The sequence below is a fragment of the Esox lucius genome, chromosome 10, assembly GCF_011004845.1.
Source record: "Esox lucius isolate fEsoLuc1 chromosome 10, fEsoLuc1.pri, whole genome shotgun sequence".
In the NCBI taxonomy this organism is placed as follows: domain Eukaryota; kingdom Metazoa; phylum Chordata; class Actinopteri; order Esociformes; family Esocidae; genus Esox; species Esox lucius.
In genome coordinates this window covers 16,231,260-16,353,604 of record NC_047578.1, presented here as the reverse complement: position 1 = coordinate 16,353,604, position 122,345 = coordinate 16,231,260, and the positions used below count along the sequence as shown (strand labels likewise).

The 122,345-nt window shown below is 45.4% G+C and overlaps 2 protein-coding genes and 1 long non-coding RNA gene across 5 annotated transcripts; 2 read left to right on the top strand and 1 right to left on the bottom strand.

Annotated features, from left to right (window-relative positions):
• Positions 1 to 3,158: 3,158 nt before the first annotated feature.
• Positions 3,159 to 11,900, top strand: dtnbp1b (dystrobrevin binding protein 1b). 2 transcript variants are annotated; one of them, XM_020050271.3, is made up of 4 exons: positions 3,159 to 3,622; positions 9,615 to 9,863; positions 10,728 to 10,862; positions 10,987 to 11,900. In XM_020050271.3, exons 1-4 carry the CDS (start codon positions 3,577 to 3,579, stop codon positions 11,298 to 11,300), a joined length of 744 nt encoding a protein of 247 aa, XP_019905830.1. In that variant the 5' UTR covers positions 3,159 to 3,576; the 3' UTR covers positions 11,301 to 11,900. The 2 variants fall into 2 exon arrangements, with proteins under 2 accessions (XP_019905830.1, XP_010872096.1); XM_010873794.4 differs by having other exon boundaries at positions 10,719 to 10,862.
• Positions 11,901 to 13,345: 1,445 nt separating this feature from the next.
• jarid2b (jumonji, AT rich interactive domain 2b) lies at positions 13,346 to 98,584 on the bottom strand. Of its 2 annotated transcripts, XM_020050270.3 has the most exons (18): positions 97,929 to 98,584; positions 54,516 to 54,651; positions 50,421 to 50,535; positions 36,673 to 36,842; positions 29,771 to 29,794; positions 27,975 to 28,154; positions 26,419 to 26,630; positions 21,642 to 22,929; positions 20,256 to 20,776; positions 19,369 to 19,461; positions 19,098 to 19,216; positions 18,890 to 18,960; positions 18,311 to 18,425; positions 17,250 to 17,538; positions 16,321 to 16,451; positions 15,927 to 16,110; positions 15,653 to 15,760; positions 13,346 to 15,512 (listed from the first exon to the last, which is right to left on the bottom strand). In XM_020050270.3, the coding sequence occupies exons 1-18, from the start codon at positions 97,971 to 97,973 to the stop codon at positions 15,333 to 15,335; spliced, it is 3,981 nt and encodes a 1,326-aa protein (XP_019905829.2). In that variant the 5' UTR covers positions 97,974 to 98,584; the 3' UTR covers positions 13,346 to 15,332. The 2 variants fall into 2 exon arrangements, with proteins under 2 accessions (XP_019905829.2, XP_034150710.1); XM_034294819.1 differs by lacking the exons at positions 29,771 to 29,794; positions 97,929 to 98,584.
• A 56-nt stretch (positions 98,585 to 98,640) lies between these two features.
• Positions 98,641 to 105,083, top strand: LOC106024479. The gene is made up of 3 exons (XR_001198334.4): positions 98,641 to 98,946; positions 101,651 to 101,769; positions 103,554 to 105,083. It is a non-coding gene; the product is annotated as an uncharacterized LOC106024479 (long non-coding RNA).
• Positions 105,084 to 122,345: the final 17,262 nt, after the last annotated feature.

Genomic DNA, 122,345 nt, shown 5'->3' with positions numbered 1-122,345 from the left:
GACCTATACTCACTGTGAAGAATGGGACCTTATATGAACAGGTTTGTGCCTTTCTAAATCATGTCTAATCAATTGAATTTGCCACAAGTGAACTCCAGTCAGGTTCTAGAGACATCTCACAGATTATGGACAGGATGCATCAATTTGGAATGTGATGGCAAAGGGGCAAAACATTTTTTTTTGCTTTGTGTGTAGATTGACAGATTTTTTGTAAAATGTAATGTGTTTTCAGTTCTATGCCATACAATGTGAAGAAATTGAAGTGGTCTGAATACTTTCCGAAGGCCCTGTAAATGTGAGCTCCTGGAGTTTGATAAATGTGATTGGAAGCCAGAGGCGGTTTTGGCAAAAAACATCCACAGTGAAGTGCGGTGGTGGATATGTGATATTGTGTGGCTTTTCTGCTTCAAAAAGTCACGGACAAACGGTTAGGACATGAATCAAGAACCAGGAGACGGTCGACCAAAATCTGGCAGCCTCTGCCAGGAAGATAAAACTACCATTGTCAGATCATCCAACCGGACAGTAAGGAAGCCTTCGGGTTGGCCATATAATTCCTTGTCCTAAACCCCACTGAAAACCTGGGATTAGCTGAAGAGAGTCCACCACCAAAAACCACAAGCTCTGCATGGGAGATCCTGCATGGATGAATGTTCTCTTTTTGGGCGACAGAACATCCGAACAGACTGATACATTTCAGATTGGATCTATAAGATGATGATAGTAGGCTTACTTTCCTCAGGAATGTATTGACCTTGATGGGTGAGAAACAGGTGTGGGGGGGGGGGGGGTGTAGACATATCGAGACGTGACCTGGTAGTTGTGTGAGTAGTAGTTATTGGACTGTTTCATTACGTATCCATGCTGAAACATGATCAGTTATCGGATTAATGTGTGATAGGTGAACGCGTGTCCATACGTTTCCAGGAAATGTACAGGTGCTGGTCATATAAATAGAATATCATCAAAAAGTTTATTAATTTCAGTAATTCCATTCAAAAAGTGAAACTTGTATAATGTATACATTCATTCCACACAGACTGATATATTTCTAGTGTTTATTTCTTTTAATTTTGATGATTATAACTGACAACTAAAACCCCAAATTTAGTCTCTCAGAAAATTTGAATATTGTGAAAAGGTTCAATATTGAAGACACCTGGTGCCACACTCTAATCAGCTAATTAACTCAAAACACCTGCAAAGGCCTTTAAATGGTCTCTCAGTCTAGTTCTGTAGGCTACACAATCATGGGGAAGACTGCTGACTTGACAGCTGTCCAAAAGACAACCATTGACACCTTGCATAAGGAGGGCAAGACACAAAAAGTCATGGCTAAAGAGGCTGAGCTCTGTGTCCAAGCACATTAATAGAGAGGCAAAGGGAAGGAAAAGATGTGGTAGAAAGAAGTGTACAAGCAATAGGGATAACCGCACTCTGGAGAGGATTGTGAAACAAAACCCATTCAAAAATGTGGGAGAGATTCACAAAGAGTGGACTGCAGCTGGAGTCAGTGCTTCAAGAACCACCATGCACAGACGTATGCAAGACATGGGTTTCAGCTGTCGCATTCCTTTTGTCAAGCCACTCTTGAACAAAACACAGCGTCAGAAGCATCTCGCCTGGACTAAAGACAAAAAGGACTGGACTGCTGCTGAGTTATGTTCTCTGATGAAAGTACATTTGGCATTTCCTTTGGAAATCAAGGTCCCAGAGTCTGGAGGAAGAGAGGAGAGGCACAGAATCCACGTTGCATGAAGTCCAGTGTAAAGTTTCCACAGTCAGTGATGGTTTGGGATGCCATGTCATCTGCTGGTGTTGGTCCACCATGTTTTCTGAGGTCCAAGGTCAACAAAGCTGTCTACCAGGAAGTTTTAGAGCATTTCCTGCTTCCTGCTGCTGACCAACTTTATGGAGATGCAGATTTCATTCTCCAACAGGACTTGGCACCTGCACACAGTGCCAAAGCTACCAGTACCTGGTTTAAGGACCATGGTATCCCTGTTCTTAATTGGCCAGTATACTCGCCTGACCTTAACCCTATAGAAAATCTATGGGGTATTGTGAAGAGGAAGATGCGATACACCAGCCCCAACAATACAGAAGAGCTGAAGGCCACTATCAGAGCAACCTGGGCTCTCATTACACCCGAGCAGTGCCTCAGACTGATCGACTCCATGCCACGCCGCATTGCTGCAGTAATTCAGGCAAAAGGAGCACCGACTAAGTATTGAGTGCTGTACATGCTCATACTTTTCATGTTCATACTTGTCATTTGGCCAACATTTCTAAAAATACATTTGTGGTATTGGTCTTAAGTAATATTCAAATTTTCGGAGATTATTATAATTATTGTCAGTTATAATCATCACAATTAAAAGAAATAAACATTTGAAATATATTAATCTGTGTGTAATGAATATATGAATATATATATATTAATCTGTGTGTAATGAATATAATATACACGTTTCACTTTTTGAATGGAATTACTGAAATAAATCAACTTTTTGATGATATTCTAATTTTATGACCAGCACCTGTATGTTGGAAAAATAAAAAAACATTCAATGGAACCATTAAATGATTATCTCTGGAGTCAGCATGCCACGCACCCTCAAAACATGGAAAACAGGTGGTATAGGTTTATATCGTCTGTAGTATTGTGTTAAATCACCTGTGGCATTGTGATAAAACATTTTAGAGTGGCCTTTTACTGTCACCAGCAAAGGCTGTTTAATCAGCTTCTTGATACATTGTCAGATGGATTTGGCGAAGGAGAAATGTTCAATAACAGGAGTGCATACAAATGTGTACACAAATTCTGAAAGCAATATGTTTTTTTGTGTGAATGGAAAAGTCTGGGATCTTTTGACTTCAGCTCATAACACATGGGACCAGCACTACAGATTCCATTAGACACTGTCTGAAGTGACACTGAGAAGGGTAATGCCACCAAAACCAGAGGCTGATTAGGGTCTGGATGTTCAGCTCTATTGGAATTCTATTATTGTTCATCCAGAGGTAATTATGACATCATACAACATATCAGATTTTCTCTTTCTCCGCCTCCATCTCCTTCTTAAACAGGCACATACTCATGCTCACACCATTCCTATTACCATCTCTTAGCCTCTTCCTGTTTTGCGTTCTGCTCCCCCTCATAAGATTGTAGCTAATGGTACATCCCCAGCTCCTAGCCATGTGATTGGTACATCCTTGGCTCTTAGCCATGTGATTGGTACATCCCCGGCTCCTTGCCCTGCTGAAGCAACGTGCTGAAACCTCTCTGAAGCCAGAGCACTCAGCCTGCGGGCATCAGCTAGAGTCAGCCAGTTAGAGTTCAGGAGAGCGTTGCTGCTGTGCCTCTGTGTGAGTGTGTGCATGTGTGTGTGTGTGTTTCTATATGTATGTTCATGACTTAGTGTTCACAGCAGCTTCTTAGGATGAGCGGCAGAGAGAGACAGACGGTGTTGTGATTGAGAATTGGCAACATCACCTCTCTCTGTCGCCTCATCCTGGCATCTGCCCTTCTGGCATTTCTCTCCTCTGGCTTGGACCTGCAACCCTGCTGACATGTCTTCTCCTCCTGGATCCTCGGACGGCAGCCAGAGGAATAGCTGTAGGTACACTTGTTGTGTGTATGTGGTCTGCTCATGTTCTATCTCTGCGGTGCCCTTGTCTTGGTATATTCATCTCTAACGTTTGTTGTTGTCTTTTTTGGGGGCTTTGTGTCATGATGGTTATCAGCTTCACGTGTGTTCGTTAAAGATATTTGTGATGTTTGTGGATATTACTTGTTTTAATGTCAAACCTGTATGGAAAGAACATGTAATAAACATTTGGAATGAAGAGGATGAGATGCAAGCTTTCAGCCATGACTGAAAACATATTGAGATAGCTAGTTTATGTTCTTTATGAATAGTTGAGTCTGCCTTAGTGACTTTATGCTGAAAAGGTTGATGCTATGAATACTCATTGTTTACAGTATACATATAATACAGCACACTATTTCAGTCATACCCAACTTGGTTTGTTTTTAATGCTTGTGTATTGATTTGTTTGTCTGATGTTGTCTAGTAGGATAGCTTGGTTGATCCATGAATAATAACTACATTTTTGTGTATGTCTTCTCTTCTACGTAGACTTTTTTTTAAATCTACCTTTCTTTTCCAGCTTACCATTTTCAATAGGAAGCTTGATCATCATCACAAAAGTTGTTTTTGTTTTTTTTTTGTTGGTGGACTAATTCTGAAAAGCAATTGAATATAAAAAATATTCAGATGATTCAAAAGCTGTATTGAATTAATATAAACATATTGGCAATGTCTGGGTGAAATTAGTATACACACAAGGTAACCATAAGTCAGGAGGAATACAAAGCACAGCCTCTGTTACTCCTGCTCCATCCCAACACAAATCATCAACCCGTATACTTTATATCGACAATGGCTAGAGATCGCAAAAAAATTATTTGGGTCCGGTCAGCATACCACTAATCTACATTTTATAATGCTGTGGTTGTGATTTGGTATCTGTGCATGTGGCACTGAAGAGAAAAAAGGCTTTTGACTCAACTTCCTAGTGGAAAACAAATATCATCCTGCTCTTCATGTTGCAAACTTGCTGTTGTCGGATTACGGTTGTCTGATTCATGCAACAGAGCTTTTCAGCTTTTGTTGTCCTACTAGACAAGGTTAACTTTACCAGACTAACCTTTCATGGCAAGGACAACAATGTTAGTTGAAGATGCATTCTGGCATTTTTAGACAAAGATTTTAAATGTGGCACTTTTGAGCCAGAATTTGTCCCCAGAAATTATGTACTGCCTTATATGTGCCAATATTTGCCCATATGTCATCAAAACCACTTGCTTTATAACTGATGTGATATTGATTTGACCTATTGATTATGCATTTAATCCCAGACTGCATTTTTAACATCTGCAGCACAGTTTAACTTTTCATTCACTCACACTGAGTGTAGGCTATTCATTTCATCATTGTCAATTTGGCCAATAGGTTAAACAAAGTCCATATCAAATACTGATAGAGGGGTGCTGTTTTGCATGATTGGAAGATCTTCAGTACAGATTCAAACACAAAAATGTGAAAACTGTTTTTTTCCCCCAATTCTATCAACCTTTTCTCCTCCCAATTCCGTGATGTCCATATTACGATTATGGCCTAGCCTGATCGTAACAACTCCACAGGGGTTTCAGGAGAGCTGATGATTTGTCTGCGCTTCCAAACAGAAAATATGCCCTGACACGTTTCGGAGGAGAGCACATTCCCCAGCCAACGACCACGATTAAGCTTGCAGGTGCCCCACTTGCAAGCAGTTGCCAGAGTGCAATGAGACCAAGCAATCCTGTCCAACATTCACCTGTCCACCCTGGGCAGCTCTGAGCGAATTGGCGTCAAGCTCTACAGGATACCTAGGCACAATGACACAACTGCACTGCCCATCAGTGATCTAAAACACTCCCTCTGGGGCCTGTTGGTCACATTTTGGGGGAAGCCTGGTTTCTTCCATGACTATATGTAACTGTAAAAATGTGTTGCTTTGCAGCGGAATAGGACAAGACGTTAGTTCAACTGAATACATGTTAGTCAGGAAATATCAAAAACATCTGAAAAATATTGCAATATCAAAATTATATCGTTAAAACTACAAGATCTGACCGGAGTTTGACTGTTGGTGATTGATGGGCAATGTGACTCACACAGACAGACAGACAGACAGACACAGGAGATGACAATGACAAGCCATGGATCAGATGGGGTGGGGCAGGCTAGCTTTATATTGCTTCCAATATGATGGTGCGCACAGTGACATTGAAAGAACAGCTCTAACACCCACATGACATTCTTCCAGCACCAATTGTTCCTGCCAAGGTTGTCTGGGTTGAGGCCAGACCCATATGTGAGTGTGCACCATTGTCCATAAGTGTGTGTGCGTGCGTGGAACTCATCACCATGTTCTCCTCCTCATCACGAACCACAATTACACGGCCTCTGTTTCCATGCCGCTGTAGCGCTGGGCTGTTCAGGCGGTGAGGAGGGCAGCCCCGCAAAGGACCACCTGCGTGTGTTCGGCCGTGAATGTGTGAATGCGCGCGTGCGTGAACGTAATAATTAACTAATTGTGAGATGTTCCAAGGTTGAGTGGGTTTTTTGGTCTAATCAAACACATTCACTAAAGCAGTAGAATCGGTTACAATTTGGAAACCCATGATAGCCTAAAGAAAGAAAAAAATCCCTCTACCACAGAGTAAAACGACAAAGTATGTCCTAAGACAGTTATGTTTCTTGTTCTTTCTACACAGCCACACAATTCGAGTCGAGATTAGGATGGGTTTGTGTTAGATGGTTTGACACTTTTAGTTAAGAAAGACGCGACTAGACAGAGATAGAATGAGACAGAATTAGGACAGGACAGATAGAACAGCATATAACAGGATAGGGAATTATAGAACAGGCCAGCATAGTTAAGAAAGGACATGATAGACCAGGACAGAGTTAGGACAAGACCCGCTAGAGTTACGACAAGATTTGACAGAACAGGACAGGACAGAGTTAGAGTGAATAAAGGATAGGGAATATTGGCTATGAATAGCCCCTTATGATGAAAGCCAGAGGGAACTAACAACATTATCAGAGCAAAGGAGGGAAAATGAAAGAAGGCTACCGTATATTAAAGGCTGCCCCCAAAGCATTGTTTACGGTCAGTGAGTAAGTGTGTGTGTGTGTGTGTGTGTGTGCATATGCATGCATGCGTGCGTGCGTGTCTCCCTCTGCAGGCATGTGTTGCATGTGATGTTCACTGGGCTGACAAGACATCATCTTATCTATCATTCATCATCTTCTACAGTTGTAGAACCAAATTGCCTCTTGCTTTCCATGAATTATTAATCTTAATTTATGCTTGAGCATTTTTGCTTGTGAACATAATGTAGTAAAATACTGTAGGCCTACTGCTTCAACAGTGCATTCCCAAAGAAGCATTAGAAGAAACGTGAAATAATGGAATATGTTACAGAGCAATGACTTTGAGACAGCGGAATATGTTACACAGTAATTACTTATTACTCAGCTACAATATTATAATAAGTGCATTTTAATACAGTCCAAATGGAATATTCAATAAATCAAATATTGGAATGATGTATTCTACATTTTGACACCAGTGAATCATAGGAAGTACTTTGTTGTTTTAAGGTGATTTGTTTTAAGGTGAACAAAAACGCATCTCCCAATTTTAAACAGGTTCTACTCTTTGTGGCCATGTTCTGGTGTTGTGATGGAAAACTGAGTGAATTGAGTGTAACACGGCAACACTGTTACCCTTAGATACACAGCCTACAAATGGTACAACAATTCAGATTGTTATGGTGAAGATTGCATTCATTTATCCCTCCCTGGTACAAATCATCAGCCCTGTTAAAGTCAGCCATCTTGCTTGAATCTATGAATAACCAAAAAATATGTCACTGTAATGTCAAATGTCACTGTAGGCAATTCATTGAAAATGTTTTAGTCACAGAAACAAGCCATTAACGACATAGGCTTTCAGTTCAAAATGAACGTACAGTAGTTTCATGACGGTGAATGCTTAGTCCGACGAAAGGCATTATGCTTAGTATACACTATATAATCCTTAGTTATCTAACACATTGTTGTTAATTTGGCTGGGCCAGCGCCCTCTCAAGGATGGTGAGTGGACCTGACAGCAATAGACTGACTCTATCTGCCCCTAGGTCCCCACTCCTACGCTCTGTTCGTGTACACAAACCAAAATGAAAAACAAATTGCCTGGGCACTGAGTTGAATCCCAGAGAGCATTTTAGCGGAAGCTCCTCTGTGTACCATGTGTGTATCTGACTGGGGCTTTGTTTGCCATAATGATATGGTTCCTTTGCACTGAATGCATATTAAGCTGTCAAACAAAGCCTGTCAAAGACTGTGTTCATATTGCGCTAGCTTCCCCCTCAGTCATTTATCAGTTTACTTTGTCAAAATCAGTTCACTTTGTTTTGAGCAGCTTGCCACGAGGTGCTCAATTGTTGAATTTAATTAATCCTGGGAATTTGTGTTGAGATTCTGCTAACCCTAATTTCGTTATGGTAGAGTACCATTCTCAACAATGTCAATTTACAGGGCCTTAAAATGTGGTTAATGATCAGTCCTTGCATCAATACCTCTGTCTATGAATTTAGTTGAGAATGGTTTCTTACAGACCATCCCTCAGCTTTTTCTTGAACAAAACATGAATTGACTGCGCTGCTTTTGTTCCCATTAAGGATTCTAGATTCACGATGATGACTTTGCATAAACCAACAGAAGATTTCAGCATTGTGCTGAAATATTTCTACTTCAAATGAATGTACAATCATTGAGGATGATCCTCTTCGAGAGGAAAAAGGAGAAGAACGATGGAGCGAAACTGCAGCATTGTCATGTATTGTGAATGACGTCTCCTAGTGAATAACGCATTTTGGTGGCTCCTTTGGTGGGATGTGCTTGCATTAGCCTGCTTTCCACTATGGGGCTGGTCAAGGCTCCACAATAGTGTAGCCTGGCAACATTCTGCAGCGCTGCAATCAGATAATGATGTCCAATTCGATAGAGGCCCAGATGAAATAGTCCTCTCACAAAATGCTAATATCATTTGAGTGCTTATATCATTCATTAGCGAACCTTGGTCATCCATTCTCATTACAACCCATTAAGAGTAATTATGCGGTAATGGTTAAAACCCACTCTCTCAAACACATGTGGGAGGAATATATTTGGAATCATCAGTGACATGGTTGTTAGTTGCAACACATCTTATTTGACAGTGTACACAGAGACTAACATGACTCAGCCATGTCGGTAACGCACACATGACTCATTTTATGCTTGCAATATGCTTGCAGGTATTTTAATTCACTTTGAATGGAGACATATTCAAACGTCAGAGTACCTCTAGTTTTTCAGGGTTAACGAAGCACAGTAACGAAACGCTGAGTTTCTTTAGAACCCCCCCCCAAACTTTATTCCTCACACACAGCACAACAGTTGTGAGGTGAACCATGGGGAGAATGAAACGAAAAGGGAAGGGATAGAGAGACTGGAGAAAATGGGGACATGATTTTATTCTGAAGTCCTAGTAAAGGAACTGTATGAGAAAGAGTTGTCCACTGACATGAGAAAATGGGGACGTTGTCGAAAAAAACGGATGCATGATGAACTACGTGATTTTGGAGGTATTGCTATGGCTACGGGGATGCATACTGCTCCTTCTCTTTCTGCCTTTTCATTTATCCCGGCGACTCTATTTTTCTATCACGGTTTCCCATAGCATTTGTTTATATATAATAGTATCAGCTCACAGAAGAAACATCCAAAGGCAGACTTCTGATTCATGGGGTCTTAGAATGTTCTTATATAACAGCCTCAGCCTTAGCCGAAGTGACACTGGGTTACTCAATCTCCAGGCTCTCTCATCAGCCAGATAGAGATTGTCAGTTGCTGCTCTGTCGTCATACAACTGTAATCCACACTAGTAACTATTAATTGTCATACATGTCCAGCTTTAATTAAACGTTTTAACATCTCATCACTTTGTAGATGAGCTGGACAAGGCGCATGCCCAGAAGATGACTGCTCAGGTGAAGGAGGCGGAGCCCACACAAATGAAGCTAAAGGGGGTTGAGCCTCCCCACGTCAAGGAGGCGGAGCCTTCCCAACTGACACTGAAGGAAGCCGAGATGGCACAGGTGAAGCTGAAGGAAAGGCAGAAGTACTTTGAAGAGGCGTTCCAGCAAGACATGGATCAGTACCTGTCGACTGGCTACCTGCAGATCAATGAGAGGCGAGGTGAGAGAGCCTCAGCATAACCCTAAATAATGAACATCTTAAATGTATAAGTATGTCCACAGTAAGGGATTGTGTGTGTGTGTCCGGGGGTAGTAACAGTCCCCTCTCTCTCTTTACGCCACTCCACCCTGCTGCCCTGCCTTCCTCTCCTCCTATCCTTGAGGTACGCTGTCTCAGCTGTCAATCATCCCCCACAGTGCCCTGTGTGTTGGTGTCTCATCCATGATGTGATAAGCAGATGGTATATTTTGAGAGTCCCAAAAGTGTATCTGTGGATGCTCTAAAGATTATCCACAGACTGTCAGTAACATTCTACTTACCCTAATGCTTACCCTACCCTTAACCTTTATCCTAACCTTAACCTTATTGTAAACATAACCTTAACAAGCAGTTTCTTAACAAATAGTTTTAAAGTTTGTTCATAGTAGTACTATCTATAGAATATCTACTGATGGAAACTGAGACTCTCAAAATGAAGTGTAACCAAATAGATACTGTTCTTGCAAGAAATTGAATCCATGATTTCCATAGAATCACAACAGAACCAACATTTTAAGAAAACTTTTTGATCAGTGAAAATGCGCTAAATATGCTAATTCAAAATGAACCCCTGTATTTGTCATACTGAGCCATTTTCATGCCAGAAGACTGGTCTGCATGCCACATTACGTTCTGGGTTCCAAGATAATGGAAGTTTACTTGGTTTTCACCACCAATTGCCTTTTTCTATCTTTAGAGAGCTTAAAAGTAAAAAACAATTAAAAAACAAATCCTCGACTCCACAACTTTCCATTGCATTCTGGGTGATAAAGTGTTGTTTACGCTGGTGATTAACCCCTGTGTCCTGTGGCTCAGGGCCAATAGGTAGCTTTTCATCAATGGAGGTAAATGTGGACATGCTGGAGCAGATGGACCTAACAGACATGTCTGACCAGGAGAGCTTCGATGTCTTCCTCCACTCTGGGGGAGAGGAAAACAGTGCAGCGTCTCCCATTCTGGGTATGGCTCACAAACCCAGACATGTATTTAAACAGCATGCATACTAAACAGCAATTCCACGGTCGGACTGACTGAGGAAAGCACGCTGGCGGTAGACAAAACCTCTCCTTTCTCTGCCTCTCAGGTCCAGAAGGGGATTCGTTCACCACGGAACTCAGCTTGCGGGTTCCCACCCAAGCTGAGCTTAGACACAAGTTGTCCTCAGTCTCCTCCACTTGCACAGACAACCAGGACACTGAGGCCGGGAAAGACGATGACCACAACGACAGCAAAGAGAGAGCTGGCGAGGGGGGCGGCAGCCAAGTTCCGGTTGTGGGGGCGCCACCGTATATTTCAGAGGTTGCCCCCAACTTGGCCCTAGCAGGAAGGCCACCGCTTCAACGTCAGCCCAGAAACCAGAGCCTTAAACACTCTGACAGCACCACACAGGCCACATAAGGGAGTCGAAGAAACCTGAACAGGCCAGGACAATGAGAGGATCGCACCGAAGACACTAAACCAACCACAAGACTGTGAGGATGGGACCTAAGACACTAAATAGACCAGAAGACTGAAATGGGACCTAAGACAATAAACCAACCACAAGACTGAGAGGATGGGACCTAAGACAATAAACCAACCACAAGACTGAGAGGATGGGACCTAAGACATTAAACGGACCAGAAGACTGTGAGAATGGAGCCTAAATCAGACCAAATCCCTGAGACGATCAAACGTAAGACACTAAACAGATCAAAACCTTGAGAGGATGGGATCTAAAAAACAAAGCTCTTGAGGATGGGACCTAAGACACTAAATAGACCAGAAGACTGAAATGGGACCTAAGACACTAAATAGACCAGAAGACTGAAATGGGACCTAAGACACTAAATAGACCAAAACCTTAGACCGGCTGCTATGCACTGGATGCACTGAGGAAAAGATGCATTGTTTCAGTTTTCTGTGTTTTCATCTCCTTTTGTAGAACATTGTGTGGTTGCCAGTACTATTTCCTCCAACTCTCGTGACTTGTTTTTAATAAACGTCTCAACCCCTGTACTCTTTCTCTTACTGTTCCTTTACTAGGACTTCAGAATGAAATTAAACTGGAATTACCCTGTTTTTCTAGTACCCCTCCATTCGAGACTGCAGATTTATAAACCAGCCCTGGGAACAGTGATGACTCCTGCTTGGTAGAGTAGCAGCATTTGAAAAGTAAATTAGCTTCCATAAGATGTACAAATTCCTGTCAACACCCAGGTTGTATTTATGAATACACCTTAGTCAAGCCCTGTTGCTAAGTTACCTCTGGCTTGAGTGACAATTCCAGATGTGCACTGCTTGTCGTATTTCTTCATTTGTGCTTTAAAGCATTTTAGGTCACTCGTGTCTGTTCACAACTCGTCTCTTCGCTGCTGGCTGACGAACAAAATTGAATGCCAGGGAAACTTCATTTTACTGCTTGCCTGTCTTTTGATGCTTGTTTGATGTTTGGTTTCAGGTCATATCTGCTTTTTATTTTATTTCAAAGGGTCAGCCTTTGAAATTGTTTTTAGAAGTGCATTTATGTTGTTTGGTGGCAGACCTGTCACTGAGGCCGTTGCCATGATGACAGTGACTGAAACGTTAAGAATATTACAATGTGCTCTTTGGCGCCATCTGCTGGGTACCCAACAGAGACCCAGATGTTCATTTCAACAACCCCAATGTGATCCATTAAGTTGTCCAGGTAAAAGTAAAATGATGAAAACCTTACGATCTTATTAGTACAGCCCTCTCCCAGAGCAAGAAAACAACTGCCCTGCAATCCAAGTTCTGGATGTCAAGCCCATTGCCTGGAGCTGATTCTGGCAGAGAAGTAGGTAACTGAAATACTTGCTTTAAACAATATATAGTTTTTGAAAACATCAAATGTATAAACATTTTAACAATCTCTCGATGTATATTCATATCTCTATACTGCATCTATCGCTCTGTAGATATACATACAGGCAAATCGCCACTGCCTTTGAAAACAAGTAGAGTGGACAGGCCAAATTGTACACAAGGGGTCCTTGCAGCGAAGATGTTTCTCTACTAGAGGTAATTCCTGCACACATACGCATATCTGTTAATTGCTACATAACATGTTTATATAGGGTAACATTTAGCATCTAAGCCTGGTGTGGCTCCAATGGTTTAACAGTTATTTTATATTTGGATGCCTTTCTCCTGTTTCTATGCATTAGTCAGCATTTGATTTAAAATAACCTGACTGAGTCAACCAACCAGATGGTCAACTCGCCCTGGTTGTTAATGTTAAGTGCACAATTCACTGGGTACATTACAGACAACCTGACTCCCCTTTTGTGTAATCATATTTCTTTGCATCCATATAGTCTAACTATGGCCTAGTTACTTAAGCTTCAAGAGTAAACATCTTAGTAAAATATTAGTAATTCAGTAGCATGTTTAGAACAGCACAAGGACAGACTCACAATCCCAGTTAAAAAGAAAAGGCAGTGACTTGTCTGTACGTTTTTATTAAACCTCAAGTACAAACTGCAAAAGTAAAAAATATAACCAACATGAAATCTTTCTAAGTGGAAGGAAAGATGGAGACGCAGTGCTAATAAATTAACTTGCCAGACTGTGAGCAACAGTTTATACTGTAGAAAAAGGAGAAACTGCAAAACAAAAATCTGAATAAAATACATTGTAAGGCCATAAAAACTTGACAACCACCTTTTTGTTGAAAACAAACAACTTGTTTTTCATTAAATACTCCTAAACAGTTCAGTCTTCTGTAAAGGACAACAACCAACAAACTGGATTATAGGATTACCTTGTCAGCCACCACTGGCAAGCTCAGTGCAACATGAGGAGCTACTACATTGTTGCATTTTCAGTAATGAAAATGTAGAAAGAAATTTTTATGAAATTATTTTCCCTTTTCTTAAAAAAAGTAAAGCTAAAAAAAATAAAAAATAGGGGGCCATGGCTACTCCATGTCATTCTCTCAGTGATGTAAGCAGCACTTAAATGTATCCACACAACCAGAGCAACCCTGTAAGCATTAAACTCACACAGATGAAGAAACTGAAACGTAAGGCTTTTTCTTCATCACTCACTTCCTCTAAAACCTTTAGAGGTATTATTCTTTCCTTCACCCCCAGAAAAGGCTCAAGTATTTAAAGACATTTACAGGATTATGTACAAAAGTTGATGTTGTATGTGTTGGACTTCCTTCTGAAATCAGTCATAATATATCTGAAAAGGGAAAAATGCATAAAGCAAAAAATAATATTAAAATAAAAAGAACTTGGATTTCCATATTTCACATTTTACACCCTTTGACTAGTGGCTCTACTTGCACACAGAAAATTATTCAAAAACACAAAATAATTATAATAATATAATAATAATATAATAATTAATGTTTACTGGTACAGATTAAACAATAGGACTGGAAGAATGGAATGTTAACATGATTGCACATCTAAAAGAGGACAGCCTAGAACCCTAACCCTGTGGGAAATGAGAGCCTAGAACCTTAACCTAACCCTGTGGGAGAGGAGAACCTAGAACCTGACCCCAGGGGAGAGGAGAACCTAGAACCCCAGAGAGCCTACAGGCTAACGTCCTGTGGGAGTGGAGGCTAGTAGCAAGCCAGCACCCCAACTTTCTTTTGTATTGTGTTACAGTAATAGAAACCAACAGCACCAAAAACAATGGTTCTCCTTGCTAAGTATCAGGCACAGTTTTCCCTCGCTATGGGGACAGAGACCAGCGGCACCTCATCCTGTGTTTCTGACATACAGTCACGGGACCGCTAGATTCACAGCCACCAAGGGAAAGAAACAACAACCACAAAATAAACACAGAAGACTTTCTCAAAATCTAAAATCAAAGCTAAAATCCAATAAAAACAGCCAGCCAAAACATATCTGCCTTTCAAGTTATACCTGGCGTGGGTTAGGCAGCTTCGGGCCCTGAACAACCACAGCTACTGCAGGCAGAGGAGAAAAACAAAAATAAAAAACTCTTCTTCAAAAACGAAAGATAGAGTAAACTTTGGGTTCTAGTTATTTCATTAAAATGAAAAAAAAGGAGCGCCTTCTCAGTTCGTCCCTTCGTTCACAGGTAATTGACAGGGGCTGACTGCAGTCATCTGGGGGAAGCACCAAACTGAGCCTCTCCTCAAAAGTTGTTGAGGGGTCGGGTGCAAAAGGGCACAACATTTCCCTGTGAACTTTTTAATTAATGCTAAGGACGACCGCAACTAAATCCGACCAAAAAAACAACAACATTTGAACAAAGGGGGAAAAAAATAGGTTTTTCACGCTAGTGCAAAAAAGACAGCTTGCTTTCACAAGGTTGCCATACTAAGGGGGGTGGGTGTGGGGGGGGGGGCATTAAAAACCGGAAACACTTTCTCTTTAAAAAGGACAACACAGATCCTCCAAACCGAGAGGGAGGGGCGGGGGCGTGGGGGGGGGGGGGGGGGGGTCTTCATGAGACGGCGGCGGGGGACATGTGGGAGGAGAGGTGGGACAGCGACACCTCCACCGTGGCTCTCTTCCGGGGCCCACGTTTGGCCGGTGGTTTAAAGGGGCTCGCACCGTTACAGTTCTCCGTGGTTTGCACCAAGGCCTTGCCACACACCCGGTTCACCAAGCTGTTGATCTGCTCCTGAGGGTTGACCGGGGAAGAAACGGGACGGGACATTTAAGTTATAACCAACACTGCTTAATGAACTCATGTAATATTCATTGAAAGCGGATGATTGATGTCACTGCGGATGGAAGGTCTGAGGACTGCGGCGATGTTACCTCGTCATAACGATACATCATCTTGAGGCCTCTGCAGGACTTGTGATTCTCCACATATCTTAGAGCACACTCCAGACAGAACACCACATTCTCATTCTCCTGGACAACCTGGAGGGAGATCACAACTCATTAATCCACACACTTTCCCATGGACTAGTTGACTACAATTACCCAGCACTAGACCTAACCCAACCTATACCCTAGCACTAAGCCCTCTACCCCGACTAACCCACCACTGTTCCCCTGTTTCCTGACCGTGTGGCCTGGCCCTCACCATGGATAGGTAGCAGAGATGTTGGCAGGTCTGGCAGCGTCTCTCTGACGTCTCCAGGGCCAGCCACTTCCTGGGTTTTTTGCGTCCATCAGCAGGCACCAGGTTGTTGTCGTGTGTCCCGTACCGGGCGGAGGACAGAAGCCCAGCCTCGTACAGTTCCTGACGTTGTCTCATCTCTATGTTCCTATTGGAGCAGAGCAACAGACCTCAGTGACACAAACCACAGTTATGAACCTTATTTAAATGTCTTCCTGGCCTGATACTGATACTACAGACCGTTGGACTTCTGGTTATTTTTAACCTGGCTGTGAGCACAGTTCCACTGAGTTATGTCTGCGATCTTACTGTCATGGCAACAGAGACAGCCTGCGTGTTTTTACGTCTCCATGGCTACCTGAGGTCTTTGAGAAGGGCGGAGATCGTAGTCAGAATGTGCCCATTCTCGCGTTTGGATTCGGCCGTGGCGATCTGGTAAAGTAGCTTCTCCATGGAGAAAGGTTTGGCTATGTGCCGGCATTTCAGGTCCTACAATGGAAAGGCAGGGAGACACAGGGTTAACACAGCCTTTTGTACCAGACAGATTATAATACACATGACTCTAACCTGCAGGAGCTCTGCAGCAGGATGGCTCTAACGGGGAATATTAAGGTGTAATGAACACAGCAGTAGTTGACTCATGCCGGTTGTTGTCAATCTGATTTAATACAGGTGGAATCCTTCAGCACAGAAGCTCAGCAAAGGTCTAATATCCTTTAATACAGAAGGCACTTTATAACTACTGGTGCTTCCGGAGCTACAAGTGAATATCACATCAGCAATTACACAGTGCAATACATTATCATTATGTATTCTTAGCCCAGGACACTTAAATATTAAATCAAATATGTTGCTCTAACATTTGCGTTAGAGCAAAAGTATAATACTTTTCTTAATTATTATCTTCTTTAGCCTTAAATACTTTGATTACGACTACCCATAATCTGTCCAACTTTACATATAATTACAGTGCATACTTATCTGAGATTTTAAAGTGAAATTCAAATTAAAAAGGTGTGAAAAGGTTTCTGATGTTTCTGTAGGTTTCCACCTTACCATGGGTAACGAAGCAGATTCATTTTTATCAAACAGCTAATTATTTGAATCAGGTTTTCTAGATTAGGTTTAGACATGTGCTCTCCAGGAACAGAGCTAGAGTTTCAATCTACAGGACAGTAGCTCCCTGGGAAAAGGGTTGGGCAGCCCCAACCTAGAGGAAAAGTAGTAGACGAGACATGTCTCACTGAACGGCCACAGGGTGGCGGCAGAGAGCAGTTCTAGATTCACCTTAGCAGCCTGGTATCCCAGGTTCATCCACTGAGGGGTGGCAAAGTGCACCGTTTCCGACACACTGTAGCCACAGCAGACCTTGGCCACGAAGGTCCCGGGGAAGCAGACAACGAACTGGCCGCTCTTCTGAACGGTGCGGTGGACCTTGATACCCTCCCGACAAAGCACTTCTGGAGAGATCATGATGTTCTTCTCCAGCATCTCCAGGCCCGGGGTCCCATTGGCTTGTAGCAGTGTGTGAACCACCTTGTCAAGCTTTACCTTCTCGTCAGCAGGAATAGAATACCTGGCATGACAAGACAGTTCAAATCAGGCCCAAGAAGGTACGTTTGTGCATGTACGCGTGTGTTATTCTGGACTTCAGCTATGCAGTGTAACTCAACTTTCAGCAGTAGGTTTGTGCTTACGGTCTCGGTTTGAGAGATAGAGATAGAATGACAGAATAAGAGTCTGAAATACAACATATAAATGGTCTCAGTGGCTTTTGGCATGCATCTCTGCCTGTGATATCATCTTTCAAATGGAAGATCTTGTTAGCATTATGTGGTGAGACCTACCTACTGGCACTCACTGTATAGCAAAGATCTGAGGGAAACGTGGAACCTAACTGTGATTATGACGGCGACTTGCCTTCATTCAGGAACTTCCGATTAAACTGATACTCACCTGTGTCACCACCAAAGGGTAGGTAGCCCCCATGAGGAGGGGGAGGGTTGGGCTGGTGGTTGTCTACAGCCACTGCCCTTTCTCAACCCCATTCACTACCATTATAATCAAGTTGTGCTAATGCAAAAAGATTAAACATTGCCTTCATAACAGGTCAATATACAACATGGTTGTCGTAACCCGGCCTTGGTTTTTAATTGTATTATTAGTCGTAGGTGGAACGAAAGCCACTTTGGAATAAATACATACTTTCAAAGACAGGCCTGATAGGAGATATCAATGACACCGTTTTATGTTTTATATCACATCTGAAAATATAGAAATGTTTGTCACGTACAGTGCCTCACGACCTGAGGAGGAAGACATGGAGAGGCTTGTGGAGTGATACTTACCAAATGCAGTCAGCACCAGTGTGTAAGTAATCAATGTATGGAAGGCGGTTTTGGTCTCGAGACCAGCATGAGGTAGAAAAGACCATGCCAATGTTCAGCCAGGGAATGGTCACCCCTATGATGAGATGAGAACAAAAACAAAGGAAGAAAGAAGGAAAAGTAGAACATTATAACACAGCAGACACCACAAAAGGCATCTCATTGTTTTCAACAGAGACAGGTTCCTCAGGGCTGGGGGTAATTAGGAAAGGGAGGATGATCCTGGTTGAGGACCAGCTGTGATGGTTAGGAGGAGGGTCGGGGGTGATGGTTAGGGTGACAAGTCAGGGGTGATGGTTAGGGTGACAAGTCAGGGGTGATGGTTAGGGTGACAAGTCAGGGGTGATGGTTATGACGTGGGTCAGGGGTGATGGTTAGGGTGACAAGTCAGGGGTGATGGTTATGACGTGGGTCAGGGGTGATGGTTAGGGTGACAAGTCAGGGGTGATGGTTATGACGACAAGTCAGGGGTGATGGTTATGACGTGGGTCAGGGGTGATGGTTAGGGTGACAAGTCAGGGGTTGGGGTAAAAATCTTACCAGGCACAGCACCAAGATGCCGCAGAATGGATCCAGAATTATTGGGGAGGACAGTGAGGTTCCATCCATGCCTGAAAGGGAAATAAATCATTGTAATGGTAGAAAGGACACAAAAACATTCCACAGGGTCCAGTCTATCATTTAGTAACTTATGATGTCACTCCAGGTGCTAACAAGTTTAGGGTGTGATGTCATCACGCCTCCTTACTTAGAAAATGGCTCCGACTTTCCCACGGGGAAGCCACTTCCGTGTGTGTTTGTGTCCACTTTCCCATAATGCACTGCCACATGGCAGTCCCTCTGATCCACTATCCTCCAGTATTCTTGCTGTGAAGGAAGACGAGAAGTGAGAAGGGATAAAGGTCCATCTTCACTAACAGCGGGACTCTCTTAAGCTCTGGTCGAGAGTAATACATGGAGCCAGAGGTGGCAGGTAGCTAGAATGCTCGTGGGGAGTTAAACACATGGTCCCTTCTTACCTCGACTTCAGCAGCTCCGGGCTCCTTGTTAAAGCACATGGTCATGGTGTTCCTGGCTATCCTAAAGAAGTTGGTGAGGGATACAGATTTCCCCTGCAACACAAGAACCACCACATCAGGACAGTACAAGCTTGCATCATTCACTTAGCCTGTCAAAGAAAATCCACAAGGGTTGAAAACACTGTACCCCAGGGCAGCAGCGATCAACGACACGAACCAGACCTGTGTGTGCTGAGCCTTGGTGTCGGCAGCTCTGTGACTGTTCTGAACGGTTCGGACCAGGACTCTAATATGGGATGCGTCCTGAGAATCTAGGGGCTTTAATGGCGTCTATAAAATTCCGTCCCTTGATTTAAGACCTAGGTTAAAAACGTACCCTCTTTCACATTGCGAGAGTTGTTCCTGTACTGTACTCATTAGGCTACATCTTATGGGACTGTTTGTGATGGGAGTGTGGTTACACAAAAAGAGAAAACCAGAAAAAAAGATTCAAAGTTTAATTAAAAGAAATCGGGTCTGTTCTGAACGACTAGTACTGCAGTGCGTTCACAAACGTGGGTTGTTCAGAGGTGATGGTTAGGATGGTCCAGTATAAGCTGAGTAAGGAGAAGTTTTTGGTTAGGAACGATATTCACCACATCTCTCTTTCGCTTCTACGACATCAATCTAAAAGAGCGAGGGAATGTTTGCGTGTGAGTAGAGACGCCAATGTGCCTACTGTCTGTGAGTCTAGTTCACCCAGCTCAGCACTGGTGGCCGCCCATCAGGTTTAACAGAAGATGGACGGGCAGGACTGGGGTTAGACTGTTGTTAGCTGAACCCTAGCAGGCCACGTGAGAGATGAACTGTTTCCATAAAGACGTGCAGCATTGCTGTTGGGACCTCACCTTGTAAATACACTTGTGCTGGTCACTGAGAACGCCCTTGTCCTCCTCCTCCTCCTCCTCTTCCTCCAGCTGCGCCTTGTCATCGTTCTTCTTTTCCTGAGCGAACAGCCTCCGGCGTCCTGCCTTCAGCTGCTGACTGTCTAGCTCCTTCAGCCGGCTGCACAGCTGACCGTTGCTGCGCTGCACCAGGCTGCCTGCCAGCCCGTTTTTGGGCTCGAAGCGCGGCAGGGTCAGGCTCCGCTCCGTGTGGCCCTCCAGGGGCCCCCTGCGGCGCTCCAGGCCCTCTTTCTCCTGCAGCACCTGCCTCTCCAGGCACCGGTGCTCCTCGGCCGACAGGGAGTCGTAGGACAGCAGGTACTGGAGGTAGGCTTCCTGCAGCTTGGCTAGGCGATCCTGGGCTGACTTGGGGATCCGGAGCAGGTCGGCCAGTTTACTCCACTTCTTCAGGTCCATCACCTGCTGCATGCCGCCCATGTCATTAATCAGCTGGAAGAACCGAGCCAGGTCCACCTCACAGCCACCTGGGGGTAGAGACAGACAGGCGGGGTCAAACACAGGGTCACTCCTAACCTTAACCCCAGGCTGAACCCAGCAGCTTGCCAATAACCTCCAGGCCCAATGTTTGTGACAGTTGCTGAAGAGCTCAGTTGTGCGACAGTCTCAAGAGTCTGTGTGGGTGGGCCAGAGACAAACTGATAACATCAGCGGTGTGTAGCTGGGCTGCCCAACGTTGCTCCTATCGAGTGACCATCCTGTAACATTGCTCCAAAGCTCATCTAGCACACCGGATTGTTATAATTAGCTGGATGAAACGGTTAGTAACAACTGGGGTTGGAGAGATAGCCTACAAGACATAATATCTCTATGAACAAGGCCTGGAGTCAAAACCTACAAGACAGAATATCTCTATGAACAAGGACTGGAGTCAAAACCTACAAGACATAATATCTCTATGAACAAGGCCTGGAGTCAAAACCTACAAGACAGAATATCTCTATGAACAAAGCCTGGAGTCAAAACCTACAAGACAGAATATCTCTATGAACAAGGCCTGGAGTCAAAACCTACAAGACAGAATATCTCTATGAACAAGGCCTGGAGTCAAAACCTACAAGACAGAATATCTCTATGAACAAGGCCTGGAGTCAAAACCTACAAGACATAATATCTCTATGAACAAGGCCTGGAGTCAAAACCTACAAGACAGAATATCTCTATGAACAAGGCCTGGAGTCAAAACCTACAAGACAGAATATCTCTATGAATAAGGCCTGGATTCAAAACCTACAAGGCAGAATATCTCTATGAATAAGGCCTGGATTCAAAACCTACAAGGCAGTAACTCTCCAGGGTTGGAGTCAAAACCTAGCCCTGAGTTAGACTCACCAATAAGAGGGGGGTCTTCCATGTTGATGCCCTGAGTTTTGAGGTGCTTCTTGATGCAGGCTAGCCTCTGTACGTTGGGGCCCCAGCGACGGCCCAGCTTGTGAATGCGCTGTACCTGTGTCACAAAGCGCATCTCGTCGTTCAGTTTACACTCCGGACGCCAGTCAGATGGCGGAAGAACCCTACACAGTCCGAAGGACTCTGCCCTCTCCCGTACAGAGTCCAGGTACACCAGGGGGTCCTGGAACTCCCGCTGGTCGGGTCGGAACACCGGAGCCTCCCCCATCGCCGCCCAGCTTGCCCTGCTCCTCTCCAGCCTCTCCCTCTCCCTTTCTTTATCCTTCTCCCTCTCCCTCTCCTTCTCCCTGTCAGGCCGGGGCTCTGCTGGTTTGTGAGGGGTGTGGGCGGGGGTGTGGCCGGGGGTGTGACCGGGGTACTCTGAGGTAGCTGAGCGGTTGTGGGTGTTGTTGTGGTTAGGGTTCGAGGCGGCCTGCGCCCGCTGCTGTGCTTGTCGGATGAACATCAGCCTGCCGGCCGACGCCCGCTTGGGCCGCTGACGCTCCGGCTCCGGATTGGCTGGTGGCGTGGAGGGAGGAGTCCGGGGTGGGGGTGGGGCTAGCACCGTTGGTGGAGGGGTAATCTCCATGACGATGTGTCCGTTGGGGACTGAGGTGCTGTCCTGACAGGCTTTCTTACTCCGCGTCTCCAGGGGGCTGGTCTGGTGCTTGGTCTTAATGTCCTGAGGGCCGCTCGGCTGCGGTTTGCTCTTCTTCGGATTGGGGTTGGTCTCCAGGACCACAAGCTTACCCTGCGAGTCAGCCACCGCCCCGATGGCCGCCACCGCCACCTCCAGCCTCCGTTTGGAGTTCCTCAGCCCTTCGCGGCCCTGCCTGCCCTGTTTGGCGCACAGCAGCCCGTTGAGCCGGCCATTCAGGTGCACTCCGCCCCCATTGGCCACCTTGTGCGCCCCGTTGGATAGTAGCACTTGTTTGCGTGTTTTTGCGTTGCAATTCTGGGCTTTTCCTGAGTTGGAGAGGGGCAGTCGGTGCTGGAGGTGGAGGTGGTGGTTGCTGGGGGCTCGGGGGGCAGCAGCACTGTGTTTGCTGTGGTTTAGTTTGGTTTTCTTGACCAGTTCTCGTTTCGCTTTGGTGTATGTCACGTGGCCCTTGGTCACAGTGGCTGTGTATTTCACAGTTTTAGACGGCAGTCTGAAGTCTTTGATTTTTTTGGCACCGGCCGCGTGCACGCCCACCTGGGACGCCCTTGTGACCCCGTTCACTTTGGAGACCTGAGAGTTTGAGGGAGAGCAGGAGAGAGAGAGAGAGATCACAAACACGACGTTACTAATTCACAAACTGTAGCGTGTCAACATGGTGCAGTGATACTGTGCTTCAACACACACATACACGCTCCCTCTCGCTCCGCGGCTTCATGGTGAAAAACTAAAAACTCACGCAGAGGCAGCTGTAAAAGTAAAGGGTCAGGACCAAAGGCTCTTTGTAGAAACTGCCGCTATTCATGGAAGCTTGCAAGTCGTTGTACTTTCAAATCAGCTAGTTACAGACACAAACACCTCTCAGAGCGCAAAGAAGAAAAGGAAAGAAAAAAAGATGTTTGGCTGAAAAAAACAAAACCATTATGGCCTCAACATGGAGAGGGAGGCTTTCATGTCAGAGCCAACTGTTGTTTGTAAAAAGCACCATAGAATACAGTTACTACTTGAAACCACATCCCAGCAACATGAAGACCTTTTTTGTTATGGTTTCCTTAAGCTCTTCAATTCACCTTTAATGCCCCAAATAAAGGCTGTCTTTTTCCTGCAGATCTGAGAGCCCCTGCTGAACACAAGAGCTCTGTAATGTGGGGTCCAGTTACATCGGGGACTTCACTGGCTGATGGCTGACGGGGGGGGACTAAGCCACCTAGACCCACCAGTGGATCTGTCTCACTCCATATTGTTTTCTTGGGCTAGTTTTAGTCCTGCCTTCTGAAAGACTCTCTCCCCACTTCCTCCCCTTTGGGTGTTTAGTAAAAAATAAAAGACCTGGGGATGTTTGGACCGAGATCATGGGAGGGATGCAGAGAGGATTCTGGTCTCCAGCTTTTGATTTTTTGGCTGTTCTGCACTTCCTCGTTTCTGACCAGTGCCTCTATTACCTCTTCGCCCATGAGTACTAGTACTTAATAACAGTTAACCCGCCAGTCCTGCCGTAAGCCAACCCGCCAGGCCTGCCGTAAGCCAACCCGCCAGGCCTGCCGTAAGCCAACCCGGCAGGCCTGCCGTAAGCCAACCCGGCAGGCCTGCCGTAAGCCAACCCGGCAGGCCTGCCGTAAGCCAACCCGGCAGGCCTGCCGTAAGCCAACTCGGTGTGCTGAAGCGTCCTTCTGTAAGTGAACTGTGCAGAGTACAGGATGGCGTTATCAATCAGCCAGGCGCCAGAAGGAGGTGACAGCAGGCTTGACGGCTGCGTTTGAAGCAGGGCCGCAGCTGTATTGTATTCCTATCAGGTGCAGCCAACACAAAGAGAGGCTATTAAAAGATAAGGGGAGTGAAATGTGACCCCCTTCATCAATCCTGCCCCCCTCCCTTCCTCCCCCAGCAGCCGTCAGTGGAAAAGCACAGACAAGAGAGTCAAAGAAACGGCGAGGGCAAGAGAGAACCCCGTCGCCCCAGCATGCCAGAGTGATGGATGGCAGGGGGACTAAACGCAGCATGACGTCTGCCAGGGGCTCCAGGCAAGCCCATCCCAAGAACCAACAGATTCATCAGCTCCTCAACACTGCAGGGTTAAAACCAAAAGGCTTAATCAGACCTCAACAGTTCTGACTGCGGAATTCCAACAAGACGTGCCTTTGGGGTCACATTCCTCCTTTTGGCCTTCACAACCACAATAATAGAAACAGAAAGCAGTCCAGCCAAAGGCAGACATGCTGACAAAGACACATGGGGCGGGTGGTGGTCGTCTACTCTAGTCTGGCCACTAGAGGGCTCAGTGGGTCCACTCTGCCGCACACTTCTTTCCTGTGGGTCGGCGCACAAGTCAGCCCGGCCTCTCACTGCCACGGTCTGGTCAGACAGAGACAGGCTTCAGCCCGGCCCCGTGTTAACATGGTACTGTAGATAAGACCAAAAGACTGGTGAGAAGGAGAAAAGATCAGTGCACGAAACAGGAATAAAAGAGGAAAAAGATAGCGAGGACTAGAAGGGGAGACAGAGAGTGCGAGGGAGAGCGCGAGAGGCATGAGGGGAGAGAGGCAGAGTGAGGGAGCGAGAGAGAGAACAGAACCAAAGCCAAACCTCTGAAGTGGATTTTAGTCACACGTGAGTGGAAAGGGAGGAGGGGGTTGGAGGGGGATGGGCCACGATGACATCATGTGTTGCTATAGCCCAGCTGCAGTACGGCAGGAAGATTAACACGGAACATCTGCAGCTCAGCAAGCCCACAGGAGAGTGGATGTTCTGCAGATCAGCATCCCGAAGGAAGAGATCTACAGCTCAGCAGGCAATCGAGACAGAATGGATTTCTCAGCAGCCCACAGGAAAAGATCTACAGCTCAGCAGCCATTTCAAATAGGAAGAGACTGGCTCTCACAGAAGCCCCTAGGAAAAGATCTAGAGCTAAGAAACCAATGGGAACAGACTGGATCATTATGAAGGAGCTCGAAAACCGTGCCGCACACTAAAGTAAATAAACACATTAGTGCGCGCTTGCTGAAGAGATGTGGCCTTATCAGAGGTCAACATGAACAGCCATTAGCATATTGACTTTAAGAACAGAGTAAGAAAGGTCACCAGCAGACCTGTGCAGCAGCTAAATGTTGGGAGAAAAATTTATCCCTCAGTTTAAATCACACAACATTATTATGCCTGCTCGCTGTAACTAAATCAGGCTGTACATCAGGGTCTTTGGGTTCTTGTATGATAACGTAACGCATCCCCTTCACAGACAAGGGATCCGGAACTATTTGGAAATCGCTGTGATGCGCTCTCACAGTTCACATCAGAAAAAAAAGACTAAACGCTAATCCCTTGAAAATGATTGGGAGTTCTGTTGCCAAGGACGACGAATCTGCCATGTGCAATACACTGAGGAAAAAGAGGAACAGAAAAGCGAGAAAGAGAAAAGGGAAAGACAGGAGAGAGGGATACAGAAAGGAGGGGGGGGCAGAACAAAGGCCAATAAGTTAAGCACAGTTTGTCTTGGCTCTCCCGTGCTTCATTGAGATTCATTGTTCCTTAATTAGTCAGTTCGCGGCACTTAAAAACGACATCCGGCATCACCGTGAGATAGCGGCCCGACACCCGTCTGCTGGCAGTCTGGGGCAGCTGAGCTACCGGCCTGAGGAGAGACACAGATCCTAGTGCTCCTCACTGATTAGTTCATGTAATTGTCAGGGGCACACTGTGGTTTTCGAGCTAAGTTATTCTCCCTCCTCCCTAGCGTAGCTCCTTGGAAACCCACTGAATGCTTTGGACAGGAAGGCAACATTCCCTGTTCAGCCTCAGTGCTAAATATAGCAGCTAGCGGACTGACAAAGAGAGGAGTACAGGGAGTTCACACAACACAGGGCATTCTGCTGTTACTTTACTCTATTAACACGTCTCATTTTATTAGCATCATACATCTAATGGCGATGATGTCAGCGCTTTAATCACCCGCCTGGTGGTTACTGAGGCTGGTCGGCCATATTCAGGAGCAGCATAGAGAGCTACATATTAGCCAAATCAACAGAGCATACTGTTCAGGCACGCAGTATGTGGAGGGAGATTAGTTACCTGCTTGCGGAGCTCCTCTGCGGCCCTCCTGTGTGGTAGTCCGTTGGTAGTGTGGCCCCTGGCTAAGGGGTGGCCCCTGGCTGTGGCCCCCAGCTGGCTGAGGGCCTGCTCCCTCCGGGCCTCGGCCCTTTCACTGCGCTCCCTGACCTGCACCGCCTCCTTTCCTCTTGGCTTGGGGCTGTCCCTGGTGGCCTTGGTGTGTCCGTTCAACACTGAACCAACAGGAGAAAAAGCATTACAGTCGAACCGGTTCAGAAGGACGCCGCTGGCTTGTATTAAAACCACCACAACTTTGTGTCCATTAAATATTTTCTCCAGTTGTGTACTGTGACTTGAGGGGAATATTATCTTAGCCATGTACCAGGCCTACAGCCCTGGTAACTGCATGCTGAAGCAGAAACACTGAAATTAACAGCCTCAACCATTATTACAATTAACAAATATTCAACAGCCTCTCTTCCTATATTGAGGTTAACTTCATTCTTTCTTTTTAGTATTACTATCAACAGGCGCTGGCCCCCCACACATACAACCCCTTCCCCCCGTCTGCATAAGTCCCTCGCTGAAAGACTGGCGTTTGGAAAAGCTACCGGGGAACTCAATAAAAGGTGTTTAATTTAGAAATGTAAACATGGCTGGGTTAGCGAGGTGCTGGGTAATGAAAGTAGAGCTCTGTGGTCGCCCCCCCCCCCTCTACTTTTCTCATATAACCTACTAGAGTCATACCCATGCTGCATATTAAAGTGGCACATGTGTGGTGTACTATAGTGTACTGAACCGACCAGGTCCAACTCTTTATAGACAGGCTTCTGCAGTATTTACAGGCCCGGCTTCACTGGACTGGGAGACAGGCTTCTCCAGTGCTTACCGTCCTGCCTTATTGTCCTGAAGGCAGTCTTCTTTGGCAGTTGCTCTATGATAGTTATTCTATGATAACCACTAAGCAGTTGATGAGAAACAAAAAGCATATTGCTTGGTTTGGCAGCTACCATCACCACTGACACTTAATTGTGTTTAAACACGACTTGTTTCAATGAGACAAGCTTTCCCTGAGACACGCACGCCCTCTCGAGATTTTCAGTCTTCCCTGTAAAGCTGTCAATCTCTTGGCGTCAAGGCAATGTACAGTGTGCGTGTTCCTGGCTTTTCATCCCTATTCCCCTCCTCCCTGACCAGCTGTGAACTGAATGCATAAACACCTTGTTACCTCGGATCCCACCTAGTGTTAATTGGAGTACAGAGATGGAACGCTCCTCGCCACAGTCCCACATGACTTCCTCAGCCAATGCAGGAATGGCAAACGTTCTCTCTCCCCCTTTCCCTCCTACCTCATCCTCCCTCAGTAACTCAGCCATGCTCCAACGGCCGCAGACAGCCCTTAGCCTCGCGGGGGTCTCTGCACGTATCCGTCTGGCTCTATACCCGACGTCATTACTCTCGCTATTCCATATCTGTGCCGTAATGGGTCGGTGTGCTATGGGTTTAGAGGAGGTGGCGCTGCGTCGTAGTGTAATGCACAGAAGCTGGGATGGGTTAAAGGCTGCCACTGGTCATACCGTGGCCGTTGAGGGTGTGTTTTCCGGGGGGCTTGCCCTTTCGCGGTGTGGAATGACAGGAGGCAGACCCTGCGCTGGCGTCCGGCTTCACGTCCTCGTACTCCTCTTCGTCATCATCCAGCTCATCTTCGTCCTGAGAGCTCCCAAAGTATGTCATGTTACTGGGCAATGCTGACGAGCCTGTGTGTGAAAGAGAAAGAGGGTAGAACGGGGGGCGGGGGGGGAGTTAAAAACAAGCGAGAACCTACAGAGCAATTATCAGAGGGGTTTAGAGAGAGAGAGAACTATTCCAGCCATCTGACAGTGACTCCATAATCATATATTATCTGAGACTTACTGCAGCACTAATTCCAAAAAATCTTCTCCTTTAACTCTTTCAGAGGGGATTATACTGTGTCCCCACTGAAGCTTGGTCTGCTTTGTTTGGTTAGCATGGGATAAAACCAGTTCAATACTCAACAGTCACACTGACATTTAACTGTAACACATAGGGGTGATGAGGTACTGGCAAACACCAGTAATGTACAATCACAGCATCCCAGAAAAATGGCATTAAAGCAAAAAAAAAAAAAAGGTTATTTTTAATATCATGGTTTCTAAAACGAATTCCCTCTTGCTTTCCTCTTCTCCCCCTCACTCTCTTTTCTACTCTCTCCCCAGTGTCTTAATGTGCAGAACAATTCCCATTATCTGCAGCATGTTCCAGTGTCTCTCATGAATAAAACATGAGTGCAACCGATGCATTCTGGGTAGACCAGTGTAACTTTGCTCTCATTAGCCAGCTACACATTTACATCCACATTCCTTTCCTGTGAAAGATCTGTCTGTCCGTTCATCTGCCTACCTGTTGATCGGTCTTGCTTGTCTGCTTGCTTATTTATTTGCTGATCTGTCTGACTGCATATTAGTCTGTTGACCTGTCTGCTGATTAGTCAGTTCACCAGTACTACATAGTGCTTGCAAGGCCAGGGTTGTTTTCACTTGCCGCTGCTCTCGGGGTGAGAAAGTATTAAAATGTACACACCCACTATTTTAAGTCACTCTGGATAAGACGGTGTTAAATGACAAATATAATTGTCTGTCTACAGGCCGGTCTATCTTTATTTCTGCCTTCCTGGGGATCACTGGAACGGTCTGGCTTGTTCAGTAAGTTCAGCTGTAGCTGCTCTCTGCAATACCAGTACATCTCCAGGGCTGGCCCACTGGCAACACACAGAAGGCCTCTAACCAAGAGGCTAGTATGTGCCGGTACGTTGACATGGATGTGTTACAGAATCACATGGGAGCAGAAGCCCCGGTGGGCATGGACGACTGGTAGTATTGACAGTGTTTGTCGTTATCCGCCTTCCTTGTAATGCACACCGCAGCTCACCTATGACCCCTAGAGCACAAAGGGCAGGCTGTTCCTGCAGCCAGCTGGCTGAGCTCACTTGTGCCGGGCTTCTTGTGGCCAGGAGAGACAGTGGAGGGAGCTGGGAGAAGGGGTGTGTGCGCCTCAGACTGGTCTCCATTGTCACCATGACTAGCAGCACGACCATACGGTTAATTCCTTTAAAACCACGCTGTGGTCTCTAAAGAGCTTCCATTGAGGACTATGTGTCTGGATTGTGGTTAGGGTTTTCAAATACAGTATTGCTTTTCATGTTCATGTCATTTATCACATAGGAGTAGTACAGTATAATATACAGTAGAAATTGTCATTTCTAATGACAGTGTGGGAAATGTAATCAATTTTGTGTATTATTAACATTTACTGTCTAGACCATAAGCACTTTTCAAGAATAAATGTAACTAACCTTCATTTGGCCACGAGGAGTAACCTGAAATTAGATGTGGTGAAGCTAGAATTAGTATGACATCAAACCAAAACTTCATTTTCAAATTAAAATGGATGGAAATCTTTACAGTCAATATTCATGATAGGTACTGGTTGCAGGGTGCTGCAGTAACATGGACTGATAAGGTTAGCATGAATACTCAGCGCCTCATTAGGAATGAAGCATCCTGACCAGCAGCAGGCCAGACAATAGGAGGGCCAATGGGGTTAGAGTTCTTTTGAATGCAGTAATGAATTACAATGAGCTATCTAGTAGTGACTCGTGGAGTTGCAAGACAGACTCTCCGTTAGATTGGCTAGCCTTAGCTAGCTAGCAGGGGATGGTTTCGCTTTAAAACAGTGCCACAATAATTTCTGGAGCAGCAGAAGAGAGGGGTCTACAGCCGGAGACAACTAGTGAAGACAGCTACTCTGACAGCTAATATTGTGGAGGCGAGCTCCTATCGTATCTAAATCAGCCAGTGGGTGCTACACAGGGATAGGGGACAGGATTCGCTAGCCAGTTGCCATTTCAAAGGTGGAAGCTGAGGACTCTAACTTGCTGTTTTCACTCTGACTGGCTCCTTCCTCTGAGATACATTTGCTCTCTATGTCTTCCCATTGGTTTCTCCCTGATCCTCGTCATCCATCATCCTTTCAAGTTCTCAGCTGTACCAATGTTTATTTAGTTTTCTTATTGTTAGCACTTGAAAACGCAAATTTTGATTTAAGCCGTATGCAAAAGTAAACCAAAGTAAACAATGATATCTGAACATTCCCGACTCAAAAGGCTAAATCAGTCTGCCTACACGACAACACAATGCAATAATTTCCCACCATACAACACAGCCTTGCCATTAGGGAACTTAATGACAGTGTGGCCGAACCTGATACTTTAATGACACGTTTACCAGGCCTGTATGTAGAGAGAGCAGACAGATAATAGTTCAGTGTTATTAAGCTTAGAAAAACAACGTAAGGTGAGCAGGTTGTGGACTAGGTTTGAGAAATGACTTCCGAGGGGGTGATTTCAGTGGGTGAGACTGGGCAGTGGAGACTGGCGCCAGCTGTAGGGGAGGGTGGTACGTTGCACATCTGTGGCAGCTCTCAAGCTCTTCACAAACGTCCGTTCTCTTGGTGACCGAGGCCAGGGGGGACTTGCAGAGTCAACAAACTCCCAATCAGCTTCAAATGACCCGTTTCATTAACAACATGGCTGCAATTACTGCCTTGTCTGGGGTCACAAGGCCAACAGCTAGCAGGCCCCCGAGGGCACGAGGAGCTGGACAAAGATGGTGGGGGATGGAGTGAAGCTCGGAGGTGAGCTCTTTTGTTTGGCGGGTGGTCGAGGGTCTATGGAATCTCTCTGTAGGGCAGCAAGATAGAAGCATTTTCCAGAGGCTCAGAGTAAGTATCTAGCTTCTTCTCCTTCAGGGTAGGGAGTCAGGGGAGCAGGGTGGGGAGCCAGGGGAGCAGGGTAGGGAGCAGAGTGGAGAGCTAGTGGAGCAGGGCAGGGAGCCAGAGGAGCAGGGCGGGGAGGCAGGGGAGCAGGGGGGGAGCCAGGGGAGCAGGGGGGGTCCGTGGCATGGAAACAGTCTATGGACAACGTTTATTTAGTTTCCATGGTTTCCAAATGCTACTGTTTTTTTTTTGCATAATTTATTGTAAGTTAATCAAAGTCATAAATAGAGCATTTGTATGGGTAAAAGTGAAATGGTAATACTGTTGCCATTGCTTATCAGAATGTGTTCCATAAAAGTGCTACAAGAATGTTTATAACAGATAATAAGACTTTCAAATTAACTTTAAGTGCTTTATGGTGAATTTTTTATTGTTTTTCAATCATTTCAGAAAGATTCATGAAAAATTATAATATTGATAACAGGACTTGAAAGTGGTGCATGCCACAAATGGCAAAAAGTTGTATAAACCATGCCTATGGAAGAGAAAAGCCTGGACTGCTGTCAATCCTTGTCCAGACCGCTTACTGGGTAAGGAGACAAATGTAATTTTGCAATTTGGGTGAACTATTCCTATAACCAAGGCCTCCCTCCCTCCATTATGGGCCTTTTCATCTGCCACAGAACCACAGACAAATCATAATTAAGGCTGAAAGCGTCTATTATGATTGTCATTTTAACTAGACAGGCGTAATTACAACCAAAATAGTTGACTTAAAAATAACCATTGTCCTCTAATAGCACAAACAAAGAGGGGTTTGAACAGCCAATCAAGGACTAACTGAAGAAAAAATACCATGCATTTCTAATCATCTAACATCCATGGCAGTCAAATTGAACACTTCCCTGGCAGATGAATCTCCAGACACTCAGGAATCCAGAGGGAAAAGCAGTTTCAAGTTGTGTATACAGTGACCCCAAAAGAGTCATGAGTTTGAGCTTCCTCTTCTCATGAAATTGATTCCAATTCCAGAAAGAGATACTTCAGTATATGGCGATTTTGGGATGTAATTCAGGGATCCCATTTGTTTCTCTCTGCGTACATTTTCAATGAAATTGTACATAGAATTTGCTTTGGTTAGTGCTTTTGGTGGACACTAGCCAGCACCTCTCAAAACCTATAGTGTGCATACCGCCACCTAATGTATAGGACTGCACAAGGTCCATTCAGTTATGTATTAATTTGGGTATTGCTTGCGGTCTCTTCCTGTCAGAAGTTCAGTGGTTTTGAAAACAAAACTATCCGAGTTAGCCAGTTTTAACTCTAATGATGTTTTTCTACACCGCTGGAAATAATATCAACCTATTAGCTGGCTTACTTTAGCAGTTAGCTAGCTAGTCCAAGTAAATTTGGTAAGGTAGCTATGAACTATCATTGCTTATCCAAAATAGATTGCACCTTTCCCTAGTTTTGACAAGAGATGGATAATATCCACCAAAGACTTCGAGCAAATGCACCAAGTTAACGAAATGCTACCTACAACTTTCTGTAAATTGTACACAGAGAAAAACAAAATGGTATCCATGAATTATCTTGCCTTTGGGTAAATAAATGATAAACAATACTGAAGTCTCCCTTTAATCCTCCACAATATACAATGTGTGGAGGGACCATGTCAGACGTTCTGCCCTCTCTACAACCTCACAGCGAGAAAAAGGGAGGGGACGTAACACAGCAGAATGGGGCTTTTTCAATAACATTGTTTTACAGGCTGAAGCAGTGGAGAGAATCCGAGAGGACTGGGGATTATATCTACTCTAATTTACATTCTTGAATGTCTGCAAATCCATTAACCCGTGCTGCCCTCAGCTCCACGAGTCACTGGCTAAATGTAATCAGCCTTTCCTTCCAGTTGTAACACAGCCATTGCAGCAGTCGGCCCAGACTCATTCAGGGCTCAGCCAGCCATGGCACAGATGCACATACAGAAAGAGTACCTGTTATGCAACATGTGACAAGCATGTTAGCAGGGGTAAATCATTTACTACTTCATCTGTCCTTATCTCAGCCGTGTGTGCGCGTATTCGTGTGTGCACAGAGGGAGGCTCAGCGGTGATAGGGAGGAATTTGGGATAGTGTGTCACAACCACTTCTTACCATTATCCTCTCTTCCCAAGGCCACAGACGAGGCTCAAGTGATGCCACTATCCAGGCTACACTTCGGGTTGTTTCGCCCTGTCTACATTCTAATACTCTACCACGTTACTGCCACAGCAGAGAACCAAAGCCTATTATTACCAGAGCCAATGTTACTACCACGGTCTACATTATTACCAGAGCCAATGTTACTACCACAGTCTCCATTATTACCAGAGCCAATGTTACTACTGTACCACCGCCTACATTATTACCAGAGCCAATGTTCCTACCACAGTCTCCATTATTACCAGAACCAATGTTCCTACCACGGTCTCCATTATTACCAGAGCCAATGTTCCTACCACAGTCTCCATTATTACCAGAACCAATGTTACTACCACGGTCTACATTATTACCAGAGCCAATGTTCCTACCACAGTCTCCATTATTACCAGAGCCAATGTTACTACCACGGTCTACATTATTACCAGAGCCAAGGTTCCTAACATAGCCTACATTATAACCACAGGCGAGTACCACAACCTACATTAGTACTACAACCATGTGCATCAGCTTACATTATTACCAGAGCCAACATTACTACCGCAGCCTGCACAAGCTGAGTGACAGACAAGCTGGCTGGACTGCCTCCAGTGGATTTCTCCACGGATATAAACAGACGTAATAAAAGGGATTTCAGAAGGCATGTAGGACATAAACACTAGACTGTGATTCGTTCCATTTTGTGTCTGTCGCACGTTACTTCACGTTTCATCAGATCAGCTAGCCGTTTCCCCAAGAGGGATTAAAAATATATTGTTCCTTTAAAAAAACAGGGGGAAAGCAAAAAGCTCATTATGCTGCAGAGTCCCAGATGAATAAGTAGTGGTGATTACAAGCTGCTGCTGCTATAGAGAACAAAAGAGAGGAAAACTTCTCCCCATGAAATCACTGTGGAAATGACTTGCTTTCACAAGCGGCGCTTTATCATCAGAAGCTTTTCTAAACCTGTCAAACAGGCTGGCTGGGTAAATGTGCCATGTTTGTCAGATAAGATAAACATTTGAGAGGAGCTGAGCCGTTTGAACATAATAACCGTTTGACCTCTGATGTCTACCAGGAACGCCATTGATCGGTTCCAGAGCTGGAAGAATTGCACCCAATCCACCCCCCCAGGTTCCCGTCCCCTTGTGCGGAGTGAATTGAAATGCATTGACACAATGCAGTGTAAGTGTCGGATCGCAGCGCAGCAGTGCCGGGGCCACCGGGGTGGAATCGGACAGTACCGCACCAGCCCGGCCACCTCAGTAGAACCAGGCGTATAAATCCCTTTGAAGGAAATCAAAAGCAAAATGGGAAAACGTCAAAGCGACACTTCCCAATTGTTCATATCCATCCGTGCCCGGGACACCGGCTGTACTCACACGTATGCACGTGCATTCATGCTTAAGCAGGCAAGCTGAGCTGCCCTGACATTCTTGCACGTCTCCTCTAAATGTGGCCCTCTTCCACAAGGGACATTCTAGTAAAAGAAGAGCGCGCACATCCCTGTGTATGAAAATGCCATTAAGGCAGCATGAGCTCAGCTCTGCAGGGGAATCAGTCCACCTCTCAGTTGGGTAGCAGGCCTATAAATAAGGCTCCCACAGAGGACGTGGGAGGAGGCACCGGTCAACCAGGCACGGCACAGTGGAAAGGAACACACCGGGAGGCCGCTCAGGAGTTTAGCATAGTGTCCAAACCGTAAAGAACAGGTGTTAACTTAGCATCCACCAGTTGACCAAACCCTAAACAACGGAGGACATTGACTGGGGAATGCTGACCCAGTGAGAAGCAGTCAGGCGCTCAGTTACATTAAAGTGACATTGGCTTTCTAACACAAGCCTTCTTCTCTTCTGGGCCTCTCAGCTCCCAACTGATTCCACAGCTCTCTTTAACCTACTTTATGGAGCGAGCCGAGGTTAATGGCAATACCAAATTAATTTAATCGAGGCATTAGTCTTACTAAAGGGCTATTTCTGTTTGTGATGGAGTCTGGGGGGGTGGGGGGAGGGGGGGCTCTGCATGGTGGGAGTAGGTTCAGTTAAGAGTTAAACACTCTCAGAGATTAAAGACAAACGCAAAACCCAAGGCCAAGGTCATGTAAAACAAATATACAAATCCCCCCCAAAAAAATGTGTAGCTGAGGGGTGGTTGTACATTTCTGTGGTTGTGTTTTGATCATCACTGAGGTAAAGAGCGAAAGGGTATTGGATGAAAGGCTGACTGGTCTGATGGTGACGGCCAACCACAAGTCCAGATAGTGAAGCTCTTGAGTCCTGTACGGGAAAACTACAGCACTATACAGTGCTAACCTGCTCTAGCACTAAAAAGAAAGGAGGAGTGGTTCCAGCTGACACCTATAGCAGTGCTGCCGCTCTGTCTGCCATGGCTGACCTGTGTTTGCGTTGGTGGGTGGTAGAGAGGCAAATGACCAGGGTTATCTGGCTCTACCAGGAGGCTTTTTTGGGTGTGGACGCAGGGGTGCAGGGTCAGATAGCATTGTTCAATATTCACTGTTACCTGTAGATAACAGCCTTTTGAGGACAGAACAGTGTTGAAGTTTGCCCCGTCTGGGTCCTTCACTTCAGCACACATCAAAGGAGAGTTTCAAACCGGATCAATGAACCTGGGCCTCTCACTGAACTATTCCTGCTGAACAGCTAGCCATGTATCTAGGTCAAAGGCAGGCAGGGAGAGAAGCATGGAACTCTCCTGAGATGTTTGGCTGCTGAGTTATAAACCAACGCCTGGCTGCAGAGTTAGAGCCCTAAACCAACACCTGGCTGCAGAGTTAGAGCCCTAAACCAACGCCTGGCTGCAGAGTTAGAGCCCTAAACCAACGCCTGGCTGCAGAGTTAGAGCCCTAAACCAACGCCTGGCTGCAGAGTTAGAGCCCTAAACCAACGCCTGGCTGCAGAGTTAGAGCCCTAAACCAACGCCTGGCTGCAGAGTTAGAGCCCTAAACCAACGCCTGGCTGCAGAGTTAGAGCCTTAAACCAACACCTGGCTGCAGAGTTTTAGCCCTAAACCAACACCTGGCTGCAGAGTTAGAGCCCTAAACCAACGCCTGGCTGCAGAGTTTTAGCCCTAAACCAACTTCTGGCTTTTTGACAAGTTGCATGGTGAGTGGAGTGAATGGATGAGTGAGTAAATGAGAGTAAGAGTGTGTGAGAGAAAGAGGGATTCGCGTTTGAGTGGAGCATGTGAGTTAGTGTGAGTGGAATGTATGGTGTGAGGATGAAGAGATGTGTGGATGAAAGAGTGAGCTGTCAGGCACAGACCACAGGGCAGTTACTGTACCTCTCAGGCAGAGGAAGGTGAGGAAGTCTTCAGTCTTGGGTTTCCGTCTAGAAATGTCCGTTATGAGAGCGGAAGGGGCGGGCAGGTTGGCGTCAGACACTTTAACCGGGGTGGTGCTGGGAGAATTGGGCTGAGACTGGGCAAACTTCCTCTGTGCCTGCAGCCTGGGCCTGGGAAGAAACAGGAGGGGAAAAAAAGCATTATTCCCATGACTGACCGTGTCAGGATGTCTGTCTCCTTAGTACCATCGCTGCTCTGTGTTAAACAGTCATCCCTCTGGTCCTTGACTGCAGTGCCCAGACTGAGGTTGCTCCTTCAGACTAACCCTCAGCACCTGCTAGCAGCTGTTCACCTCATCATAACAGACTTATAAATCATGTTGACTCTCTGAGTCCCCATTAAAGCCAAGACCTTTGCAGCAGCTGACCAATGATAACATGAACAGGGAGGTATCACATTGGACGCAGACTCAAGGCCAGCACCGCCCCCACAGAGCAGCCTCATGGTATGGAATCAGAAGAGCAGCGTGTCCGGAGATGGACCTGGACTGTCACACCTCTTAATCTCATATCGTGCACACACACACACACACACACACACACACACACACACACACACACACACACGTTTCATTTCACCGTCATTTCACCATTTCTTTGTCTCTGGAGCATTTGATGCCAGATACACACACACGGCCGTCTCACTGTACACAGGGAAAGAACACACTTTCACGCTCGTACCGGCATGCTGAGAACCGCCTCCCTGTTTGAATTCATCTCCCATTCAATCTGATGCTTGTTAGGAGGGATTCCTCGGGCCTGCCAGGCAGGTTGACAGACACAGGCGGCATCACTAATCAATTGAGACCACAGCCGCTCTCCCCAGACAGATTGTGACTCCCTGGCTGATTGTCTCATTGCGCTGCGTGTTGGGGAATGCTTCATGATATCCTACAGTGATTTCTCCATTTAAAAGAATGCGGATGAAATAGGGCAAATCATGCCCTAAAACACCCGCAATGCATTTTGTTTCCCACAAGCCTCCTGGAAGATACATCTCTCCAATTACACATCAATCAAAAAGCAATATACAGTCTATCTAACCCTAACCCGTACCACTAAACAGGCCAAATACCTTGAACAAGATGCTGTGAACAGATTCCACTAACACATGCAAGCACGTAATCCTAACTTTTACTCTAACCTTAATAACCTTGATAACCAAACACTTAACCCGAAACCTAATCACTAATGTCTACACCAAAAACTAGTAAGTTTAACACTAACCCCATTTCTGTGGTTTTACACTAATCCGTACACCTACTGCAAACAGCCTATTCCTTGTGGAGACTGGAAAAAACTGTCAGGTTTGTTGGGTCCCCACTTGTACAGTAAAACCAAAATCATACACTCATACTTGTGCAACAGAAACATTGGTCTGGTTCCTGAAAAGGAACCTGCATTTCATTTCGAAGGATCAATATGTTAACCAATATATTCTAATGCTTTCGATCTGCCAGCGATTGTGTTCCTAAACCCCATGGAAAGGAGGGGTATGAGGGGTTAAAAAAATCCTCTTGGAAGTATGGGTTTAAAAAAACAAAAAAAACAAGTGCAGACTTCGCAATAATCACAAAACATACGATTCACTGTATTCCAGCACACATGCTGGGTTATAAAGACCTGTGTTAAGTTGTGTATTATTCTTTTTTTTAAACCCTAGAGGAAGAGACATTTTAAGATAATTTTGGAGACAAAATTACACATGGTTTGCCCCTTCTCTCGCTTCCTCGCGCAAACTTGCCTGCTCACCAGTCTGTTCAGTCTTCGGTCTGTTGTGTATACAATATCCTATTCATCGATGGGCTCCACTCTAATGAATTTGCAAGACATTGCAAGCCCCTACATCGCGATACAGCATTCCATTATGAGGTACAGCTTTGATTACCAGTAGAAAGGCCTATAGTGCACAATGGTGACTGCCTGGTGAACAGTCTGTACTGCCCCCGTCCCCTCCCTCTCCCACTAGTTCACTATAAATTATGTGGTGTTTGGAACAGAGGACATTGTTAAGGTGCCGTCCTTCCCGACAATACTATGGGGACAGCACCCAAGCCATATATGGCTGGCTCAAACACTTCGGAAGTTGAGAACGTTTGTAATGCAATTAAACTAAAGGTAAAGAACTACAAGAGCCTACAAACTACCCACACCTAAAAGACTACCCAAACAATTAATGCCAGCAGCAGCCTAACGAAAGCAAACTAGCCAGTAATTAGTCAGGTCCCTACACTGGACTAACGGGTGCAGGTTGTCATGGTTCAGACACCTTAACACGCCTTTCATGACAGGTGGCACATCAGAGGGCTGCTTTATATTCTGATCCAAGGGAGAGACCGCCAGAGAGAAGAGGAGAGGGGGAGAGAGACAGCCAGAGAGATGAAGAGGAGAGGGGGAGAGAGACAGCCAGGGAGATGAAGAGGGGAGAGAGGCAGAAGGGTTTTTTCACACCTCCACAACCCGTTGACTAGGATGGCCTTTCATTGTTGAGGGCTGGAGGGGCCCTAGTGCGTGGTGCCACGCCACGCTGACAGAGGTATGGATTTCACCACGCTAGCCCGTTATTATGTTGTGAATGGAGCTATCTGTTTCACTGCCAGACTGGTAAAACATGAGCTGTTTGAATGGCCTGACTCTCACGGCCCTATAGCCCGCATGGCATATGAACGGACACACGAAACCAACACTACAGCTCGCTGGGGGCAAAACCAACATTACAGTTTGCTTAGGGCAGAACCAACACTACAGTTTGTTCAGGGCAGAACCAACACTAGTTTGCTGAAGGCAAAACCAAGTCAACCAGTACTGCAGACTCGAGTGAACCACTTAAACATGGATGCGAGGTATTAATGGTTAAAGACTGCCCCAAGACAGTAACAGGAGAAACAAAATGGCTTCAATGAGCCCCTTCAGAAATACAATCTTTCTACTTTCATGGGACGAGAGCCAGAGATGAATAGAAGCTTTTTAACTAGGCAGAGTTAAAAGAAGGGGTAGTGTGAGACAGAGTATATGAGAACAGCTCTGTTAAAAGATGAACCAGTACAGTTAAAGACCAGCCAGTAAAACTGCATTAAAAACTATGGCTTTAACATCCTGTCTAGACAGACCTGAGCTCCAATGAGCAAACAGACTTTTATTTGAGGGGGTCTTCCTATCTGTTACCCATTAAGACAACTGTTAACTAAACCACATGACTAATCTGGTCCCTTTCCCCATGAACACACAGACCGTCTATAGTCAGAATGTCCGGGCATGTACCCACAAGCCCCAAAGTGTCATGGCACCAAGTACCCACACTGCCCAAAGTGTTATGGCAGCAAGTACCCACAATGCCCATTGGGAATCGAAAGATTTTGTTTAAAATGTGACGGTCTAACCACATCAGTGATGATTCAAATGTGAACACATCTCCTCATTAGGACCAGATGGAGACCAACAGCGGGCGCCAACAGAAACCAAGCCTCTCGAACCCAGAGCCTCTCTGCAGAAATATCTCACGCGTGCAGACTTCAAAGCTTGAGGAATGAGCAGAGGGACAGTTTGTGAAGACATGGATATTTTCCCCTGTCAGCAGTGGGGTGTAACTGGAGCTGCTTGTTGAGGTGGTATTTAAGTGGTACTCCTATATTTGCCTGGAGTGTCACGACTAAGGCAGTTCTGTCCAGGCGTTCAGCACAGCAGCTCATCACAAATACCTAACCCTGACTCTGACGAGATGCATAGGCACTCTTCTAAACACACCTATATATACAGTATCTCACAGAAGTGAGTACAGCCCTCACATTTTTGTTAATATTTGATTATATATTACACAGAAGAAACGACAGTTTGCTAAAATGTAAAATAGTGAGTGTACAGCTTGTATAACAGTGTACATTTGCTGTTCCCTCAAAATAACAACACACAGCCATTAATGTCTAAACCGCAGGCAGCAAAAGTGAGTACACACCTAAGTGAAAATGTCCAAATTGGGCCCAAAGAGTCAATATTTTGTGTGGCCACCATTATTTTCCAGCACTGCCTCAACCCTATTGGGCATGGAGTTCACCAGAGGTAGCCACTGAAATCCTCTTCCATTCCTCCATGAAGACATCACGGACCTGGTGGATGTTAGAGACCTTGCGGTACTCCACCTTCCGTTTGAGGATGCCCCACAATAGGGTTTAAGTCTGGAGACATGCTTGGCTAGTCCATTACATTTACCCTCAGCTTCTTTAGCAAGGTAGTGGTCGTCTTTGAGGTGTTTTTGGGGTCGTTATCATATTGGAATCCTGCAGCAATGCTGGCAGCACTCATACGTCTATTTCCCAAAGACAACCTCTGGATATGACGCTGAGCATGTGCTCTTTGGTCGACCATGGCGAGGCCTGTTCTGAGTGGAACCTGTCCTGTTAAACCGCTGTATGATCTTGGCCACCGTGCTGCAGCTCAGTGTCAGGGTCTTGGCAATCTTCTTAGAGCCTAGGCCATCTTTATGTAGAGCAACAATAATTTTTTTTCAGATCCTCAGAAAGTTCTTTGCCATGAGGTGCCATGTTTAACTTCCAGTGACCAGTATGAGGGAGTGTGAGAGCGATGACACCAAATGTAACACACCTGCTCCCCAGTCACACCTGAGACCTTGTAACACTAACGAGTCACATGACACCGGGGAGGGCAATGGCTAATTGGGCCCAATATGGAATTTTCACTTAGGGGTGTACTCACTTTGGTTGCCAGCGGTTCAGACATTAATGGTTGTGTGTTGTGTTATTGAGGGTACAGCAAATTTACACTGTAATACAAGCAGTACACTCACTACTTTACATTGCAACAAAGTAGCATTTCTTCAGTGTCACAGGAAAATATATAATCATATTTTTACAAAAATGTGAGGGGTGTACTCACTTCTGTGAGATACTGTATACATACACTCACCTAAAGGATTATTAGGAACACCTGTTCAATTTCTCATTAACGCAATTATCTAAATCAACCAATCAGATGGCAGTTGCTTCAATGCATTTAGGGGTGTGGTCCTGGTCAAGACAATCTCCTGAACTCCAAACTGAATGTCAGAATGGGAAAGAAAGGTGATTTAAGCAATTTTGAGCGTGGCATGGTTGTTGGTGCCAGACGGGCCGGTCTGAGTATTTCACAATCTGCTCAGTTACTGGGATTTTCACGCACAACCCTTTCTAGGGTTTACAAAGAATGGTGTGAAAATGGAAAAACAACCAGTATGCAGCAGTCCTGTGGGCAAAAATGCCTTGTTGATGCTAGAGGTCAGAGGAGAATGGGCCGACTGATTCAAGCTGATAGAAGAGCAACTTTGACTGAAATAACCGCTCGTTACAACCGAGGTATGCAGCAAAGCATTTGTGAAGCCACAACACGCACAACCTTGAGGCGGATGGGCTACAAGAGCAGAAGACCCCACCGGGTACCACTCATCTCCACTACAAATAGGAAAATAGGCTACAATTTGCACGAGCTCACCAAAATTGGACAGTTCAAGACTGGAAGAATGTTGCCTGGTCTGATGAGTCTCGATTTCTGTTGAGACATTCAGATGGTAGAGTCAGAATTTGGCGTAAACAGAATGAGAACATGGATCAATCATACCTTGTTACCACTGTGCAGGCTGGTGGTGGTGGTGTAATGGTGTGGGGGATGTTTTCTTGGCACACATTAGGCCCCTTAGTGCCAATTGGGCATTGTTTAAATGCCACGGCCTACCTGAGCATTGTTTCTGACCATGTCCATCCCTTTATGACCACCATGTACCCATCCTCTGATGGCTACTTCCAGCAGGATAATGCACCATGTCACAAAGCTCGAATCATTTCAAATTGGTTTCTTGAACATGACAATGAGTTCACTGTACTGAAATGGCCCCCACAGTCACCAGATCTCAACCCAATAGAGCATCTTTGGGATGTGGTGGAACGGGAGCTTCGTGCCCTGGATGTGCATCCCACAAATCTCCATCAACTGCAAGATGCTATCCTATCAATATGGGCCAACATTTCTAAAGAATGCTTTCAGCACCTTGTTGAATCAATGCCCTGTAGAATTAAGGCAGTTCTGAAGGCGAAAGGGGGTCAAACACAGTATTAGTATGGTGTTCCTAATAATTCTTTAAGTGAGTGTATATATGTATGTATGTATATATATGTATGTGTGTGTGTGTCTGTGTGTATGTATGTGTGTGTATATACACATACTCATATACCCACACACACACAATTGGTTTGGCACTTATTGAAAGGCCAGAGAGCATTAGTATCATCTCCTCTCTCTCTCAATCACTCACTTCCCACTTTCTCTCTCGCCCCACTCCTATCCTCTCTCATTCACCCTCCCCTGCCAGACTTCATGTTGTTCCTGATGAACTTGCTCATTGGGAGCATTTTACTGGGCCAAACGAGGACACAGAAACACCGGTAACAAGTAGACATGCAGGCTTTTAACTGGACAGAACAGACTGAAAAGAGATTTTTTTGTCAGAGGGAAAGGGTGTCAAACACAGTATTAGTATGGTGTTCCTAATAATCCTTTAGGTGAATGTATATTCTATATATAAAGACAGAGAGGGACAGAGAGGCAGACAGACAGAGAGAGAGACATACAGAGAGAGAGACATACAGGCAGAGAAAGAGCTAGAGCACCTGCAGTTGATGCACAGACATACCAGAGGGGGAGGAAGAGAAGGAAGGATTAATGCAGGATGTCCCATTCATCCCCGGCTAATCTCCCCCATTCCCCTCCTCCTTCCCCCTCCTTGCTCCTCAAAGCTGCCGCTCCTCTGATGTTGCATGTGTCTCAGCTCTGTGTCATTGATTAGCTCTCAGACGTAGAGGGGTCGCCCAGCGCCGGAACAGAAACACTGGCTGGATTCCCCGGGCTAAAATGACGGGATGAACGAGACTCGGCTGAAGGAGGAGGGTTGCCGAGGGAAACAAAGACCTACTTCCCTTACCTCCACCTAACGCTCCTCCACAAGCTAGAGCGGGTGGAGACAGGGCCGTGTTTTAGAACATTGAGGCAGGATCACTGCTGACCAAGACAAAGCAGGTACTGTGTTGTTGCAAAGACAGCTGTTGAGTTTTGTTGCTAAGCTACAACTGGAATTCCAGTGCAACGACTGGACACAACTACAGCTAAAAGTATATGGTTGTTGTTGAAGGAAACTTGCTTATTCAGGCCGTTGCCAGATTCCAGTGAAATCACAGATCCTATATCAATGTGGACGCAGGGCCTTTCCCCACATTAACACCATGTCAGAGTTACACCTGGAATGATACTGTCTAATCTGGAGGAACACTTTGCAGCGCTCACATGCTCAGAGAGCGGAAGGAAAGGCCCATCAATATAAATCGAGCTAATCTAGCTAACTTTAGTTATTCTTTGCATAACCAAATAAACAAACAGCAGTAAGGGGGAGACATGGTCATAAACACACTCTAGAGTTCAATCAAGTATGTTGGGCTGTTTAAAAAAACAAAAACACTATTGTTAGCTTTGGGGTCTAGTATCAGAGCTAAGGGCCCGGGTTCATCAGGATAGGGTTAAGAGCCTAGTTTATCAGAGCTAAGGGCCGGGTTCATCAGGATAGGGTTAGGAGCCTAGTGTATCAGAGCTAAGGGCCGGGTTCATCAGGATAGGGTTAGGAGCCTAGTGTATCAGAGCTAAGGGCCGGGTTCATCAGGATAGGGTTAGGAGCCTAGTGTATCAGAGCTAAGGGCCCGGGTTCATCAGGATAGGGTTAGGAGCCTAGTGTATCAGAGCTAAGGGCCCGGGTTCATCAGGATAGGGTTAGGAGCCTAGTGTATCAGAGCTAAGGGCCCAGGTTAATCAGGATAGGGTTAGGAGCCTAGTGTATCAGAGCTAAGGGCCCGGGTTCATCAGGATAGGGTTAGGAGCCTAGTGTATCAGAGCTAAGGGCCCGGGTTCATCAGGATAGGGTTAGGAGCCTAGTTTATCAGAGCTAAGGGCCGGGTTCATCCGGACAGGTCTATGGCTTTATCAGTGTCCGGCCCCCCGCTGCATCAAAAGACATTCTGGAGAGGCTGCTGCCTCCAAAATCTCAAAACCAGACCAGCCTACTGGACCTCACTGGAGAGCGAGGGCATGAAGGGGGCGGGGGGGGGTTGTTCCTCTAACAATCAGCAACAATTAACGGGTGGATTGGTGGGAGTGCCGGTTATGGGGGACAGACAGCCAGCTTAACAGCTAAACAGCTCCAGATGGACCACATGAAACTCTTCCAACAGATCATGCAGTGTTCAGCAGCTGGCGAGGACACGAGAGCGTACAGTCCAAGGCACTTGCTGGAGGAGAGACAGACAGAGATTGAGAGACAAACAGATGTCCATGAAGAGAGAATAAACCCAAGGCAGAATAACAACTTTCAGTTAAGCAGCAGTAATGTTTGTTGCAGCCTTCTTTAAAAGTATTGACAGACACGACAGGAGTTTGTAGCCATTAAACCCTGGGGCTTAGTGTCAAGGGAAACTAATAAGGCTACTAGCTTTGTGGCCAACATCTCACGCAACAGCAACATTCTGTCAACACAAACCTTAAGACTGGAGAAGTCAAATGACTGAAGTAGGGTCAAAGTCAGGGTTAGGGCTATAGGGTTAGTGTAAACAGGGCTCACAGGGAGAACCACTCTGGCTAATGTGTTTAATGCTTTTCTGAGTGTTCAGCACTTGGAGAAGAGTTAGCCTTGCATTGAGCTGACCGTGTGACCTGGTGACCCTGGTGGGGGGGTCGCCATCAGTCAGAGAAACACAAAAACAACACCACTAAGGTGAGAGGTAAAAACAAAAGTATGAAAGAGCATTTGGGTCTGCGTGTCGATATTAAAGCGTTATATAACACTATTTGACATGTCAAATAAACATATCATAGAACAATCCTGAAAACACTGACCAGCAATTGCAGTCAATTGTAATCTTCTTAGCAATGATTTCTCTTGAAGTTGAACATTGAAATAATTTACAGATAAACTAAACAAGCTAGCCTACTAATCCTGTTGAACCAAACTAAAAGCTAGCTCAGGTTGGTATAACCATTAGTCTCAACCTGTGCGTTAATTTAATGGTTTGGGTCCAAACAAGACCAACATTGAAGAATAATGTTACAAATTAGAAATATTAACATGATCACATGATGACACATTGCTAGGGACGCAACTGAAGCAGACTGCCATTTTGATTTCCGCCAGCTAGTTCAATTTTTAGTGGTGTTCCATAAACAGGCAAATGTATATATGCAAAGTCTGAATCTATTGAATTTTATCCAAGCATCCATTTCAACTACTGAACCATTAAACCATTCTAACTGGACCATGGTGTGTAATCTACTATTGAAGAATCACCTTGATGGTCTGGCTTGATACTGACTCATGCTGTCCAGGGGCTTTTAGTCTATTGAATGGCACAGCATTGATAGACTCCGCTGTTAGGTTTTGACACTTCTGCTGCTCCACATTAATCACATGAGATCTCTATTCAGACCTGCCTATTCAGATGTGTGCTGCTTTTCAGGTGAGCTTTCGGGCAGGATTCTTAGGGACACAAAGGCTCCGATAGTCATTTCAGACACATGCTAAATACTGAGAGAATATCAACAGATAGGGTTAGATACGGCTCCACTCTGAGGCCCCAGAGGAATTTGTAAAGGACACAATTTTCTCAATTACGTTATGAAATAGAGACAGATGGATGTGTCATTTAGAGGCTGTCCTCACGATAGACCAACATACACTGGTTTATATAAGTGTCTGTATGGCTATAGGCCACAATCGTTTATAACACTAGAGGTATAAACACCATTCTTTATGAACACTGATGCCGGGTGGGCTTTGACTGAAGGCACACTAGTAGGAAACATTTATCTTCTCATGATGTGAAACGTTCCAATGTGAGCGTTCCTAAAAGGAAACAAATGCATTGGAACCGCGTTGGTGATGTCTACATAGTTGTTCGACGAAAGCATACGGCTTAGAAAGCCTACACAACGACCTTCACACCTCATCCACTTCACACATGCTTTCGTTAAAGTGACTTAAGCTAAGGTAACACCTGCTGCATAATACACAAAGAGTGGGGAAGACAAAAAGTTCAAACCTACCCTGTGTACACTGTGCCTCTTTAATGGAGTTTTAATGGCCCATTCTTCAGGCTCTAGCAGGGGCTCATAACTCTAGATGCAGTTGGGGGTTTAGATACATTCATACCTGCTATAGAAACTGATCCACAATATCTCCTCAGCCCAGATTCTGTCTCTGATTGGTAAAACAACCACGTCTACTGGTCTAAAACCTGATTGTGACACTTCTATTTTGTTGTAAGTATATTTTGTTAGTCCTTTGATAGAGACACTGTCTTGAATGAATAAAGGCAACATGCAGAACATTGAGAAACTGGAACTAACAACAGCGTAGCACAATGCCTAGCTCCCTCTCTGAACTCATGTACTATGCATACTGAATATAATGGAGAAAGGATGTGGTAATGCACACCTCTGCCCAGCGGAGAGTACTGTGATAAGGTTTACTTAGACTGCTGTGTGAAGCTTAGAGATATTTTTGGGTTCGGCAAACAAGGTCTTTTATCCACTTCCCTAGAGTCAGGTGAACTTGTGGTCACCATAGTTAGGTGTTTGTTTCAAACCATCAACTCTGACAGAGTATTCCTCTCTTCCTGTCTACTGTTAGCTAGGGCTGTATGTGCCACTGTCCAGTCCGATCCATTGTATGTACTGATGTACTGCCCCAAGTCATTACAACACTGTAGCCTGGGATCTGTCAAGACAGTTCTAAACTACGACTGTGTGGATTTAACACTAATCAATAGTATTATTATGGTCTGCTATTACAGTAAATGTGGAAGTCCCTAGGGGAAGTGCTGGATAATCATTCAGATATGGAATTAGTGATTATACACTATATCACTGATATATAACATATATATGGCAGACCACCAGACGAGCAGAAAGCCTGACAGCCAGACGGGCAGAAAGGCAGACGGGCATTTTGTAACAGCAGACAGGGTGGCAGCGGCAGAGAGTGACTAACTTGGCATTGATTAAAACACAACAAGCAACTCAACAAGCTCAACTTGGCCCATGCTACTGAGAAGAACTGGCTGCGATAAAAATCACCAGAAGAACTGGAGCTTTCCAAATCCTGGTCACCATGGCTGAAGCCTGTGTTTCTCTCCTCCAGCCTGGGCGGAGTGGCTGAAGCCATGTTTCCATTCTACAGCCTGGGTGGCGTGGTTGAAGCCTGTGTTTTCTGTCCTCACGCCTGGGCAGTGCGGCTGAAACCACATTTCCCTTCATCAGCCTGGGCGGTGTGGTTGAAGCCTGTGTTTCCCTTCTCCAGCGTGGGGGGTGTTGCTGAAGCCTGTGTTTCCCTTCTCCAGCGTGGGGGGTGTTGCTGAAGCCTGTGTTTCTCTTCTCCAGCCTGGGTGTTGAGACTGGGAGGGGAAGGAGGAGGAGCACCTCTTCAGTAACTTGGCAGGACTTTGGAGGTCCATCTCTCAGTGTCCTGGGAAGACAAACATTGCCAAGGTCCCAAACACCTCCTTGGGAACTGCCTCCCCTGGCCTCAGACACACCAGGACCCCCGCCTGCACCCAGCCCAAGCCCGGGCACCTGTGCCCCCCCCTCCCAGTCTTTGTCTTGCATTGCCAGGTGTGAAAGGTCCTGGCACCTCCTCAATCAGACTCCCTGTTACAGAGAGGCGTGGGCCGCAGATGCCAGGGCCAAGAAGTCGTCCTCCACACACAGTCACTCACACACACTCTTTACAAACAATCACAGACACACACAAATACACACCCCCTTCACCAAAAAGGCCCATGCCAATGCCAAGCGCTGTGAGCCGGCTGCTCATTAAGCCAGGGAGAGAGGCTGCTTTTATTCCTGCAGGAGGACTAATGAAAAACACCACATCACTCTGCTGAACACAGGCCTGTTGTTGACACCACGTCTGCCTGCTTCTCGCGCTCTCTCTCCGCTCCATCTGCCTTCCTGGCTCGGCCGGCACAGGGTTCTACCGGGTAGGGGCCGGTCCAGGCGCCGCTGTGAGGACGGCGGGGGAAAGCAGGAGAGGCGGAGCAGGCGAGAGAGGAGGGCTGCTGGGAACGTGCGGCGGCTGCCTACACAGAGGAGGGTCTCAGGGTGGGGGTCTAGACAACAGATCTCTGTGCTGCGGCGCAACACGTGTGTATGAATATATAGCATTTCACATCGCTGTGTGCGCGCGTGTGTGTCAGTCAGCAGCAGTGCATTTCGTCCACAGTGGCGGGTCTGTTAGAGGACCAGGACCATGCTGGACGCGTGTGAATTCCTCCCAGTCAGGCCCACCAGTCTTCCCAGTCCCTCAGGTGAGTCCAGACCTTCACGATGACCGCTGGGGATCAGGCTCCTGTATATGTAGATCTTATTAGCGGAAAGGAAAACATTCCTCGGTTGACATCTGGCCAAGACGTACAGAATGTCAGAGGGGAAACCTGGAAAGAACAACCCACTGCCCCAGTTTCAACACAGGCACAATATTTCACTCATTTATATATTGAGGTTTTGGAGTTTTCACCCTAAGCCCCCCCCCCACCACCACCATCACAATCTCCACACACACACACAAACGCACACATGGAGCAAACTGCCCTTCTTCAATCTACATCTGAGGAACCCATTACACTTGAATCTCAAAGGGAAAATAAACAGTATAAGAAGCACATGTGGCAAGCTTCGATTTTCAAACTGCATACTTTCAAAATAGTCTGCTCGTTCTTCTTTTCATGGGAATGAGCCTGAGGGAAGCAAGTGAGAAAAGCTCTTAAGCTGAATTCCCGCCAGGTCCTTAAAAGATTATAAATCACCTATAAAAATTACTTGGCAACAAGCTAATTGTTGTATTTGAATGCATTACATTTTCCTGAATTATTAATTGGAAATGCTCAACATTTCTTGAAACCCTAATTAAAAAGGACAAAAACAACTTTCTGCTTTAAAAATGAGCGCAGCAAAAGAGCTCCCCTTCTTCCGAACCAAACTGTTCCCTTCACTGTAGATGCTCTAATTGCTGTAATTCCCTGACTTATCTAAACACATGACTGGAGAACACGACAAGAAAATATAGCATGAATGAAGTGAATTAATACAAGATGACAGAGCCTTTCAAACATGTACTACCAGACTTGTTTAGAATTTTTTTGCTTTGATAATCTTTTCACTCTCACCCTCCTCCTTGCTTTCCCTCCCGCTCTCATGCTCTCCCTCCTGCTTGCTCTTTCACCCTCCCTGCCTCTCCCGCACGCACACGCGCGCACACACTTCTAAGAACGCTGAGCGCAAGAATGCTGACCTGGATCAAAAGACCAGTACGATAACTCTGCTGTACTGCAGACCATGAAAAAACAAATCAAGTACTGTGGATCTCTCCCTATCACAATCACTGTCCCGCCATAACTCTGTCGCCAACACAGCCGCCATTAGACAACGCAATGGAGAGAGCACAAACAGAAAAAGACAGCACAGGAAGATAGAACAGAGCGAGAATAGGAAAAGGACAAGATAGAGCCAAAGTGAGAGCCAAAGAGCAAGAGGCAGCGATCAAACGCAGTGGGTGAGAGAAACAGATAGAGGGACACAGGGTCCTCTTGTGAGAGTATAGATTAACCCACTCACCTCTTCTTGGCAGGGCCGTCCTCAGAGTACTCACTGCTGCCATCAGTGCTTTGAGACCGCGAACCATCAGTCTTATGGCCCTTCTGTCCCGAGCCTTTGAGCTGGCTGTGAGAACCTAGAGAGACATGAAGATGTGGGTTAGAGAAGAATGACTGGTTTATTACGGTTCCTGAAAGGGGAGGCGGGTCTTGAATGGGACGGGGGAGACAGGTCATGGACGGGGGAGACGGGTCATGGACAAGGCGGGGGAGAAGAGACGGGAGAGACGGGTCATGGAAGGGACGGGGGAGACGGGTCATGGAAGAGACGGGGGAGATGGGTCATGGATGAGACGGGGGAGGGGTCATGGACGGGACAGGGGGAGACAGGACAGGGGGAGACTGGTCATGGACAGGACGGGGGAGACAGGTTGTGTGTTGTAGGATCCGGAACTGCTACAGTAGGTGATAACAGCACATCTTGACTAATCGCCCTCTCATCACATTCTGTAGGACTGACGCCTTGAAGCATGTGCCAGCTACTAACCACAGCCTCTGACAGCAACACCCACATCCCAAACCGTAACTGCAAGTGTCCAAGGAAAATACATCTTAAAAGGTCATTATGATAGTAGCTATTAGAGGAGATGAGTGACAGATTCTGAAAACGTGTTTGTAGAAGAAACCAGAACAGGCCCAGGCGGTCTGTATTCTGGCCGGTACTTGACAGTAGGAGAACAGTAACAGGAACTGTCATGGCTGTGGGCCTTCGAAAGCTCTGGTATTATGAGTCAGACCTTAACGATACTCAGGGAGCTGGGTGGATGGCGAGTGAGTAAGTGAGAGTGAGTAGGAGTGTGAGAACGGTGTTCTTGGTCGGGGCTATTGTGCTCAGTCTTTACATGCTCTCAGGATGTATTATTCATCTCCCTGGAGGCATGGAGGGCCACACCAGCTGACAGCGACCAGAGCTGTTCCCCTCAGACACACTGGAGTTGTAACATTCTCCAGACCCGCTGGTTGTGTGTTGAAACACCTTTCTTACATTTAGCTTCAGCAAATGATTCATTTGATATTAAACAAAGGATAGCTTTACACTGAGAAATGATAGAAAGCATTCGGATTCAGGCCTACTAATCTGCCTAAAGCTAATCCGCATAGTAGATGAATGTAATGATATTCCTACTGAGCAGAAGCTGACTGGCGAGGGGCCATCTTGTCTCTTTCTCCACCCAGATCGGAGTTGTTTTACATATGTCCGTTTCACACGAGTGCCTTTGTGAGAAGGCAGGGAGGGAGGCAGGCAGGCAGACAGACAGGCAGGGAGACAGCAAGACTGGGCTATGGCATATCTGGGGGAAGAACATAACTTTTTCCCCTGGTCCCAAAGAGGCCTAACTAGGAAGGAGGATGTTGGCTGGCCCTTTAGGGACTCTAATCAGATTTATGCGTGTTTAACTAAGCCCATCGCCTCACTATGTTCATCCTGCTCTCTAGGGAGTGAAGGAGGAGGGGAGAGAAAGGTGGAGGGAGGTGAGGGAGATCGGCGGTGCGTACCGTGCTGAAGCACAGCGTAGCCCATTAGTGGGAGTTGGAGTGACGCAGACAGGGAGAATGTATGTGCCCAGATGCAGAGCTGAGAATATTACTAGCCAGGAGAGTGGCATTACTTCAGCTTAATCACCTTCATCAACATATGCAGGGTGATTATGACTAAATAATGGTGTTTCTAATGGAGCAAGCTCGAGGCCCACCACCAATCTAGAGCAGCACTTGTCCACTGTGACCATCAGAACAGTGGCTGGTAATGACAGAAGTGTATTGGTGTTCTCTAAAAGCTTTTAGAACATTATGGAAGGGACTGTGATGTGTATGCATGCATGTATGCATACCTGGGTGTATACACACGTACAAAAATGTCTGTACCAAACATAACAGGCACAACCACAAAGCAAAATGAATCAACCAATGTATTTTATAAAGCCCTTTTAACATCAGCGTCTGTTATAAACTGCTTATAGATATACCCAGCCTAAAAAAAATTTAAACAGCAAGCAAAAACAAGTATTGATTAACAATGGATAGGAAAAACACCGTAGTAGTGTCAGAATCTATGAAGAAACCCAGAGGGGAACCAGACTCTAAGGGCTGGCCATTCCTCGTCTGGCTCTGCTGGGTGAGATTAAAAGAATAAATGAACTTTTTGGGCCAAGCAGGACGCCGGCCCAAACAGTCTGACCGAGGCTCTGTGTCCTCAGCCAGTCTGGCCCAAACTGCCACAGTGCCATCTCCCGAAGCAGCCAGAACAGGTCAGGTTCACTGCTAAAGACAACACTGGCCGGGCCGTCGGTACCGTCCACTATCTCCCACCTTTTGGAAGCCTGCCAGACGCTCCATCAACAGAAGGGAGTTCTCTCTCTCCGTCAGCAAAAGATAAAGAGGGGAGAGCAAAAGAAGGAAGGAGCGGAAGAGAGAGTGCCTATTGATGTAATCAGGCTTTCCATCTAGGGAGGGATAACAGGAAAAAAAGAGAGACACAGAGAGAGAGAGAGACGGAGAGAGAAGGGACTTAAGAAGGGCATCATGTCGCTTGCTTCATAACAGAAGTGAGAGCGATGGAGAGAGGCAAAGCGAGATGGACGCCTGCCAACAGGGAGAGGTAAGTGGCCGGGGAGATGATTACTGGTTACGTGATGGTAGATGGACGGGGGGCTGTGTGTGTGTGGGGGGGGGGGGTGGTGGTCCTGCAGCATCAGTCCCTTTACTTTGCTGTTGGACCCATACGCTGCTGCCTCTGAGCTTCCAAACTGAAAGCCAGACACACCTGAAACAACCCCTCTGAAAGAGACAGACGACACTGCAGGGGTGAGAGTGAGAGAGTAGAGGAAAACACGACAACAACAGAGGTGCATATTTCCCACCATTTCAGCCGGTAGAGTGCAGTCTGTACACGAATGAGTCTGTAACCTACATCTACACCAGAGTCTTCCCCCTGCCTGCTTCACACAATATACACTTCCAGAAGCCTTTTCCTCCCACTGTCTCAGAGTTGTGATACTGACAGCTGAGGAGAAAGTTCAGAAGCTTGTGTGAAGTTCAATCTCCTTGTTGGCTGTTAGCTAGAGTTTGAAGAGGAGGGGAGACAGAGCAGAGCGCGCAAAAGGCACAGCGAATGTGTCAAACAAAGCAGCTTCAGAGAGTTCAAACCAGCCTTTATACTGGATTTTCACCAAGGAGACAAACACTGAACCAGGCAATGACAAAGACTGAGCTCCATGGACTTTATATTCCAACTCCTAAGAAAAACAAACGCAGGATCCTCTCGATAATAGCGATTATTAGTAATTCATCAAATGCTCTTTTCCATACAGACTGAGGTAAGTGTATACTTTCACACTTTTCTGTACCTGTTGCCGGCAAGAACTGAACCCACAACCCAAGCCTTGCAAGCGCAATACTCTACCAAGAGCAATGGAAAGTGCGTTCATTCTGAAAAAAAATCCATATTAATGTATCACTATACACGGACTTCACAAGAACTGAAATATCCTGATTTAGGCAGGTTGCAGCTATTTTGTAACATTGTGTTGCTACTGGCGAATACAATAACAACACAATAACAAGTTAAAGTAAAGCCAGGATGCAGGCTAAAACAGCCCATCCTTGCTCAGGCCAAATGCTACTCCACCTATGAACAATAGGTGAATGGGACTGTAGTATGTATGCATGCATGTATGCAAGGACCAATCTGAATACACAAAGTCAAAAAACAGCCAAACCAACCGATGGGTCACGGAAAGCAGGAAGCCAAGTCTGCCTGGGGGTAAGAAAAAGCTGTCACTCTGAGGGAATGTCCACTATTCACTGTTTTATTGACAATGTTTTAATCTGAGCTGGCTCTGTCAGCTCAAAAATCTGTCTGCTCCTATCTAATAATGCACTGAGCTACAGCCAGAACACGTTAGGTCAACATTTAGAAAATGGCTTTAGAAATGGCTGTGATACTCTGATCGCATACGTATTTCCACAGGACTGCGGGCAAGACGGCAGCGTAAAAAAATAAATAAACAGCACACTTTGCTAATGTTACAGGAAAAAGGGTACTAGGGAATCTTACCATTAGTGTATTTAGTTCCATCACCGAGGCCATCTCCGAGCTGCCTTTTCTGAGCAGTCTTGAATTCCTTCAGTGAGAGATAGAGCACCTTCCTCACATCCCTCTCCTCTGACCAGGGGATCCCATCTATGTCATCCTATAATCAGAGGAGTACAGAGGACTACTGGTTAGTGTTAGTACAGAATTAGCGTATTAGCATGACATGGCAAACGTACAAATAGCACATAACAATGCACTACATCTCACAACCAACACCAAAAGACTGAACCCATATCGCCTAGTAATGAATTACCCGGGACTCTATGGCTGTTTAATATGAATTAGAGTTCAGTCTATTTGAGTCTTGTCAGACAGAAGGACAACATACACTACAAAGGATGTTATTATAACCAGGGTGACAGAAATCTTTAAAACATAGCTTCCTTTTCCAACAGCCCTTTCTCATCTTTGAAAATAAAAATAAAACATAGTCCATCTCTGCACTATTCATTATTATTAACAATGGCTGGACAGTCCTCAGGGTCAATGTTGCACAAAAACTCACAGATGCACACTGACAGGAAAGACAGAAGAATAGAACGGTGACATTGGCTTCCGTTCGAGTGCACTTAACTTTCCCAGAATGCTTTGTTACAAAGGTCTCTAGTGTCTGAGTACAGAAATACCAAGCTTCCTACACAGACAGAGCAACTTTGCAAGTATATCACTATTACAGCCGAACCCAGCTTCATTTCATAGTACAGCTCAGCACTAATTCACAGTGTGGTCGTACAGACTACACTTTAACACTAATGACAAGAGGAAATCAGAGCTGAACAAAACGACATGCCGGATCTCTAGTGACATGGCTGGAGCGATCCGTAATAGTGGACATCACTGAGGCATTCCATGATATTTAAAGTGTTGCTGGAGGTTATAGACAACGGAGTGTCCCCACTTGACAAAGCGAAGGGCTGACAGCCATGTTTCCCATCCGAGACGTCCTCCACTTCATGTGCTGAAGCCGAGCACGGCTGCTCCTCATTAGGGTTAGCACTGACTGACACACAAGCGCTCACATAAGAGCAGGAACAGCTGAAACCTCTGGCTTTAAACTCTGGGAGCTGATGAAAAAATGTGCCAGAAAGTGTTGTTGTCGTGCCCCCCCCCCATCGTCCCCTTGGAAGGCTGCCAGAGTGATTTCCTCCTCTCCCTGCGCGTAGTGACGCGGCGTTCCAAACTGAGGAGCACCGGGTATTATCAACTGGGTGCCCTGAGGACACAACAACTATTGAAAACCTTTTTATGGAAACCCAAATTAGCGATTAGAATGGGACTTCATTCTGCGGATCGCCGAGGGATGAAAACCCTAAACCAGGGTTGGGGAAAACCAAAAATCAAATGTAGCCACTGAAAAAATGAAGGCAGCCCAGAGTTGACTACCTTCAATTATAAGTCACACCAACCTTACCTCATATACCTAGGTCTGGTTCCCTCCCCAAGTACCCACTCAGTATCCTGGTCTTACCCCACAGGCCCCAAAGTATGACAAAAACAGTGCCAAAGGTACTTCCAAAGGTACACATTGCTAAGGTGGTTTTCTGTCAAAATTGCAAGACGGACAAACTGACATGGGTAGGCGCAGAGTGGGTAATTAGGCAGGCAGGCAGCCGGCCACTCAGGGGGCTGACGGACGGACGGAGGGATGCCAGGCCTCTTCAGAGTGGGAGAGCTGGGTGGCTGGCAGAGCAGAGCAGGGCCGGCGCTCAGATGAGAGCCATGGAGCTGGCACTGCCATAGAGACGGCACCGAGCTGACACAACCCCCCCCCCCCCCCCCCCCCCCCCCCCCCCCCCCCCCCCCTCGCCCACCGACACCCTCCCCACTCCGCCCACTACTCTCTTCCCAAGGGGGAACCCACAGCCTGCTAATGAGCGCCGGGGCCTTTGTGTGTCTACTGGAGCGGGCCGACTGGCACACAGCACGCTCTTAAACACACACACACACACGTTTTAGGGGCCCTAAAGGGACCCAGTGTCTTTCACAGCACAGTGCTCTACCTTGGCAAACACAGTGAACACACAAGAGGATCGTCTACATCAAGCTTTAACTCCTCTCACATCCCACACAGTGACGAGCCAGGATAGGTGCCTACCTAGACACTCAGCCTGAAAGGGGCTATATACCCAGACAGACAGGCGGTGTCTATACCGAGACAGACAGAGACTAACTGAAGGTGGATGTACCCAGACAGACAGACAGAGACTAACTGAAGGTGGATGTACCCAGACAGACAGACAGAGACAGACTAACTGAAGGTGGGTGTACCCAGACAGACAGACAGACAGAGACAGACTAACTGAAGGTGGGTGTACCCAGACAGACAGACAGACAGAGACAGACTAACTGAAGGTGGGTGGTCCCAGACAGACGTCTGTCACAGCAGATGGAGACGAACTACAGTACAGTAGATGAGACGCTGGCTCACTCTTCGCACTGTAAACACATGCCAGTGGAGACGAGACGGTTAATAGACACCAGAAGAAACTCCATATGAACGTGTCAACTCTACTGTCTGAAACATCCCCAACAGGCACCGGGAAGAGACATTCCATACCAGCCTCTCTCAACCGGGGTGCCCTTCTGGCTTCGTCAAAGAATAATCTGACGTTGCGGACATAACCAAATGAATAAAAACGTCAAAATAACGATATAATGGAAATGCAGATGATTAGGCGCCTCATCATCAAAATTCTTCTCACGCGGCCCTTTCCCCCCGTGTCACAACTTTAACGCCGAGGTCAGACTAAATAAATAGACCACTACAGTGCTTTCTTTCATTAACGCACGATGCATTACGGGAGTGTTTTGTGAAACGCACAACCTAGCCTAGCCTAGTTTTTAACCTAGTTTTTGAAAAGAAAGGTTCCAGAATCAGATAACTCTGAATCGGAGCCATCAGCTTCATCATCCAGCGGCAGCTCCGCAGCGAGGGCAGTAGAGGCCCGCGGCGAAACAAAGAAAAGACGATGACAGCTTCTTGTCTTACAGTTTCATCTTTACCTGGGGATCCATCGTGCACTCTAGCCACGGGCCTAGAAAATGCTATGAAGTTGTCCAACCAAGCAATGGTTCAGAGCAAACTGAAAAGACACCTGGCAACAAATCATCCGCCACTAGCCAAGGAGGACACAGACAATTTGCTTTGTTTGAAAAGTCAACAAGAATCTACACACCTAATGTTTGGTAGGCTTCTGTTTTACATTAGAAGCCCTGTGGTAAAACGGTTATTTATACAGTGTGTGTAAAGCAAGGATATCTGCATGTGAATCAGACAGCAACATCAGATCTAGAGGAACCAGGGTTCCTATGGCTTCCCGTGGATCTGATTGGACAGCTGGGATGTAGAGCTGCCGGGAAACCTATCTCCCCCGACAAATCTAGGACTAACACAATAATTAGGATGGAGACAACTCATCTGTCCACTGTAACATGATGGAACGCTTCAATCTAGTTGAAACAGAAATGTCTGCCACCAAGAGGTGTGACACACATAATTGCCAATGCAATGAGGAATAAAATAAGACTTGTCCTTCTAACCTACTGTCCACTGTACGGGGACTGGCTGAACCATCAGCATACTGTAAGTGGGTTGGCTGTAATTTGTACAACATGGGGATTGGCTAAACATAATTTGCACTGCAACGGGATTGGCTAACCCATCTGGAGCCAAGAAGAAAAGGGAAGTTTGTCCATCTTACCAAGCAGGAAGTACAAACATCCTGTCGGCAGATGATTTGCTCATAATCACCATGGCCACATTTCTCAGAGAGAAAAGACAACACTGATACCGTAGAGGGGATGTCCCAGTTTTCAAAACAAAAAGGAACACACGTGTGTCGGTTCACACAGCAGACTAATAATAGCATGCTGATGATGGTCTGGATCCCATCAACAGGGAATGTGGGCCAGTAGCCAAACGAGTTCAGGCTGAAATGTGTTAGTGCTGTATAACACACATTCTCCTGAACAGAGGTGAGGGGTGGGTGAGTGTGTGTAGCTAGGGAAGGTCTCCCCCGCTCTTCTTCCTCTCTCTAGAGGCCCCTACCCACCTTCCCCCCATATCTCTCTAGGTTCCACATGTATCCCAGATGCCTGCTTTATCTGGAACAGAAGCACTATCCCACACAGACATAAGTTGCACAACGACACTCAACTCTTTAACATGGATGTTTCCCACAATGTCAGGTATTTGCAAGCTAAGTGACAGACTGACATGCTGCGTTTTTAGGAAGGGGGGTTGAAGCCTGCAGCATTTCATCAAGACACTGGTCACAAAGAACTAGAGATCTGGAACACTGCATTTAGTCCATTGGTGTGTGGGGCTGAGTCAGGCAGTAAACTTCCATTCCGCTCCCAGTCAGGTCTCAATCTGGTCCTGGTCAGTCAGACAGCAATTGTGCTGCTAGTCCGCCAGGCAGCTCCCAGCCAGTCCTGTCCAGTCAGTCATTGTGCTTCAAAAATAAGTCAGCCAGCTCCCAGCTAGTCAGTCGCTCAGCTCCCAGCCAGCTTCGGAAATTTCGCCCTTACATAACAGAAGTGCAGCTCAGTCTGGTACAGAGCACAGAGAGATCCCACCAAGGTTTAACCGGTTCATGAGGGGGCTCCATTACACCTCTCCCTCAGCATAGAGGAATGCCCGGGCCTCAGGCTATCTATAGGGAGGCATCCATAGGGCCTCTGAACACCTGCATGCTCGGATGGTCCACATGACGACCCCCCCCCCCCCCGTGCAGAGCCCAGTTCCAGTACCGAGCAGCCGACTACAAACTCAGTTGATCTGAAACACACTGGCCCACCCTCTACAGATCCAAAGCCAGCAGTGCGTTTTGAAGTGAGCCGGCCATTCTGGTCAGTCAACCGTGCAGCGCTATCACACTCATAACAAACTGGAGCCGAAAGGAGCAGGAAAAAATGAACCTTTTAAAATGGCACAGGTTCAAGGAACATTTTGGTGGTGGTGGTGGTGGTGGGGGGGGGGAGGGTGCGTTTATAGGAGTTACGAGGAGGTTCCAGCATTCCGACTGGACCAATAAAGGCCTAATCAACCTGAACACTGGGGACTCCAGGAGAAAAAAAATAAACACCTGGTATTTATAACAGCATATGTGTTCAGGAAGCAACTAAGGGGTGAGGGGGTAGAGCCTCATTACTTCTCTGGGCTCTGATCGTGATTAAGGGGCAACAGTCTGTATCCCACAGGCAGAGATATCATGAATAACAACACATACTACCTACATACAGACAGGCTACCACACTAATACGACCCAGCTACAGAAGGGCTACCACACTAATACGACCCAGCTACAGAAGGGCTACCACACTAATACGACCCAGCTACAGAAGGGCTAACGTACTAATACGACCCAGCTACAGAAGGGCTACCACACTAATACGACCCAGCTACAGAAGGGCTACCACACTAATACGACCCAGCTACAGAAGGGCTAACATACTAATACGACCCAGCTACAGAAGGGCTACCACACTAATACGACCCAGCTACAGAAGGGCTAACGTACTAATACGACCCAGCTACAGAAGGGCTAACGTACTAAAATGACCCAGCTACAGAAGGGCTAACGTACTAATATGACCCAGCTACAGAAGGGCTAACATACTAATACCACACAGCTAAGGACGGGCTAACATACTAATACCACACAGCTAAGGACGGGCTAACATACTAATACCACACAGCTAAGGACGGGCTAACATACTAATACCGCACAGCTAAGGACGGGCTAACATACTAATACCACCCAGCTAAGGACGGGCTAACATACTAATACCACCCAGCTAAGGACGGGCTAACATACTAATACCACACAGCTAAGGACGGGCTAACATACTAATACCACACAGCTAAGGACAGGCTAACATACTAATACCACCCATCACCCATGACTGAGCTGGTTTCACTTCTCACCTTTCAGATTAAAATATCATCTTTCCATCCCGGAAGATCAGTTGTCAATTTATCATCAAGTGTGACAATATAATGATATAATCTACTTCATATGACACTACAAAGATGGCTAGCACAGCAAACTCACACACTATATATCTTCCACCAATGTTAGCTGGTTGTTGCTAAATTAGAAGTTCCTGACAAACATTGTTAGGGGTGTTCATGAAGCCAGCTGCCTCCTGCCAATTATTACCGCAAAGCCTGCACATTGGCGATTGAAAGTTTGACTGTTTTCACAATTGAGTCTTTCAGTCAAAATAATATTTTCATTAATCTTTGGGACTGGCCATTGTTCAAATTAAATATTAAATTGAAGAAGTGGTTAGCTGACTGCAGACTCCTAGTGTGAGCTGCAGCTGTAACAGCTGATCAAAAGAATCTCAGTGAACCATTCCAATGTACTATAGGCTGGGACAGGGAGAGCAGGGCGGGACATGGAGAGGGGGGCGGGACATCATTTAGTCATGTTTTAGCGTGTCAGTGTTCACTTATTCAGCCTTACTGAAAGTGGATCAGTGGTCTCCTCAGTGAGGTCCAGCCCACCATGGAGCTCTGTTTACACAGGCAAAATCAACCAGATAAGGAACAGATGGTACAGTCCTTTCTCTCTTTTCCCTCATTCTCTCCTTTCCTTTCTGTCGAGGCTGGGGTCAATTTGGAATTTTTTGACTGGCCACACCACAAAGGAAGTGCAATTTCAATAGAATTTGAAGAATTTCACAGAAAGTGTCATTGATTTGAATAATCTCTCATCAAAATGATATGCCATATTTTAATGCAAAGAATACACCAGGCCATGTAATCTCAAATGTTAGTTTGAATATAACTCATTGATGTACAACAGTATCAGGAGTTGTTTAAGTTGTTTAAGGGAAGTAAAAGGAATAAAAATTGTATAGATCAACAACCACATGATCCAATAATATTTCTAGACACGATGATAATTGTTAGTCGTTTAAGCACATTATATTAGATGGTATTGGTAAGCATGTGCAAATAAACACTCATATGGTGAATAATGAAGTCCTTCAAATTCAGCTTATTTACACATACTTCAATTATATTTCAATTAAAACGTATCAATACAAAAGAGCATTTCATTCGCAATCTAATTCCGAATAGACCCAGAATCACGCATAGTGATACCCCCTCTTTCTTGTGCGATTACTCTAACTACTACCATTCCTAGAGTATTCCTCTCTTATCCTCATTGCCCACTCTCTCTCTCTCTCTCTCCCCCATCCCTCTCCCCCATCCCTCTGATCCTTCTCCTGTAATGCTAGTGACAGGTCCCTCCTCAGCAAACAGCAGGGGCCGACTCACAGTGGAGAACAAAGTGAATCAAACAGTCTAATCAGGATAAAGACGTCGGAGGGAGATCACAATATTCTCATTTCTCCTGAGGTGGTTCGGGAAAGAAACAATACCACCCGCATTCACCCACACACTGTTCCAGGGGTTTTGGGACTGGCACACCACGCCAAGGGTTTCACCCGCTTTAAACCCGCTGGGCACACCGAACGGGGGTCGCCGCGTTGCTCATAGAGCGGCACGCGCTGACATTTCGCGGAAAGGCCGGTATTCGTTGAAGCGCCGGCTAAATATCCCGCGGTGCTTTCTAAACACACTCGCTCTCCCTGCCCCATATTTGAAATAATCTGAAGAGGATTACAGCATGTACTGGAGGGAAGAGGCCGGTTTATTGGTCGAGGCGCTCTGTCCCTTCCAGTTCCGTTTAATGGACGTGCGTGTGCGCGTGGCGGTAGGACCAGACGTCAGCTCTGACAGGCACGTGGAGGATTAACTGGATCCCTTTCTAAACCTTCTATCTTTAGAAATAGGATGTTGTGTGGCTTGACGAATGAAGCATCGAGTACCACCCGGTTCTGAGTCAAACCTCTTCGATCAGTAAATCAATAGGAGGGTCATTACGGTGGAACCCATGCAGGGCAGCAGAACCAAACAGCCCAGTCGTCGGACTGAGCCGCCCGCGCCGAGCCCAGCACTCTGTGGGAGGGCACGCGCCTCACCCCGGACGTTCTTCCCTAGGGGACTTCCCCCTAACACTAACCCCTCAATCAGAGTGCGGGAGAGACTCACACGCGCACGTGCATGCAGGGACGCAGGCTGGATATTCATTGGGCTCGTGCCTCTGGCGCACTTGTAGTCGGTTCATATGATATTCACGGAAGGTCTCGTGAGGCCGGCGCTTAAAATAGCCTCTGATTCAGCATCTCAGACCGAGCTCCTCTTTTCCCTTAAAACCCACCGCACGCATAAACACACAGCATAGTGCAGGACTGACAACCAGCCAGCCGGCCTTACAGAGAACCAGTCCAACCTGTCTCGTCTGTACCACACGTGTTTCACCGCCCCCCTGTTTCTCCGTGTCCCCCACTCCCCTCCCCGCAACACCCTCCCCCGGTCTCTCTCCGTCTCCAGTGTAATGGACCAAGGTTGTTACCTCACTGCTACACTGCCAGCTGGCCAGGAGCTTTGTGTATGTCTCCGTCTCGGTCTCTCTCTGTGTGTGTGCGTGCGTGCGCTCCAAACCACCACACAACGTGATTATTCCGAAGCCCTCCAACACAGGGAGACGGTATCATTACCAAACAAGAGCAGACAGCTGTAGGTTCACACACGCACAGGAACGGGAGAGTCATTTAATGCAACGCGCCACAACAACGCCAGCCGATGTCCCAGGAGAGGGGCACCGTGAGGCAGCCGGACAGAAAGTGCTGGTCAGAACAAATAGATATTAATGCGAGAGAAAGCTTTTAGAAGCCAGTCTCAGTCAGACTGTCAACGTGGAGCAGAGAGAAAACGATGCTACCGCGCTGAAACCAGCGACTCCACACGCCCCCTCCGTCTCCTTTTCTCAAGCCCCTCCTCTCCCTCTCTCCCTGCGTCCTCCCTGGGGTGAATCAACCTTCTGGTTCTGCTGAAACAAGCAACCGGCGCCTGAACGCTGTGGCTCCTCCCCACATCCCCATGCCTGTCCTGGCCTCCTGATTCAGCCCAGTCCCATGGGACAATCCAACACCAGGCTCCACAGCACCAGGTGAGACAGCGACTGCCGAGCCGGCTCTGAATAGGTGGCGCTGATTGGTTCCATTGTGTGAACAGTGTCTGAATATAGAGGAGCTTGGGAGGGGAGGGGCGGGGACAAAACCATGTAGCTCCTGTGTGTCAGTCCCGTGAGCTTCAGCGCCTCTTTATCCAGCTGGTGGAAATACTTTGTTAAGAGTTGGCAGCGGTAGTGGGGCTGGAGCCAGGAGAGGAGGTGTTGCAGCGAGTGGCCCGGGCCACAGAGTAACGGGGCTGTCAGGACACAGGGTTAGGGTGGTACGGGGCAGTCTGGGGGGGGACAACAACAATGCAGTGTCCTGCCGTGCCCCATCCACAACCCTGGCTCTCACTGGCACTGTGGCACACTCCAAGGACTCAGCTCTTGGCTCAGACCACGAGCGAGTGTCACAATGCGTGCGCGAGCGTGTGTGTGTGTGTGTGTGTGTGTGTGTACAGCAGGAGGATGAACAGCTGTTGTGAGGAGAGTGTGTTTCGAGCTTCAGTACATGGAGCAAATGGAGTCAGGGTTGAGTTAGACATCAGGAAATCATATTGGACTGAGTTTGTTAATGGATATGTAATGGATGTTGCAGTGTGTGTGTGTGTGTGTATATATATATATATATGTATATGTGTATGGGTGTGTACGTGTGTGCGCGGTTCAAGCCTGTAGTCCTCTAGCCATACAGCCCTTTCTTCCCAATATAGAGTAGCCTACTCAAGCAGCCGGACTGCCCATCTGGCATTTAGGGATAATACGACAGGCTGGTCGGTTTGTTTTTGGGCAAGTGGGCCTGTCTAACCCACGCAAAAAAACAAAAGTCCAATAATCTGTGCCCGGAGGAAAAGACTGGGCCAGTGTGAGGGCCTCGCGGTAAATAAAAATGGCCTCCACAGTGTTATAAAGCACTGGGCCCGATGTCTTTATAAACCTGGTGAGTGAGTCGATAGTTAAGAGGCCGTTATCATTTTATTAGTCCTGGTCAGTGTCTGATACAGGGTGAAGGTACAGCTGGACTGTGAGGGAAAAGGGGTCCTGGTAGACCAGTGTAACCGGTTTCCCTTTAGTTCATCTGTCTGTTATTAAATTCCCCACATACACCCAGTCAACACCTCACCCCTACATCCCTCCAGACCCAAACCCAGACATGTCAGTGATGTGATTAAATTCTCACCAGCCCATGCCTCGTTCGCTCTGCTTCCTCTTCCCCCCTGCCCCCAGGAAGACTCAGGGAACCAACCGGATTCTGTGGTGTTCCTATGCTCTGTTAAAAACACAGATGTGTGTAGCATCCGCCTCTCACGCCCAGCTAAATCCTCTGTTCTGGCTCCATATAGACCTGCATTAATTGCGAGCGACGGGGGTCAGTGTGAACATGAGTCGGCCCTGACACACTTCAGCTCCTGGGGGGGACTCTGCTGCCGAAACGGAGGCCATATGGGCCATGGCGACTGACTGCTCGGGGGACTGACCAACAAAATGGCCGCTCCTTCACAAACACAGAGCCAGTGTACTGTGAGCAGCTATGCATTTCATTCAGAGGCTTTAAAACCACATTCTCTTTAGACTAACAGCAGAACACATTGTGGTATTTCAGGTCAAAGACAAACGGACAGTTTAGCAGAGATATCGAATCGGCAGCTCCAGCCAGCCAAAGAACAGTCCACCTTCACCAGTTTGTCAACCATCTGGCACATTATCACACAGACGGGACAGAAAACTGGAAATACTTTGTATACCGTGGCTAACATACAGCACAGCACACGTGTACACACACACACACACACACACACACACACACACACACACACACACACACACACACACACACACACACACACACACACACACACACACACACACACACACACACACACACACACACACACACACACACACACACACACACACACACACACACACACACACACACACACACACACACACACACACACACACACACACACACTCTATTACCGTCCACTACATTCTTTAGTCAGTCTGACACAATTTAGACTGAAAGGGAAATTAAACCTGTCCGGTGAATCTGCACTTCACTGTTCCATTAACTTGTCATTGTTGGTGGCCGTGTGCAAGGCACGACAGAACTAACGACTAGAGCTGGGGGGCAGACAGAAATTACACTGCGCCGCAAAGGAGACCGAACAGAAGAAATTATTATAGTGAAAGGTTCAATAAAATAAATCACACACATAACAACAGCCGCGAAGCGGGCTGGCCATAGGGACATTACAGAGGCCGTCCGAACACGCTGGAGCCCAGAGGAAAGACGCTTTCAAACGTTCGCTGCAATTGAGAAGCTATAGAGCCACTTTGTAACATGGACGCTGACAGGCAGTTACGTGGGAGCAGAGGAGACAATGGATCTGTGGGCCCAGCCAGGAGGGAGGGCCAACCCAGCGGAGACACAGGATCTGATGTCCGGGGGGGGTGGGGGGGGGGGGGCTGCAGCATAGAGGTCAGGGGTAACAGGTCAGGGGTCAGGCGGGCCTCTGGGGTCAAAGGCAACTCGGAGCAGACACATCTTAAAGCTGCTCGGCTCAAAGAGCCTGTCAATCAATATTGATTATTTGGTATCCTGGGCATTGGTCATTCTAACCCTTGTAACCCCAGGGTCTGGGCTAGAAAAAGCCTCTTTACATGAACAGGTACTGGGGAGAAGAGGCGTACGAGAGGGGGATAAAGACAGAGGGAGAATGTGGAAAACAAAGGAGCTTTTCAATATCCCAAGACAAGGGGTCCATCATCAGCACACGACTTCTAAACTAAAGGGCCTGCGTGACAGGCACGTTCATGTCACATTCGACAACACCAATCTAAGCAGAGATTCTTGTGGGAGTCGAGATTTCCAGAGAGGGAACTTTATCAAACCATCTGTCAGATCACACAAGCTGCACACACTGTGTCCTGACACAGACAGAGGAAGTGGGGGGGGGGAGACACAGGTAGGCATTGTGGCTCATATTCCGTGCCTTTTCATCCCTGGGGCTCTTTCCCTCCGGGGTGAAACTACAGGTGTTGACAGTGTTCACCTACTCCGCTGGAGTCCTGACCTGGATATCCGCAGACAGAGGGCGATGTGTTAGGTGCTGCTCCGTCGATATACCCTACTGTTTCGGAGCTCAATACAGTAGCATAGTGGTTGGGCCACTGGGCCGGTAACGGGAAGTTGTCTGATTCTTAGGGCTTGTTTATCTTGGGCTACATTTTCTGAGACACGTCGAAGAAGACCCTGTATGCGCCATTATGTTGTTGTGAGGGACAGCTCAAGATGCCACCTTCCGAGGGAGTGTGCGCCACATACGTTTGGAAGACAACTGTCGAAACTGTAGAACGTTTCTCTTCAGTGATCACACGTGCCGCGTCATTTTCCCTCGATTGACGGACGCAATCGTACTAGGTACGTCTCAAACATGCCGGTGGAAATTCAAACGCTAATGAAATGATTATGCAAACTCAAGATAAGTCAATGTAGCGTTTTATTCTCTTTAGTCATGTAACTAAGCCCTAATTGCCCAGTTGACAGGGTGAGAAATCTGTCACTGTGCTCATGAGCAAGACAATTAACCGCATTAACCCTGAAGGTTTTCTGGATACGAAAATCTCCTGAATGACAACATTTCAAGGTGAAAGTAATTAACAAGTGTTAAAATTGGCACAATAGAAGACAAGAGAAGTCGGTCAATAAAAACAGGAAAGGTTTAGGATTCATCCTGATCTTTCATCAAAATATAGGCCAATGATAACACTGATGCTTTTGCCTGCAGGAAAGAAATATGCCCACATTTCAAAAGCTGACTTAAATACTTAAAGGTATTTCTATTGGTTCATTATGGCAGAGTTTTACAACCACCCAATCAGAGCCTTTCTCTGGGAATCCCATGGTACCACCTATGGACATTAAGGACGTTAATCGAGATCCTTTGCCAGCCACCTCTTCAGCCAGACACTATTGCCTGGCAAGTTGGTCAAAACACACTCAGCGGAAGGGTTAAAGTGCAGAGTTACTCAACAACTAATTCACAGGGTTTGGTGATACCTTAGATATTTCCAAAGTTGTGGCATGAAATGAAATAGCTTTGGTAGTGTAAAGTTCATCTTGAGTCTCGCTCTCAATTGCTCAATTATTCAACACAAATTATGCATTAGGATTTGTTCAGGATGGGCAAAAACCTTGCTAGCATCAAGCTTCAGTAGCTACATTAAGTAAGTAAGCCTAAAACAAAACATATACATATACATATACATATATACACATATATATATATATATACATATATATATATATATATATATATATATATATATATATATATATATATATATATATATATATATATATATATATATATATATATATATATATATATATATATATATATATATATATATATATATATATATATATATAAATAATATTGCAACTATTTCTGGTGGATTTTCAATTACCCATCTGTAAATGCTTTTTGAGGTGATATAGAACAGAGCCCCTTACACGGTAAAAGAGGAGGGGTTTCCCAATTCTCGTCTTTTCACTTGACGAAAAAAAGTTAGCTATCGTGATCTATATTGAAAGTTATTGTATCAATGTCATTCACGAATGAAAGAAAATAAAACGTTATTGTGGCATGAAATGAAATAGCTTTGGGAGTGTAAAGCTCATCTTCAGTCTCACTAGCAATTGCTCAGTTCTTATTCCAAGTAGTAAGTAGATACTAGTAAGCCTATTACTGGCTAATAAGCTGTTCAAACGGCCAGATACTGGGAAGAAACCAGCCAGGTCACATCATTTCATGCTCATCCAGATGAACGTCTTTGGGGATGTGGACTGGGGATGTGTAAACAGCATCTGAACAGGCTGGTCGTTACAGGTTTGGGACTCAGCACTGCCCAGACTGGTCCCGCCTACACCGTAAACTTAATAAGAAAGTCAGTTTAACACAATGCTTAATGGTGTCTAGCTAACTATTCAAACTTGGAGTGATGTTAATGCGTGACAAAATGATCTAATGTCAAGACGCAATTTTATGACGAGGTAGTATGTCCCAATTGGTCCCTACAGTAATGTATTTCAAATTGAACACGTTGAATGTGGTGTATCAACCCTGTTTTACCTGTTGTTGGTTTGGATGTTAGCTAGTGTAGGGAACTAGTTTCAAGAACCATGGAGTTTCGATTAATTGGTTTAACAATGCAGAGCACATGTACAGCTTAGTGGCGTAGTGGTTAAATACACAGCCTGTCACATAGAGGATGCAGTAAGGCCACCCACATTCATTCCTTCTAAACTAGGCTTGTCTGGTTCCTTGTTTAATAGTATAGTCAAGATAAATAAAGGAAATGTCTAAGTTTTGAGATTCACATCTTGGTCTTTATTTCAGTGAGATATCTTTAAAATAAGATCTCACTAAATGCTTACTTATTATTATTTATAGATCTTTTATCCACTACTGCTTTGTGGTAATCCAATTGAAAAAACATAAGAACATTGTACACATTTTCTTTATTCTTAGTGTTGTTGCGATAACGCTATGAGTACAGAGCTAGGAGGAAACAGGTCAAAGAATACAGACTGACTAGGAAAAGGTGGTCTGGGCAGGTCTGGTCTAGGCCTTATTTAAATTACAATACATTTTCTGAGGCACATCAAAGACTTGATATGCTACATTATTTTGTCGTGTACACTTGCAGATATCAATAGCTCGAGACGCCACCTTTAAGAGGCAGCATGTGCTACATGTTTAATAGAACCCCCACAGAGTTTTAGCAAGTGTGAAGATAATTGGGTCAGAACTATCATGTTTCTGTGCAGTGCCCGTGTGTATCGCTCGATAAATCCTGTGTGATACGTCTTCAACATGCCGGTGTAAATTCAAACGCTATGGAAATGATTATGCAAACTAAGACAACTATACCCAGCCTTTTATTCTCCCTCTCATAATGTACATAAGCCCACAATCTGTTGCGGCCATTCTGGGAGGAGTGGGCTTAGGGAATGCAGCTAAAGGGAGAAAGGGGTTTGACTGGCAAGCCGAGGCCCAAAGTGACAGGCTCCAAAATAGAAAGGAAATATTGCGATGACAGCTGACTGCTTCTGACAGATTCACTGGGGCCACTGGTGGCACTGTTGTTACTACCTGGAAGGACGTTGGAGTCGGAGGTCTGTCCCTTCCAGCTCTGTTTAATGGACAGTCACTTCTCAGATCTATAACACAGCCACAGCAATAAGTCGACGGCAGTTCATGGCAAAAGGAAAGTACTGAATCAGAAGAATGTTACTTTTCAGACAGTATCACCCTGCTCAGGGACAGAACTGTTAGTGCGGTTTCCATGACAGCCACAAAGGCTGCTGGCGTGTGGTTTTGTGTTAGGGTGGCAAGATGTCCTTTTCCTACTAAATATATCGTTCTCCTGTAATTAAACAGGCCTTAAATGATTATTCTCAGGCAAGCTGCAACCCTGAAGCTCAAAAATTAATTGACAGTTCTGGTCGCCTAGTGATGGACGCTAGCCCCGCTTCAGAGATGGCATTTCTTCACAGACAAATTTAACAACCGTTCAGCAGCGCTTCAAAACCATCTTTTTTTTTTTGACAGCATTTAAAAAGATGTAGTTTACGCTGAATATTTTAGCCATAACCGAGGAGCCTTCAAGTCGAAGCTTTTAACGCGCCGCATTCAATGTCTAAACAGAATAAACCAGACCAACAGTCAGCTGCACGTTACCGGGACACAGTGACACTGGATACTGGGAAGAAACCAGCCAGGCAACATAATTTCATGCTCATCCGGATGCACGTCTTTTTGGGATGTGGACTTGAACCTTATCGGATTCACCGGAAAGGTAAACAGCATCTGAACAGGTTGGTCGTTACAGGTTTGGTACTCTGCACTGCCCAGACTGGTCCCGCCTACACCCCATCCCAAATGGCTGCATTCCAATCATGATTTGCCACAGACTGATAGTTCCGCCTTGCAGAGGGAAGGAGCACGGCTTCTCACGGGCCCCTGATGGAGTCGTGACTCTAATTAATCAAAGTCTCCGCGTGGAGGGAATATGCTGGCTGCAGCCGTTAGCTGGAATCACAGAGGAATACATAGGGGATTTTGTGTCTCCTGGACATCCCCCTGACAAAGAAACATTGCCTGCCAGTGTTTGTTGCGACAGCACATTTGCACGGTAGAAAGAGTATCTACCTTTAACTGCATATAATGTCAGACAGTGCCAACCTGTCTCCTGTAAGTTGCTAGTAGAGAGAACAGGACATGAGTATTCACCTGCCTGTCGACCCCATCAGTCCGACAGGGTCCTTATATAAAACCTGACAAGGTATTTAACCCAGTCCGGGTGTTTTAATGTACGCTGCATGCTTCAAATGGCTGTTATACACGTGATTTATAGGGGATCATAAAACGTGTCGTTTAATTTAACCTATTTTTCTGTTCGCAAACCTCACAATAACTGCTCTGTATTAGCTCACTGAGGACCTGTTGGGTTATATCTCTGTTTTACAGTTTTATTGGGCCTCGGAAAAAGAAGGAGCAAAAGCAGCTAAGAAATACACGGCATAATTGAACGCCACTTGCAATCAGCTTGACTGCTTCTTTAGCTTTAAAATACACACAAACACGCTAAAGACGTCTGAAAAATGGAATCAAATCAAGTGTTTTGTTCAATTTCCTTGTGATTGGTAGAGGGTTTATTCTCTGGCAAATTGTCATCTTCCATTACTGGGAGGTTTAAAGCTATATGCTCGTGCTGCTGTAGGGAAAGAATACTTGTTTACAGGAAAGAAACTAATCAGAGGAGATATGTTCCACCTAGAACGGAACCATTCATACAGCACTATAATGTGTTCCACCTAGACCAGAACCATACATACAGCACTGTGTGTTCCACCTAGACCAGAACCATAAATACAGCACTGTGTGTTCCACCTAGACCAGAACCATACATACAGCACTGTGGGTTACACCTAGACCAGAACCATACATACTGCATTATAATATGTGTGAATGTGAGAGGCGACTGGTGCCAGGGAAGTAAAATACTCCGACTTGACAGAAATATCATTAGGCCGTGATATCAATCACCACAGTCATCTCAAACAGCTGCTCTTAAAGGTGTAACATCTCAACAGCAGGCCTATACCAATAAGGTATACAAGACATGGTTATGACCCAACAATGAACCAAATGCTGTGTCAGATATCTGCAAACGCGGCTTTGTTCCAGAGACCATGTTGGCTGGTTCAGACCTGAACCAGGCAAAACATTTTATGACAAATGCTTGTTCAGTCAGTCCCCGGCGACACAGCAACACCTAAAACCACTCAATCAAGCTTCCGGAGAGCAGCCATATTTCTCCAGGCTGACTGCTTTACACAGAGGACGGGACCGAGCCAAAGCAGGCCCTGGCCTCCTTCGCTCCCTGCCCAGTGCAATCCTCCCTCCCTCCCCTCGCAGCACCCCCGGGGGCGCGGGGGATTCTTGACTCCCAGATTTCCTGTCCACAATTAAGCTGACCAATAATGTGTCTGGCGCCTGGCGGGCGGGGCAGGAGGCTTCCCCGGCCCGGTTCAGAGGTTTAGGGAGGGAGGGGTTCTGCTGATGCTAAGAGGAGCGTGGGGGGGGGGGGGGGGGTGTAGGATAACAGCCATCCATTCAGTGTGTAAAGGAGACAGGCTCTAATGACTTTATTGAGATGGTGAAATAACACAAAACTCGGAAAAGGCACGGAATACTCTTGAGAAAGCGGGGCAGGTTTAGTAGAGTGAGGAGGGACTGTCTTGTTGTTGGTAGACTGTTGGCTCAGAGAGCTGCTTTCTTTAATGACAAAGTGGCTCTGGCAGTGCAGGGCTCGGCATGCTGTAACAGCTCTCTGGTTTAGCTCATTTAGGCCCAGAGACTTTTCATATAAAAATCCCTCCTCTGCGCACCCGCACACACACACACACACACACACACACACACACACACACACACACACACACACACACACACACACACACACACACACACACACACACACACACACACACACACACACACACACACACACACACACACACACACACACACACACACACACACACACACACACACACACACACACACACACACACACACACACACACACACACACACACACACACACACACACACACACACACACACACACACACACACACACACACACACACACACACACACACACACACACACACACACACACACACACACACACACACACGAGAAGAATCAACACATGGAAAATGGATAGGAGAGTGAGAAAAGGAGCAGGAGAGGCAGCATTTGAGAGGGTTTTCAGACACACAGTGCAGAGAAACGGGAATGAGAGGAGAAGGGAGGGAGAGAGAAAGTCTAACAAGTCCATTTGACTGGATGAGGTCTTCTTTTTCCTATGAGTGTCATTCAAGCCATATCTCAAGCAATTATGCTGCATTTAATGCCCTTTTATCCCCTGAGCCAACTGCACATCTAGATAATACTGTCTAAATATACCCAGTCGAGGTTAGAGGGGTCTTCCAAAAATAAACACGCTTATCCCCTTAATCTGAGAATACTCAAGAGCTCAATTTACACTTGACATTCATAATGACATTCACGTCTGTAGATAAACGGGTTTGGGCAGGTTAAAGAGCCGTCGTAGGAAGCATGGACCAGGCAGCGAGGTAACCAATCAGATGAAACCGGCACGGCCTCAACCAGGCACCCGCTAGCCAGGGCCTCAGCCAGGGCCTCAGCCAGGGCCTCAGCCAGGCATCCTTCCGTCAAAACTTTAACAAGCAAGAGCATTAACCGGCAGGTAAGGGGGGGGGGGGGGGAGACTCTGCTTCATTAAGTCTGTGGGGATTCTCAGGGCAGGAGCAGATTTACCCAATTTAGGCAAGGAAATGACAGAATGTCAACAAGCCGCGGAGAGAGGAAGAGGCAGAGGGAGGGGAGTGAGAGAGCGTGTTGATGGCAGTCAGAAAGCCCCCCCAGCTGCAGTGGAGCAAACTGAATTACCCTTCCCCACCAGGACGGGACACAGCAGACAAGTCTAATTACATGACTCCTGGGAGGAGGGAGGGAGGGAGGGAGGACGACAAAGAGAGGGCTACCGTCAGACACTGCCATATTGGAAACCGCGTTTCCAGTCGGGCGGGATGAAAGTCGGCCGGTTTTCGGCGGGAGGGGACGGAGTGGCGAGGTGGGGCCGGCCGGCGTGAGTTAACGCGATGACGCCACCCCAGAGCGGGCTCCGCGAGGAGGAGGAGGTCGATGGTGCATTATGGAGAGCGGGAGCTGAAGAGTCAGCCTGGCACTCTGCAGTGTGCGAGGGCCTCTCTGCACTAATCAAAACAGCTTTAAATAACAAGAACAGGAAGAGAGGAGGAGGCCAGACTAACAGCCTCTTCTGTCTGTAATCACAGAGGCAGCGGCACACGGGACGGACACAGGCGGGAATAATAAGAAGACAGACTCATCCACAACCAAAACCAAGTCCGGAACATTGCTAAGTAAAAGATTCCATTTCGGAATCCAGGCTATGGAATGATGGGACTATTCCATTCTCCATCCCCGAGTCAAATCAATGGCATTAGAAAGGGGGTGGAAGAAACCATGCAGGTTCCCTTAACCCCAGGGGGGTCACATTACATAATGGGTTATTGATCATTCCAGGCATATGTGAGCACCCAGTAAAGCCCTAGAAGGCACACAGCGCCTGAGTATGCCGCCGTCACAGGAAAGAGCAGGCAATCGCTCGCATTCGGCCCCGAAATAAAGAAACAGATGTCTGGCTAAACGCTATCCCCGAGGCAACAGAATCAGCTAACAGCCATCTTCTCAGAGGGTTGTTCAGGCACATGGTCGGGGGAGGGGGGGGGGGCGGATATGTACATGAGATTCTACAAACACATGACTTCCCTTTCCTCACCAAATGGGAAGCGTCGCCGTGTAAACGCTGTCGGTCTGTCCGTCCGTCCGCCCGTCTGCCGAGGGAGGCGGCCTGCCGTCAGATTGCCATCCAAACGGCCCTAACAAACGGCACACTGTGGCTCCAGCCGCTCAGAAACACACGATCCCGTCCACTGCACTAAATATCCATTCAGACCAGACAGGGTTTTAAAGTGGAGTCACGGTATGATCAACATGCCTCTAATTAAAGCCTCTAGTCTTACTGCTACTTCCTGCTTTGATTATACTTTATGATTACAGAGAGAGCTGGAGGGATGGAGAGAGAGAGAGAGAGCGAGCAAGACAGACAAAGGGAGAAAGAGTAGGGAGAGCTGTCACATTATGACTGACTGGCAGTCCTGCTGGGCAGGGATGACATGTGGCTGGCAGGCCCTCTGTGCTAGTGTTTCTGACTGAAGCTACTGTTGAAAAGGCTGAGCAAACAGGAAAAGTGAGCAGAGAGAGGACGTGTTTACATTGCGCTACATTTTCCTGGAGATATAGAAGACGACTCGAAACGCCACATTATTTTGTTGCAAGCTTGCAGTCCAGACGGCACCAGTCCAGGTAGCGTGCGCCACATGTTCAGTAGAAGCCCGTACCCCCACAACAGAGCTTTGCAAGTGTGAAGAAAATTGCACATCAACTTCATACAGATCCGATGCAGCGTGCACGCATATCGCCCTATTTTTCCTGCGACTGACGGCCACAATGCTGCGTGGGTACGTCTCGAACATGCCGGTGTAAATTTAAATATTATGAAAATATACACAAACATACCCAGCATTTTATTGTCTCTCATTATGTAAACAAGCCGCGACAGAGAGAGATGAAACCAGCTAGAATGTGAATAGAGAGCTGTGAGATATGCCTGAATGTCTCTCTCCTCCAACTTAAATACACAGAGACAGGCAGAAAGATACACACGAACACATTTTAGTGAGAACAGCTAGAACGTGGGCAGGAAGCAGGGCCATGTTGGAGCAACAGTGGAGTCAGTCAGTAACTGGGACATCAATGATTATGGACTCGTATGACAAAACCCCTATCTCCCCCATAAACCTCCACTATACATTACATATGAATGATGACAGCTTAAGCCTGGAAGGTTTAGGGTGGAAAGCCACTGGAGCGAACACGTATCCACATGCACATCCAGCTAAAACCACAGCAGCATCTGCCATTTAACCTTGGAATATTTCATTTGCCAGCACTGTGATCCTCTTAAGCACCAGAGACTGAGGAGTGCGCTCGACCGCGGCTCTGTATGGTGACTTTAACCTGGTCGCTCAGCGCTGGACTGAAAGGCAGAGCCCCTCAAAACAGGGTGGATGGATGGCAGAGAAAGAAAGAGGATCTTGCACTATCCTGTAAGACTGGGAATCACTTTACATTTTAAGGTAACAAATAAATATTTCATAGAGTCCAGAGTGCTTGCGTGTAAATTAGTGCATTAGAAGCAATTCTGTCCTCTACACTTGTTCTCTAGTACCAGTGCCCAGGATATCGCAAAGGGCTGGCGAGAGGGCGGAAATTAGAAATCTCCTCTAACCCAGGCTATAATCTAGAACAGTGGTTCTCAAACCTTTCCTCAGGGGCCCACAGATGTTTGTAGTATTGAACTAGGTCATTTGATTAATTCAGTAAATGGCTAGATGATTAGTTGACGAATTACATACGTTTTGAAAAAGATCAAATACAAGGAACGGCGGGGAGACTCCCTGCATCTACAGGAAAACCAAAACGAGGAGCATTTATAAACAGTGTTTACGAGTGCAGCTGCAGATTTGATGGTGTTAAGGGCCCGCAACATAAAGCGTTCTACAGGGGCACGTTTTCAGATGCACGCTGGCCCCCTAGTGAAATCGACAAAACACAATCAAGGAATGGAACAAAGACGAACACAAACTTTCCAGGGTTCACAAAGGGTATTGATAACGATCAGTCTTAGTTAGAGGGGCAACGTTCTATGGCCCTAAATGAACGTTAGTACTTCCAATTCCACTTGTGTCAATGAAATCTCGTCCAATTTAAAAGCACCACTTTAAGGAGAGACACGCGTTTCTTTGGCTTAGCCATACTATATATATATAAATATAAGTTTACATAAGAGTATAACCCCATGATCTTTCCTCGAATCATCGGTCTCATGCTGCAGTTGTCCTCCTTCCAAAGGCCCCAGAACAGGGAGGCAGCCCTTATTGACTCCACAGTAGGGTGAGCCATCCCTCATAACTTCAGAGAACCAACCACTGCAGTCTGCTGGCACCCCATTCAGACATATAACAGTAACATACAGCCAGCAGTGGGGCCTAGCAGTTCTTTATGGGTCTTTACAAGTGAAGGTCTATGGTGCCCTTGTCTGGCACTCAAAGGGAGAAGCCACTCTGTGTCTTAATTATACAAATCCGGTGGCGTAGCCAACCACCATGACTCAGCAAAGCCAGCCGAATATGTTGGCGGGTGAGCTAACCAACGGACATCCAGTCAGTTAGGGGAATTGGGGTGACTCCAGGCAACACTGACACACAGACCACCCATGCTCGTTCAGGCCTCGCGAACGCTTCGTGCCTGATTAATCAACCTAACCACCGTCTGACCAAGTTCCTTTTTCCTACTCACTGAGCCCCCTGATGGCCTCCCTGCTGCGCACCCTACCAGTGTCACATCCTCACGGCTTAGACGCTTGGATGGCTGGACGCCTCCCCGCTCCAGAAACCACTGGAGGTCATTTGTCTTTGATGGTTAATGGTTAAGCCCAGTAACTGGGTTTCCACGGCCTCCCCTTCTTGACAAGTGCACTCTGCTCAGAGTAATGACGTTAGCCAGGGGGCGGTATCCCCCAGAGACACTGTGACATGGAGGCAAGCAGCCAGCGGTCTTCAAACTGGAGGCTGAGGGGACGCCGTGGACAAACCGCGCCACAGAACCGATCCCAGAAACGACACGCACTGGGTCAAGGAGAACTGAAAAACACCTTACGGATGAATATCTCTGAACGGGTTCAGATTCTGACATTACCACAAAGACCTGACAGCGAGGTGAGATGATTGAAAAGAGTTTCCGTTGGTGACAACCCCAGTTTCCTTTAGCGTAACAGCCGAGATGAGGATCTCAGAAACATTAGTCAACAAGCAGGGAGCTTTGGGTAGAGGACATACTGAGATGAGTAAAAACCCACTCGAGATTGATTGATGTAATCTTCCTAACAACCCACTCAGGTTTAAACCCACATAATGAGTGGATGCGATGCCGGGAGGAAAACGCTGAGGAAACTGCAGTGACTCAGCCGTCCTGAATCATTGTTTCACATCATCATTATTTTGCAGACAGCAGAGGGTTTTCCATGAGCACGTTTCTGCTGGGTGGGAAATAAGTTTTCTGCACTCTGGAAAAGAACGAAGTGATTCCCAGCACGCCGCATAGGAATCCATTCTGACAGTGCCATTAAATGGAAACAAACGGGGGTGGTGGTCCCTACCTTATTCCCACTGTGACAGCTCCTAATTGTACACTTCCTTATCAGGAAAGGAAAGTACTTCCTCCAACCCCTGTGCCCCCCCCCCCCCCCCATATCTTGTTCCTTTTTAAATCAGTCTTCACTTCGCCATTGCTGTTCAGGCTGGCTGGGTGCCAGTCGGCACGGAGGGATGTTCACTGGCCTGCCTGCCTAGGAATATAAATGTACCACAGGACGGACCAAATGCTTTTTCTGCAGGCCAGATTAGCAGGTTCGGGTGGATCCGGATCTTTAATCAAACCTTTTCTATTTGAGCCAGGGCGCTGTCAATCCTCTTTAACAATGAAATATCCAACAAACTGAACACCGGCATGGGTCCATGTTAGAATAATAATGTTGTATTCACCACAGAGCTAGGCCAGACAGAGGAACAACAGTATGTGCAGACTGTCACACCCTCCAGCACATCTGACTTACCTCTGTAATGGTTGCTAGAAAACAGGACCACAATTGGCTGTAGATCCATTCATTATAAGGCCCAACGACATAGGATCACGGTTAAGCAGTCATGCTGTGTTTTCGCGCAGTAGTTCGCTGAAATCCATTACGATTGTGTGTATATTTCACTGTTACGGAGATACGTTTCTGCTACCACAACTCCCAGTCACACTGAACAAGGAATCTGGTCTCATGTTAAACAAAGGGTTCCGGGATATTAGGATCCCTCTTGTCCTAACGTTGTATTGGTGAACCTAGCCTCTGTGCCCTTGCATTCCAATCATTCCCTGGGCCAGACGCTCTGTTTGAACTAGCCTATATGACAGAGTGGGGAGGAATGAGGAAAGGAGGGAGAGATTGAGATAGCTGGGAAAAGAAGGGAGCATTGATCTTGGTGGTGCTGGGCTGTCAGAGGCTGCCAAACAGAAACCAGGCGAGATCATTGTGTCACATCCACCCAGAGAGGCCCAATTACACATACAATCAAACAAAAACACACTGTCACACAGTCTCACACACACACACACACACACACACACACACGTTCGTTGTAACTTCCTCACACAGGGCCTTATTTAGTCCCATGGTGACGTCTGTTTGTTTATAGGGTTGTCCAGGTTAAGAAGAGAACTGTGTTGGGACAGTGAAAACCTGGGGAGACTAGAGACTCCAGGCATTGAATTTCAATGTTTGCAGTAGAAAACACACACACACAAATTACTTATTTCCTACTATGCAATACAAACATTTCAAACTGCTGCTGAATGTTAGTGTCTTTAAATGCTGATTAATAGGTTACTGTTATTGTCTGACGGCTTTTGTCTCATGTCATTCATCTTTCCTTGTTTATTGTTGTTGCCGATGTGGTTGTTTCTTTCCACTCAATAGAAAACATGTGGATTTCTTTTCTACCGCTTCCTCCCTAAAACCCTTGTCTACAACCAGCCCTGGCCCGGCCCATGCTGGGGTTTTGATTTGAAGCAGACTGTCCTCATTGGTCATAATAGCCACACACAACAAAAGAACATTTATAATTCTTTCCTCTGTTGTTCTTCAGCTAATACTGCCTTTCCTACAGGTTACTTCAGAACACTGGAAAGGGCACTGTAGAAGAGGCCGTACTGCGGGAGCACTTGACATCAGAGGATGTTCCCCTGGTGTTAGCCAATTGGAGGGTAGCGCTGCATAACATTCTGTAATTCCGTTGTGATTCAGTTTTCCCTAGGTTTCACACCTCCACCGTAACACTCAAACATGTTGCCTTCTCGTTTAAAATCACAGTTAACGTGAATTTAGTTCAGAATAAAGGTCTCAGACTTACAGTACAAAACTCCCCTCTACAATCTACCTTTGATTCCCCTCATAGAAGCAGCAAAGGCTATGGAACAACCCTACAGCCCGTAAAGCTTTGTTTCCATACCAACACTTTTCCCCCAGCTCCCACCCACACACGGAGGAGTCTGCTCCCTGAGATTACCATCCACATGATGTAATGCCTCGCCAAAGACCAGGTCTGTTCCCTCAGTTTCTAATGGCCGACATCAGACCGGGCCCAGCAGAGGAAAACCGATGCACCTTCTTGGGTCAAAGATAAAGAGGTATCGGTATATTTCCTGCAAGTCTACTGACGTCGTTTTTTGTTTTTCCACTTTCCCCTTCATCCGTACTTCTAAAAACATGACCGTCTTTTCTAGGTGGTTGTCTCATAGTGAAACAAGTGAAACATCAATCTTCCTGTCACACAGCAGTAGGGATCTCCCCTCCTTTGGGCTGCATTTCTGAATGGACCCTGGTCCACGACCCACAATGCCACAGTAGTGATGTAACCATCCCAGAGGTTCTGAGCAGGAAGTGGAGGTAGAGTAAGAATGGTCAGAAAAATCCTGTGGGGTCGCAACAGGAAGCACTGTACATCTGCATGCAACACTGCCAGCTAGCGCTCCCATATGCATAAATAATTAAACCCGCCCTTTCTTCTAGCTAGGACTCATAGGAAGTTACCCAACCACGCTTTAGCTGAATTGTCCAAGTTCCATTAACAGACAAGGGCTGGTAGCTTGGTCACCCACTGAGTGTGTCATCTACTTTGATGAAAGTAAAGTCAGTCATCTAAGGAGGAGAAAATAAAGAGAAGTAGTCACTGAAACAATCTTTGTTCTCTGACTGCTGAGTGTGCGTGCCTGCCTGCCTCTGTGTGTGTGTGTGTGTGTGTGTCCTGGTAAATGTGACAAGGTCAGAAAGGGGAAGTGATGAGAAAAGTGTCAGGAACAGGGTTTTTAGAATGCTCCAGTGTGGGAGAAAGAATGGAGAAACACAGAGAGCACTTAATGACAACTACGTCCTTTCTGAGACACAAGTTGAATGAACCGACTACCTCCAAAGTGACTCCGTGTGACCGCGTTAAGAGAATGGCCATTGGCAGACTTCAAAATCTGTGACTCGATGCAGTTCTCAGAAAGGGGGGGGAGGGAACCTCTGAAACGGCAGTGTCTTTTAATCAATAGGTTATTGACAGTTTGTTCTGAACCCTGCTTTCAATGTGGTTAGCAGCATTGATCTCTATTCTTTACGTCCTGGATACTTGTCCGTCAGCATTCATGGGCAAAGCTGGCCTGGATGGCTGGACGGTGTCCTGAGAGCAGTAGGGCCATAACAGTGCCCTGTTGGGTTTTTGGTTTCAGAGCGTTTTAGACCATCTTGATATATGACGATACCCAGCGGAGGGAGACCTCCCCTCCAGAGTCTGGTTACACCGTTACCGGCTCATCATAAACACGTCTTTCTGCCACAGAGACGTCAGCCAATTACGCTGAACAGAGACCAGGCAGCTCGTCACCAATTGGCCAAGGCATGAGGGTGGCTCCGCCTACTCTCCCGCCATCCCCTAACAACAGCAGCATGCTGCTCTCGCCTTCCTCACAGGTCCTTTCAATCGCTTCCTCCTTCTCAGCGGACCAAGTATTCTTGCTTGTTCCCCCTACTGTTTGCTCTCTCTACGCCCTCCCCACTCCCTGTTCAGTGGACCCTTTTCCTGTGTGTCTGTCGATAAGCTTCCATCACTCCCCCAGCTCTCGCTATACATCCTCCACCCCTCGCAGTGTCATGGCTGCAGCACTCAGGGCAACACTGAACAGGCCCCTCTAAACCCAGGGGTCTCACACACACACACACACACACACACACACACACACACACGCACGCACACACGCACACACACGCGCACGCGCACGCGCACACGCACACGCACACACCCTGGGCCCCTTGTCTGGTGGCTGAGAACCAGTGGGAGGTCAAGCTGGTTACTGGCGGAAGGAAACACTGAACAGAAACAGGCAGAGTAGAGGCTGAGGGCCGTGGCAGCACAGAATAGGGTGGAACAAGGTCTCTGCTCTGACCTACTTTCAATCATCACCACGGGAAGTGAACTGGGAGTAAAAGGCAGATGGTCCGTTCCTCTGTGAACGCTAAGCCCCAAAGCAGACCAGGTGAAGTCCAGTTTCATTAGGTGAGGAGAGTTAGACATTGATAAGTGGGAGGGGGCAGTCAGTGTGGATATCTATGCCTTGGGCTTTCAGTCTCTCCCTCCCTCCCTCCCTCCCGTTGTCGTATTCTGTTCTTCCTCCAGCGAGGGGAGCGGAGCAGATCAGCAACAAAGAGAGGCCCCCTTCCGTTCAGCACAGAGAGGTGTTAACAGCAGCCTGTCTAACAACTCAGCCATCTTAAAAAGCTGCTCTGCTCGTACAGCTGTGTGTCTGTTTTCTGACACGGATACTCGCTTTAATTGCCTGCGTTAAGGGAAACATGCAAATAATCAAACAATGCACATAAAGGTACTGTTTTCATTTGTCAGCAGAGAGTCAGAGTTGATTTCAACAGAGTATCATAACCCTGCCGATTTTTCTTTTACATTTGAATACAAATGAAATTGTATACCATCAAAGCAGAACGTTTGGTTGTTAGGCGGCTATATCGATTGCTGATTTGCTGGCAATTAGCCCAAGACAAAACACGCGACCAGCTTCTGACACCATGGTCAGAGTTGGCTGTGATCGATAACTGAACAATGTGGGAATTTATCCAGTGGGCAGTCCTGGACATCTCAACTCAGACACATGGCTGTGGACCCAGAAACCAACCAGCACCGGTCTGGGCAGAACCAGAGCCATCTGGAGGGCTTTTACAGCAATGCCCAGCACTTACTCACCAGACAGACAGTGACAGAGACCCTAGGCAGAATCAGCCAGGAAGAGATGAGCAAGGCGTGCGCATGTGAAGACTGATGAGCAGAGGCTGGAAGGCGTGTGCATGTGAAGACTGATGGGCAGAGGCTGGAAGCTGTTCTGAGGACAGTGGAGCCGAGGCCCTGTGGTCACTGTCTACCGGTGACTGATGGCTTAAGCCCACTACCGTGAACAGGCAGTTGAATTACTATTGATTGACTTTGTAGGGCACCACATAGCCTAGCAGTTTGGGTAGGGCCAGTCCCTGTAATGTTGCCGGTTCAAATCCCAGAGACAAATGTGCTCTTGCGCAAGGCCCTTAACCCGAATAGCTCCATTACATCGCTGTGGAAAAGATTGCCTTCCCAATGAGTCTAATCCTAAATCTAAAATGTTGAAGTGCTTTATTTTTTTTTTTACACATTATAGTAAATAATGAACACATTAATAGGCCAATATAAAGTGCATATTCCTATGAGCATATATGCCTTCTACCTGCGTTTAGAAGATTATCAGTTTCTAATCCTAACATTCTTTCTGTTGTCTGTAGTGGCTTTATAGAGGAAATGTTTTATTCAGAAGAGCACAGCTGTGCATATCTCATACATCCCTATTCACCAGTGCCTTTGTCCAAACAGCCTTGAAGAATAAGCCAGTTAGAAATAAAATACATTGACACTGGGCTTGGCCATCCTCTTCAGTCTCATCTTTCTTTGTAAATTCATTAGCTATACCAAAGACGGCATAGAAGACCTTTGTCCGTATACTGTTAACTCCAGGCTGCATGCCAGAAAAGTGCAACTGACGGCCTGGAGTGAGCCAGCTAGAAGGAGGAATAGGAAACAAACAACTCAATCTTTATCTGAGGTGAGCATTGCTAACGTTTCATATCTGAGTGAACCGGTCTTCCTCACACTTGCAGCTAGCGACCATTAGGTTAGTCAAGTTAGTACTATAACATTAGAAACCACAAAATGTGTGACGTTTTTCAAACATTTTTAATAGTTGGGATTTCAGTCAAGAATGTTGAAATGCGCACCCAGCGAAATGTTACGAAATCATTTATAGGATACAACCTGTGTCTCTTACATACAGTATCAACGTTGGTTGAGTAAATAAAAGAACTCGGATTAGTGAAATTGATTTTCCAATTCAGTCATTTCAGAGAGTACTCAGACATTTCAAATATGTTTTATGCTTTTCACTGAAGGGTATTTTTTTTTTTTTGAGGGGGGGGGGGGGGGTCCCCAACCCTGACAAGCAATGCTATTCAAAACAGGTCTTTACCTGTTTAAGCTGGAAACATTATTCAAACGCTGAGATAACAAGTAACAACCAGAATGCACATGCAGTTGTATTGTCTGAAGTATCAGTAGAACCAAAATGTTCCACTTCCAGCAAACTGGCTAGTGGTATCCTGGAGGTTTCAGTTTTTCAGGTTTTGGGTATCTTTCGAGGTAAATATTACTACTTTCTTTACTTGTACTTTGCACACCCAAGCACACCTAATAAGTGTGAACAGCTTCTAAAGTTGTACTTTGCTTTCAGCAACATACCTAATTAAATGTGGCCATCCATCTGTTAGTCAGCCATTGTAAGAAGAGCTGAATGATGAGTGAGAAGAGAATAAAAGTCCAGGTGCTTTCCAAATCTATGTTCTGGCTCAGAGTAGAATCATTGCTGTACAATCACTGATCTCCAATTACCATACAGTTGGGCTGCGTTATGCATGGCTGACCACACACACACTACGCATGGCTGACCACAGCGTCGAACAAAACACCTGCAAATATTATGTTAGTGGGACAGACCGAACAGGTTCACTCTCACACTCAGACACACACGGCATTGTCAAGGTCTCATTCAGAACGGACAATTGCAGAACGGATGGCGGTGACAGCTAGCGAAAGAGAGCGCAATAATATCCCTTTACACAGGTGGGAACTGGCCAGTACGGGTAAATAGAAATACTTCCAACAAATGAAAAATAAAAAGTATATTCAAAACCGTGAAATGGAAGCGTTTCCAGATTATGGGGAGAAATTGTTGGACCAAAAAAAAAAAGGAATTTGACAACACCAAACCCAAAACAGGACAACGTTGACTACACATACATTTTCAATGTACTGATCATTACCGTGTTTGTTAATACCAAAATGTCCCCAAACACTGGATCTTTCACTGGATCTTTCCAGCTCTCCGAGCTGCGCCACAGGGGAACTAGAGCACAACTCGAGTGGTTTGGTTTGGAACGTCACCCAGCACACCCGCTCACACCAATCCACATCAACGTTATATAAATCACACAGTCAGGTAGGCACAAGTTAAAGACTTGTTTTTATGGCCAACACGACTGGCTAAGTTATAAAACACCATCTTGCAGGGTTGGGCTTTGTAAAGGCAATTCAAAGAAACAGGCTGCAATTACAGTGGGCACAGAAAAAGACTCATGAGTGCATTTAGGTTCATATTCTGCCGCAGCTTTCCTTCACAGCAGGCAAACGCAGGCTCATTCTGTTCAAAACAACCCAGGGTATGACACCGTCTCAACTTGAAAATGTACACAAATATAGCGTTTCTGAACATGACAGATTTCTATGATATTTAAATCTAAACACCACATTTGCAAACAGAGGGGTTACGCGTTTATTATAATCCTTAACATACGTTACTCCATCACTCAGACCACACATTCTTCAGGCAAATTAGCGTGAGGGATTGGGGCAACTCAGGTTCAGAGCGGCTGTCAGTCAAAAACACACACAGCGCTGTGAAGCCTGAGCTCCAAAGTCATGCATAGAGCGCCGCTGTACAGCAACTGTATTCCAATACAGCAGCTTATCAGTGGCCAAATCTACTATGTTCTACCCATATACAGGCAGACATGTGAAAGGAGAGCAGAGGTGAGAGTGAAACCACAGAGGAATAGGTTCTAGAGTGGGAAAAAGAGTGGCAGTAATGGCGCTGCCCTTCACACAATTAGCCTTGAACATTCAGTTATTTCTCAGAGGCAAAGGAAACCTTGTATTAAAAGCTATTCATCAAATCCTAGGGAGATAGAGAGAGAAAGCACTTGGCCCTGAACACAGAAAACGAAGCAGACAGAGGGAGAGGTTTAAACGCCAAGACGTCATACTGGTGATAACCTCCATTTGGCTGTCAATCTGTGGGCTCACTGGGAAGGGGGGGGGGCTGCGTGTATGAGGGAGAAGACGGATGCTTTTGTAATCAATTCCTCCTGACAGGTTATTCATACATCAATGCCCTCATTTAGAAAGAGAAAATGCACAGTGCACACGCCTCAGACACTCCATCCACACACAGCCAAGTCAGACACCAGCGGCTTCAGCTTCCCAATGAATTTATTTCACAGGACTGTGAAATAAAACAACACCACGGTTTAGACTGGCTGTCCTCTGGTGAGGAGGGAGAACGTTAAACTAAACCAGCATGAAGTGCTGCGGTATACCTCCGGATGTTTATAATATTAACATTTAGACGTTTATAATAAATGAAAGGCAAGCAAGCAGCTCCAATGAAAACATTCAAAACATGCGCAACAGAATGTAGTCAAACTCAAATATCCATTTCGCTGGCGTGTACTGAAGAGAGTCAAGAACAGTCACTGAATCAGTGATGTCTTTTAAGCGTAGCTTGAGACTCAACACTGGGGAGGCTGCGCAAAAAGGCACAAAGAGACATCATAAAGGTTCTATTAAACCTCATAGGATCGCCAAGACTCAGACACAAGCAGACCGAAACGTCACTCTCGGCAGACTGGCAGCTTCACAGTCCTGTGATTTGAGGACAGAGAGAGTGGCGCGGGGCTCTGTAGCTGTCGCTCACAACCAAGCGGAGCGCCTGACAGCCAGGGGGAACCATGCCGGCACCAAGCTCCCAAAGCTATTCCACCGTCGTCAATTAGCGGTGGAAAAGCGAGGCTGTGGGGGGGGGGGGGAAGAAGCAGGAGGGTTACTCGGTTACCCCAAAACAGAGGGGTGTTCGGCGCTCCGCAGCTACGGTCGTGCACTACCTCAGCTCTATCATGGAGGAGGACCTTGATAGGATCAGAGAGCTGACTGAGCAAACGGACATTAAGCCTCTTTGTCCCACCTGCAAACGTCCAATCAGGGTCAGGGAGTTCATAGCAAACAATTTAACCCCTAACGGACCGTAGCATCCGTGTTCAAGAAGCCGCAACTCAAACTGTTTTTCTCCGCGTTAGCATAGCTGCCTAAAGTATTCATTTAATTCACGAGACATCCTCCTTTCAAACAAAATAGGCCTGAAAATGGACCCGTATTAATGGACTCTGATGCCACTCTGATGGAGAGATAAGTTATTTACAAGAGGAGGAAAAGTGCCAGCCAGCCTGCTCCAGCCTGCTCCAGCCTTCGCTTCAACGGATTCATGCCCCATAAAACTAACGGTGGATGGATTTCAGAGGAGCCTGCCAGACACTGAGGGACTAAAATGATTATGTTACGTTGTAGTCACACGGCTCTGCCCTGGCTGCTAGCTGGAGGAAAACAACCATCAGGTCCAATCATATCTGGGCCAACTGAAATTAAGTGGAGATTTCATGTGCTATATTGAAGTTGTGGGCTCTCGTCCCTTGGAGGAGTGGCCAGGCGTCGCTGACAGGACCCACTGGGGATGACAGATACGAGCGGTTAGCGATTAGCCGGCCTGGACTTTCCAGGTCCATTCTACTACCCCTGTGATACTAAAGCTCTCCTTTTTGCAGAGAGAGCGAGCGGTTTGATGTGATAAACCGCGGTGCCTGAGGAGGGGAGCATAATCAGAGAGAAGGCTGCAGGAGAGGAGGCTCAGTGTAATGCTAACTGTCAGGGAGATAAGATTAGCCGTTGCTCTGCTGGTGAAGGCGACCGCAGCAGAACAAAGACAGTTGACAGGAGGCTGACCACAGAGGATCACAAGAGGGGCCCCTGCCCTGCCCTGCTACTCCTCTGCACTGCACTCCCTCTCATTGACCCAGTAAGCCTGGACCCTGCCTGCCCCGGGAACACACAGCTCAAAACCCCAACAACCAACACAGACTTCAACTCGGGGCCCAAAATCAACCACCACTAATACAGGACATGCGGCGTCAACTCACAGGCCTGGACTCTTCAGAGTAACAAGGCCCACGGAGCAGAGTGGAAGCCTGTACCACTGTAGTCACCAACTCACAGGCCTGGACTCTTCAGAGTAACAAGGCCCACGGAGCAGAGTGGAAGCCTGTATCACTGTAGTCACCAACGAGCCGGCCTCCACCCTCAGACAGAGAGCCAGGCGTTAAACGGAGCTGCGCACGTCATTTTCGGACTGGCGCGCTAAACACCAAAGTCTCACTCTGGCACAGAGCTGCAGAAAACAGGCAATTAAGAAGTGGTTTTCACCTCAGCTCTTGGTCCGTTTCCTCACAAAGGAGCGTGAGGTAGCCCTGGGGAACCGGGAAGAGACTCAGGGAGGAGGCCTGGGGAGGAGGCCTGGGGAGGGTCTGCAGGCAGGGCTGGGGGCAGAGATACTGCAAGGCCCTGTACAGTCAGTTATGATGATGTATGACAAACCATTAGATCAGACACGGAAGGAAGGTTTTTCAGACAATATAGTGAAGAGAGGTAAAGAGAGAGGAGCAGCAGGGTTGATTCATGCCTCCTGCCCCCCCCCCACACACACTTTAGTTGGTAATTGAGCTCCAGAACAACCTGCCGGAGGTGATAAACGAGCTTTGTTGCAGGCACGCATAACTGGTCACGGTGACGACAGACGCACCTGGTCGCCACGGCGTCACCTCTCACGGACCCGGTTACAGGATCCGCCCATGTCACAGTCAAAATGAGAGCCAGACACACAACTCCTGTCCTGTCATCCGGCCAAGGCAGTCGCACAAAGCCACAGACCATGGCTGCCGCTGCCACAGTCAGTGGGCCTGCCAGATTGTACAGCAATAAAAGGTACTCAGCCAACCTTGAAGTAGGAGAGTCTCACGACGGTTCCACTCCACTGTCAGAGCACTAAGCCAGTAAGACCATTCAACACTCAGCCAGAGGAAACTAAATAGTTGATTGTACTCCACTTGCACCTCATTCAGATCAAAGTAAAAGTGGCAACAATGACTGATGTGAGTAATAATGCAAACTCTTGATTTCAGTAAAACTCTCATTTCCAGTAGCAGGTGATGGTTTACTGGTTTCATTCGTGAATACATTAGGGTGCTCTTACGGGGAACAGGCCACATGCAGCTCCTCCCGGCAGGCCGAGCCTTAGTGTTCGCTGCCCGAAACCTACCTGAAGGAGTAGTGTAAATTGTCACACATTTCTCACCACAGTTAGGTCTTAGTCTGTGACCCACAACAGCCGGGCTAAATTCAGGCCAGGGTTTCCGTCTGTAACTTCAGCTCAGATTCTAAAAAAGACAGACGACACTCCGATCTGCCACTACAGCAGTTGCTATGGAAACGGGGTGGCTACCCCCCCCCCCGCCCACCAATGCGATGGTGTATTAAAAAAACTCTTGCGATGAGTACTGTAAGTCCATTTTCAGGGGACTTTGACATTTTGTTTACATTACATGACAGGAGGCAGAGTTTGCTCGGTCTGAACTCAACAACTGTGAAAATTTACAGAATTATTACTCATCTTATAATCTACCTCCATTTGTTCAGAATACTGTTGACCTAAATGAATAACATCAGTCGTAAATTACTAATGGAATGCGATTCAGCTTTGTTCTGTGTGTACAGTACATGAAGCTACATTTACTGTAAAAAGTGATCAACCTTTAAGATCAGTTTCCAGACCGGGTTCTGTCATTAGAAACGTTAAAGGTTGAAATTCCACCCGCGACCGACCCAGATTTAATTATTTCTATCCACTTTAGTTTCCTGACTGTCACAGGTTGTGGTTTTAAAGTGCAGCCTTTGGGCATGTTATCTGATCCGGGGCCAGCCATTTGCTTTGGGCTTCAGAATGCATGCAGTATGCATTGGCACTTGTAACGATTGGCATTTAAAAATAAAATAATCCCACTAAACCTTTTGCTCCCTATTTGTTAACCGTTTTCTCCATTTTGGATCGGTCATTTCCGAACTGTTCCAGAATCTGGTCTTCAACCGTCCCCAGGCATGTTTTAAGCTGTCAGATAATGCCACTGTGCATGAGGCAAAGTTTACTGGAAATCCAATATAAATCATATAATGTCATTTCATAGCAAACACGCTGTCAAGAGCCCTTGATGAATGGGGAAAAGAATTAGGATATTGTGAATCATCCCCATCCACATGTTTCAGGCTGCTTAGACAAGTCAAAAGCACCATGCCCCATGTGTGATGGACATAATGTGAGGATAACCTGGACCCACGTCTCTGAACACCCAAAGGGGACAAAGCACAAGGTGCCTGCTTATGGTGGGAGGAGAAAGGGGTGGGGGCTTGAGGTATTCACACATTTTAGACTCCAGCTGCATGACATCCATCCGGGGAAGCTTCCAACGTTTCCTTTGGCATTCGGAAGCTAAACAACAAAATGGGGGGGTGGAATGCAGCAAGGAAAGGAGCCGAGAAGAGACCACAGAGGAGACTGATCTCCCTCCAAACAGATGATGAATAGGTAAACAGACCAAACACAGTCAATGCACTAAATAGTCAGACGAGCGCTGAAAGATCCCACTGCCGCGGCGCTGGGTACTCCCTGGCGGGACCGGGAGATTCTCCGGCCGAACGGGAGGGGGGAAACGGCGGAGCTTCCACTCTCACGCCGATCCCTGGAAACGACGACGCTCTGCTCTTTGTACCTTGCTGAGTAATGACACCGAGGGAATGAAAAAAGAGCCGCTCTGTATTCTATTACAGGACGGAGCGGGAGACTAATGCGTTTCTCGTGGAGGCGGCTCTCAAAGCGGCGGAGCACACAGAGCTGCAACTTGGTAACTTGGATCCATTAACCTAAAAAAATAAATACATCAAATCAACCGCTTCTTACCCCAACACCTTTAAGCTATGACCCCCCCCACCGCCCACCCCCCACCTCAATCCACAACCCACTTTCTCTTTGCACCTAGCTCACACAAAGCCGATCGCAGCTCACCCAACTTCTCCAGCAAACAGCTCTGCTCACAGAGTGCAGCCACTTACTGCACCAGCTCATTATTGTGGTGAGCCGAGGGGAGCTGCCAGCCGCCCGGAGTTAGAACTGCTCTCAGAAGGGGCCGGTGCATGTTGAATAGGCAGCATTAACACAGAGGGAGGTCATCTTTCCTGAGACAACCCGAGCGTGTCTTAAACGACTGCAGTAAAAGGAGGGATAATAATACTAAAACGTTATTGTCGTAGTCACAGTAAACGTGACATCTGCTGAGAAATGCTTTGGCTCAAACTAGGTAAAAATCTCTCAGGGTAAGTCAGCAGCATGCCAATCTTTGGCCACGAAGCAGTGGCCAAAGGTCCAGGTGGAGTTATCTGGCAAGAAACAGAGATAAAATCCAGGTACATACTAAACATTGCCACACGATTCCTACGGAATGAAATCCAGAATCCGTAACAACATTGCCAGAGTTCTGACATGAGTGCACTGTAACTCCAAACCAGATACAGGTCCAGTGGACCCTTAATAACTGTAAGTACTAACATACAGCCGTTTTATCCACGGAGGCTTAAAGCTTCCTGATGAAGACAGGTCACAGTGGTACGGAGGGAATCTGGGATGACAGCAGACTGACAGAGAGAGTGTATGACTGACATGCCTAGCTCCAGGCCAACCAAGGAAATGTGTGTGGTTGCACGACAGGATGCCACAGTACCAACAGTTCCATTAAATTTTACAGTCACAAGGGACTTAACGTCTCAGCGGCCAGAACCTCACCAGCTGATTGGACTCTGCCACGGCCCCGTTCTTCATAATCCCCTCCAGTCTCCAGTCACACCCAAGGAGCCACTAGTACCTTCCTCCACAGGGTTGAAGCGTGTTGAGACCAAACCAAAGACGTGCAAACTATGGATTCAACTTCTCTGGGATCCTGGCAGGATAAAGTGTGGCGAGCAAACGCCCACGTTGTAATCCAGCCTGTGTCCTCTCAGGACTGGTTAGCTGTCCAGCCAAACCCACAGCAGGAGGAAATAAATCATGGAAAAGTGAAGCAGTACGTTCACTAAGAATGCGTCATCTAAGGGATATGCAGTCACTGGCACCCGTGATAAAGATGAGAATGAATGATCATAGGTAAAAAGAAAAAAGAACGTTCTAGATACTGAGATGGTGTATTGTACGCTCACAGGAAATTGGGAAATTACAATATTTTATGCTTAAACACGGTGAAACAAACTTCTCCTTCAGCCTCTTCAGACTTTTCACATTCTGGTTTTAACCCAAAACATGCACACCTGATTCAATTAGTAAAAAGTTTGATTGGTTGACCAAAACATGAAACATCTGTGAATGCCTGAGAAGTTTAGAAAACCCTGCACTAACAATTATCCAGAAAAATTGGTTGTTTAGAAAATAGTAACTTCTGTGAAATGCAAGATCCTTTAGAGCATGGCACTGGTTCCAATCTATGTGACAATGCCTGGATTTAACAAATTAACTGGTACTATGGTCAGATGAAAGACATTGGTGAGTCTTGGCATCAAAATATGGAAGCACCTAATACCAACTGTACAATAGGGTAGTGGATCTGTGATGTTATGGGGCAATTTTGCTAACACTGCTCCTGTTAAAGTTAACAGCATAATTACCTATACCAATTACCTGGGTATTTAAGCCGAAAAAACCTGACTGCCTCTGCCAGTATGCATGAACATGTCTGAAAGCAGCTCTTCTAGGAAAAGCAAATATTACCAAGTACATAAAATAAATGGTTGATTTAATCAAATTAATAATGTCTCTACTGAGTATTTTCAAAAAGAAATGTGTGCATACAATGTAGCTCAGTATTTTATTTCAAAGTATTTTTGGATCTTTATCAATGGTACCAATACTTTTAGGTGACTGTATATAGAGACAGAACACACATTGCATACCGACACAGAATATACATAGTTCAGGTGGTATATCCCCAAATCTTATTTCAATAGAGCCCAATGACAGCCAGTTAAGAAACTCTGCGAAACCCAAATGGAGGTGTACTTATGAGGCTACAGATGCCGGTCTCTGGGCTGTGGGTGTGATGCTCCCCTCATCAGCACCTTTAGTATTGCCTCAGCTGACCATGTAAAATAGAAGCTTTGCAGCTTCACTGACCCATGATCCAATTCCTCTTTGGATATGGCAAAACATTGACAATTATTTTTTCTGGAATGCAAATCAGATTTCAGCTACCATGTATAAATAAATAAATGAAAAGCTGAAGACGTGGTCTGATCTCAAAACTATATAACACCAATTTTAGCAAATTGGCACAGAATAAAGCAACCTTCTCAGCACAGATATGGAGTAATTCCCCACGTTATCAACACTGACACACCCATCTTTATGACATCCCAGCAGAGCACATTCCTCAAGCAGCGTTTATCCGCCTTGTGCAGAACAACAATGGCGCTCTGGCGTGGTAGGGCATGGCTCCATCTCAACGTTTTCTTGGAAACGGGTTCGTCTCACTGACTGAGTAGGAACTAGGGCCGCGCTGCAGAGATTGGGCTGCAACGGTAACAGCTGATAAGCGAAGGTCACGTTACACCACAGGGTAGCCGGGGCAGGCTGTGTGACGCAACGCTGCCATAAACCAGGACAGGGGAGGAGAGAGAGAGGAGGAGAGAGAGGGGCTGAATGGGAGAGAAAATGAGGAATAAGAAGCGATGAGCTGGCTGTAGCTGATCACTGGCCGCACAAATTAAAACCGGCAGTTCGGGGAGCTCCTGTTTCGGCGCAGTAAAGTGGAACACTGTCTGTTGGCAGACGGCAACACTGAGCCGTTCAACAACCCTGATGAAAAGAGCTGAATAAATACATAGATGAATATAACAGTACCCAAAAAAAAGGCTGTCGGTCAGCTCCCTGGCTTCCAAGGTACCTGGCTCTCCACATACTAAGTCGGTACCTCACTCCATATATAGAATGTCATCTGACCCGGTAAATGGCTAGCTGGGAGGGAGGGTTGTTCAGTGGACTAGGAAATATCGAAGTATAAACATTCCTGTAGAAATTGTACTAGACTTTGCCAGTTACAGTACCACACCTTTTTGGGGACAGTGAACTCTGCCATGATCCAACAGTGAAGCAAACAGGGGGTTAAAAAGGACGATCTGCATTAAAAAAAGAGGATTAAATGAAGCACATTCAGGCTCAGAAACCTTCCTGGGTGGACACAAGGCCCACATTTAAATAGTAAAGCTGAAGGACTGACAGGGGGTGGGGGAATGGGGCCTTTAGAGACCTTGACCCTAGCCCCACACTCGCTCTATTTTTGTTTCCTCTTTTTGTGCTCGGCACACTGCAGTAGATTCTTCATCTTGGCCCTCATCAGTTGTGCGCCTGATGAAACAAACACTGACAGCTTCTTTACATTTGTAAAGACCCCTGTAGCAGCTGTGCTTATCCCACCACACAGCCCAGCACCACACCGGGACGGAGGCCAGTCGAACTCCATACAGACTGAAACAGAGGCAGATCTGTCCCACAGCTCTTAGGGCCAACCCGTCAGCCAGCTCTATCCTCCACTGGGAGGCAAGTCGAGCTCCACACTGACTGAATCGGAGACAGATCGTTTACTGCCACAGCCTTCTCTCTCCTTCCAGTGCCATGTTCAGTCAAACTAATCAACGGCACAAATTAGTTAAACGCTGCTACCCAGCTTACAAACCCCACCCCCCCCCACACCCCCACCCACCCACCCAAATCACAATATATAAAGAAATAACTTAGAGTGAGAGAAACAGATCCAGGCCATTCTAAGAAAAACATAGTTTGTTGGGTTGTTCTACATTTACGTCCTATCAAAGGTGCAGTAATTGCGTTCCTTGTTTACTTTTATTAAGGCTTTTTTTTTTTGACTGATGAATTTTATTAACATGGATGGAGCATGTGGGGGAGAATAACAACTCTCAGTCTGTTCCAGGGGACATGGTTAAGCCAAGCATGGTTAATTGTCTAACGCTAATTAAGGGGAGGTTAAACCAGAGGGGCCAAGAGTTGTTCTGAGGGAGGGTGGGGGGTGTAGTGTTCTGAGTGGGGGCCCGGGGGGAGCATCTCCAGGTTGTTTTGTTGTTTGCATGGTTTGGCCCAACCACATTTCAACCACAGCTGCTGTACCTCAGCAGATGCGACAGCCATGTTCCATGTAGTCCAATTCCATGCACACACACACACACACCATGTTTCCATCTAATTGGGGACAGATTTTAATGTCAGTATTCTGAAATGTGGATAACAAAAATAAGCAACTGCTCCTAACAGTGGCACATTTCAAAGAGATTAAAAAGTAGATAAGACATGACAGGGCACATAATGGTACTTCATCCATGTCTCCAATACAAATCTCAATTGCAATGCGTTCCACTGCATTTCCAGCTTTATCATTCTACAATGTTATTCGTATTTGTCTAAAAGGTATCAAAATATTTTCACCAGAATAAGATCCTCTAATTTTTGGATAGGAGCATTAAGCTCATGCCATGCACTTTCACCACCCTGTGAAGTTCACCATAACATCTTTCATCTGTAGCCTAATAAACTGCATGCTTTCCTGGGTCATAGTGTTTGGCCAGCAGAACCTAATCAACACACAACTCCATGTTGATATGAGACTTATGCAATCAGCATTTGTGCTTTAAGTCATTTCCACAGACATAAAAATTCTACCATATGGAAATAAATTCTCTGTGTACATAATTCAGATTTTAACAAGCCATCCTGTTTCCATCACACATCATGACTTTTTTTTTTATACACAACTTGAATTTACTTGCATACAAAACTGTGGATGGAAATGTGGTTACTCATACACTGGGCCACATGAGCAGACAATCTATAATTACACAAAAAGTTAGGAATAGATGACAAAAATAGAAATATAATTTTAGACTTCAGTCTTGAGGTGTTTTTTTATGAGCCTGTGTTTACTGTCAAATGATCTCACCATTCCCCAAGACAATGAGGGAATTGATAGTTCACCCAGATTTCAAAATGACACATTGATTTGGTTTAGATGCTCTGGCAGTTTTCACAAGCTAACGTTTTAGCATTTGTGGCACTGGTCCCATTCAAGTCATGGGATTAATATTAGCATTTTTCACACATCAGTGCATAATATGAAAGTATAATGTTTCATGTTGTAAAAGTGAAATGCTTGCAGAAGGCAACAATCTGCTGTAAGGGTCTATCCAACTGGGCTTTGATTATTCTCAGTGCATCATGGGCCCAAAACAATGTACGCCTAGTCAGCATCAGGCCAAAATGATTTTTATTACTTCAAAAGGTAATAAAAAAGACCATTAGGGATCTGAAATAATGTTTTGAATTATTCAAAATGGATCATATTAACTTAATATTGTTCTGGAGTGGACTGATACCAAACAAAGAACCCAGTCGACTTTGGGAATGCATTAAAACCCAACCTCGGTGACGTCACATTATACGAATTTTATGTAGCTACACATGGCCTGTAACTCAGATTTAAACATTGAATATTTTATTCAGTAAACTTCCTTGCAAAGTACAAACTTATATTTAAAAACTGGAAGAACAAGTTCAGAGAATTTCTGCGACACCCAATAAAAGCCAATTGAGCTACCGCGTGTATTAGTCTACGAAAATTAATCTATATGCATAACAAAGTCCATTAGTGTGTGGGACGAAATATGTTACATTGTACAATAACTATTAACAACACGCACGAAAACTCACAAGGGCACACAGTACTCTAAGGGTTAAACTCGACCAACCGATGAGCTGAGTCTCTCAGTTAAAGATTAGCTTTGTTTAGTTTGTTTAGTTTATGAATGTTTTAAAACATTTTTTTGTAAAGTTCAAACCTTGTAGGTAAGAATTTTACGATGGTGAAAACCTCTAAATTACTAAAAATGTGTGTAGCCTCTTTCTGACAAATTCGCCGGTATTATGTAGTTGCAGAAAGAAAATGGTCGCTTCTCGCTTCCCCTTCACATGTAGGCTGCCTCTGCAATGCGACTGAAACACTACCTTCTTACAAAGACACCATAAACAACCTAGCGCTTAATAAACTAAACCCCTAAACATTTAGTTTAGCGGCATCCAGGGGCTCTCGTCTGCTTAAACTATTAACAGCGGATCCCCCGAGTATTTAGAAAAAATGTACGAGAAGCTTTAACATTCTGGCTCAGCAACCTCAGGCTGCTGCAATATCTCCCATTCGCAGAGGTCACACAGAGACATGCTACGTAAAACTAAAACGATCAAACCTTTTATCGCAAAAAATATATAAGTAAACAGACATTTTACAAAAGTAACTCCTGAGCGTTTCACTATGATTGTAAATTACTGTAAAAGGAACGGAAATGTAAAATTGCGTGACCCCCTTTCTGCGCGCTCTCCTCACCGAGAAAATTAAAGAGCCTGGTCCACTCGTCACTGTTGGACCGTGATATTCAGCTACACTCAAGTAACATCGACATAACTTATGTGAATGTTGTTGCGATATCACTCACAGCAAAACAATGTGTTAATTTATAAATGCCATAGTTTATAGAAGGCTGCGCAGCATGGGGTATAGAACCCGGAATCAGCCATGGCAGTCTGTCTTCATGGCTCTGAAAGAGGCTATCGGAGCAAACAAAGCCATTCTGAAAGCAATTAGCCGGCTCCTGTGGAAAATTCTGACTTAATTAATAAACCTAACACAATAAGTCGGTTATTATCTTGTACAGAGGTGATTCCAGAATGCGCATGCCATTCCATGGCGAGTTGATAAAATAAATAGTCTTGTCTGATGCTGAAGAAATGAAGCAACACAGACACTGGTTAAATATATTCGAAATCAAAGACCACTACAGAAACACATTCTGGAACTTCACAATCTGAAAGGCAATTTGGACCCAATAGGCCACCACTATGCGAACCTTAATAGCCTAGACTACTCCATGTTCAAAGTTTATGCATTTTCCTGAAAACAGGCGAAATAAACGCGCAAACTTGTTAAGGTCAAATAATTCTACAGCCTATACACATCGAACAATAATAAGCAAGTGGCTACTCACGTATTTCTTTTGGATGATATTCCTCTTAGGTCTTTCCTTGCTCATTCTGCAATCCAAAATGTTTTGTTAAAGAGAGAATGGCCACATGAATTTCTTTCTTTGACTCTCGCTTCTCCCGGAGCACACGAAACACGATTTAAATCCCCGGTCTGTTATGAGCTCTCTGGTTTTGTAGAATCCTCGCTCACGTTTTCCCTCGATTATCTGAATTTCGTCGATAGATTCCAGATTATAGGTCCACGACGAACAGAGACAAACAAAAAACAAACTCACTTCGGCAAAACATAGTCAAAACAATTCACAACAATAACTTCCATTGGCAGAAAACACCTCGGTGTTCTCTCTCCCGGCTACCCTGAACCACATGAATATTCTACGGTAGCCTATAGTCTGTTCTCTGAAAATAGTCACATCTTGTTTGAGACGAAGATTAGAAGCGAACCAAATAAATAAATATAAAAATGTTCGATGTCCCGTTTTGGCTGGAGCTATCCGACAACGAGTGTACTCTCCAGCACCGCTGTTACTCTGAACCAGGCTAGCTTCTTTCTTCCCCGGGTTCAGCCTATCACAGCCGTTACCATGGACAGCGGCAACTTTAAAAGGACGTTTTCCTTGCACCGAGTAAAAAAATATTTTACGGAGGGAGATTATTAATCGACTATATTTAGGGTAAAGTAGCCTACCCTATCTGGATCCACCGAATGTGCTTCTCATTCCTCATTGGTTCTTCGCATTAAAGGCTTACCGCGTGCTTCCCTTTTCCTCAGTGTCTCGCGCTACTAAATTGAAGCTCATCTGAATTCTATTCATATTTAAAGCGTGGAAATTAGCAAGTGTTTCAAGCGCACGTTCAATCGTTGAGATTTACTCTTTATGCCTGCTACGCGATTCCATTGCTACAAAGTAACTATAAGGTGGTAATAGACGTTGGGCAAATACTCTGTCAAATGTAGCTACGTTGTTTTTAGGCCTGAGGCAGCATTCACATTTTTCGGAATGGAGTTTTAGCGTGGAGGTAAGGATGGAAAAACATAGCAAATAAACGTCCAATCACGAAGATATGTACTATTATTTCGGCTATTAAAACGGCTTTCCAATATGACAGATTTTCAGACCTCACTAGCTTTAGCCGTTGTGTAGCGCACAAATTTATGATAACACTTCACTTTGGCTTGAAAACCTGAATAGGTATGGGTGTTTTTAATACCTCTTCTGATTTTAGCGAAGTAGGATGTATTAACATAACCGGATGTTAGCAGCCTAGCTTCTTTTAGGCTAGGTTGACATGGTAAAATCATACAAACAACATTATCAACGAAACATTTTTTTTAGGAAACAATGTTGTTATAAACAAACATTTAATATTTTAAATATCCCACGAAAAATGTGATCTCTAATGAGAGGATCCGCCAACCAGTGTAGTAGTGCAAAATAACGATTGGCCCATTCCAGATTGATAAATTGCATTTTTATGAGGATGAGGTGTGTCAACATAACATAGTGGAACTGTATGCTAAACCTGTTAGCGTTTAGTTTCAAATAATGTTAGCTATAGTTAGCTGATGTTGGAAAAAATTATGCTATTTATTGTGACTGTGAAACTTCAGAAATACTCATTATTTGTGAGCAGAATACTTTATCAAGATGTAAAATCGTATAATATGTCTTCATAATCAAATAAATCTTGCTGTTTAATTTATTTGTCCTGGCTAAAAACATTTACGATATGGAACTGGTCCACTAGGGAGACAAAGTCTGATCTCAGATCAGATCATGGCGAGGTCATGTATCCGCGTGCTTATGTGTTTACGAGCTCTGTTGGCTAGATACATATGCCGTCTCAAATGTGAATGGAAACATATAATTTAAATTAAAATGTTCAGATATCTCTTAATGTGACTAGGCCCAAACATGGCTTATTGTAATAGCCTGAAAATTCACATCTTTCATGTAGGCTACGTTGATAATTAATAGAACTGCCACTGTTCAGGCCTTATTTCATGCCAAAAATGGATGGTTTCATGCCTAAGCAGAGGAACGCACCATTCATGTCAGTCATGTGTCAGTGAACTTGGGATTCAATTTGTTTTTTCAGTAGAACTTTATTTTAAGTATCTTTAATCTCTATGAATGTGAATGGAAATGGTTTGCAAACATACCTATGGAATGGATATTGTTACTGTTTCCCAAATTATTCTATTATCCCATTTGGCAGATTGAGAAAACTTTAATACGGAGTTGTTCCACTCAATGAAATTGGGAAGGGGAATGTACAGTAGATCTGTCTCCATCTGTTCATACTCATAGTAGTCTATTTTGTTTTCACACATTTTATTTCATACAATTGACCCCCAATTCTGATTAAACTTGGGGGAATTATGTGAGCTGGCATTTACAAAATAACACTGATTTGCCAAAAGCTATCAGTTGAAATGTGTATTCTAAAAAATTCAGTATGCTTTATGTATAGTTTATTGCAGAAGGGCAGTAACACATTTAATCTTTTGGGGTTTTTATTCCAGAATTCTGGATTTGAAATGACGCAATAACTTTGATATGCTATTTAATCCATATCAGAGATTACAGCACTTCATAGTCCTTTAATTTTAGGGAGCCAAATGTATGTGGACAGTTGTTTTTTTACTAGGCTGGTGTGTTTATGTACATTGTTAATGAATGAACAAGAGAACTGTTGATTTTAGGCTTTGCGTTTGCATTTTGAGACTGTTGTTATTTCTGAGAATGTCAGGACCAAATAAATGTCAGAATGCAAGTCAAGCTGGCCATCATAAAACAGATCAATCTAAATCAGTTAATCAGAGACATAGCCAAAACAAAAGGCCAAAGTCAGATATTTGATACATTAAGAAGAAAGCCCTGGTGAGCTCAGCAATGGCAATCAACCTGGTAGACCAAGAAATATTTCTACAGTGGAAAACCAAATAATGCCCTTTACAATGATGTAGGAATGAAAAGAAACACTGTCCTATGGATCCAGACCAAAAGGTTTGGATGTGTCACCTGCTACTACCTACATACGACTTCACTAGCTAGCTAAACTACAGGGGCTGAACTGCAAGGGGCAAAACTACTAGTTAGCGTGAAAACATTATTGCCTAAAGGAGACAGAAAGGGACTGCAGTGTTCTGGAAAAAGGTATTGAGGATAGATGAGGCAGAGGGGCATGTACCAGATTGACGGCAAGAGGAAAGTGAAAATAAAAGAACTGGCATACCACCTCATCTGTGAGTTATGGTGGAGTGGTGTTGCTGTTAGGGGAATGTATGGCTCCTACTGGAACTGGCTCACTTGTCTTCATTAATGCTGCAATGGCTGCTACGGGGTTGATTCTGAAATGTACACATATATATTGTCTGCTCAGATATAACCCAATGCTTTTAATCTCATTAGACTGACTTCACCTCTTTCAGAGTTTGCTTAAGTTCTTCAGTTATGTTTGTAATTCAGTAGCTCAGAGTGCTGCTCAAATGTAAAACAATGTTCTCCACACTCCTGTCTGTACAACAGTGTGCTCATGAGAACAGTTTTGGAGAACAAACTCAGCATGAGTGTGGAGCGTGGCTCGTATTCAGAAACACTTGGTATGTGGGCGCGCACGTGTGTGTGTGTGTGTGTGCGCGTCTTAAGGAACTGATAAAAAGCATCTCGTAATACTGCATGGGTTGACTGTAAGCTGACTGGTTCCTCTTCCCCCTCAGTGACCTATCAGGAGGGATGACGAAGCCCCTGTGAAGCAGTGTGGGAAGGGAAGACTGCGTGGACCTGTGTGATGTGGGCCAGTCACAGGGCAGTCAGACTTCTGAGATCACATTACAAGGTACGGAGAAGTCTCTTCCGCCATCGGATTGGCCCATTAGGATCTCAACGCTAAAGGGCATCAGTGGGTTTTTACACCGGAGGGTGGATCAGGTCCACTTCCCGACGATAGTGAACCAAGGTGCTGAGGGAGCAAAAGGGAACAGATGAACGCTAGCACATGTTGATTTAATTATGATCATGCAAAAAGGACAGAACATCCCTTCCCCAGCATGTTTGATGTAGGTTCAGCACAGCGCAGCTCTCGCTGTGATCAAAGCAGTGAACTTGTCCATGAATGAACAAAGACTGCGGATCAATATCTGGCAGATCAATAAGCCCAGTGAAACCTACGACCTGATAATAACATGATATTATGGATCTGATTAAATTACATCAGACCTTACATGAGCACATTTAACCACAGCATTGAGATATAAAGTAGTAACATCAACTTTATATAATAACTTTAATATGTAAGCCATGATCAAATCCATTACAGAGTATATTTTAAGGATTAGCTGAGCATTTTCTAAATCAGAATTAAACATTAGTAAGCTGTTTATAATTAGCTAATAGCAAGACTAATGGCTCTTCCTAATATAGGAAGAGTATTTTTTGTAATTAACACATATTATAAGCTGAACAAACATAGATTGTTCAGGTTATAATTTTGGGTAATTCTGTTGTTTTTCTTTCTGCTCCCAGGGGCTTGGGGGGGTGGGCTCTTTCCTGCTAAGTGACATTTAAGCCCAGTTTAATCAATGGAGCAGGCTGTGCTGTGTACTGTGCAGGCACCTGGAGTTTGCCCCCACAGAGAAAGCAGGCTAGCATTTCCCCCTGCCATTGATTCTGTTCCTCTCCGCTTTTAATAAAGAGGACCTGGACAATAGTTGAGGGCTGGGATCAGAAGGCTTGCTGCCTAGCTGGACTCAGTATCTCTGGCCTCTCTTACAAACGCGTGTTCTCTCCTTCCTGCTGACTGCAGTTGACGATACAGAGGGGCCTGTGCGCACTGTGATGCTGAGCAGACAGCCACGTTCAAACCTCCTCTTCAGAGTGCTGTTTTAGCAGGCAGTTTGGTGTTAGGTTTGCTCGGGGGTGGGTGGTGAAGGGCTGGAGTGCAGAGTTTCTCTGCATGGTTTTAATTGGCGAGTGAGACTGAACAGAGCAAATTGATGTCCCGTAGTACAGGGAAGGATCAGGAGGTGCAGTGGTGGGGAAAACGTTTTAATGTAGCATGGCTGGTAAAGCATTCAGGAAAATAACTATTCGGAATTAATGTTGACATTCTTTCTCAACTTCCAGGGTACTGGGAAGTTGTTTAGACTGTTGGAAAAGGATCACTGCAAATATAACCTACATTTCTGGGGGGGTGACTTATGGTATTATATTGTTGAATGTGGTATTGTAATGTTAAATGTGGTATAAATAACATGGCTTTTTTAAAATCTGTTTATTATAGGAATTCCTCATTTCCACATAGGACTCCACTAGACAGCAACAGGCAGGAGACCGGCCATGTGGGGCTTCCTGGGTGGGGGGGGAGGCTGTAAAATAGATGCATGTACAATTTTGTCTTTTCAAGCTGCTGTAAAAGTAATATGAGTGTCTGAGGACATTGAATATTACACAAAGAATGAGAGATAATGTTTTAAATGGTGTGGCGTGACGAGGGTCGCACTAGTATTAAATTACCCTGTTGAAATGGAAATCCTGTAAATACTCTCATTAAAGTGAGGTTAACCTTCCCCCATGCCCTGTCCACCCCCTCCCCTACCCGTCCCCTCCCTCCATCCCTCTCAGGCTCTGCTGGGACCAGTCAAGATCACAAACACCATTTATTTTATGGCCCAGACCCCCGCAGAGGGACTGGGAGTTCCAGTCTTACCAAGCAGGATAATTGGACACCTTGAGTTCCTTAATCTCTCCTGGAATGAAATGCATGCTGGGTAATTGCGTCAGGTGGACCCAAATGTAAATACCAACATGAAAGAAAGCTAAGTTCAAAGTCAACAGCAGCCATGATATCAACAGAATCCAAGGACTGTAACTGTTCAAGTCCTGACATGTCAGGGAGCAACACTGCTCAACCAGTTGGTTAAGCGAAGCCTTCTGCTGCCCCGTGCTGCTGCCGTTGGGTTTGTTTTCACCGCTGGTTGTGTGGTCACAACATCACCTGATCTCACCTTGGAACCCTGTTTCCGCCCTGTCTGTCTCTACCTATCTTTCTCCACCCCGTTTTGTCTGTCTTCTGTACACCTATCATCACCCTGTCTGTCTCCACCCTGTCTGTCTTTGCCCGGTCTGTGGTTGCCCTCTTTGTCTCCACCCTGTCTTTCTCGGTCGCTACCTGTCTGTCTGACCGACCGCCGTGGAGTCTGGATCTGTCCAACTGAACCTGTTGCTCGGAGATTGCCGCCTACATGTCAGGCAGTCTTTTTTTCCCCCTCTTCTCTCGGTCGCTCCATGGTCTCCCCATGGAAATGTTAGTTCTGCTTCTCACTCTCTTTCTCCCATCGGCGTCCTTTGACATTCCTCATCACGTTCTGGGATTTGATTGAAGTGGATTAGTTTCTAACCCTGATTGGGCAATGAGTAGTAACCAGGGGAGGCGTGTCGCCCTCCTCGGTGAAGCCACAGAGAGCGGCTACAAGTAGTGTTCGGCTGACTGATTGGCTAACGCCGCTGAGTGGCGCTCCGCTGCAGGGGGGAGGCGGGTCTGAAAGGACTCCAGAGGGACCTGAGTCTCCTGGCTCTCTCTGTGATGCTGGGGCCCTTTGATGGCCAGGACACCTGCACCACGCACAAAGACCAGCCGTCCTCCGCTTTGTGGTCGCAGGGGGAGAGAGGGAGAGCGGGAGAGGGAAAGTTCACTGGCCCTGACCTCAGTCATGCAGAAACAAAGTAACACAAACGGGACACGGTCAGGAACAGCTGTGGAGTGCAGCACTGGAGGACACGGCAGACTGGGTGGTCTGGGGGAGGGAAATGGGAGCGAAGGGACGGAATTAGGCTACAGAGAAGCCTACCTGATCGTTGTCGTAGAACTTTCCTAATTTATAAAGAAAGTAATTGCGCATTTTACAACCATGTTGCTCAAATTAATGCATTTGATGGCATGTGTTCAATATTGGAGACTCTTTAGTGATAATATTTTTTTTGCACATGAGGCCCGGTAATCACCAAAAGGTAAGCTATTTACTTCTGATGGCAATGGAAGCCCACTCAAAAAAGTGCCAAGAAATGGGCTTTGGTCTCTCACAAATTGAGCTGTTTTTCTTCTTTTATTAAATGCTTTATGATATTCTACTGTGTTGTAGGACAGTGACTACTTCTAAGACGTATGTAGTATAAGTAATCTCTATAATGAAAGATTGCTTTATTCCTTAAAAAGGGTTCAAAAGTGTTCTTCAGTTGGGTTTGGTTTCAGGTAGAACCTCATTTTGTTCCAGTTAGAATCATTTAGCATCTATCAAGACACCTGTTGAAAGGGAGCCAAAAAAAGTGTTCTACAAAGGGTTATTCAATGGAGAGTGTAGCCTTCCCTGGTCATATCATTCTTTTCATGAAAATACAGCTCTGATAACCATCATTATGGTCATAAATGAAACCACAAAGCACTCATCTGAACACTGAAGAGTGGTTATGTAGTCCTCAGTCCATCTATATAATGTATCTCATGTGTCTCATATTTTACTACAATCCTCTGAGTATCCGTCATATTTTACTAGGGTATTTGCCTGTCAAATGTGGCTCCAGCAAGAGATGTTACTCAGTATATTCTCTGTAGTCATTGAAATGCATGCATATCACTAGTAGAGTCACAGCTGGCCCTGTGTAGTTTTAATGAATTCATGTTATCCCAGAAAGCAGATTTATTATGATTTATCTTCCATCTCAAATTACTGGAAAAAGGGAAGAAGATAAAAAGCGTAGAGTACAAATTGATGCTTTATTTATATTAATAACCATGAACACTAAAATGTTCTCTCTCTTCCACACATTAAATTATGAGATTGGATGCTAAAAGGTTAATAAGAGCGCTTTTGAAAAAGCTGTATTTCTCTCCCGAAGAACTCCTAAACATCCTTAATAACAAAGTGTGATTATGATTATATTAATTATCATTACCCTAAGCAGCCTCTCTGACTCCGTTACCAGGCTAGCTCCCTGTGGAGCTGCTGCGACCGACTGGCTTCATTAGTGGAGTTGATTGGTTCTCCCCCGCTCTCTCTCTCTCTCCCCATTTCTGTCTTTATCTCACACACCCATACACACACATTTCTCTGCCTGTCTTATATCCTCAATCTCCTCACCCCTTTCCTCTTCCTCTCTCCTTCACACCCATTTATTACTTAACACACTCCTGATGCATTAGTAGCCGCAAGCCAGGACCCAAAGCTGCAATTTAGGCAAGGAAAAGCAAGATGCTGATTGTCGTACAGATGATCTTTTTCTGCTCACTCTTCCTGCCTCTACCTCTCTGTCTTACACACGTTCTTCTCTTCTCTCCCTCTCTCTCTCACTATTTGCTTTCCCTCTGTTTCTCAATCCTCTCAGTCTTACTCTGTCTCTTCTCCTTCATGCTCTTCTTTCCCTCTATCTGTTTCTCACTCTTCTCTATGTCTCTGACTTTTCTCCTCTATCTATCTCTGACTCTTCCCTCTCTTCTCTCCCTCTCTCCCCAACATGAAACATCCATTTCCGCCCATGAAAAATGGAGGCCTCATGAATTGTTAACAGGTTTGCTTTGTCAGGGCCACCGGGTTCAGCAGGGGAGGCAGCAAAGAGAAGTAAGGAGGTGAGTGGTGATGAGGATAAAGGAGGGGGAGAGAAGGAGATGCATGAAGGGAGAGGCTCACATGGTGTCACGACGAAGCTGAGCTCTTAAGCCTTCACAAAGGGAGGTGAGAGAAAACGCTTACCTCAAAGTTCTCCAAGTAATAGCAGCTGGCCAGATGAGGCGCAGCACAGCTAAAAAGCCAACAGACTCACCATATAGCAAGTTCTAATGAGACGTGACGCGGGACAGGGGGTTTATAGAGGAACACACTTCCTGGTGTACACACAATATGCCCTACATATTCCTACTGAGTCATAGTGGACACCTGGGCACAGAACCCAAACCCATTTCAGACAGTCGAGGGAGGGAGGGTAATGGAATATAAGCTAGACATCTGTCTCCTGCTGATCAATATTCTTGTCAGGGAACAGGTTCCTCCTCGTATCTCCATGGCGCAGGCTGCACACTCAGCCGGCAGTCACGGACACTTAATTGAAACATCATCACTAATTTTACCAACCTGATAAGCACCTACTCAGCACAGAGCGCCTAACAACCTTGAAACGTTTCTTTTTTTTTTGAGAGAGGTGGAAAAGGAGTATAAACATGAGGGAGAGAGAGACTTCAGAGCGATACTGTATGCAGTCTCATCTACTTAATATGACAGACTTTTCTACAGTACAACTCTGTTCCACTAATAGCTGTGCGGCCCGTGAATGTATTGGTCAAGAAGAAAGATGTCAAGTGAGGTACGCCTCTGTGGGTTGTGGGTGACTGCATATGTGGCACGATTCAGAAAGTGGGCATCGCAAAACAAGTGGGAAGATCAGTCAGGCTGTTGAAACCTCACAGTTAATGTGACTGTGTGGCTGTTTTGCGTAGCTCTGTCTGCCTTTCTCTGGTATCCCAGTTAACCAGAACGTTTTCTCACTGTAACCTTTTTATGTAAGCTTAATCCTTCTTGATAATTATCCCAACCTGCCAACATACAGTAAGGTTTATTTAATTGACCGTCTGCCCACTTAGCTGTAACAAGTCTGGAAACATACTGTTCATGCTGATCCCCCTCTGCACCACTCAGCCTCCACCACCCTGTAGGATGTGTGGGTGGGAGGGAGATGTTCTCTACATGTACTTTATAACACTTTATCTAGACACGTCGCCTTGACGTTCCATCAGCATTGTGTCAATGTTCTACCAAACAAAATCTATATTTTCTTTTTCGTTATTTCCATTCACTGGATAGATTGAACATGTGCATTGTCAGCCATTGAAAGTCCAACCTCAGTGAGCTGTTGTTAGACGTGATGCAGACAGTATAGCCGCTTTTACTGATTTCAATGGAAGCATTTTTTCGACGTCTGATGTCTGTAGTGTAGCAGGGCCCTAATGGTGACAATGAATCCAGATTGCCTCCTAACTCAGTCTGTGGATAGACTATGTCTGGGCGCATTTCTGTCTTCTATTATGCTTATTCTAACACTTTCTTGGGATAAATGGAAAACTTAAGGTGGTCCTCCATACTTGTCACAGTCCAGGAGCAACAGGCGAAATATGTTGATGTGTTGACTGTTGACGTTTTCATGTTGTTACCACAATTTATAACAATACCTGAATGGTAATTCCTTTAGGACGACAATCCTAAACATCTTAAGCATATATAAAGTCGCCTGTGAGTATCTTTGGAATGTCTGCAGTATTAAGTTATCCTAAGTCACCAAATTGATGGTTGTGGACGAATTTAACAGAATTATTCCTGTTGTGGTTGAAGCACCCATCGTCACTCATCTCTGAGCTGGAAAAAACATAATTCCTGACTCAAATGCCATTGGTAAATCGGTAAGTTATGGGAGATGTCTTTAACTCGTTCAGTGCTGATATGGTATCAGTGTGTAAGAGCCGCTGGGAATTGGCTCAGATGAAACTACAGTCATGTGAAAAAGTAATTACACCCCCTGGGAAAGTTGTCTTTTTTGTGCATATTTGGACAGATGGAAACGTTTATTTGTATAGCACATCATGCATGGGCAATTTAAAGTGCTCTACATTAGAAAAATCTTATATCAGACATACTGGAAATAATATTTGCATAAGCGACAAAGCATGCAAATAAAAATCTAAAGGCCTAAGGGCTGTCCAACTTGCCATCACTGAGTTAACCATGAATATTATACCAGAGAATTTTTTAGGAAAATGTGAGGTCATCTGTCAAAATAGTGAAAGCAGAATTGATCATCTTACAGGACAGTGATCCAAAGCACACAAGCAAAACGTCAACAGAATGGCTCAAAGATAAGAAGTGGAAAGTTATAGCCCATATGAATTGGGCCATGCCTCAAACAACATAGTTAAATCAGTACTGTAAAAAAGAGTGGGCAAAAATTCCTTAAGTTATTAAAACCAAAGGGGCTTCACCAGCTATTTAAGCTAGGAGTTAACTTTTTCAACACTTGGAAATTACATTTGTGTTGATTTATGATGAATAAGTGATATTGAGAAGTATAATATTTCAGTGTCATTTTTTAAATTATGTTACCTTTATCTGTTAATAGTGTTGAAGTGACAATTACAAATCCATTTCCAAATAAAATAAATAAAAATGTTTCCAAGGGGGTGTACTTACTATTTCACTTGACTCACTGCAAGAGAGGGTATTTCACTGGGGAGGTATCTGTCATCCCACCTACACTCCAAGCCAACCGTAGCTTCATCAGAGCTGATTCACAGCTGCTCTTAAATACGTAGGAACCTTATCAGGACTGAACGAGTTAAAGACATCTCCCATAACAAGTTTTTATGCCAACCCTGTTCCCAGCACCATGACGTCCATGCCTCAGCACAGCATATTCATCAAGCTCACCCCTGACCTCCAGTCAGTAGAGCTACAGCCCAGAGATTAGCCCCAGTGCTCTGACACGTTTTCCTACCCTCTCCGCAACATACAGCCGACATGCACCCCCAACAGCATGGCTCTGCCAAGAGGTCCGTCACATGACCCAGCTCCAACTGTCACTGTGTGTGGTCTGCCACTATAGCCCTCCTGTTGTCACAGGCTGACAGACAGTATCTGCCATGTAGTTCCCCCTTCTATTGTCAAAGGCAGACAGACAGTATCTTGCCATGTAGTTCCCCCTCCTGTTGTCACAGACAAGACAGTATCTGCCATGTAGTTCCTCCTCCTGTTGTCGCAGGCAGACAGACAGTATCTGCCATGTAGTTCCCCCTCCTGTTGTCGCAGGCAGACAGACAGTATCTGCCATGTAGTTCCCCCTCCTGTTGTCGCAGGCAGACAGATTGTATCTGCCATGTTGTTCATCCTCCGGTTGTCGCAGGCAGACAGACAGTATCTTGCCATGTAGTTCCCCCTCCTGTTGTCGCAGACAGACAGTATCTTGTCATGTAGTTCCCCCTCCTGTTGTCGCAGGCAGACAGACAGTATCTTGCCATGTAGTTCCCCCTCCTGTTGTCGCAGGCAGACAGACAGTATCTGCCATGTAGTTCCCCCTCCTGTTGTCGCAGGCAGACAAGACAGTATCTGCCATGTAGTTCCCCCTCCTGTTGTTGCAGGCAGACAGACAGTATCTGCCATGTAGTTCCCCCTCCTGTTGTTGCAGGCAGACAGACAGTATCTGCCATGTAGTTCCCCCTCCTGTTGTTGCTTGTCCTTTGTTTCACCCTGAACACCATTTACAGTTATCCGTTCTACCACACTAAATTAACTCCATATGAAACAACAAACATGCTGCTATTTGTGGTGTACATAAGGAGAAGCTCCTCCACTCAGCCTAAACCTGAGGGGCCCTAACAGGGAGGGGACCCAGCAACCACCTCAACCACCAGCAACACTCCCAGCTACCACGTCAACACCCGGGCTGTAGGCAACACTACTGTTAGGTCTCATCCTTTGCCTTCCTCGCCAGAAGCAGTCTCTCTCTCTCTGGCTCTGCCTCTCTGTCTCTTTCTCTCTCCATTTCATTCTCTCTGTCTGTCTTTCTATTCGACTGTTCACACTTGGGAGAATTTGTGACATTCCAGATAGACTGGATAGGCATTGACTCCAGAGAATTAAATGAAGTGTAAAATTGTGAAAAGCTACATCTTGACCACTCCTTCCAGATGTCATGAGCTAGCCTTCCTCAAGAGGAACCCCCCTCTAAGCCATGCTTTTGATCTAGGTAAGCCAAATCCTTTAACAGAAAACCTAATAACAGAACAATGTATTCGTAATATAATATGTTTCATATTTTGGGTTATTTGAAAACATTGACACTCAAAATCTATTATTGTATGGTGACATTGGTTTTATGTTGGGAAATATGTATAAGAACATTTAACTTAAACATTATTGTATTAAACCCCTGTGCAAATGAAAGAAATTGCTCTAACAACAACACATTTACCTTATCATTGGCCACTACCTGTTAACCATTAAAGCTGCTGTCCCATTTTCTGGGACAACTACTGTTAAATGATCATTGGGCAGGCAGTGAATCTGAAGGAACATTTTCCAAAGAGCATTGCGCAGATGTTAGAGATGAAGTAATACAAATGTGTATATTAAGAAAAGAGTACAAAATAATGTCCAAGTATTTGGATTTCCCAGTGAGCCCAGTAATCAGGAAGTGGAAGCTGAAGCACACCACACAGGCAATGCCAAGAAAAAGCTGTCACTCAAAGCTCAAACAAAAGCAGACTTTTGAAAAAAGCTGTGGAGAGGCCAAGAATCACTTTGTAGGAGTTACAGAGTGTATTGGAGGGGAATGGAGTAATGGTGCACCGCTTAATCATATTGAGAGCTCTGCATAAAACTGCCCTATATTAAAGGGTGGCAAAAAGCAGTTACTCAAAGGGTACTACTATCTGAAAGCATGTGGCAAGTGTGTCACAAACCTTAGCATTACAATTCCTCGAAAAACCCTCCCTGGAGTAAAATTTGGTGGTGGTGGCATCATGCTGTGGGGATACTACTCATCGGCAGGAACTAGGCATCTTCTTAAAACTGAAGGGAAAATAGATGGAAAATGCATGTAAATGCTGAAAGAGGATCAGTGAGTGAAAGTGGACAGGAGGATTCTTATACAGTCACAGCTGACCTTTAATAAACACTGTTGAGTCAACACTTTCATCTCTTAATAGATCAAACAAAGGCTTTTCTGCTTGAAGATTAAGTAGAAACAGTGGGTCGTGCCGAGCCATGGTGAAACGGTAACATAAATCACAGTCATATACAGCTCACCGCCAGAGGTTAAATCCCAGCGTCCACATTTCCAACTGTTCTTCCACATGCCTGTCTCTGACTCTCTTTCCAACTAACTGTCTAAACGAAGTGAAAAAAGATATCCTTTAACATGTCCTAAACCAAACACAAATAGTGGGTTGATTCATCACTTGGGAAAGGTGTGTACATCCTAATGTATGAGTTATTTTGTACTGTAGTCCTGAGATCCAATTTCTCAAACTGGGAATGCCCAACAAAATGAGGCCTTAACTACCATGAACACAGTTGGCACAACTCCAGTCATACAGCCATCATCCCTTTCTCCGTATATAACCCCCTCCCCCCCAACCTGCTCTGTTTCCTCCCTCGGCTTCACCTCTAATCTACCTGCCCCTTTCCCATTCTCAGTCATCCATCAACCTCTCCCTTCCTGTCCCCACCTTTCACTCCATCCCCTGAGTCGGCCTCAAACCCTTCCACTTCATTTCATGGATCATAGATCTTCTGCCTAACAGAAGACAGCCCAGCCAGAGAAAGAGCAATGCTGTAAGCTGATACCTGGACGCTCCACCACAGTTAAGGGACGTGAATGGTTGACAGGTGGACACACCTGGTCTTAACATCAACACACCGCCTGTTCCCTAAACCTGGTTCTCCCATGCACCTTTACCCGGTGCTAAGCCTGTCTAACATTCGGGAGTAGCAGACAGAGCTGGGCAAATTCTGTTAGTCTCTTTTACAGAGATGTAAGGTGTTGACAGTTCTGTATTATGAAGACAAGATGTCCGAGGTAGAGAATTTCTAGAGGTTTAGGTTAATGGTCCAAAAGACTGAAGGGATGATTTGACTGAAATTCAAGACACTGAAAATAACACTGCAGTCTAAGCTGAGAAGTACTCATGAGCATGTGGGATGGAAATGGGTGACATGTTAAAACAGTTTGACGTTGTTATATTTGACATCATAGTAACTGAACAGAAGACTAAAATACTGTGACAGGCCGTTGATCATCACTGTGACCAGGAAATGTTAGGGTGTGAGAGAGAGATAGACAGAGAGGGCTAGACAGAGAGCGCTAGGGGAGAGAGATAGACAGAGAGCTGGGAGAGAGATAGACAGAGAGCTGGGAGAAAGAGAGCCAGGATACAGAGAGACAGAAAGAGAGTCCAAATGAATAGACAGAGAGCTCGGAGAGAAAGACAGAGAAAGCCAGGAGAGAGAGGAACAGGGTTGAGAAAGACAGAGAGATAGTCGACTGAGATAGATGGAGGGAGCCAGGAGAGGGGGAGATACACAGAGAGAGCCCAGAGAGAGATAGAGTCAGCCAGAAGAGAGAGGGACAGAGAGTGTGGTAGAGCGATACGTGAGATACGTGACGGACTCTGTGATTTGCATATATTTGTTGTCTGTCTAGAGCCTGATGGAGGGGGGTGGGATGGGGGTGAATGGGTAGGAGGGGCTGGGAAGGGGTTAGCCTTTACTGTGGTTTTTAAACAGCAGCAAGCTGGATTTACTCTGAGCTGTGCTGATTGGTGTGGCAGAGCTATCATTTAGAAATCACCAGCAACTCCAGTTCAGGACAAACGCCCGTTCGTATACATGGGTTCCTTGTCAAGTTAATTGACAACTATCAGGGTTATAATCTTAAAATGTGCGCCGCTTGACTGTGAGTAACAACAACGATACTGAGATGAGACGGACGTCCTAGACTCATGCTTCACTAATCCGGCCACCGTCTTTGGCATTCACTCTGCAGCGTGGCTCTTTAAAGTGAGCTCCAGCCACTTGTGGTTCACAGGCAGACCACAGTCCTCAGTGGTGGCAGTGCATTATAATTATCTGGGGTCTGCCGAGTCCTTCTCCAGCATTCCATGTCAACAATGAGATAACCTCCTCTTTACCATTGCAGACTTCAGTAGAAAGATGGTCTAGGGAGGTGCTCAAGGCCAGGAAACACCCTGTGGCTCTTTGCATTTTCTCTCCGACGCCACAAATGGCCTAAGTTGAATTTATTCAGAAGTCTACAGTGCTGTATATTTATAAGAGTCAAGTGTATAATAAATTGGTGGGGATATCTTTAGATCCCTTGAAATAAAAAATGTTCTGTCTCTTATGGGTCTTTGTTAGAAGTGACAGGTCTACAATGGGACAATTACTACAAGCCTCACTCAGTGTTAAAGGCTGTTCTGTTCTGCTCACCTTATTTTGGCTCAGAAGCTCTCATGAGGATAATTGATTTTTTTAGGCAAATTAAACATTGTGTTCTGGAAAAGCAAGCAATCTTTAAAAAAAAATTAACAATATGTTACGTTTTCATGTGAATGATTACATTTTACTTCAGTCTACACACAATACCTCGTAATGACAAAGCGATAAGCACATTTGATATTTTTGCCAATTCATTGAAAATAAAAATAAAATATCTAATCTACATAGGTATTCAGACCCTTTGCCATGACACTCCAAATTGAACTTCGGAGCATCCTGTGTCCCTTGGTGATCATTGAGTTATCTCTATAACTTGATTGGAGTCGACCTGTGGTAAATTCAGTTGATTTAAAGTTTTCAGACCCCTTTTTCCACATCTGATACGTTACAGCCATATTCTAAACTAGAATTCCATGTCAATCTACACACAATACCACAAAATGACAAAACAAATTTGTTTAGTTTTTTTGGCAAAAAATGAAGAACAGAAATATCACATTAACTTTAGTATTCAGACACTCAAAACTGAGCTTAGGTGAGTCCTATTGTCCTGAGATGTTTCTACAAACTGATTGGAGCCAATCTCTGGTAAATTCTGTTGATTGGACATGATTGGACAAAAGTTGGGACAAGGTCATGTTTACCACTGTGGGGCATCCCCTCTTCTTTTTATAACAGACTGCAAACGTCTGGGGACTGAGGAGACAAGTTGCTCAAGTTTATGAATAGGAATGTTGTCCCATTCTTGTCTAATACAGGCTTCTACTTGCTCAACTGTCTTAGGTCTTCTTTGTCGCACCTTCCTCTTTATGATGCGCCAAATGTTTTCTATGGGTGAAAGATCTGGACTGCAGGCTGGCCATTTGAGTATCCGGATCCTTCTTCTATGCAGCCATGACATTGTAATTGATGCAGTATGTGGTCTGGCATTGTCATGCTGGAAAATCCAAGGTCTTCCCTGAAAGAGACGACGTCTGGATGGGAGCATATGTTGTTCTAGATTTTGGATATAACTGTCAGCATTGATGGTGCCTTTCCAGATGTGTAGGCTGCCCATGCCACACACACTCATGCAACCCCATACCATCAGAGATGCAGGCTTCTGAACTGAGCGCTGATAACAACTTGGGTTGTCCTTGTCCTCTTTAGTCCAGGTGACATGGCGTCCCAGTTTTCCAAAATGAACTTCAAATTTTGATTTGTCTGACCACAGAACACTTTTCCACTTTGCCACAGTCCATTTTAAAAGATCCTTTGCCCAGAGAAAACACCTGCGCTTCTGGATCCCGTTTAGATACGGCTTCTTTTTTGACCTATAGAGTTTTAGCCGGCAACGGCGAATGGCACGGTGGATTGTGTTAACCGACAATGTTTTCTGGGAATATTCCTGAGCCCATGTTGTGATTTCCATTACAGTATCATTCCTGTATGTGATGCAGTGCCATCTGAGGGCCCGAAGATCACAGGCATCCAGTATGGTTTTCCGGCCTTGACCCTTACGCACAGAGATTGTTCCAGATTCTCTGAATTGTTGGATGATATTATGCACTGTAGATGATGATAACTTCAAACTCTTAGCAATTTCTCTCTGAGAAACTCCTTTCTGATATTGCTCCACTATCCGATGCCTGGCCACTCCATTATAGACAGAATACCAGGTGACTGCTTCTCTAAATAGTTCTTGCATAGTTTGGAGTTGTGCTTTGGGTCATTGTCCTGTTGTAGGAGAAAATTGGCTCCAATCAAGCACCATCCACAAGGTATGGCATGGCGTTACAAGATGGAGTAATAGCCTTCCTTCTTCAAGATCCCTTTTTACCCTGTACAAACCTCCCACTTTACCAACACCAAAGCACCCCCAGACCATAAAATTGCCACCACCATGCTTGACAGATCTCCTCCAGCATCTTTTCATTTGGTCTGTTTCTCATGAATTTTCTTATTTGTAATCCGAACACTTCAGACTTAGTTTTGTCTGTACATAACTATTTTTTTTATCTTCCTTTGTCCAGTGCCTGTGTTCTTTTGCCCATCTTAACATTTTCTTTTTATCAGCCTGTCTGACATATATCTTTTTTTTGCAACTCTGCCTAGATGGCCAGCATCTCAGAGTCGCCTCTTTACTGTTGATGTTGAGATGTTGGTGTTTTGCGGGTACTATTTAATGAACCTGCCAGTTGAGGACCTGTGAGTGTCTCTTTCTCAAATTAGACACTAATGTATTTTTCCTCTTGCTCAGTTGTGCACCGGGGCCTCCCACTCCTGTTTCTATTCTGGTTAGAGACAGTTTGTGCTGCTCTGTGAAGGGAGTAGTACCAAGCATTGTACGAAATCTTCAGTTTCTTGGCAATTGAATTCTCGCATTGATTAGCTTTCATTTCTCAGAACAAGAATAGACTGATGAGTTTCAGAAGAAAGTTATTTGTTTCTGGACATTTTGAGGCTGTAATTTAAGCCACAACTGCTGATTATTCAGGTACTCAACTAGTCTAAAGGCCAGTTGTATTGCTTCTTTCAACGATACTAACATAATTGTAAAAAGGATTTTCTAATGATTAATTAGCCTTTTATAATAAACTTGGATTAGCAAACACGAAGTGCCATTGAACACAGTGATTATTGATAATGTTACTGATAATGGGCCTCTGTACACCTTTGTAGATATTCCATTGAAAAATCGGTAATTTCCCTACATTAACAATGTCTACACTGTATTTCTGATCAATTTGATGTCATTTTAATGGACAAAAAATGTGCTCCTTTAAAAAACAACGACGTTCCTAAGTGACCCCAGTCTTTTGAACGGTAGTGTACATCTTCACAAAATACCCAAAAGATTATTCAAAAGGTTCTTAAAGTGTTGTTATATATAATAATATATATTCAAATATCTTATTATAGGACCTCCCCCAAACTTTCTTTTGAAGATCCCATAAAAAATGATCCTGGAACTTTTTCTTTAGAGTGTATGCACACTGCAAGCTGTTGGGTAGAGTGTGAGTAGTAAAACTAGAGTGGAGTGATTTGCTACTTATTGCTCCGTAACACACATTTACCCACAAAATGTATTTTTGGTGGAGAAAGAAATGACTGATAGGAAAACTATTATATTTTCTTTGTGCAGATTTAAGAATATTCGAAAATCTGTCACCATTTGAGTGAGAGGAGGGCACCAGGCGTATTTTAAAGGACCTTAGTGTAAACACAGCACTTTCAGCACCAATTCCTGTTTTCCCATGTTTGATGTAATTATCCCATATTTGGTGAGGGTTTAAGGTCAGTGGACTGTCACACTTCCAATAGGAGAAGGCATCCTGGCTGTGGGCTGGTCAGAACCATTGCCTCATATACAGTATGAAATAGGTGGTTGTTTTGGGCGCCAACATGATACATATCTGAAAAGTTTTTCTTTCACTTCTGATCTCCACTCTTGCGTGTCATCATGCTAACACATTTACACCACAGTCGCTGCGTGCTGATGACAGCATTAGAGATACATTAACAAGTTCCTGTGTGACTCTCACCTCAGTGACTCACACTGCCCCTCGAATACTATGGTGATGTATACCACACCTGAAACGCTGTGAATCAACAAGTATGGGTAACTTCCGTCATGACGGACTGCTAACCAAGCACAACTCTTACTGTGTGGCACTGACATCTTTCAGCAGAAACACCAAGGCTTTAGAGCAGGAGTGTCAAACTCAGGTGTGTGTGTTCTGTATGAAATGGCTTTATGATACACTGTAGGCTACTACAGGCTAGCTATTCCATGGATAACCTATAACTAGGTTTCTAAACTAGATTCAGCAGAATTTTTCCATGTCAATTTACACACAATACCACAATATGAGAAAGCAAATTAGTTTAGTTTTTTTGGCAAATTTATTAAAAAAAATGAAGAACAGAAATATCACGTTAACTTAAGTATTCAGACACTCAAAACTGAGCTCAGGTGAGTCCTGTTTCCTATTATCCTGAGATGTTTCTACAAACTGATTGGAGTCGATCTCTGGTAAATTCAGTTGATTGGACATGATCTAGAAATGCACACACTTGCCTATATAAGGTCCCACAGTTGACAGCGCATGCCAAAGCAAAAAAACAAGGACTGTATTCTAAAAAACTCTCCATAGACATCTGGGAATTGCGGGGAAGGTTACAATATGCTGTTCTATTTTAATCATTTAGCAGAAAAGCCTTTGTTTGGTTTGTTAACAGATTAAAGTGTTGATGTTTTTTTAAGCAAGTATATCGATGCATCATGACAGGCGACACAAAGTCTCAGTAGTATTTTAATTTCTGAAGACAGTTTGTTATCAAAACGTTTGAATCTTCAGTTAATTATGCGCAGATGTTGCACTAATAACCATACTCTCAAAGAAAACTTAGTAGTGAAATGATTCCAGTGGTTCTCCCAATATTACTCAGTAAAGCATGCAGTTTATTAGACTACAGATGAAAGATGTCATGGTGAACTTCTCAGCGTGGTGAAAGTGCACCAATACATGTTCTTATTCTGGTTACTAATTCCAATGTTCTTATCCATAATAACTACCTCATGTAGTGAAGCCTGAACTCAAAATAACGTGAGGGAAAACCTGTATGTTCTTAACAGAAAAATGTAAAGTGTTTTTTCAAATAACTCTTTTTAATGGTTCCATAATGAACCAAATATTCAATGGTTTGGGGTCACACTTTCCATGAAAACATACATGAATGACTTTGGAAATATAGGAAATATAGCAAAATGAATAGGATATACAGTGGGGAGAACAAGTATTTGATACACTGCCGATTTTGCAGGTTTTCCCACTTACAAAGCATGTAGAAGTCTGTCATTTTTATCATTGGTACTGTTCAACTGTGAGTGACGGAATCTAAAAAAATAAATCCAGAAAATCACATTGTATGATTTTTAAGTAATTAATTTGCATTTTATTGCATGACATAAGTATTTGATACATCAGAAAAGCAGAACTTAATATTTGGTACAGTAACATTTGTTTGCAATTACAGAGATCATACGTTGCCTGTAGTTCTTGACCAGGTTTGCACACACTGCAGCAGGGATTTTGGCCCACTCCTCCATACAGACCTTCTCCAGATCCTTCAGGTTTCAGGGCTGTTGCTGGGCAATACAGACTTTCCACTCCGTCCAAAGATTTTCTATTGAGTTCAGGTGTGTAGACTGGCTAGGCCACTCCAGGACCTTGAGATGCTTCTTACGGAGCCACTCCTTAGTTGCCCTGGCTGTGTGTTTCGGGTTGTTGTCATGCTGGAAGACCCACCCACGACCCATCTTCAATGCTCTTACTGAGGGAAGGAGGTTGTTGGCCAAGATCTCGCAATACATGGCCCCATCCATCCTCCCCTCAATACGGTGCAGTCGTCCTGTCCCCTTTTCAGAAAGGCATTCCCAAAGAATGATGTTTCCACCTCCATGTTTCACGGTTGGGATGGTGTTCTTGTGGTTGTACTCATCCTTCTTCTTCCTCCAAACACGGTGAGTGGAGTTTAGACCAAAAAGTTATATTTTTGTCTCATCAGACCACATGACCTTCTCCAATTCCTCCTCTGGATCATCCAGATGGTCACTGGCAAACTTCAGAAGGGCCTGGACATGCGCTGGCTTGAGCAGGGGGACCTTGCGTGCGCTGCAGGATTTTAATCCATGACGGCGTAGTGTGTTCTTCCATTTTCTAATAATTGCGCCAACAGTTGTTGCCTTCTCACCAAGCTGCTTGCCTATTGTCCTGTAGCCCATCCCAGCCTTGTGTAGGTCTTTGAGATGCTTTGTGTCATTGTCCTGTTGTAGGAGGAAATTGGCTCCAATCACTTTACCAACACCCACTTTACCAACACCAAAGCAACACCATGCTTGACAGATCTCCTCCAGCATCTTTTCATTTGGTCTGTGTCTCACGAATGTTGTTATTTGTAATCCGAACACTTCAGACTTAGAATTGTCTGTCCATAACACATTTTTCTAATCCAGTGTCTGTGTTCTTTTGCCTATTTTAATATTTTATTTTTATCAGCCTGTCTGACATATGTCTTTTTTTTGCAACTCTGCCTAGAAGGCCAGCATCTCGGAGTCGCCTCTTCACTGTTGACATTGAGACTGGTGTTTTGCGGGTACTATTTAATGAAGCTGCCAGTTGAGGACCTGTGAGGCATCTGTATCTCAAACTAGACATTCTAATGTATTTGTCCTCTTGCTCAGTTGTGCACCGGGGCCTCCCACTCCTGTTTCTATTCTGGTTAGAGACAGTTTGTGCTGCTCTGTGAAGGGAGTGATACCCAGCATTGTACAACATCTTCAGTTTCTTGGCAGTTTAATTCTCGCATTGAATATCGTGCTCATGACAGCATTAGAGATACACTTACAAGTTCCTGTGTGACTCTCACCTCAGAGACACACACTGTCCCTCGAATACTATGGTGATGTACACCACACCTGAAATGCTGTGAATCAACAAGTATGGGTAACTTCCGTCATGACGGACTGCTAACCAAGCACAACTCTTACTGTGTGGCACTGACATCTTTCAGCAGAAACACCATGGCTTTAGAGCAGGGGTGTCAAACTCAGGTGTGTGTGTTGGGTATGAAATGGCTTTATGATACACTGTAGGCTACTACAGGCTAGCTATTCCATGGATAACCTATAACTATAGCAAGGACAATGTCGCCAGAATTGATCATTTCTATCACAAATGTGCATTCAATCAACATTAAAGTACTATATTTACTTCATTTAATGTTTTAATTTGCTTTCATGTTAAATTAAATACCCAAATGGGAGCTTGAAAAAGCTTAGAATATGAAAAGATGAGCTCACAGATTTTTGCTTTCTTGACATTAACAAAAGAGAAGCTCCATTTTCCCCTGGGCTCCTAATCGACAGTTTCCCCCTCCTCTTTCCCCCGTTCTTCAAGTTGTCATGGAGATGTAACCTTTACCAAACTCTGAGTGATCCCTAGGAGTCTGATCATTACCAGAACACAACGCTCCTCTAAAAGGATTCATTTGTTATTCAAATCTAAAATGAATTTGTGCAGAGGTGCTTTGCGTTAGCTCTCTCTAATGCAGCCCAGTTGATTTAATTTGGGATTTCATTAGGCTGTATGAAAGAAAGAAATGGTCATTCTCAGCAGCTGTCTATTCCATGTTGAGCGATTTCCATATCCTTCATCCCTCTATATTCATCGCTCCATCTTGCCACCAAGAAGAGTGCTGCCATATGATGGAGTATCATTTTAACTCAACTTTAAGAAACTAAGGGCAAAATACATTTTTGTCACAATTTATTTTAAAACCATTATTTTCACAAGGCTATCTGCTTTGGCCTGCTCTTCAACAAGTCAGCACCTGATCCAGGAACAGCCAGGGCCTGAGAATTAAACTGAAGGGACTAAAGGGATAATAATAACAAGTGTGGTTTACTGGTAGTTTCCTGAAAGTTGTATGCGTCAGGTGTTTGTCATCTCTTTGAGGTTTTCAGAAGATGGTTCAGGAGTTCTACAGAAATGTAAAGTAAGATGAACTATGAACACACTGGAAGACCGTTTCTAACAAGGCTCATCCATATAATTTCCAGTCAGAACACACTATTTGCAGGCAACTGTGAATGGGCGAAAATGACTCCACTGAGCCATCTCTTTTTAATATCAGTGTTTCTCAGTGAGATAAGGTAGTCCCATGGTCTGTTATTAGGTAACTGTCTAAGTATTCTATCTACTATTCTTTCTCCCCCTCTTCTACTCTTTATCTCTTGGTCTCCCTTCAAATGTACTTCACACTTAGAATTATTACAGTTCTTTATTAATATAAAGCTATGTGTTTTGCCCAGTTATTTTATTTCTCTGTGCGTGTGTGTGTGTGTGTGTGTGTCTATGTCTGTATATGTGTGTTAATGCAATGAAGACTCGGTGTATGTATAAACTCTGCGAGAGAGCAGGGGAAGTGGAGGGAGGAGTGGGACAGTGTGAGAAGGAGTTTAGAGTGTGCCGTTTCGTTGCCCCCCCCCTCCTCCCCCTCCTGCGTGTGTTTACAGCCTGTCATGCGGGGGAGGGGAGGGGAGGGCGGTAAACCCCAAAAGTTGGCCCCATGACAAGTGACACCCTCCCCCTCTCCGTACGGAGCAGCAAGAAAAGCACCACAGAAAGAAAGAAGGGAAAAAAAAGAAAGGGACAGAAAAAGAAAGAGAAGGACAGAGAAAGTGAGGGACAGAGAAAGAGCAGGATAAAGGAAAGCAAGCCCAGCTGTAAGCTCCACAATGCAGACGAGAGCTCGGCAGGAGCTCAAAGCAGCTCCAAACCACTGCCTCCATTTTCCTTTTGAATTAAAAGGATCACTGCTGCAAATCTGGGGGGTGGAGGGT

Bases quoted from the DNA above. Each gene is read 5' to 3' on its own strand.
- dtnbp1b (XM_010873794.4), top strand. From the start codon at position 3,577: ATGTCTTCTCCTCCTGGATCCTCGGACGGCAGCCAGAGGAATAGCT. The intron at 9,864-10,718 runs GTGAGAGAGCCT...CCTGTGGCTCAG, and splicing joins GCAGATCAATGAGAGGCGAG to GGCCAATAGGTAGCTTTTCA. The intron at 10,863-10,986 runs GTATGGCTCACA...TCTGCCTCTCAG, and splicing joins TGCAGCGTCTCCCATTCTGG to GTCCAGAAGGGGATTCGTTC.
- jarid2b (XM_020050270.3), bottom strand. From the start codon at position 97,973: ATGAGCAAGGAAAGACCTAAGAGGAATATCATCCAAAAGAAATAC. The intron at 54,652-97,928 runs GTGAGTAGCCAC...CTCTGATTATAG, and splicing joins ATATCATCCAAAAGAAATAC to GATGACATAGATGGGATCCC. The intron at 16,111-16,320 runs GTAGCCATGGAG...CTGCTCCAATAG, and splicing joins GCCCTTCTCAAAGACCTCAG to GAACATAGAGATGAGACAAC.